We start from the raw sequence: 121896 nt of genomic DNA, 5'->3' as shown, positions 1-121896 counted from the left end.
AAAAAAGAATAGCCGGAGAAAAAGGCCGAGGGCAAGGTAGTCAGGTCTCTGGTGGACATCAGTCCTGGGGGCTGGGACACGAAGGCGGAAATGCTGCTGGGAGCCAGGACGAAGCTCATCTCTGGGCCCGTGGGAAATGGCGTGTGGCAGCAAAAAGACACCGTTTAAGAGGGCTGTGAGCATAAGCGGCCAGGACTTGTTGGGGGCGGGGGGGGGGGGGGGGAAGGGTGTGGCCAGGGACAGTGCGGGTTTCAGCACAGGACAGAGGTGGAGGGAACTTTGCATTCAGAGAAGAGGCTCAGTATCCTAGGAATTTTGCTGACGACAGACCACACGTTCCAGAGCACACAGGGAGCTGGGGGCTGGGGCCGGGGGTGCCCGGGCAGCACAAAGTTCTGGTGCAGAGAGAACTGAGTGAGGTAAAGGACAGAACGGGGTTGGCTCAGTAGTGTCGGAGGCCAGGTTCCAATTGCAGGGCAGTGTGTAGGGGCGAGGCTGGTGGCCTTCAGGCCGGGAGCCAGGGGGTTACCAAGAGCTGGGCGCAGGCACCTTGCGGCTTCCCTTAAATCAGGCCCATGCAGCGCCAGGCGGCGAGGAACCCCGGGCGAGCTCTGGCTCCCGTCCCCAGGCTGAGGGCAGGCTGGGTGACCACCAAGCCACGGGGACCTGTGCGTTGAGAGGGCTCAGCTCCCAAAGTGCGGGCTGCTGGGCTGCATGGCGCACCCTCCTGTCCCGTGGGAGACCAGAAAGCTGGGATTCCGGCGCCTCCCCGCCTCTGGGAGGATTGCAGCCCCGTCGTCTGGGCTGCGGGGTTGGGGGCCGGCAGAGGGCAGGCCGGGAGGCCCCTCCTTGCAGCTCCTACCGACGGGGCTCTGTCTTCTTGCCTAGGGAAGCAGGCGGTCACACCCCACAGCGGGCACCGCGGCCGGGCACCCCGCAAGCCCGGCCTTGGGGACACACCTGTGTTAGGGATGAGCGTGTTGAGGCAAAGAAAAGGCCACACAGCCACGAGTGGCAGAACCGGGCTTGGAGCGAGGCTCACAGCCTAGGTGGCTGTCTCACCGGCAGTGCCTCTCTCGGGGCAGCTTCAGTCCCTTCGCCGGACAGGGTCGGGGGAGGGGCCAAAGGGGAGAGGAGGCAGCTCCAGGCCCGGGTTCTGTGAAAAGGTGATGCTTTATTATATAAAAACCTCCACCCACCCCCTTTCCCAGTCCCACGAGGCCACGCGTCAAGCAGATGTATCCGAGGCCAACTCTCTGGAAGGACAACCTGCTTTGTCTGAGGACGACCGGTCCAGGCTGGGTGCCTTCACAGGGGGAGTCCTGGCGGCGGGCTGGGCCCGGGGGCGCCCTGCGTGTCAGAAGGCCCAGTGTCATAGCCCAGCTTCCTCATGTCCTTGGTCACCACGTTGAAGAGGAGAGTGACAAAGCCCTGAGAGCGGACGCGGGTCACTGGGAAGAGAAGGGCAGCATCAGCTGGGCTGCTTTGGGAGTCTCTCGGCCTCAGCGTTTTCTCCTGTAAAATGGGAATGACTGCCGGCCCGTGCCCCTCCCTGGGAGGTGCTCTGGGGAAATGCCTGGGCCCTGCCCCTGCAGTCCCTCTGTGTGCCTGGCGGGTCTCTGGCTTCCACCCTGTTGCGTGGGGGTCTCCCCAGTCTCTCCCAGGCTCCAGCTTGCCTGTGGGGTGGCGGTGGGGTTGAGGGGATCAAGCTTTACCTTCCCGGCCTTCACCCTGAGCCACCACCTTGGGGTCTGTGTACTCGGGCCGCCGTCCCATGAACCAGCTGGAAGACAGGAGACCCTGGGTGAGCAGATCCTTCGCCTGGCCGTCCCTCAGCCCCGAGACACGGGCTCTCCCCTTACTTCAGAAACCAGCAGCCCTCCTCCAAGCCCTGTCCTAGGGCCGGGCCCTGGGCAGAACCTTCCCACGCCACCTCCCTCTGCCCGGGAAGGCGAGGCTGGGTGCCATGTGTGGCTTCCAGCAGGCGTGTGGGGCTCTGTGCCCCACCCCTCCTCAGCTGGATGCTGGGCTTTCCCATCACAGTCACCCATGGCTTTGAGGGACATGTGGGGCTGGGGGCACAGTGGGAGCCCAAGTGGAAATCCCAGAAAGAGGACGGCAGCATGAGGTGCCCCCCACCCCCCATGTGGGAGTTCAGCATCCCTGGGGCGGGCAGAGGGGCCAGACCTGGGCTCTCCACTTTCCTCTCAATGGTGCGGGATCCCACGCAAGTCACTTGCCATGTCTGAACCCTTGAGCCCCAGTGCCTCTCACCTGTACCTAATGGTACCTAGCTCCCCGGGCTCTAGGTGAACGCACTCTGTCAACTACCATGAGAAACATTAACCCTTCTATTTATGCCTCTCGCATAAATGCACCTGCCCCAAGGGTGGGCTTGCTCTGGGGTGACCGACACGATCACCTGACTCTGCAGTCACTGATATGAGGGGTGCACACTCAGTGCCAGGGACCCTGCCATGCCCACTGTCCACCTGCCCCTCACAGGGGCCCTGGTCTGTAAACCCCGCCTGTCAGAGGCTAAGGGCGGTGTGGTGACATGCCCAAGGCTACAGGCAGGGAGGTGAGGTGGGGCCTCCCCTCCGTCCCAGTTCAGCCCCAGGCCCTGTGGCCAGAGCCTCGCCTCCAACACATGCATTCAGGCCGGGAAACCCTCCCGGGGCCCATTCCCGGCCGGTGGGCCAGGTGTCCCATGCAGGAGCGCCTCCAGCCTGCGTTCTGGGGCCCGGCTGGTGGCAGGGGGGACCAGTGATGTAGCTGTGGGCGGTGGGCTCCCCACAGGAAAGGAGGCCCCTCTATCGGTCCAGGCCCAGGTTCCGGCATTCCCAGAGCAGGCTCTGCCCTGCCTCCCGCTACAGTGGCCTGCACTCCGCGCCCAGCGAAGCCACCCTTCCCGAGCAACACCCCTCCAGCTCCAGCTGGAGTCACCCCTTGGCCCAGGCCACCCCGACTGAGACAGCCCCGGCCCCCAGCCCACCGGCTGCTGCCCAGGGGAGGAAGCAATGTCTGCCCCCTGCTGTCTGCAGCTCCAGTGACACCCAGTAAGGGGCTCACTGGCTCCCAGCTGAGAGAGAGAGAGAGATGGGAGGGGGACTGGGAAGCCAGGGTTCCAGCCAGGGCTGGATGGGCGTATCGCCACTTCTCTGTGCCTCGGCGTCTCCATCTGAGGAGTGGGGCTGTGCACCTCGCAGGCACGGGAAGCAGCCACCGCGAGCGTGGCACACCCCGAGCACCCATACCCAGAGCTACCAGAGCCAGTGCGTTGCTTCCTCTCCTGAGGCCCAGGAGGGCAGACGCTTCAGGGTAGGGTAGAGCCTCCGTCCAGGCAAGGGCCTGAGGCAGGGAGGGCTGCAGGGGGCTGGAGGAACCAAGTCAGAGGGCACGTGCGGGCAGGGGAGAGGGCCCGAGGGCAGCAGGGCAGGAGAACGCAGGGCCTCGCAACATCCTAGCTGAAGTTAACGGTAAATGCGGAGATGTGCTCGAGTGGTTTCTAAAGCTGTTTTAGAAAACCATTTTTGTTGCTACGTGAAGACTAGATGGGAGGCGCTGTCATAGGCTGGATAATGGCCCCCAAGATATCAGGTCCTAATCCCTGGAACTTGCAAATGCGACCTTATTTGGGAAAAGGACCTTTGCACGTGAGATTAAGGTGAGGATCTTTAACGTGGGGAGACTGTCCTGGATTATCTGGATGGACCCTAAATGCCATCACCAGTGTCCTGAGAGAGGCGGAGGGAGATGTGACACAGGGGAGGAGGTGACATGTGAGGTCATACACATGACTGCAGAGGACACTGGAGCGATGCAGCCGCAGCCACCAGGAGCAGGAAGGGGCTGGGAACAGATTGTCCTCTAGAGTCTTGGCGGGGGGGGGGGGGCGGGGGGGGGAGCGCGCCCTGCCGGGTACCTTGATCGCAGCCCAGTGATACTGACTTTGGACCATGAGAAAAAAATGTCTGTCATTTAAGCCTCGAGTTGGTAGTGATTGGTTACAGCAGCCCAGGAAACTAATACGGGGCTGAGTGGGCCGGGCCAGGCCAGGCCAGGCGGCCGCGGGGGCAGGAACGAGAAGTCTCCTGCGGGAGCAAAGGCCACTGGGAGCCAGTTACACGCTGGCCTCCACGCGCGCCGGGCCACGTCTGGGAAGATTTTGATCAAACCGCCTTCGCTAATCAGACCTTCCTCTGGTGTCTGCAGTCCAAGCACACGCGGCCTTGCCCAGAGGAGACGGTCCCCTGCCCCGAGCTGCTGTCCCTGGGGCACCGGCAGAAACTTCGCCTGCCGTGTGAGCCGTAAGGCCTAACTTCCTCAGCAACGAAACCCTTTCCTCAGAGGGCCCTGGCCCTGAGACCCAGGCTGCCCTCAGCACGGCATGAACGCCCCGGCCCCGGGCAGCTGTGTGGGCTCAAAGCCCTTAACGTCCCGGGACCCGCCGACGGGCACCGCCCCCACTTTCCCGACGGTCCCACGGGGCGGGTGGCGTCCTCTCTAGCTTCCGCTGGCCCAGGGCACCGGCTAATAAGCCCCTTCCCGTCACGGTGGCCTCCCAGAGGGCAGGGGGCACCCCAGTTCGCCCCTCCCCCGGGACCCAGAACTCAGGGGGGCCTCCCTGGCTCAGGTCCAGCGCCGTCCCTCTGCGCAGCAGGGCTCCGGCCAAGGCTCACCCCGATACCGGCCAGGCCTGCCGGGGGCTGCTCGTCGGCTGCCACCCGGGGAGCCAGACGGTCCTCCATTTCCCCCACGTCGTCCTGCCTGTGAGCAGAGGGCCCGGGGCCCGCTCCTGGCTGAGCTGGCGGGGAGCAGGGGCGGCTGGCCGCCGCGCTAAGCTGACAGGAGCTTCTGGCCCCGACCTCGAGTCGGCCGGCCCTCCGAGCTTCGACGCGGAGGCGGTGAGGGGCAAGAGGCCTGGGCCCGGTCTCCCCCACATCCGTGCGCCAGCCCCCCTGCCTCCCGGGTGTCCCTCCCCCCCCCCCCCCCCCCCCCCCCCGCACCACCACTTACCAGCGACACCCCGTCCTTGCCGCTCCTCACACACGAAGCCCGTGGGCCTTGCACATGCGGTTTTCCTATGTCTGGAACATTCCTTCCCCACATCGCCCACCCTGGCCCTTACCTCTGCTCTAGTCTCTGCACAGATGTCACCCCCTTGAAGAGGCCCCGCTATGAGCCATTTCCTGACGGAAACTGCCGACCAGGAGTATCGTTGCCGTTCTGTTCGGCTCTTACTGCTGTACCCTCCCGCGTCCTATCTTTTTAACGTCATATTATGCCACGAGCATTTCCCCATCTGCTCTGCTCTGAACAAAGGCTGTTAACGCGGCCCAGGGTAACGGCGCACGGCCTTACGCGGCCGGAACGGTGGCTGAAGGGAGCCCAGTGACCCCCGGAAACCACACAGCCCCCGCTTCCATTTGTCCCCAGAGACAGAGCAGCAGGAGGCGACGAGGTTGCCCGGCACAAGTGAGGGGGGGACCGTGACAGCCCTCCCTGCGCTCCCCCTGCTTAGGTCAGAAGGAGGGGCTGGAGGCGACGCGTACGAAACTCACCTCGTAAACTTTTGCAGTTTAGACGTGGATTCTGGGACAAACATGGGGATGGTCCTTTTGTGCCTGAAACAAATGTTTTCACGGACACGTGTGCCGAGTCACAGAAGAGTGACGAACTTCCTGAGCCTCCCGCGAGCAGGAGCTGTCAGGCGGGCGGTGCCAGGTCAGCGGCAAGGCCAACCCGTCCGGCTGGCAGGGGCCGCACCCACCGGGCCCGGGCTGGGTGCTGAGAGCCGGGAGGCTGAGGCGGGGAGAGCGGGCCCGGCCTCTCGGAGGCCAGAGGCCCCGCGAGTCTTGTTTCTTTCAAAGGGTCAGGAGGATACAGAGGGCTACAGCCATCCGGCCCGGGGTCCCGGCTCACGCGCCCCTCCGAGGCTCCGGCCTCCACACGTCCAAAGGTGCCGCCACCTCCACGGCCCAGTTTGGACGCCCTTCCTCCAGGAAGCCCCTGACAATCCCCCGGACCTTCCCCGCCGTGGCCACCTGCCCCAGGCCTGCCCCTCACACCCCGTCCCCCACTCCTCTCCACACACCTCCCCTCACGTCTTGCACTTTCTGTCTCGGCAACGAGACTCCTCAGGGCGTTTGGTGCCCGCCGTCCCTCCATCTTCCTCCACCATCTCCAGACAAACTCCCGTCCTCTGGGCCCCAGAACACGCTGTGTCCATACCCTGTCACCGTGCTTAAGAACACGGTCGCTCCTCTCCGTCTGTGTCTACTAGTCTGGGGGCTTCCGAGGAAGGGCCCAGGCGGTCACACTAACGCCAGCAGGGCCGGGCACAGAAGGGGTATTAGCGAGAGCTCGCGGGACGCTGAGTGGCGCGGAAAGAGAGGCGTGGATGGAGTCTGAGCCGCAGCCCCAAACTGCCTGCGAACTCTGTCGCTGGGCCCAGCCCCTCGCAGGATATCCCCCGGTGCTTCCTGCCGGGGCCTCTGACACTCCCCCCACCCACCCACTGTCTCAGGGGGTGGGGGGCAGCCCTAGGTTCACCCATGTGGGTCTCCTTCCAGATATGGACTCTAACCCACAGCCCCCAAGCCGAGTTGCCCAGGCGCCTGGGGACCCCAGTGCATCCCCAGCCTAGAGGTGACATCCGTCCCAGGAAAAGGCCTGCTGGGGTTGCCCTGGTTCTCAGCCAGCACGGCCCAGCAAGGGAGGGACTGCGGCCCAGGGACCAGTCAGAGCCAGGACCTACCTGCCGGGCGAGAAAGGCAAGTGCACTGCCCCATAGCCTCGAACCACATCGTTCCCAAACACGTCTGGTCCATACACACTGAGCACGATCTGTGGCCCTTGGGAAGGACAAGACGAAAGGTCAGCAGGTGGCGAAACTGGGGGGGGGGGGGGGGGGGAAGGTGCCAGGCAGAGAACACGGATGGCGCTCAAAGTCCCAGGGGCTGTGGCTGCGCAGAGGGCAGGAGTGGACACGGGTCCCGTCCCCTGGGTCCGTATATTCATCCTCTGAATGTAGGGATGAAATCACTGCCCCAGGTGACAGGTGAAGTGAGTGGGTGCGGCCCCCAGGCAATGACCTGCCTTCCCGGCCTCTCGGTTTCCTCCTAAGACCAGGAGAGTAGTGCCTGACACAGAAGTGCTCCGTGTTAGGGAGAGGATCGTACCAAACAACGCGTGCCGAACATAGTACTTTGGTTTTACCCATTTTTTAAAAACTTTATACGAACGGAATCCTATAGTATGTGTATTGTTACTTAGCTTTTTCCTTTTTTTAATTATTTTTATTTATTCATTTATTTTATGTTTTATTTATTTTTGAGAGAGAGACAGACAGAGTGCGAGCAGGGGAGGGACAGAGAGGGAGACATAGAATCCAAAGCAGGCTCCAGGCTCCGAGTTGTCAGCACAGAACCCAATGCGGGGTTTGAGCCCATGAACCATGAGATCACAACCTGTGTGGAAGTCGGACGCTCAACCGACTGAACCACCCAGACGCCCTTTTTTTTTTTTTTTTTTTTTTTTTTAATTTTAGAGAGAGAGAGCATGAGCAGGGGAGAGGGGCAGAGGGAGAGAGAGAGACTCTTAAGCAGGCTCTTAAGCAGGCGGCTCAGCACCAAGCCCCATGCGGGACTCGATCCCACAACCCTGGGATCATGACATGAGCCAAAATCAAAAGTCAGACGCTCAACTGACTGAGCCGCCCAGGCGCCCCGGGACCCAGCTTCTTTATACTTCCACATCACGTTTGTGAGACTCTATCAAACTGTCATGTACGGGGTTTTGCTCGTTTTCAACGCTGGGTAACATTCTAGCTCCGGACAGAGAATGAGGACGTGGTTCACTCTAGTGCCGATGGACACGTGGGTGGTTTCTCCTTGGGGGACCCCCCGATGGGGAGACTATGCGCTCCCTGCTACTCTCGTCCAAGCTCCGGCCCCCTGTGCACGCACGTTTCTGCTGGGTACGTGTCCGGGGCGTCCCGCGGGGTACGCACACACTCGGGCTGAAAAGAGAACGCGGGGCCGTCTCCCAAAGGGGTCGTGTCACCCACACACTCCCGCCCGTGATTGGAGTTCCCTTCACACCACATGCTCACGAAGCTTAGGATCCTTCCTCCAGCATTCTCCCCTGAGCTATTCTGGTGCGTGGGCTGCGGCACCTCACGGTGGCTTTTAATTTTTAATATTTATTTATGTTTTTCAGAGAGAAAGAACATGAGCAGGGGAGGGGCAGAGAGAGAGGGAGACACAGAAACCTAAATAGGCTCCAGGCTCCGAGGTGGCAGCACAGAGCCCGACGCGGGGCTCGAACTCACAAGCTGTGAGGTCATGACCTGAGCCCAAGTCAAAGGCTGAGACGGAGCCACCCAGGCGCCCCTCACGGTGGCTTTCATTTGCATTTTCCTTAACTGTAATCTTTCTTACTAAAACAAAGCTGAGGCCCTGCTCTGTGTCTTGTCACTCAGATGTCCCCTTTTGTGAAGTACCCACTCAGTCTCTTTGCCCGTTTTTCTACCGGATGGATCTTTTTCTCATTGACGTGTAATGTGTACGTGTGTGAATTCTGCGGCCTGTCTTTTCGGGCCAATTGCCGTCTTCTGATGAATAGAAGCCTTTAGTTTGAGTATGGCCAAATCCCTGGATCTTTCCTTTAAAAAGTCCTTTGAAGGGGCGCCTGGGTGGCTCAGTCAGTTAAGCGTCTGACTTCAGCCCAGGTCATAATCTCACAGTTCATGAGCTCGAGCCTCGCGTGGGGCCCTCTGCTATCCGCTTGGAGCCCACTTTGGATCCTGTCCCCCTCTCTCTCTGCCCCTCCTCTGCTCGTTCTCTCTCCCCCTCTCTTTGAAAAAGTCTTCCCTTCCCTGCTATCATGGCTCTAGCGTCCTAGGCTGTCTTTCTGAAGCTTTACTACTTTGCTTTCACATTTCGATTTACACATCCACCTGGACCTGACTTTTGTGTATGTGTGGTAGGATGCGGGGATCCGGTTTCCTTCCCTGCGCATATCTGACTGTCCCGGTACCTTTTATCAAAGACCCCGGCTTTCCCCTCCTGCTCCACAGTGCCCTTTGTCACAAATCAACGGTCTACGTAGGCTTAGGTCTATCTTGGGGCTCTCTTTGGATCTGTCTGTCTGTCCATGTGCCAGAACTACACTTAGTTATTCTGCTTTAAAATTAAATTGAAGCTCGATGTGTGGTGGAACAAGTTATATTTTGATCTTGTAAGGAATTTCTTTTTAAAATGCCACTTTCGATTCACTTTTTATGCACGTATTTTAGTTACTTTTATACAGAAAGCCACTGGTTTTTGTGTGCCCATCTCATATCCAGCATCCATGGAAACTTATTAATTCTATAACTTCTCTGTAGGTCATTTTGCACATTCTTTAAAAAAATTTGTTTACGTTTATTTATTTGAGAGAGAAAGAGGGTGGGCAGGGGATGGACACAGAGAGAGAGAGAGAGAGAGAGAGAGAGAGAGAGAGAGAGAGATTGAGAATCCCAAGCAGGCTCTGCACTGTCAGTGTAGACCCTGATGCAGGGTTCAAGCTCATGAACCGTGAGATCATGACGGGAGCCTAAACCAAGAGTCAGATGCTCGACCGACTGAGCCACCCGGGCGCCCCCATTTTGCACCCTCTACATACACAAGGTTACCTGTGCAAAACAATTTTGTTCTCCCTAATTCTTATGCCTTTTGTTTGTGATGGTGCCAGCAGGAAGGAAATTTCACTTAGGAGAGGTGATATTTGCTCTAAGTGTTTTATAGAGAACCTTCATCAGATTAAGAAAGTTTCCTCCTGTTCCTAGTTTGCTAAGTGTTTACCACGAATGGATGTCGAATTTTATCTTGGTTTCTTCATTTATAGGGATGATCGTGACTTTCCTTCTTTTTAAAGCAGTGAATCACACTGGTTGATTTCAGATGTTCCACGTACAAGCTTTGTATTTCTGGAATAAACCGTACTTGTTCAGGATGTATTATCCCCCTTCCATCCTGCTAGACTTGGCTTACGGATATTTCGTTTGGGAGTTTTGGCCACCATGTTCCGGGTCTGGAATGATCTGGAGCCGGGCTGCTTCTCCCTTCCTCCCAGGGTGCAGCACCTCGAGGTCTCTGTCCGAGTTGCAGGGGCTTTGTTGATTCTTGTGCCCCGAACCCAGTGCAGCTGTCAAAAGTCTCAGTCAGCCTCTCAGTCACCTCTGGTGGAGTCAGCAAATACTTGCAGGGGTGATGTGAGCGGGATCATGTCTCTAGATTTTGTTTTCCCCCGGCTCTTGGCCTGGTGACTCTCCAATACTTGGCCAGCTCCCTGAGGCCTTCAAAGAGTTGTGTTTGTTTTTGCTTCTTAGTAGTTTATCCACCTCTCCTAGCTTTCCTCAGCAGCAGGAGACTGCTCCGTAATCCAGAACCCCGTTCCAGGAAGCCTATGGAATGGGGCGCCTGGGTGGCTCTGTCAGTTAAGCGTCCGACTTTGGCTCAGGTCGTGATCTCATGGTTCGTGGGTTCGAGCCCCACGTCGGGCTCTGTGCTGACAGCTCAGAGCCTGGAGCTGCTTCAAATTCTGTGTCTCTCCCTCTTTCTGGCCCTCCCCCACTTGTGCTCTCTCTCTCTCTCAAAAATAAATTAACATTAAAAAAAAAAAAAAAAGCATCTATTGAAGCATCTTACTCCTGGATAAAGACAAGATGCAGTCCAGGCAGCCCTGCTCCGGACCCTCTGTACCCAGTAAGCCTAGGCCCCAGGCCACACGAGGCAGAAAGGCCCAGGCTATGAAATCAGATGGACCTGAAAGCCGGTCCACACTCAGCTCCTAGCTATAAAGTTGAAGGCAAATGACGTCACTTTCTGTGTCAGTTTCCTAATGTGGGAAAAGAAATGGAATGCAATCTGTCCACCACATAGGATTAGGAAGCTAGGAAAAGCACACATGGGGGGAGTATTCACAGCCCCTTTGGAGCGACCCCAGACTTTGCACACAGTAGGCGGTTATTAAGCGAGAGCGAATTCCAACTACTGGACAAGGCAGATCGTAAACACTGCAAGCAACGAGGGCGCTGGGAAGGAGGCCAGAGATGGCAGCGGGAAGGGGTGTCCCAGGCAGAGGGGACAGCACGAACCAAGCCTCGGAGAGGTGACTCGAGGGATGTGCACAGGAGGTGTGGACGGCTCCGGTCTGGCCGCAGCACAAGACACGATCGCAAGCTGAGAGCCTTGCAGGCCAGACCGCCACAGCCATGGACACCAGGCTGTGCCCTTCCCAGCCCCAGAGCTGTCCAAGGCACAGGCCGGGGCCTCACCCGATCGGCTCTGAGCTCCCAAAATGTCAACTGCACAGCATGTAGACGAACTGGGGTGGGGAAGTGGGGGGAAGCGGCCAGGTGTCAAGAGAGCCCACGGCAAGGCTGACATAAGGGTCCCGGAGGTGGGCGGTGGAGAGCCGGGAGCGGACAGTGGTGGCAGGATGAGGCCCGGACTGTCCTGGGGGCGCCTCCCCGTCCCGGTCCCCGCAGGGCCCCCGGGGACTCACAGCCGTAGGGGTTGGTGCTTTTAAAGGTGACGTCGATGGGGAAGTTCCACACCAGCGCCTGCCGCACGTCTCGGCTCTTGGATGTGATCTGTGAGATGCCCTCCTCCAGACCCTGTGAGCACAGAGACAGTGACAGCCCGAGCTCCAGCTGCCATGCACGCCCCCTACCTGGGTGGGCGGGCGGGAGGGCTGTGTCCTTCCCTTCTGCCCACATGCTAACTTCCCAACAACAGGGTCTGCGAGGTCACGGAGCAGCTCCTAGGTCTCTCCGGGTTTTATTTCGTTCGAGCTTGACGGCCTGGAGCCAACTGGGCGCAAGCAAGTTCTCCCCTCGCCAGCCCGAGGAACCGGCTCCGGCCGGCCGGCCCCTCGGATGTCACCGATTTCACCCCGACGCTTCCTGTCGGGGCACAAGTGCGTGCGATTTTGCCCATCACCAAACAGTCCTGCCCTCCTTCTTCCTCCACCCGTCAACCCGTTCGATGCTCCCTGCCAAGCAAAACTCCTTGAAAGGTCTGTCCGTTACTCCCTGGCTCCAGTTCCTTCTCTGCTTTTGAGAAGCGACTTCAGTCTGGCTACAGGCTCCCACTCTACCAACGTGTTTTTGTGACGTAGCACCAGTGACCCCAGCATCGCTGTATCTATGGACACTTCTCTGTCCTCAGTTCACCTGACCCAGTGGCAGCGCTGGACCCGGCCGATCGCTTCCTGACACGCTCCCCCTGCGTGGTTTCTGGGACACGGTACGTACGTACGTCTTTGGGTCTTTCCTCCTCACGGGAGGGGTGGTCCCCACTGTTGCTCTCAGCACTTGCTCCTGTCGTGTGGGAGCGTCCCGGGGCTCCGTGTTGGGACGCTCCTCTAACCGGCACTCGTGATCTCAGCCATCTCGGGGCTGCCGACATGGTCTGGGTGTGGCTGATTCCCAGACCCGTGTCTCCAGCCTGGTCCTTGCCTCCGACCTGCAGATCAGCACGGCCCCACCCCCAATGCCCACCCGGCACCTCCGCCTGGATATCTAGTGGGAACCTCAACACTTGCCGGGCCGAGTTCTGGAAAGTTCTTCCAGATCTGCTCTCTCTAGTCTTCTCAATCGAATGGCAGCTGTGCTAAGTGCCCAGGCTAGAAAGCTTGGTGCTACTTTTAACTACTTTCTGTCATGCCGCACATCTGTCCGAGAGGAAACCCCGTTGTCTCCCGTCTTGTTCGACCACCTGTCATCACCCCCCGTGCTGCGCCTTGTCCACGTGCCGTGTCTGCTCGTCTGTTTCTGGTAACCGTCCATGGCGTCCCTGCTTTGGCCCTTGCTCCCCTGTCTACTGGGAACACAGAAGCTGGAGGGGGCTTTGAAAAACATAAGACGGGTCACTTTCTCTCTGTTCTAGACTCTCTGAGGGGGTCCCAGTTCACCCCGAGTGAGGCTGTGGTCCTCACTCTGACTTACCGTGTCCTTCAAGGCCTGCCCCATCTTCGACACCCCCTGCTTCATCCCCAGTCACTCCCCTTCCTGCTCACGCTCCTCACTGGCCTCCCTCCTGCTCCTCAAGCACGCCAGGCGCACCCCTGCCTCAGGGCCCGTGTGCCGCTGCTCCTTTGGTCTGGAAAGTTCTTTCCACAGACTTCCGCATGGCTTATTCCCGCACTTCCCTCGGGTCTTTACCCAAAGTTACCTTCTCAGGGAGGCCTTCCCTGGCCATCTGATCTAGATTCCAGCTTCTCTCTATCCCGCACACCTCCCTGCCCGACGCTACTTTCTCCTTGGCACTTTTCACTAGAACATACTAGAACACTAGTATTTAGTGTCTGTCTTGCCCCACAAGAACGGGCACTCAACAAAGTCTGGGACTCTCGTCTGGCTTCGTTCACCACTGTCTCCCTGTCACCCAGAAGGCTGCCAACAGTTACTCAGTTAGGGGGTTAAGAGAAAGTAAGTGTTGTCACCTCGCTGTGCAGAGGAGGAGACAGGCTCAGCGAGGCTTCGACAAGTGCTGCACACAGTAAAGTGTGGAGCGAGCCGACCTGGTCGTCCCAGCCCATCTCCTGGTGGAGACAGACTGTTCCCAGGGAAGTCTTGCAAGGACGGCTTCCGTTCTGCCTCCTGACTCCCCAGGGTCCTCCCCATGAGCTAAGAGAGGCCAAGTGATGAAGGGACTTGCCCAGAGGCGCCACAGGGTGGCTACTTCCAGGCTGGCCGTCTGGGGCCTGCGTGCCTGCGCCACCCACACATGCCTCCTTGCTGCCGCGTGCAAGTTCCCGGGGTGAGGCTCGCGGGCAAGCGCAGCCTGGATCCGGGAGCCCGCCCGTGGCTGCGTCCTCCACTCCAGCTTTACCAGGAACAAAGTCGTGTTTTAGAACCCCCGGAACTCAGTGTCTACCTCTCAGTGCGTTCTGAACTGGGAGAGGAAGGGATGTATGATGGACACCTTGAGAAACCCCAACAGTCGTGGGGGCTGTGAGTGAGGGAGGCCCGAGAGCCCAGCTTACCGCCGCGGGGGCCCAGTCCTGGCCATACACAAAGCAGTACTTGCAGTAGAGGTCATCATACTCAGGAAACTGTGGAAACAAACACACACAGGTTCTGTTTACAGGGACTCGTGGTGAAGCTACGTTGGCCAGGTAAGGGCAGCTGACGGGAGTTCTGAACACGGGGCGCCTGGGGTGGCGTCTAAGAGACAGCCGGACGAGGAGTTCGGCAGAGGGGCCGGGGCCCGAGATGTGGGGGTCCAAGGGAGAGTCCCAGGCTGCTACTGCCCTCGAGCCTTTGCCCAGCCTCTGCCTTCCGTCTGACATGCCCTTCCCATTCCTTCATCTGGCAGACTCCCGTTCGTCCTTCAAAACTTACCTTCCAGAGAGCCCGCCCTAACCTCCAGGCTGTTTCAAGGGCCACCGCCTCGCGCTGCCAGCCCCTGGTCCTTCCTTCCGCCAAAGCTCTGACTGCCCGTGTTTATTTCTGCCAACCCCATCTGACTGCGAGCTGAGAACAAGAGTGATGACGTTTTGGTGTCCCCGATGCTTGGCACAAGGGTAGGCATAGAGAGGAGGTCTAAGGGAATGGTGAAGTGAAAGGTCTAAGAACCCGGATGCTAGCGGGACAGAGAGCAAACACAGGGCTGGAGTTCAAGGCCTGAAGAGGGGGAGGGGCCCACAACTGAGTGGGAGGCACAGTGGGGGTGGCAAGCGGGCTGTCAGTAGAGGTAGTTGTGATGCTGCCCAGCCAAAGGCCCCTACGGGGACAGAAGAGGAGCAGACAGTCTTGGGCACTAGGACCAAGGCCGGGGAAGGGGGGGGGGGGGGGGACCGGGTGGGTGCACGGGGGCATAATCCCAATGAAACAGGAAGGCAAGAGACACCTACTAAGAGATCGTGGCCGGGCTTTGCCCAAACCATCTCACTTAATCCTCACAAGGATATAATCAACGCCATCTTCCAACAGCCTGGAAGGGTAATGCAGCAAAGCTCTGGCACAAGACAGACCGGGTTCAAATCTCAGCCTTGCCACTGCCTTTGGGCAAGTGTTCCCCCATCTGTAAAATGGTGGTGTTAGTAATACCCACTTCCCAGGACTGTTGTGAGGACTGAATGAGCAGTGCTGGGCGCCAAGTCTGACGCATAAGGAATACGTGGTGCGTATATCTCTGTGCGTATATAAATATGACAAATGGTTCTTCTCAAGTGTCGGGGGATGGAGGGTAGCGTCTCCTTCTGTCAGACTGGACAGACTCTCCCTGGATCTTTCCACCATCACCATCGTTGTATCGGATCGCCTAAATCACCTCCATTCTAATCCAAGTTTAAGGATTCGAGGGCTCAGAGTGCGGAGCACTTGAGGACCGAGGCCCAGCGTGCCGGTCGGGTCTCGGCTCGTCCCGTTACACCCGCGTTAGGCTCCTGCCCGTGACTCAACAGAGTGGACACGATCCGAACCAGGGGTCACAGGCTCGGCCGAGCGTGCCCTCGGTACCAGCTCAACCTCTCGAGGTCTGTTTCCACACGCGCACGTCGGGCGCGAAGACTCCGCCAAGCCTCTCAAGGGCTGGTTCCCCTCCCCCGTCTAACCCAGGAAGAGAGAGGCTCGCAGGAACGACGCGCCTCTCCGGAGCCACACAGCAGCCCGGGAGATCGCGGGATAGGCCCCGGGGGGAGACAAGGGGAAGGCCGGGCAAGGTCCACGGCCGCTCACCTGGGCGCTCTCCACCTGCCCGTTGACCATGAGTAGGAAGACGCTGGGACCCGCGGCCGCCATGGCAGGCTGGGGGCGCCTGGAAACAACCCAGGCTGCGCGCGGGGTTGCTAAGAGGCGCCGGGTTGCCCTGGAAACAGACGGCGTGGCGCGTGGGACACGCTTCTTGGGAGCGGCACCTTCGCGGAGGCGTGCATGTGTGGGACAGTGCGCAGGCGCAGTCAGCGGCTGCTTGTGCGAGGGGCGGGGCTTTGGGGGGAGGGGCTCGGCAGTCCCACCCCTCTCCGGGGGAGCCGGGACCGTCCACGCAGGCTGGGCGGGAGCGTGGGCCCGTTGTGTAGAATCCAACCCCGCCGTCCGATCCGGTTACACCCGCAGGGAGTGTGTATCCACTCGGCCTCGGCGCTGCCCGCCCCGAAGCGCAGAGGCCCGCCCTGACTCAGGCGGGCCAGGAGCCAAGTGGTGCAGATGCTCTCCGCCACTAGATGTCGCTGTGGCGCTACCTGGAGGATGGCGGCCAGGGCGTGCGGAGGAGGGAAGGGACCCTGGTGCGCGACCACCGCGTGTCGCGTGTCGCAGGCAACGCTCGAAGGCCACGAGTCAGACGAGGCTCGGGGCCGCCCGGGTTCTGGAGAGTCTCCAGCTGGGGCCCAGCAGCGCCCAGCGTCAGGTCAAGGGGATGCCCCTTTGGGGCTTTTGAGGTCCTCGCCCCCCAAGAAGTTGTGTAAACAAACTTGGGAGGGACCTCCAGAAAACTTTAGTCCAAGCCACGCCTCCTCAATGTGAAGGGGGGAAACTGAGGGGCACGGAGGGGCAGCACCTGGCATCCCAGTCATCTGGGTGTAGGGGGAAGAGTGAGCCAGAACCCATGGCTCTGCCTGGTTCCTGTTCAAATAACTGACTCCCTGGCCGTCCTGCGTAGGTCATGGTTTCTGTTAACACAGCAATCCGATCCTCCTTAGCACCCACCGTGGTTTGTATTTGCACATTTATTACTGTCATGACTCGGGCTATTGCTTGCCTCCCCTCCTCTAGACAAGCCCGCCTGTTGCCTGAGACCATGGGCCCCACTGATCCCTGGTTCTGGTTGCCTGGCACATAGGAAGCACTGGTAACATTGTTGGATGAAGGAATAATTGTGAGTACATCTCAATTACTCAAAGAGGAAGCAGATCCAGAGAGGGGAGTTTGCTGGGAACAGTCACAGCGGCAGGTAAGTAGCTGGATCAGGGTTCAAACCCAGGACTTCACAGGCTAAAGATCCTCAGTGCCTCCTCTGTCTGGTCCCAGGCCGGGCCCAAGGACGCTTCTTGGCCAGGGTGGGAAAAGTGGCATTAGAGACCTTATCTCTGATCCAGGAAATGAAGGGAGGCACAGGCCTGTAGACTTCTGGGAGGCCAGGCCCCCAGCAGGGACCCCAGGTGATCACCCCCTGTAGCAGCCAGCTGTTAGCTTGGAAGCAGACCAGGGGGCTCCCATCAGACACCTGTGTGGGAGAGGGAAGGAGGGGTCAAAGCCAGCAGGGACCCACTGACCACTCCCTGAGAGGCGAGCAGAGATACCTGATTGGGGGGGTGGGGGGCAGCCAGGGTTCCCACCTCTGACAGGAGATGCTGACGCTGGGGAGGCCAGATGGTTAGGGGCCCCAGTGCAACACACAGAGCTCAGAGCTCGGGTGGACTCGGTCATCCCCCCTCCCCCCATCGCTCACACCCCCTTGCCAGTTAAAATGCTTTCTCCCACAAATTCTACCACTCTTGCCTGACCCTTTCCTCCTTGTGGCTTTTGAGGCTCAGTATTACACAAAAGTCGGTTTTTAACAAAACGCTTGTGTTTTGTCAGATAACCAGGGGCTTTCCAGAGGTTCAAAACCTGACTATGTCAAAGGCTGCCCCACATTCAAGCAGGACCTAAACGGGAAGTCTCCCCAGGGGGTGGGAAGCCCCTAATCAGGGGTGCACATTAGCTGCTTGCCTGGGTGTGATGGAATAGGAGACCCTGGGAGGATGACCAGCCTGGCTCTACCGAGTCTAGAGGCATTAGGAGGGGCTGTAGGGGAGGACATGTCTCGGGGCCTGCTTGGGCCCAGCTCGAATCCTTACCACCAGTTCAGAGGGGCCGGTGGGGGGCTTGGTGCACCGGGAGCCCTCAGGCAGGCTGGCCTCCGGGTCAGGACAGTCAGGGTGGAGGCGAAAGGCATCTTTGCAGGTGTGGATATGCAGTGGTCTCAGCGGGACACTGTGCAGCTCTCGGGGTGGGATGTAGGGATCTGCTGGGGGCGGGGGGGGGGGGCGGGCAGGGGAGGGCTGCGATGGGCGGACCCTCAGCCAGGACTGATATCCGGCAGGTTTGCACCAGCCCTGCCCTGCCGGTTGGCACACCGCAGAGTTTCCCTCCCTGCCCCAAGCCTCCCTGCCCTGAACCCAGTCGTGAGCTTCCAGTCCTCCCTGACGCTCCTCACCTCCACCTCCCTCTGCTATGGCCCCATCCTCCCCTGCATTCTCACGGTGCTCCCAGGGAAGCTTTAAGCCTGGGGAGGAGGCCAGGAGCGTGCCCAGGGCCAGCCTTTGGGGCTGGGAGCTGACTCAGGCATAGTGGGGCGTCCCTGCTCACCCTCTCCCCTGCATGCTGGCATCTCTGGTGCTGACCGTTGGCTGGCCAGAGCCAGGCTGTTCTCCGGGCTCGGAGACTGTGGGGATTACTGCCCCCGCAGGTGCCCCAATCTCCACCTTGGCTGTCTGCCTCGCCCAGTCCAGCGCCCCCTGCTGCCCTCAACCATCCCAGGCACCTCTCCCATCCTACCGATACCAGCCTCAAACCCTTGGGCCCAGCAGAGCAGCCGTGGGAGGAAAGGTTGGGGCCGGGTGGCCAGAGGGACCGGCTGCACGGCGCTGCTGAGAGGTGGTGGCCTTGCCAGTCGAGCCAGGGCCAGGCCACCGGACGCAGAGCCCTCACTCCCTCCCGGGGACAGGAGCAGCTCCTCCACACGGGAAATGCTCTTGCAACTGTCCAGCACCAGGCGGTCTGGGCCCAGGGTCACTCTGAACTGGGACCGAGGCCCGCTGTAGAGATCAGGAGGTAGTGAGCCTGGGGGCCTCCCCTCTGGAGCCCCTCTCCACCACCCTCCCGGGCCCTGCACCCACCTGCCCAAGCAGCTGGCTCCTGCGAGCACCCACTCTTGGGAGATGAGGGCCCCCTCGCAGCGGTAGCGGGCATCCAGGAAGATGCTTGCCTGCCAAGGCCACGCGGCCGGGCCCTTCCTGCTGTTGGCCTCCGTCGGCCTGATTCCCGCACCTCAGGAAATGAGGCCTCACAGCTCCGCTCCGGGACCCCCACACCCGGTGGGGGGGGGGGCGGGGGTGGTCTTGCGTTCATTTCTTTCCTATCTGGCCCGCCGCCTTTCCATCCAGGCCCCTGCTAACCTCTGCAGCCCCAGATCCGACCTCTCGCCCCCTCCCGCCCGAGGCCAGGCTGCCTGTGATGCGATCCTGTGTGAGCCGGAGAAAGCTACCTAACCTCTCAGGGTCTCAGTTTCCTAGTTCCACCCCGAGGGGTCTTGTGACTTTTAGAGGGAGGAATGTAGGTCAGAGACTGAGCACATCATCTCCGCCCCTGCCCACCGAGAGAACTCCTATTCAGCCTTCAAAGCCCACTTTTGTGAAGTCTTCTTTGCCTGCCTGTCCCCAGCCCCTCCCCATCTTCCCCGTGGGGAAGATTGCCTCACCTTCCTGCCCAGAAGCTCAGTGTAGGTGGGTATCCAGCTCTGCTTGCTTTTCTCTCAAGATGGGGAGCTCACTCATTGCTAAGGCAGCTGGGCCTCATTTAGGTGCCTTCACCCTGTCCGTGTGGTTTGACCCTCAGGATCTTCACAGGTCAGGCCCCATCCACACGGAGCTCCTCCCTGGAGGCTACACACCCCCCACTGCCTGTCACCGTGTCTGTCCTGCACCCGAGTTCCTGTTACTCGAACCCAAGTCTGGGTCGTCAGTTTTAAGAGAACCTGGACTCTCAGCCCTCCAGGGATGGGTGTCCCCCCCACCCTGCGGAGGCCACCTCCTTCACCCTCTATCCCCAGCCCCCTTCCCGCAGCCTCTTACCAGACAGGAGCAGCAGCACCGGCAACATTTGCATAGCGGGCCCCGGGTCTCGTCCCCACCGGGTCTGGTCTCCTCCCCGCCAGCCCAGGACATTTAACGTCTCCGGCGTCCCCTCCCCACCACCCACACAAGGCCCACGTCACCAGGCCAGGGGGAACTGGCCTGGGAAAGAGGAAGCGGCCATGGCAGGACTGGCAGGGGGCAGGCGTCCTGGCGACAGACCTAGGCCCATCCTGGTGACCGCAGCAGGGACTCACATCCCGCCCTGCCTCCAGTCTCAGGTGACAGGTGGAGAGGGCAGCTGGCCCGAACCCACAGCAGCACTGATAATCCCAACCCCCCCTCTGTTGATGCCCCAGCGAGCTCTGGGACGCCCATGCCGAGGGTTCCCCACAGCAACTCCACGAGAGCCGTCCTGCCACCTGCCAGTCCCTGTTACAGATGGGGAAGTCGAGGCTCGGAGAGGTGAAGTGATTTGCCGAGATCAGTGTTGGAAGCAGAGTTGGATTCAAACCAGAGTCTGTGCAACTCCAGATCACCACATCCTTCCCTCTCACAGCTCTTGGTCTTTCTTCCTGGCTCAGGCGCTCGGCTCTTCACGCCAAGAATGCTTGTGGGCTCCCCGCCAGATGCAGCACAGGCCAGACCACAGCTGAATCCCCCAGGCAATGCAAAGGTAGGCCCTTTGTGGCGTGTCACGCCCCTCTGGCCCCTCCTGCGGCTGTCCCCCTGCCCCCCCGGCCCCCCAGCCTCACGGTGCTGGATGCCTGCATGCACACCGCCTTCTTACAAATCGTATGTATTTGTTTTCGCTGAGGTGGAATTCACATAACCATTCTTTAAGTTACAATTCAGTGTACCCCAGTGCCTTTGCACATGCTCTATTCTTCAAGCCTGGAATATCCCTTCCGCCTTTGCTGCCTGAAAGCTCCTTACTGAACTTCAAGATCCAGATCAATGTCCCCTCCTTCAGCCTGCCTTTCTTCTGTCCCCCTGCCCCATGTTGGTCCAGGGGCTTTCTCTGGACCTCTCAGCCCCCCAGTCACAGCCCTACCCCGAAAAGGCTGCGGTCTGACCCGGACTCCCAGACCACGCTGAGAACTCTGTGAGTGCCCGTGGAGAGAGGGCACATTGGAGCCACTTACTAATTGCTTGTGGAATGACTGCATGAGCGAGTGAATGGGTGGGAGTCTTTGGGGGATACTGGAGGGGGTAGGGCTGGAGCCTTAAGGTTCCAGCTGCAGGGGGGAGGTGTAGATTCAGGAAGGGGGGAGAAGAAGACTCGGGGACCCCAACCTCCAGCAGCATGACAGAATAATCGGGTCTGGGGCAGAGCCCGACATAGAACAAAGGGCCCTCAGTTTCCGTCTCCAGCCTGTCTCCGCTTTTCAGTGTGACCCCGGGCAAGTCATTGCCTTACTCAGGATCTCAGTGTTTGCATTAGTAAGAGAGGGGCAATGCCTGGACTATCTCGTTCTCCTGTTGAGTCATGGGAAGGGCTGGGGGGGGGGGGGCTTCCTGGCCCCTCCAAATCAACCTCCGCGACTGGGGCATGCCCTCTTAACCCCTGATGTTCAAGGGAGGAAGTGCGTGGAGTGGCTGCTTCCGGAGTTAGCCAGCAGAGGGAGCTGTGGAGAAATGGGTCACACAGTCTTGGGTTCTAATCCAGACCCTGCCCCTTACTAGCTGTGTGAACCTGGGCTGGGTGCTTAAGTTTTCTGAGCCTCAGCTTTCCAGGCACACCTGTCTAGTGGGGCTCGGTAAATGGTAGCAAGGGTCTCCACTGTGAGGATGGGGATGTGATTGGAGTCCACATCGCTGGTAGACAAATGGAATCGCTGGCCAAATTCTGGAAAACACTGTACGTCTTTTTTTTTTTTTTTTATGTTTATTTATTTTTAAGAGAGAGAGAGAGACAGAGAGACAGAGCGTGAGCAGGGATGGGGCAGGGAGAGAGGGAGACGCAGAATGTGAAGCAGGCTCCAGGCTCTGAGCTGTCAGCACAGAGCCCGATGCGGGGCTCGAACTCACAAACCGCGAGATCGTGACCCGAGCTGAAGTCAGATGCTTAACCGACTGAGCCACCCTGACGCCCCAAAACACTGTAAGTCTTTAAAAACCATTCATCTTTGGGGTGCCTGGGTGGTGCCTCTCTGTCTCAAAGGTAAATAAACATTTAAAAAATGTTTAAAAACACATTCGTCTTTAGGGGTGCCCGGATGGCTCAGTCGGTGAGCGTCCTACTCTTGATCTCAGCTCAGGACTTGATCTCGGGGTCGTGAGTTCAAGCCCTGCGTTGGGCTCCACAAATGGGCATGAAGCCTACTTAAACAGAAAACCGTTCATCTTTAATCCGGAGGAAATAAACACGTTGGCCGAAGCCAGGCAAGTTACATGAAGCATGTTCACATGTCGGGCACATGACACGTAGGCCACACGTAACAGAAAACTCATTTGGGGCTTACATACATGGAGGTCATTTGTCTCAAACATACAGTCCAGAACTGACAGGGCGGCTCGGCTATGCCATCAGGGACCCAGGCTCATTCTATCTTCCTGCTCCACCTTCTTAACATGTGGCTTTTGTCCTCATAACCACAAGGTGGCTGATTCCGCTTCGTTCCGGCGAGACTTTGTGTAGCATGTGACATCCCATACAAACCACTGATTGGAGGAGGCCTTTCGGACACAACCCATCAGCCAGAACTACTTGACAGGGCATGTCTCGCTGCAAGGGAGTCTGGGAACTTGAGCGTTTTTCTGTCCGGGCTGCCCAGGATAGGACAGCAAGAGACAGGGCAGTTAGAATGAGCGTTGCATTAGCCAATTCTTCAATTCCAGGGCTGCTTCTGTTGATCTTAAGCGCATCTCCACATCTAGCTTTTGTTTTCCTCCGTTGAAAGACACGGCTGCCAGGAGTATTTCTTTGCTTCAGGAGAACATGACCGTGCGGGCATGGAAATAAGGGAGTAACGCATCAAGCTTTGCCTCAGGCAGTTGTTGTGGATGGGGTGGTATTTAGAACACGGACTAACTCTTGTGGCATGGGCACCCACTGATGCAATCAGATGCCCAGTGGCTCAAAACATGCTCGACCAATCCGCGCGGACACCTGTCGATGGGCCGGACTGCCTCACGCCGGCAGAATGCCGGCCCCCGCGGTAGGTGTTTCGATCCACGGTTGCCTCAACTTCCACAGCTGGAAAATCCTGTCCTGTTGGGTGAATGTTCAGATGACATTACGTCAGTCAAAGAAAGCCTTGTTGGCTCTTGACGTGTAATCCCTGGCCTGTGGGTCATGGGTGGGTCAGGGTCATGGGTGGGTCGGGGGTCATGGGTGGGTCGGGGGTCATGGGTGGGTCAGGGGTGGGTCGGGGGTCAGGGGTGGGTCAGGGGTCATGGGTGGGTCGGGGGTCATGGGTGGGTCAGGGTCATGGGTGGGTCGGGGATCAAGGGTGGGTCAGGGTCATGGGTGGGTCGGGGGTCATGGGTGGGTCAGGGGTGGCATGCCCGTGGCCTGACTGGCTTGTGGGAGGGGGTGCAGGTGCCGGTTGCTCCTCATGAGCCTTCCCTGCCTCCCCGGAGTTCCAGCCCAGGAGGGAGATGCGTGGTGAAGGGAAGGGAGAGAGGTGATCTCCCCAGGAGATGGTGGGGACGCTCTCTGGCGAGAGAGGCTGCTGCGGACTAAGAGAATCTAGGATGATTTCTTATTTTTTAAAGTTTATTTTGAGAGAGAGGGAGAGAGAGAGCGCATGCACGCACCAGCAGAGGAGGGGCAGAGCCAGAGAGAGAGAACGTCAAGGAGGCTCAGTGCTGTCGGTGCAGAGCCCGACGCGGGGCTCTATCCCACGAACCGTGAGATTATGACCTGAGCTGAAATCAAGAGTTGGACGCTCAACTGACTGAGCCCCCCAGGCACCCCTAGTATGGTGTTATTTATTTATTTATTTATATTTGTTTATTTAATTCACATAGGAATAGAATTCAGTGGTTTTTGTTTTCAGGGATAGAATTTAGTGACTCATCGCTTACATATAATACTCAGTGCTCATCCCAGCAAGTGCCCTCCTTAATCCCCCTCACCCCTTTAGCCCTTCCCCCCACCCAACACCCCACCAGCAACCCTCAGTTTGTTCTCTGTATTTAAGAGTCTCCTATGGTTTGCCTCCCTCTCTGTTTTTATCTTATTTTTGCTTCCCTTCCCTCGTGTTCATTTGTTTGGTGTCTTCAATTCCACATATGAGTGAAGTCAGGATATCTGTCTTTCTCTGACTGATTTCGCTTAGCGTGATACCCTCTGGTTCCATCCACGTAGTTGCAAATGGCAAGATTTCATTCTTTTTCATCACCGAGTAATACTCCATCGTATGTATATACCACATCTTCCTTATCCATTCATCAGTCAATGGACATTTGGGCTCTTTCCATGCTTTGGCTATTGTAGATAGTGCTGCTATAAACTTTGGGGTGCATGTGACCCTTCACATTAGCATTTTTGTATCCTTTGGATAAATACCTAGTAGTGCAATTGCTGGGTCGTAGGGTACTTCTATTTTTAATGTTTTGAGGAACCTCCATACTATTTTCCAGAGTGGCTGCACCAGTTTGCATTCCCAGATATCACTTAAAAAAAAACAAACTTTCTTATTGTTTATTTATTTTTGAGAGAGAGACAGAGTTCGAGAGGTGAAGGGGCAGAGAGAGAGCGAGACACGGAATCCGAAGCAGGCTCCAGGCTCCGAGCTGTCAGCACAGAGCCCTATGCAGGGCTTGAACTCATGAAATGCGAGATCATGACCTGAGCTGAAATCGGACGTTTAACCGACTGAGCCCTCCAGGCGCCCTCCCCCACCAGATGTCACTTTTAAATGGACCAAAGTCACCCAGGCTGGGAAAAGGGACAACAGAAGGATGATTTTTTTTTTTTTAAGTGTCCCAGATGACAAATCCATGTAAGTGTCTCCATGTGGTGCTTGAGAAGAATCCAAGTGGAGATTGCATTGTTTAAGTGACTTCCTCTACTTGATGAAAATTCGTGATTTCAAAACATGCTGTCATAGGGGTGCCTGGGTGGTTCAGTCGGTTGACTGTCTGACTCTTGACTTTGGCTCAGGTTATGATCTCACCATTTATGGGTTTGAGCCCTGCATGAGGCTCTGCACCGACAGTATGGAGCCTGCTTGGGATTTCTCTCTCTCTCTCTCTCTCTCTCTCTCTCTCTGCCCCTCCCCTGCTCACTTGCTCTCTCTCTAAAGAAGCAAACTTTCAAAAAATAAAATAAAACAACATTGTCTAAAAAAATGCTGCTGCGGGGGCATCTGGCTAGCTCTGTTGGTGGAACGTGCAACTTTTGATCTTGGGGTTTTGAGTCCAAGCCATTGGGTGTAGAGATTACTTAAAAATAAAATCTTTAGGGATGCTTGGGTGGCTCAGTTGGTTGGGCCTCCGACTTCGGCTCAGGTCATGATCTCACGGTCCGTGGGTTCGAGCCCCACGTCGGGCTCTGTGCTGTCAGCTCAGAGCCTGGAGCCTGCTTGGGATTCTGTGTCTCCTTTTCTTTCTGCCCCTCCCCTGCTCATACACACACACATACACACAAACTCTCTCTCTTTGTCTCTCTCAAAAATAAACTTAACAAAAGAAAAAAAAATTTTTTTAATTAAAATACATTAAAAAATTTTTTTAAATGTTGTTACAGGATCAGTCCAACAAAATGTAATCTGATATTTGTTGGCTCTTTTTGACAGTGTTGAAATTAAATGAATTGAAAGCGGCGTGGGGGGGGGGCGGGAAACAAAAAAAGTGTGAGTTTTTACATCATAACATGTAGGATTACAACGTAACATGTAAAAAAAACAAACAACTGGGAGTTGTTTGTATGTATGTTGTTATATGGCCAATAATTAGGACTTCTGACAGTTCTAGAGTGTTTCTTCCTCATAGCTATGAAATGTCTCCCCTCTGAGAAATGGTGGGGTGGATGGGGTTCCTGGTGCCACATTTTTGGGGTGGTAGATATTGCAAAGTGCTTTCCCATCTGTTCAGCTGCATGGCCCCCCACAATAGCTGCAGAGGTGGAAGGTAACAGCTCCCCCACAGGGGACGAAGCCAAGAGGCTCAGAGCTGGACGGGACCTCTCTAAATTGCACAGCAAGGTGGTAGTGGGCGGGGCTAGAATCCAGGTCGGCTTCTGGCTGGCTCCTGCAGGGGCGTGGCCTCGGTGGGGGGTGGGGGTAGAAGGCATGAACACCGAGACCAGTAAACGGATGTTCCCAACAGTGTGAGGCAGGGATAAGTGCTAGGAAGAAGAAATAAAACAGTGCAAAGGGCTGGAGAGTGATGGGGGTTATTGTAGGTGGGTGCCCAGGGAAGACCTCTTAGAGGAGGAAAGTTTGAGCAAAATCCCAAGAGAAGTGAAGGGGTGAGCCACGCGAGGACCTGGGGTTGAGCACTTCCAGAAGAAGCCCAGTCAGTGCAAAGGTCCGGAGGTGGCGTTTGCTGAAGGAACAGAGAGGCAGGCTGGAGCCCGCTCGCACTGACTTGCACGGACTCACAAAGACAGCTGTGCCCAACTTTGCCTTCGGTGATGTCACATCGGTAGCTTGAACTCAGCCACAGAGGGAGCATTTACACCACAGAAATTGGTAAATGCTAAACTCGGGGCTTTTGGGTTTTTATATTTGATTGTTTTTCGGAGGGCCACCCTCAGCAGCCCGGCACTGGGGGCGGGAGATGGGTTTGGAGAGCTCACCAGGGCCTCGCGGCAGTGGAGGGTTTTGAGCCAAGGAAGGATGTGAAGTGACTTGGGTTTTAACAGAGTTTCCGGCCACCATGTGGGGAAGAGACCATGGGCCTTGGGGGTCGGGGGTCGGGGGGTCTGGGAGGCCAGTGAGGGGGCAGATGTGAATCCAGAAAGGATTGCCAGATTTAGCAAATGAAAATACACAACCTCTGGCCTCAGGGAACCTGATCCCTATACCTCCCTTCCATTCTTCACGAGTGGGGCGTGCGGGGCCAGGTGAGGGACTTGACCTATGGAAGCAGGAAGCTACTGCAGGGACACGATCTGATCTGTGTTTCCCAAAACCTCTCTCTGGCTGCTGTGCAGAGACTAGGGTCCAGGAGCAGGAGAGGGAGCCCAGGGGACAATGCAACAGGAAATGATGGTGGCCGGGACTAGGCCGTGAGCCGGGAGGATGGCGCTTCTCCAACTCGGGCTCCCCTACTCACTCTGCTCCAGCTCCAGGGACACTCCTGCCTCAGGGCCTTTGCACCTGCTGTTCCCTCTGCCTGGACTGCTCTTCCATCAAATCTCCACAGGGGATTCCTTCCTCTCCTCCTTCAAATCCTTGCTGCAACGTCACCGTCTCTGTCCGGCCTTCCCTGACCATCCTGTTTACAATAACACCCCCCTCCCTGCCCCCCACCCCCGCATTACTTCCTACTGCTGCCCCCTGCTTTATTTTTCCGCATGGTGCTTATCACCTTCTAAGACCAGTGTAATTGAGTTGATTTGTTCTGCTGCTCTCTTTCAGCCAAAATCTGAATTCCTCAAGGGCAGAGACTTCTGTCTGTCTCACGGCCGAATCCCCAGAACCAGGAACAGCGTCTGGCACACGGTAGGTGCTCCACACCATTGAGTCAGTGACTGGATGTCCGCATTTGGGCCTGTTGGAGGTTGTAGATTGGAGGCGTAGGTGGGGGCGGGGGGTGACTCCCAGGTGCCTGCCCTGGATGGAGGTGCCGTTTGCTGAGATGAGGGGCCTCAGGGTGGGGCGCTGTGAGCGTGGTATTAGTCACAGGAATTGGAGGGCTTGTGGGGGGTCCACAGGGAGATGTCTGGGGAGCACTGGCTGTCGGGACCTGGAGCTCGGGGAGAGGGCCGGGCTGGAGCAGCGTTGAAAGCGGTCCGTGCAAAGCTCAGGGAGGAACAGAGCGAGGAGGGGACAGGGGCCGGGCCAAGCCCCAAGATACAACATTCCAGAGAAGGGCAGACCTGGGGCGGGGGGGGGGGGAGTCAGGAGAGGCGGGGTGCCATGAGGTTGATGTCCCCGATGACATTCATCCTGGGCCAGTCTTTGCGAGGACAGAGCAGATGCAGTTCTCCAGCCCACAGCCAGGGTAATCGCGGGCAGGCCTCAGGAATGTTCTGGGATGGGTAAGATCGGTGCAGTGTGTTCGCCCAGCTAGTGGGTTCTCCGGGGACCATGATGGATTGCAGCACCAAGGGCGGAGCTCCAGAGTCTGTGACAGATGTGATGCCATCTCCCCCCACCCCCCGCATCCCCGCCCAGGTCCCCCGGTCAGCCGGGGTGGGCCGAGTGAGGGAAGCAGGGGAGAAGAGGGGTGCCGAGAAACCACAAATGACCTCAAGCTGGAGCCGTCTAGCCATGAGGTCAGCCCACCCAGCCATCCAGGCTTTTGGAAGTCAAGGACAGCAACTTCCTGGCAGGCTCCTGGCTCTCCCTTCCACCCAAACTGCAATCAACTCGCAGGCTGGCCTGGGGGCAGTCCCTTCTCCTGCGGGGGGTGGGGGAGGGTGGGCAGGGAGTACTGGCATTCAAATCCCCCCGGCCACACTGAGGTCCAGCGTGGTCACATCCCATGTCCGGCTTGCTGGGCCCCCGGCAGCGGCTCCCCCACGTCCCCTCCCTGTTCCCCGAGTCTGGGAGTTTACAAGCCTCTCTGACTTAGGCACTGACACTTCCAGGCAGAAATTGCTCCTTCCTATTTGCCTCATGACCTTTGGAGTGGAGGCAGCCTGTCCTGGCCACCGTGTGCTGAGGCAAAAACAGACAAAGTACAAGCACCAGAAGAAGGAAGGGGTGTGTGTGTGTGTGTGTGTGTATGTGTGTATCTTTGCATGCGTGTGCAAGCCCCCATGTGTTTCCGAATGTGCGTCCCAGTAGCTTGCATCTCCATGGGTACATGTCCCCGTGTGTGTATTGTTCTCGTGTGTACGCGTGAGCCTATGTGAGCCTCTGTGCGTGTGAACGTGTAGGAGCGTGTCCCTGTGCTCTTGTGCGTGCGAGTGTGTACGTGGCAGGGTCCCTGTACTTTGTGAGACCCTCCCTGTGTGGGTATGAGCACGTCTGTGTTTCTGTGACCCTGTGTGGCCCGTGGGGCTTGGCAATGCTGGGTGGAGATTGGAGGGGCCGGCCAGACTGCCAGCCGGCACCTGCCTCACGCCCAGCCCTGCTTGTCACCTGCGAGACAGTAGGCGACGGGCCGTGTGAGACCTCGTGACCTGTCACCACTGGGACAGAGCAGGGGGGTCCCAAAGGCTGGGAGAGATGAGGAGGGTGGCTGTGCCAGGGAGACTGTGGACCCCAAGTCGGGGAACCTAGGCCCCCACCCGGGCTGCCAGCCCTCAGCATCCTCTAGAAGATGCCTATCTTGGTCTTGGGCACTAGGGCACCTCCCCCCTGCCCTCGTGACCGGTAGATCTGGCTTTTCCCCGTTTACCTGCGAGCCCCCCACTCGGTATCTGCTCTCCATTTCTTCCTTCCTTTTTTTTTTTTTTTTTTTTTAAGTTTTATTTCATTTGTACCTCTTTTTACTATTTATTTATATTTATTTTTGAGAGACAGAACGTGAGCAGGGAAGGGACAGAGAGAGGGAGACACAGAATCCGAAGCAGGCTCCAGGCTCCGAGCTGTCTGCAGAGAGCCCGGTGCGGGGCTCAAACCCACGAGCTATGAGATCATGACCTGAGCTGAAGCTGGACGCCCAACTGACTGAGCCACCCGGGTCCCCCTCCACTTCTTCCTTTCTAACATACCCCAATTTGTGGGGAAGCAACATGCCTATGTAAGCACTTGACTTCTGAGCCTCCCTTGCAGCTAGGGATGGCCTGTGACATGGTTCTAAGATGTATGCGCCTGTCTGGGGGGGTGACCAGGAAGGGGTTTACTCTTGTTGACAACAGGGGACACACGGCGTGCCAGGTCCTTCTCTTTTATTCTGCCTGGAACATGAATGTGATGGCGGGATCCCAGGAGCTGTCTTGCAGTCATGAGTTAAGAGAAGGAGACTGTCATGAGTATAACGGCAAAGTGGAAAGAGAGCCTTAGTCCCTGACAACTAAACCGAGGTCAACAAAGTGCTTTCGATTTCTCCCAATGAAAGAAAAAGACACCTTCAAGTGCATAAGCCATGTTGGTGGTTTTCTGTTGCTGGCAGCCCAATGCAATCTTAACCAATCATTCCAGGTTGAGGGCTGGGAGGACAGGATGCCCGGCACTCCCCACCGCCCGCGGTGGGCCCTGCCTCCCTCCTCAGAGACCTTCCCGCCCCCAGCCGCTGCCACTAACACCGGGATCCGTGTTCAGATCAGGCCTGGAATCAGTTATCATTTAGACCGACTCTCCATTTCCAGTCTCGGAGAGGCTTCCTGCTGAGTGACAGGAGAATAGATTGCTACCCTCGTGACAAAGAAGAGACTGAGGTTCAGAGAGGGCTGGGGCTTGCCACGAGTTACCAGCTGAGGAGATGACAACTTGGTCCTTAATTCTGGTGAGTTCTATGGGCCCCTAGAGGGAGTTCTTGTTCCCACCTCCCCTCGCCCACCTGCCTCATGGGGGCCTGAAATGCCCCCATGGAGAACAGGCAGTGTCTTTTGCAGGTTCATCCACTGAACTGCCCCCTTCTTGGGAGGGCGCGTTCTGTCTATGGTGTCCTCAGGGCACCCTCTCCGGTGGGTGGCACTGGATCCAGGAGGGCTTGCTGAAGAAAGCAGGGAAGGAGAGAGTGGAGGGGACCCAGCAGACTGACAGTCGCCTCCCCTCGGAAGAGGGGGCCCCGGGAGCAGCTTCCGTTGGCCCCTGTAAACGTGGGTGTGAGCCGTGGCCGGGCCACGTGGGCTTTCTCTGCTGGATGCCCCCGCCACTCACTGGGTGACTGAACCAGATTACTCACTGCTGCCTGCCTTAGTCAGAGAGGCGTGTCCGTCTGTAAAGAATGGGAACCGGGTACATGGAGTCCCGGACGCAGACACAGTCCCCCACCGAACCCCTCATCCCTGTGCTTTGTGGCCTTGGGTCGCTTTCTCTCCTGAGCTGAGCTTAGACGTAAACTGTGACGATGACTCCGTCTGGAAGGAGAAGGCGAAGACAGAAATGGTTACATACCTAAGATGCTGCTCAAATGTCCCCGGGCTTAAGGAGGAGTCCGTGTGGGTAACGATGGCTGGTCTAGCGCCTCTGAAATGCCAGGCGCCTGCCTGGCTGTCACTTCCTAAGTCCGTAAAACCACTCAGCCAGAGAGGTCTGAACATCCCCACTGCACAGATGAGGGCATGGAGGTCAGGGCTGTCCGGTCCTGGCTCCCCCACGGCCTCTGCCCACCTCTCTGGCCCCCTTCTCTCCTCCATTCTCTGGGCCCCTTGGCCCGGCCGACACGTGCTGGTCCCTTGGGTCCCAACTTACACGTCCATCCTTGACTTCCCTGGCTGGACGAGAGGCTCCTCCCGGCTCCCCGGTGTCTCAGCACCCCTCGCCTTGGCACTTAACACAGGGGACCGTGGCTGCCTGGGTGAGATGTGGTCTCCCCTGGGAGTAGGCTGGGGCCATGACTGTAGTGCACAGCACAGACAATAAAGAATGCCTTGGTCGTGATGTGGCAGGGTTGAAATCCAGGTGTTTCTGATCCCAAAGCGCATCTTCTTAAAGCTCTGGGACTGGATGGGGGCGCCTGGGTGGCTCAGTCGGTTAAGTGTCCGACTTCAGCTCAGGTCACGGTTTCGCGGTTCATGAGTTCGAGTCCCGCATCGGGCTCTGTGCTGACAGCTCGGAGCCTGGAGCCTGCCTCGGACCCTGTGTCTCCCTCTTTCTCTGTCCCTCCGCTACTCACACTTTCTCTCTCAAAAATAAACAAACATTAAAAGAAGGAAAAAAAAAGAAACCATGTTCTTTGCTCATCCATAGGATGCAATTCCTCACCCATTCATGTTTTATCCAGAGATTGAAGCCCTTTGATCACGCGTTCAGGCTCCACTTCTGATTCTGGTTCTCTTGTTGTTTCCACAACAGCATCTGCAGTGGCCTCCTCTGCTGGTCTTAAATCTCCAATTTGTAAAAAAAAAAAAACAAACAAAAATGCACTACCTATGAGATGCAATAGAGAGAGGGATACCCACACTCTCTCCCTGGGCTTAGCTTGCCCAATGAGAGCCCACTTTGAACCTTTACTGGGACTTCTGACTACCCCCACTGCCGCAACGGGGGGCCCCTGGAGGTTGTTTGAAGGAGTCTGATGTTAGATGTTCCCAAAGTGATGAGGGTTAAGGTTCTGCAGCTCAGGAAGGCACTCAGGGCTTGGGTCAGAGATCATGTGATAACACAGGACCAAAGCATCCACCGCTGAGCTCATCGCCTAACCCCTGACCTGTTCCTCTTCCAGGGAGCCCATCTGGGGGACAACATCTCCACTACCTGCCCAGAGACTCTGACATCTCCCGCACTTCTCTCTCTCCACACACCTGTTTCAGGGACGTTGCTCTGTATTCCTGCTGCCACTACCCAGTCCAGACCCCCATCATCTCTGTCAACCTGGACTGTCACAATGACCTCCTCCTGGCCTCCAGTCTCTTTCTCGAGTATGCCCTCCATAGCGTTTGCCAAAATTATTTTTCTGAACCAGGAATTGTAAACCCAAATGCCCACGACGGTCGGACAGGAGACACAAGCCAAGAGAGTTGAGTTTGTGTATCTAACGCACATGCTGGTCTTCATTCCCACAAAGATAACGTTTGTGTTACTGAAACCCAAGTTCGGTCGCTTGTCTCTTGAAAGCCAATGCTCGAGAGATAGTGATGGCTATGATGGCTATGACGAAAGGAAAGGCTGCTTATTCAGGAGGCCAGCAACCTGGGAAGATATGGCGGACCAATGTCCAAAGACCATCTCTGAAGTCTCCGAGCAGTGGGTTTAGAAGAGGGAAGCACAGGGAAGTGTTGGGGGCTCAGCGTGCAGGGGAAACAGTGGTATTCTCGAAAGGACCTCAAGCAGACCTGCTGGTGTCAGGAAAGGCTATTTTCTTTTCTTTCCTTCTTCCTTCCTTCCTTTCCTTTCTTTCTTCCTTTTCTTTCTTTCCTTCCTTCCTTTTCTTTCCTTCCTTCTCTTTCGTTTCTTCTCTTCTTTCTTTTCCCTTCCTTCCTTCCTTCTTTTAAAATTTATTTATTTATTTTGAGAGACAGGGGGAGAAAGAGAACCCCAAGCAGGCTCTGTGCTGTCCGTGCAGAGCCCGATGCGATGCTCAACCCCATGAACCAAGAGATTATGACCTGAGCAGAAATTAAGAATCGGATGCTCAACCAACTGAGCCACACAGGCACCCCAAGGCTAATTTCTAGTGTGGTCAAGCTTGATCTTCTAGGGACATCTGGGTCCTTGTTTCCCCAGGGTTAGTGTTCTGTTGAAATCTCAAAGAAGCTATAATTAGTCAAACCCCAGGCTAGAGGGCACAGGTCAGTGAATTTGAATTATGTAGCCTTTAGGCTACTTGGAACATTTTACTTGCTCTCATGGTTTTTTGTTTGTTTGTTTGTTTGTTTGTTTGTTTGTTTTTTGAGACACACGTCCTCTCGGCCTCATTTGTTTTCCTGCTTTTAATACATGTAGAAAACAGTGGTGCATCTGACCACTGACACTTGGACCATGCTGGGGAGGGCATTAGGGAATGGTGGGGACTGTAATGAACTAGAGAGCCATGCCCTTCCAGTGGGGGGGGGGGGGGGTTCTGCTCAGTTATAATCCATCATTGCCACGTGTAAATGCGGGTCTGATGTTGACAGATCTTCTGGTTTTCCGAAAGAAACCAGAGATCAGGATTTTTGTTAATGTTTCATTTTTGAGAGAGAGAGACAAAGCATGAGCTGGGGAGGGGAAGAGAGAGAGAGAGTGGGAGACGCAGAAGGTGAAGCAGGCTCCAGACTCTGAGCTGTCAGCATAAAGCCTGACTTGCTGCTTGAACTCCCAAACTGTGAGATCGTGACCTGAGCCGAAGTCGGCCGCTTAACAAACTCAGCCACCCAGGTGCCCCTCCCCATTTTTAACATAGGCAAATAACTCCAAGCTTTAAAAAAGCTCTGTGTGAGTCATTCCCCCATCCTGCTGGCAAGTCAAAATGGTACGATCTCCAAGGACAGAATTTTGACATTAATTATTAAAATTATAAGTGCCGTAGTCTGTAACTTGGCACCTGGACTTCTGGACATCCATCCAGCAGGTATCCTGGCCACATGCAAAATGATGTGTTCAAGATAATTTATTTCAGGACTGTTTGCAACAGCAGAAAATCTGAGTGAATCTAAATGTCCACCTATAGGGTGCTAGTTAAAGAGATTACTTCGTAAAGGGATACTATTTAGCTGTAAAGAATGAGATGGTTTCTTACATAGGACATCAACAGCACAAGGGACAAGAGACAAAAATAGGTAAGTTGGAATTCATCACAATTAAAAACTAAAAATTTTAAAAACCTTTGTGCTTTAAATTAAAAAAAAAAAATTTTAACATTTATTCATTTTTGAGAGACAGAGACAGACAGAGTGGAAGCGGGGGGTGGGGGAGAGAGAGAGGGAGACACAGAATCCAAAGCAGGCTCCAGGCTCTGAGCTGTCAGCACATAGCTCAACGTGGGGTTCAAATCCACAAACCATGAGATCATGACCTGAGCCGAAGTCGGACACTTAACCGACTGAGCCACCCAGGCACCCCAAAACCTCTGTGCTTTTAAATGATACCATCAAGGAAGTGAAAAGGCAATCTGCAGAATATTTGTAAATTATATATCTGATAAGGAACTTATTTCCAGAATATATGCAGAACTCTTACAATTCAACAATACAAAGGGAAATAACACAATTAAAAACCAAACAAAGCATTTGAATAGACATTTTCCCCCCAAAAGGCAAATGGCCCATAAGCACCTGAAAAGATGCTCAACGTCATTAGTCATTAGGGAAACGCAAATCAAAACCACAATGACGTACCATTTCACACCCACTAGGATGGGCTACTAAAAAAGGAGGGTGGAAATGACAAGTGTTGGTGAGGCTGTGGAGAAATGAGAACCTTCAAACTGCTGGTCAGTTTGTAACATGAACACAGCCGCTGGGGAAAAGTTTGGCAGTTCCCCCCAAATATTAAATGTGAAAGTTTGCCGTATGACCCAGCAAGCTCGCTCTAAGGTATCTACCCAAGAGAAATGAAAACACGTCCACACAAACACTTGTACTTGAATGTTCACAGCATCATTGTTACAATAGCCAAAAAGTGGAAACAAATGTCCACCAACTAATGAACAAAATGTAATCTATCCATACAATGTAATATATTTGGTCTTAAAAAGGAATGAAAAGACAGGGATGTCCACTCTCACCACTGTTATTCAACATAGTATTGGAAGTCTTAGCCTCTGCAATCAGACAACACAAAGAAATAAAAGGCATCCAAATTGGCCAGGAGGAGGTCAAACTTTCACTCTTTGCAGATGACATGATACTCTATGGAAAACCCAAAAGATTCCACCCAAAAACTGCTAGAATTGATTCATGAATTCAGCAAAGATACAGGATATAAAATCAATGTACAGAAATCAGTTGCATTCCTATACACCAACAATGAAGCGACAGAGAAATCAAGGAATCGATCCCATTTACAGTTGCACAAAAAACCATAAAATACCTAGGAATAAATCTAACCAAAGAGGTGAAAAATCTATACACTGCAAACTATAGAAAGCTTATGAAAGAAATTGAAGAAGACACAAAAAAATGGAAAAAGATTCTATGCTCCTGGATAGGAAGAACAAATATTATTAAAATATCGATACTATCCAAAGCAATCTACATATTCAATGCAATCCCTACCAAAGTAACACCAACATTATTCACAGAGCTAGAACAAATAATCCTAAAATGTGTATGGAACCAGAAAAGACCCTGAATAGCCAAAGCAATCTTGAAAAAGAAAACCAAAGCAGGAGGCATCACAATCCCAGACTTCAAGCTATACTACAAAGCTGTAATCATCAAGACAGTATGGTGCTGGCACAAGAACAGACACTCAGATCAATGGAACAGAATAGAGAACCCAGAAATGGACCCACAAACGTATGGCCAACTAATCTTTGACAAAACAGGAAAGAATATCCAATGGAACAAAGACAGTCTCTTCGGCAAGTGGTGCTGGGAAAACTGGAAAGCGACATGCATACACAAAAATAAACTCATACACAAAATAAACTCATAATGGACCACCATACACAAAAATGAACTAAAAGATGGATGAAAGACCTAAACATAAGACAGGAAGCCATCAAATCCTAGAAGAGAAAGCAGGCAAAAACCTCTTTGATCTTGGCCACAGCAACTTCTTACTCAACACATCTCCAGAGGCAAGGGAAACAAAAGCAAAAATGAACTACTGGGACCTCATCAAAATGAAAAGCTTCTGCACAGTGAAGGAAACATCAGCAAAACTGAAAGGCAACCAAAAGAAGGGAGAAGATATTTGCAAACAACATATCAGATAAAGGGTTACTATCCAAAATCTATAAAGCACTTTTCAAATTCAACACCCAAAAAACAAATAATCCAGTGAAGAAATGGGCAAAAGACATGAATAGACACTTCTCCAAAGAAGACATTCAGATAGCCAACCGACACATGAAAAGATGCTCAACATCACTCAACATCAGGGAAATACAAATCAAAACCACAATGAGATACCACCTTACACCTGTCAGAATGGCCAACATTAACAACTCAGGCAACAGCAGATGTTGGTGAGGATGTGGAGAAAGAGGATCTCTGTTGCACTGCTGGTGGAAATGCAAACTGGTGCGGCCACTCTGGAAAACAGTATGGAGGTTCTTCAAAAAACTAAAAATAGAACTACCCTATGACCCAGCAATTGCACTACTAGGTATTTATCCAAGGGATACAGGTGTGCTGTTTCAAAGGGACACATGCACCCCCATGTTTACAGCAGCACTATCGACAACAGGCAAAGTATGGAAAGAGCCCACATGTCCATCGATGGATGAATGGATAAAAAAGATGTGGTATATATATATATATATATATATATATATATATATATATATATACATATACATATATATATATATATAATGGAGTATTACTCGGCAATCAAAAAGAATGAAATCTTGCCATTTGCAACTACATGGGTGGAACTGGAGGGTATTACGCTAAGTGAAATTAGAGAAAGACAAAACTCATATGACTTTACTCATATGAGGACCTTAAGAGATAAAACAGATGAACATAAGGGAAGGGAAACAAAAAGAATATAAAAACGGCGGGGGGGGGGGGGGACAAAACATAAGAGACTCTTACATATAGAGAACAGACAGGGTTACTGGAGAGGTTGTGGGAGGGGGGATGGGCTAAATGGGTAAAGGACACTAAGGAATCTACTCCTGAAATCACTGTTGCACTATATGCTAATTTGGATGCAAATTTAAAAAAATTAAATTAAATTTTAAAAATAAATAAAATTAAAGTTAAAAAATAAATTAAAAAAACAGGAATGAAGTTCTGATAAATGCTGCAAGGATGAACCTTAGAAAAACATTGTGCTAAGTGAGAGAAATCACACACAAAAGATCACATATTGTTAGTTGAGAATAGGCAAATCCAGAGAGACAGAAAAGTAGATGAGTGGTTGCCAGGAGCTGGGGAGGGGAAATGAGGAGCAACTCCTGAAGGAGCTCTTTTTGGGGTGAGAAAAAAGTTCCAAAATTAGGTGGTGGTTGCACAATTTTTATGAACATAATACTAAAACCCACTAAATTGTACGCTTGTAATTTTTTTCAAGTTTATTTATTTTGAGAGAGAGAGACAGACAGAGTGCAAGCAGGGGAGGGGGAGAGAGAGAGGGAGAGAGAGAATCCCAAGCAGGTTCCACGCTGTCAGTGCAGAGCCGGACACGGGGCCCGGACTCGTGAAACTGTGAGATCATGACCTGAGCCAAAGTCGGACACTTAACTGACTGAGCCACCCAGGCGCCTCGAGATGCTTTTTTCCTAAAGAAATGGTCAGTTGTGTCCGATGCAGCAGAGCTCAGTAAGGCAAAGACCGAAAAACATCCATTGGATTTGCCTATAGTTAGATAATTGATGACTTTTCCAGGACAGAGTCAGGGCCCAGTGAGGGTAGAGGCAAAGAAGGGAGCTCATAGTAGACTGAAAAGTAGATGAGAGGGGCACCCAGGTGGCTCAGTCGGTTAAGGGGCCGACTCGGCTCAGGCCGTGATCTCACGGTTCGTGGGTTCGAGCCCCATATCAGGCTCTGTGCTGACAGCTCAGAGCCTGGAGCCCGCTTCCGATTCTGTGTCTCTTTCTCTCTCTGTCCCTCCCCAGCTCACACTGTTTCTCATTCTCAAAAGTAAACATTAAAAAAAAAAAAAAAGTGGATGAGAATCAGTTTTTGTCAGAGAATGTTGAATAGCCTATAACTGTATACCCAGCCTAGCTGAAGTTTTTATAGAGCGGTAATTAAAGTCTATGTATGACTCTCTTACGATACTTTGTTTTCTTCCTGAATCAGACAGGACCATCACACAGATGCCCACCCAGTCCCCTGACCACGTGAGTTTCTGTGTCTTGCTGTTTTATGACCCTCTACCTATACTGAAGGTCACTGCAGGCCTCATATTAGACATACTCGAGTTAGGGTAAGATTGTCTACTGTGCCCCCTAAAGAAAGGCCATCCAAGTACTATTTTCAGACCTCAGTGACAGAAAATGTTCCCTTTCCTCAAGTACGGTTTATTAATATTCAGTGCAACAGTTAATATGGTTTTTTGTTATGCTGTGAGAAAAACCAGAAACAAATTCATAGTTCAACCTTAATTAACTGGGGAGACCCAGATGGGATCTTTATATGTCTGAATACTAGATAGCTATTTTTCCAGGGGCTGACCTAACACAAGTATGTTTTTCCTTGACTTTTAAAAGATGCAGTATCTACTTTTTCATTTTAATGTATGATCCCAATAAACCTCTTAAAATTCAGTGCTGGGGCGCCTGGGTGGCTCAGTCGGTTAAGCGTCGGACTTGGGCTCAGGTCACGATCTCACGGTTGGTGAGTTCGAGCCCTGCGTCCCGCTCTGGGCTGATGGCTCAGAGCCTGGAGCCTGCTTCCGATTCTGTGTCTCCCTCTCTCTCTGCCCCTCCCCCGTTCACGCTGTGTCTCTGTGTCTCAAAAATAAATAAACGTTAAAAAAAAAAATTTTTTTTTTAAATTCAGTGCTAAAAAAAAAAAGTATGGAAGAGTTACCAAGGGGCGGGAGCGGGGTGGGGGGGGAACTGTCACCATTAAAGAGAAGGGGCTTCTGAGCAGCTGATAGTTTTTTTATCTGAATTCAATACAACTGTTGTGTTAAATTTGTGAAAACTGATTGAACTATACACTTACGTCTGACTTTCTGTACGTAAAAAGTAAACAAAACAAAACAAAACACAACAGTGTGGAATATAAACAAAACAAAGGTTTTAAGATTTTATTTTTTTAGCCTCTACACCCTTCGTGGGGCTTGAACTCACAACCCTGAGATCAAGAGTTGGCACGCTCTACCAGCTGGGCCAGCCAGGCGCCCCAACAAAACAAAATTTTTAGGAAGAGTGTAGTGCTTGCCAAAATTCGTTTCTGGTCTGGATCCACTTTTCAGCCGCTAGTTAGTGATGTAAGGAAGAGACCCTCTCTACCCGGCACTCGGAGTCTAACCATGGGGTTCCACCCACCGGTCACTGATCATTATTCAGGGCAGAGCCTGCGATCCTGTACTTCTCGCCTCCATATCGTTGTCTGAGCCCTTCCCTCTTCTCACTCGGCGGAAAGAGCCACCTTTGGAGTCCCTACTCCAAAGCCCTTTTCCTTACAGCACTACCTCGAGCTTCCTGAAAACCTTTCCTCCCCACCATGTTCATACTTGTCCCCGTGTCACCGCTGCCTCCTCCGCACTGAGCTTTTTAGGGATGGTGCTCGATGAGTATTTGCTATACGGACGAACGAACTACCGGCTCCGGAGTGGGGCGGGGCACCTGGATCCCAGTACTGCTTCCTCCCTCTCTGGGCTCGGCTGACCCGCGGGCTCCGCGGAGGGGTAGAGGCTGGACGCCCCGCTCGCTCTCCCCCTCAGCTCCGCCGCAGCCCAAAGAGCGGAGACCACCGCAGAACCACCGACGGAGAGAACACGCAGGAGGCCGGGAAAACCCGAGCGGACGCCCGGGGACTCCGGAAGCTGGGCGGACGACCAACCACCGGAAGTCAGTGGCGGCTTCAGGCCGGCCGCTCTAGAATCCCAGAGGCACATGGTCTCTGTGGTTGGACGCGTCGGATCAACCCTATAGTTTGGGTGGCGCATTACCAAGAGCCGAGCTCCCAGCCGATCGGGAAAATGAGGGGGTGGTGCATAATTCCTCGGGCGATGGGGACTGATAGAGGGAAAGGGGCCTAAGAAGGGAGATTTCATGAGCCGACCGAGAAGGTGACAGATCCACGCACCTCAGCCCTTCCAGCTCCCGGGACCAGAGGTGACTAGCGAGCAGTCAAAGCGCCGGATGGCAGTGCGCGCGCACGCACGGGGACGTTGCCTTCCATTCACGCGGCGCCCGGGGCTGCTACTGCGCATGCGTCAGAAGACGGCGCTGGGCGGAGGGTGCACCCCTGCGAAGCGCCGAGAGCCCTTTGGGCGGCTCCCTCCGGCAAGCTGGACAGCGGCGCGCGCGCGCGGGCGGAGGCGTGGCTTCCTCTGCAGGTGGGTTCGGATTGGACGCAGCCAGTAGAAGGGGTGGGAACCTCCTCAGAGACCGCCCAGCGATTGGCTAGAGGCTGGAGGGAGCGTGGTCTTGGGAGGCGGGGCGGGGGGACCGGCTGGGCAGAGCACGACGCTGAGGTGGTGGCGGCGGCCTTAAACAAGTGAGCGAGCGACTCTTTTAGTACCCCTCCACGGGGGACGGGAGACCGGGGAGGCAGGGGGCACCGGCGACCTCCGAAGGCCCCGAGGAGGTGTCGGAGTGGGGCGCCATTCGGTGAGTGTTGACCGAGAAAAGCGAAGTGCCCCGCCCCTCCCTTTCTTCCTGGACCGCGCCTGGCGGCGCCTCCCCCACCTCCCACCCTGCGTTCCACCCCGGACCTGAGCTCTGGGTTCCAAGTCCGGGTGTGGGACGACGACTGCGTGCCAGCCGCTCTCTTTCGCTCCCTACCTGGCCCCCGTCGGCTTGGGGAACTTGGTAACTCCCTGGTACTGCTCCCCAGCCTCATAGAGGGGAAACTGAGGCCTGGGAGGGCGGCGGGCCCCTCCTCACCAGCGTCTCCGCACAGAAGCCATGGCCGAACCCCTGAAGGAGGAAGAAGGCGAGGACGGCTCTGGGGAGCCGCCCGGGCCGGTAAAGGCGGAACCCACCAACACCGCTGCCTGTGTAGCGGCCAAGAACTTGGCCCTGCTGAAAGCGCGCTCCTTCGATGTGACCTTTGACGTGGGGGACGAGTACGAGATCATTGAGACCATAGGCAACGGGGCCTATGGGGTGGTGTCCTCAGCGCGCCGACGTCTCACCGGTGAGCTTCCCTATCGTGAACCGCTTACAGATCTGGAAGCCGGTTCCCTAGAGAGTGAGAAACCTGCTCCATCTCAAACAGCCAGGAAAGCTGGGATCTACATTCTGGCTGAAGGCAACAAATACCGATGAAGTGTCTTCTGGGGTGCCAGGCTCTGTGTTGGGCACAGTTCTCGGGAGCTGCCATTGGTGGTTTTGCCTATTTCTTTAGAAAAAAAAAAAAAAAAAAATGACAATACCAGTTAGACCAGAATGGAGATCCCATCTTTGGTTTCTAAAAGAGAAGAGTGTTGCGGAGCCAGAGACTGGCGCAAGGAATTGGTGGTGGGATGGGTGAGGTCTGAGATGGAGAGAGAGTGTAGGTAGGGAGAACGAGCACAGGTTATTTAGAGTCAAGGCTCTGCTACTGATTAGCTGCACAACTAGCTAGTTACTAGCAGGTAACTAGGTTACTATGGGGGGTTATCGTGTCCAACATTGAACTACTAGTATCTGTCTCAGGATAGATGTGAAGGGGAAATCTGATAATGTGTGCTTAGGACAAGGCTTGGCACATAGTAGGTTCTTGTTATAGGGTAGTTGTTATTCAGTATATGGTAACCGCATTCTAGAAGGGAGATGTTGGGGGGCCTGGGTGGCTCAGTGGGTTCAGCTCAGATCATGACCTCGCGGTTTCGTGAGCTGGAGCCCCGCACAGGGTCGTGTGCTAAAAGCCAGAGCCTGCTTCAGATCCTCTGTCCCCCTCTCTGCCTCTCCCCCACCTTTGCACACACTCTCTCAAAAATAAATAAAACACTAAAAAAAAAAAAAAAAAAAGACGGGAGATGCTGAGAGTGGCCTTTTGCCAGTCTGCAGCCACTCTAAGGTACGTCATGGTATCTTCCTTTTCCCTGCTCCCCAGGCCAGCAGGTGGCCATTAAGAAGATCCCTAATGCTTTTGACGTGGTTACCAATGCCAAGCGGACCCTCAGGGAGCTGAAGATCCTCAAACACTTCAAGCACGACAACATCATCGCCATCAAGGACATCTTGAGGCCCACGGTGCCCTATGGGGAGTTCAAATCTGTGTAAGGAGCGGGGATGGGAGAGAAAGGCAGAGGCGGGACCTTTTCTGAAGGCCGGGGCCATGTTGCTGAAGTTTCCGAAGGGCAGCTGAAGGCAGGCTGGGAAATGTCCCGTGATTCCAGGACCAGTGTCCCTTAGGCTTTTGCCCAGGACAACCGTGATTACTCGTGAAGAGTACAGACGTTACGGTTTTATGAAATCTCGGTATGTGGGATGGGAGACGTGGGACCTTCGTGAGATAACGTCACCCTTTTGTTCTCATAGCAGATATCACTGGTCAATCACAGAGCACTTTCTTAACAAAACCCGGGCAAGCCTGCGCAGTTTTCACATAGTCTTTCAAGCAGCCACACCAAACAGTGGAGACGGCCCCCAAACTAGACCTGTCGGCCAGCCCTGGTTTAGTCCAACCCTGGGGAAACTGGATCTAGACAGAAAAATGATTTAACTTCACTTGAGGTTATGGAAGAGTTGGAGAAGATCCTGACTCTTCATACCATGCCATTGGCCCCTGCAGAGTGCAAGGATGAGGCCATTACCTGTCGCGCTGGGAGGGAGTAGTGAGGCTCAGGCTGGGGCTGCCGCGCCGGCGAGGCAGCCATGCCCGTCTTTCTTGCCCCCTCTAGCTACGTGGTCCTGGACCTGATGGAGAGCGACCTGCACCAGATCATCCATTCCTCCCAGCCACTCACTCTGGAGCACGTGCGCTACTTCCTGTACCAGCTGCTTCGGGGCCTCAAGTACATGCACTCGGCTCAGGTCATCCACCGCGACCTCAAGCCCTCCAACCTGTTGGTGAATGAGAATTGTGAGCTCAAGATCGGTGACTTCGGCATGGCCCGCGGCCTGTGCACCTCGCCGGCTGAGCACCAGTACTTTATGACTGAGTATGTGGCCACGCGCTGGTACCGTGCTCCTGAGCTCATGCTCTCACTGCATGAGTACACGCAGGCCATCGACCTGTGGTCTGTGGGCTGCATCTTTGGTGAGATGCTGGCCCGGCGCCAGCTCTTCCCAGGCAAAAATTATGTGCACCAACTGCAGCTGATCATGATGGTGCTGGGTACTCCATCGCCGGCCGTGATTCAGGCCGTCGGGGCCGAGAGGGTGCGGGCCTATATCCAGAGCCTGCCGCCACGTCAGCCCGTGCCCTGGGAGACAGTGTACCCGGGCGCTGACCGCCAGGCCCTCTCACTGTTGGGGCGCATGCTGCGTTTTGAGCCCAGCGCCCGCATCTCCGCAGCTGCTGCCCTTCGCCACCCCTTCCTGGCCAAGTACCACGATCCTGATGATGAGCCCGACTGCGCCCCGCCTTTTGATTTCGCCTTTGACCGTGAAGCCCTCACCCGGGAGCGCATTAAAGAGGCCATCGTGGCTGAGATTGAGGACTTCCACGCGCGACGCGAGGGCATCCGCCAGCAGATCCGCTTCCAGCCTTCCCTGCAGCCTGTGGCCAGTGAGCCTGGCTGCCCCGACGTTGAGATGCCCAGCCCCTGGGCTCCCAGCGGGGACTGTGCCATGGAGTCCCCTCCGCCAGCCCCGCCGCCGTGTCCGGGCCCGGCACCTGACACTATCGATCTGACCCTGCAGCCACCCCTGCCCGCCAGTGAACCAGCCCCTCCGAAGAAAGAGGGCGCCATCTCAGACAACACCAAGGCGGCCCTCAAAGCTGCCCTGCTCAAGTCCTTGCGGAGCCGACTCCGAGGTGCCTTGTGGAGGCAGCGGCTGGCCAGGGAGTGGGGCTGCAGAGGGGGTACTCCCAGCTTGGACAGGCCACAGACTCTTACCCTCCCCTTGCCAACTTCTCTGCAGATGGCCCCAGTGCTCCTCTGGAAGCTCCTGAGCCTCGGAAGCCGGTGACAGCCCAGGAGCGCCAGCGGGAGCGGGAGGAGAAGCGGCGGAGGCGGCAGGAGCGAGCCAAGGAGCGGGAGAAGCGGCGGCAGGAGCGGGAGCGCAAGGAGCGGGGGGCCGGGGCCTCTGGGGGTCCCTCCACTGATCCCCTGGCTGGGCTGGTGCTCAGTGACAATGATCGCAGCCTGTTGGAGCGCTGGACTCGCATGGCCCGGCCCCCAGCCCCCACACCGGCCCCGGCCCACGCCCCAGTCCCGGCCCCCACCCCAGCCCAGCCCACCAGTCCTCCGGCTGGCCCCCCACCGCAACCTGCAGGCTCCACCTCTGGCCCCCCACCGCAGCCTGCTTGCCCACCCCCTGGCCCTGCTCCCCACCCTGCCAGCCCTCCGGGGCCCGTCCCTGGCCCTGCTCCACTCCAGAATGCCGCCTCTAGCCTCCTGGCTCCCCAGTCGCTTGTGCCACCCGCTGGGCTGCCTGGCCCCGGCTCCGTAGGTGTTCTGCCTTACTTCCCATCTGGCCCGCCCCCTCCAGACCCCGGAGGGGCCCCTCAACCCTCCACCTCAGAATCGCCCGATGTCAACCTGGTGACCCAGCAGTTGTCCAAGTCACAGGTGAGAGGCGGGGCCCGGGCTGTGGGCTCTCCTGGATCTGGGCCCAGGGAAGATGGGTCTGGGGAGTCCTTGCTGTTTGGTGGGGATGGGAGATAGGAGAGTCTTTGGTGTATCTTTATTCCATGAAAACTGAGTGGCAGATGGGGCTTATCTCTGAACTTGTTCTCTTGCTCTTAGAAGAAGCGTAATGCCAACAAGCAGGCTGTCGGGGGACAAATAAGATGCTTCCTGGGAAGAGGGCTTGGACCAAGCTGGTCCCTAATTAGCACTCGATGATTGTCAAGGATTGTCAAGGGTGGTGCTGTCATCTCCCACAGGTGTCCAGGCAGAGTCGCCGGCAGCATCAGGACGGACTTATGTAGATGTCTGTCCGCTCTTGATGGTGCCTGTGTCGTAACCTGCCATCATCCGTTGCAGGTGGAGGACCCCTTGCCCCCGGTCTTCTCGGGCACTCCGAAGGGCAGTGGGGCCGGCTATGGTGTTGGCTTTGACCTGGAGGAATTCCTAAACCAGTCTTTCGACATGGGCGTGGCTGACGGGCCACAGGATGGGTAAGATGGCAGGACCGAGCTTCTGGAATGGGCTGTGGGTAGGGTTTCCTGTTGGAGGAGGAGCTCGCCTGTGGGATGGGCAGGGAGCCAGCCTAGGCTAACAGTGCCTTTCCCCTCCACTCTCCCTGCTTCCCTTATCCCCGCAGCCAGGCAGACTCGGCCTCACTCTCGGCCTCCCTGCTTGCTGACTGGCTGGAGGGCCATGGCATGAACCCTGCCGACATTGAGTCCCTGCAGCGTGAGATCCAGATGGACTCCCCAATGCTGCTGGCTGACCTGCCTGACCTCCAGGAGCCCTGAGGCCCACGGCCCGTGCCTTGCTGCGGGGGGCAGACCCAGCTACAAGACTCACAGAAACGTCTCCAAGGGATGGAGCCTTGGGCCCAGCAGCAGAAGCTTGGCTAGATTATTCTGCAGGTTCATCTCAGACACACTCTGCAGCCTTAAGCAGCCACCTGAGCCACCACCAAGCCATGGAAGGATCAGGAAACCTCTACTCCTTGAGCGATCCTTTTCAGTATTGTATTTTTATTATTATTATTATTATTATTATTATTATTATATTAATATTATTACACAGTCTTTTTGCCATCAAAATGAGGCCTGTGAAATATAAGGTTCCCTTTAGTGCCTAACTCTAGGTGTCTTTTTGGAGTTGAGAGCAGGGTGTCGTAAGTAGGGGAGCAAGGGGGAGCTGGGTCCCCCCACGTTTGGGGGCCGAGCAGACAACACTTGCATGCACAACAGCCAAAACCAGTTCATTCAGATCCTGAGGTTTATTGAGATCTTCGCTCCCCACCTGCTTCCAGCCCCACAGGAGGTGGTCCTCTGCCCCCTCATGTGGTCAAACCTCAACCCTGGGGTGGGTGGGGGACCTTGTGTCTATGCCTACCGTGGTTGTACCTGTTTTCGAGCGGCATGCGGTAACTGTGCTGAAATACAGTTTTGGCATTGGGCTCTGGGGGCCGGGACAGGCAGGTAGGGGAAGCTGAGTATGACAGTGAGATGGGGCTGGGGGTCCATGGTGCTCACCGTTGGGGGATGAGTCGGTGGGAGGGAAGCGGAGGATGGAGATACTCGGAACGGTGCGGGGAACGCCGGGCTGTGGCGGCAGTGGCCACACGTGGGTAGCCTGGCTCACGCCGTGGGTATCGGTCAGGCTACGCCAGCTCAGTCTAGCACACTAGGGTGGCTCCAGACCGAGGAGCCCGCGGTGAGGAAGCTGGCTGAGGTGGAATGCGGAAGCCCACAGCCGAGGAGAGCGGTTCGGCCTTTGGGGTAGGGCAGAGGCAAGGAAGAGTCTCGCGGAGCCCAGTCAGGTCTGGGCCGGGACGGCCGCGCCTTTTGGAGGAGGCCTGGGTCAGCTGCTGGCCGCGTGGCCTGTGACGAAGGGAACAGAGGCCTGGCCTGGAGATGGACACCCTGGGGGCGACGGGATCCGCTGGGGCGAGAGCCGCGAGATCCCCTGTGAGAAGCAGGTGCTAAGAGAGCAGTAGGCAGGGGTGAGGCCAGGGCGCAGAGGGAGCACTCATGGAAACCTGGAGCAGCTAGGAGGGGGAACTCGGGGCCTGACAGGGGCCAGCCCCTCAGGCCCGGCGGATTTTCATCTCGGTGCGCTTGAGGGAGTAGTAGAAGCCCTTCCACTGGGCCCAGTTGATGCCATTAGCATAGGAGAGGTGGGAGCCGCCCAGGTAGAAGCCGTTGAGGTTGGCAAAGTGGCAGCTGCGGAACCAGAAGGCTCCCGAGGAGAGGGCTGCACAGTTCTGCACAAAGAGGTCCTGGTCCCGGTCGAAGGTGGAGAATTTCTGGCCGCTGTGGTAGGACAGGGAGTCGCCTGGCGGAGGGGAGGAGGGATGGGGCCACTGAGGCGGGGTGCAGGGCCCCGTGCTGGCGGGGACGGGGATGGTGGGGACGGGGGACGCTACGCGAGGTGTCACGTGGCAGCCTGGCGGGACGGGGCACCCTCCCTGAGTCCGCTGTTGGGTAGCTGTGCTCCTGCAGTGAAGGGAAACAGCTGCTCCCCGCAGCGCTGCCTGGAGTGAGGGGACGCGGCTTGTCCCAGGGCCGAGGCCCAAGCTGGGTGGGAGCCAGCAGGGCCCTTTCGGGCCAAGCGGGGAGGGAGGGGCCCAGAAGGGGCTGGGAGCCAGCTGGGCAGTGCCAGCCCTGCCTTCTCCCCGCCTCCCCGCCCCCCCCCCCACAGCCCCTTGTTAGGGCGGCAGCAGGGGGTACCTGCCCCGCCGTCCTCGAAGCCTGCCACGTAGAGGGTGTAGCCGTCCTCCTCAGCACTGACCGCGTTGGGCGAGATGGAGAATTCGGCGTACTTGGCCGAGGCCGTGTTGTTCTCAAAGTCCTCCAGGTCCACTCGTAGCTCGTACTTCTGCTTCAGCGTCAGGAGGTGCAGGTTCTGCAGCCCTGGGTAGGGGGTGGGGGTGGGGGGAGGGGCAGCTGCTCAGCAAAGCTCTGGCTCAGGGCGGCCCCCAGCCCACCGGACGCCCCTGCCCCCGCCTTACCCAGCCAGTACTCCCCGTCGGCACGGCCAAAGCCCAGCTTGTAGTCATTCCAGCCCCGGAAAAAACTCACGGAGCCATTGAATCTCTTCTGGAAAACCTGGAGCACAGAGGACAGGCCTGGACGATCAAGAGTCCAGGGGGTGGGGGCCTCACGCAGGCACGGACCCTGTGGTGCTGAGGGGCTTCGTTAAAGGACCAGACTGGGACCTAACACGAGGCACACGCTGGCACCAGGCCCCTCGGTGAGCAGCTCCCGAGTGCCAGGGAAGGGTTAAGAGGGGGAGTAAGTCATTCTAGAGTTCAGGCAGCTGGCAGTGAGTTCCAGTGTGGGCTGTGTCACTTTGGGCAAATGACTTCACCTCTCTGGGCTCCAGTTCCTCTATAGAAGGTACCTTTCTCCCAGGATTATTGTGAGGATACAGGCACTAGCCTGCCTCAGGCACCTGGAATTCAGTGTTGGCGGCGCCTCACAAGCTACACCGCGGATATCGTGACCCCATTAGAGATGACAAAACCGAAGCTCCCGGAGGTGAAGCTCGGTCACGCAGCCGGGGCAAGAACCTGGCCTCCGTTCCTTCCTCCCACTCACCGTCCACTTGCCGCCCCCGGTGGTCATGTCACAGAAGACAGGCACGGGCACGCTGGGGCCCGAGGGGTAGATGAGGTACACGCCGTCCTCCTGGTAGCCCTGGGCATAGATGTCATCGCAGTCCAGGGGCTGCTGAAGGCAAAACTTCTCCAGAGCTGGGGGCAGGGGCGGGGAGGGTGAGGAGAGGAGACCAAGGCATACCCGGCACCCCGCAGCTTGCCCCCGTTCCTAGGGGCACAAGCAATCACGGCATTTCTTCCAGGGTGGGGCAGGGGGGATGCTCAAAGATCACCTCCACCTGCCCCGTGCTGTAGAGGAGGGGATGGCATCCCGGCTCCCAGAAATGACGGCTCAGAGTACTTTCTCCTCGCCCAGCCTGCTGGCCGGGCTGCTTACCGTCTCCCCGGATCCCAGAGGCCTGGGGGGCGCAGGGGGGCGTGGAGAGAAGCAGCAGCAGCGGCAGGGCCAGGAGGGCCTGGGACAGGACGACAGGGTCACCTCACCGCAGCCCCCCCCCCCACCCCCCGCAACCAGCCCCAGAGCTCCTTGCGTTCTCTGCACCGGTCCCTCAAGCAGACCACCCCCTGCCAGGAGCCCCTTGCCTTCCCCCTCTGGCCCCTCTTTCCCCGCCAGAGGAACACCACGCTCTGGGACAGGCCCGGGGCCTCACAGCTTAAGAGTCTCCCCTGGATCACAGGAATGTCCTGTGCCTTCATAGCCCCCTCTCTGGTAAGGGCCCTCTTCCCCCAAGGGGGCTCGGGCCCCCGGTGCCGTGAGTCCCCTGCCCCGGGCCCGGTACCTTCATGCTGCCAGTTCGGCTCGGAGCGGCTGGGTGTCTGCTGCCCCAGACTGCGCCCCAGACTGCACCCGCCCAGAGTTATGTGCTGGGCCCTGGCCAGCCGCCCTGGCCCCGCCCCCTGTAGCTGCAGAGCCCCCCTCACCCCTCCCCGGCTCTGAACCAGCATCTGCTTTCATGGTCAGGGGGGCCAGGGGATGTGGGGCCCGGGCCAGGGGACCACCTGCGTCTCATTAGGCCTGTCAGGGGTAGATTACTGGGGAGTTCACTCCCTGCTGAGTCACCCCGCTCCCTGGAGCCCCTCTACCACCCACCCCCTGGACCTGGTACCCCCAGCCCATCCCCTGCTTCCCAATGTCCCCCCCCCCCCCAACACACACACCCCCCAGATGTCTGTTTATTTTCTTCCCCGGCCTGTGTTTCATCAGCCTTTGGGGGAAGGCTAAGGAGTGGTGGGGAGGGTGTGGGCATGCCTGGGTTCTGGGGAGGGGAGGCCCGTTATGGGGGAGCAGAGGGCTGGAGAGGCAGCTTAGGAGCTCCTGATGTGGGAGCCTGTCTGGGGCTGGAGGGGGATAGGGGCAGCGGGGGCCGGGCCGTCTCCTGGCAGGGCTGGGACATTTCTGAGCCATGAGCACAGCCTGCAGGCGTCCAACTGCTGTCTGCCCCAGCTCAAGCCAGGGCCCCTCTCCAGCCCCCTCCCAGCCCCCCTTGCTCTGGCCCCTCAGGCCCCCTCCTTTCCCCTCCCACAGTGTTCCCCGGGGATCCGTCTGGCTCCTGCACTGAGCGCACTGAGCGAGGGGCCTCTTGTTCTCTTCACCTCACCCCACCCCCCTTCCTTCTCCCAAACCTTTTACCTCAGCCCCCATCCCACCTCAGCCTCCCCACTAGACCCCTCTTAAGTAGTGTCTCATTTTCTCAGCCCTGAAAGCCTGCCTCTTGCCTCCTCGCCCCCATTGAGCCCGGGTGTCCTCCTGTCCGCCTCCCAAGCATTCCTGGGGCCCACCTGCTCCTTTCTCCATTTAGGTTCCAGGCGTCCTTCAAGCCCTCCCAGGTGCTCGTCACCCCCAGCCTCTTCATGGATGCCCCTGCTTCCGTTCCCTCCCCTTCCTTCCATCCTCTGCGCAGGCTGCCAGCACAATCTTTCTGGAGGGCTGCTTTGTCATCACCTGCTTAAAGCCTCTGGTGGTTCCCTATCGCCTCAGGGCTGAGACTGTTGCTCACCTTGGACTTGAGAGGAATTTTAAGTCCCGGCTTAGACTTACCTTAAGGACCTCATCCCCTGACTGCCTGTGACTCCTCAAGTACAATCTGGCCACACCAGATTTCTCGCCGTGGAGCCCCCCCCTCCGCCCCCTTTGCCCACTCAGTTGTTCCTTGAGGGGCCCACCCGGTAGAGTCTTCTCTACCAGGTCACGGGTGCAAACGGGCCAGGTCAGTGTCATTCCTGCACGCTTTGCACACATCACAGACTGGCATGTGTGTTCGGTCACAGATCAAATATCTTTTGAGCACCCACTTTGTGCTGGCTGTTGGGGACACAGTTTCTGCCCTTAAGGAGTGGCAAACACCGGCATTAGCTCATTGCAGATGTTAACGTGGTTATACAGGAGCCTCTGTGGAGTGGATGAACAAATGAGGTATCCAGAGGCACAGAGTAAGAAAGGGCTCTGGCCCAGGTCCCCTCTCCTAAGTCAGTAAGCCCCTTGGATGAGCCCAGTTGGCTTCCTTGACTTCGGCTGTGTAATTGCCGGTAAGAGTTGTCTCTCCCCCTAGCTGTGTCGTGCCCTGGAGCCAGGTTGCCAGCTTTCAGATCCCGGCTGTGCCACCTGTTAGCTGGGAGACCTTGGGCAAGTGCTCTCTGCTTCAGTTTCCCCCTTTGTAAAATGAGGATAGTAATAGTATCTCCTTCCCAGGGCTGTGCTAAGAAGTAATCTATAACAAGTGCCTATATACCATATGCCACGATACCCACGATGCGTGACTCTACCTACAATCGGTAAGTAAGAAATTTTAGTTATCATCGTTAACGTCACAATTGTGATCTCAGGTGAACGGTGTGCCTTCCATGTGATTTTTATCCTTGCCTGTGGAAGAGATAGTTGCCTGCCTCTCCACACCCTCCATCGTTCCCTCAGTCCTTTGTAAAGTCAGGGAGCTACTCCGTCTTCCTGCCGTTTGCCCTGTTGCCGGGCACGATGGCTGGAGCTCCAGCCACCTCTTTGGCCAGTGAGGATGAGGCCCCGTCAAGGGATGGCAGAAGGTGGGTGTGTCTGGCTGGCTCATTTGGTAGAGCATCCAACTCTTGACCTCGGGGTTGTGAGTTTGAGCTCCACGTTGGGTGTAGAGAGCACTCAAAAAAGAAAAAAAAAAAGAAGAAGAAAAAAGAGAGAGAGAGAGATGGTGGAGCATGATCAGGGAGGAGTTGGGTCCCTCAGGACTTCGTGGAGTGGGTCCAAGGCCAAGCTCTGGACTGCCCTTCCCTAAGCCTCATTTACGTGCGAGAGAAAGAAACTTTTATCTAGCTTAAGCCTCCGTTGTTTTTCTCCTGTTACACACAGCTGAATCTAATCCTAATACATCTCTCCTTTCAGCAAATGCCAGCTAATTTTAGCACAGGCTACAAATAGGAAAATCATGAAAAATCAGTCATCAAAACAAATAATAAAATATGTAGTAGAATACAACTAATAAAAAAAAAGTAGGCAGAAAAAATTAAGCAGGGAGGCATCAGTCATATTTTGCCTTTTTTTTTTTTTTTTAACTTCACAAGAACATATGTAGGTGTGGCAAAGCAGGCACTCTGTTCACTGGATGTGGTCGGGAATTCGTTGAACCTTCCAGAGAAAGAGGCTTGGTACATACCAAGAGTCAGGAACACCTCTCTGAAGCTGCCGTCTGAAGGAAATACTCTGACATTTGACAAGGCACGTGTACTGGTCAGTGGGCATATTCGTGGGCCGCCCACCGTGGGAACCTTCTTCCCGTGTTTGGGGGATTCCCCCCCACACACACACCTGGAATACCTGTGCTTGCTCTCCCAGCCTTCCTTGCGGTTCTGTTGAGGGCACCTGACCTCGGTTCAGCCAACCAAAAGCATTGCCCTGGGCTTTGTTTAGGGAGAGCTTGGTTTAAGAAGCAAGAGATTGAAGAATTCACTCTTGGGGCGGTAGTGACCCCCGAGGCATCTGACTTCTGGTCCTCTGGCTGGTTGGTGGTGGCGTTGCAAGCACGGTGCTGAGTCACATAGGCTCTGGCTCGGGCTGCAAAGCCCTGAGCTTGGTTCTCAGCACCTCTTGGCAATTGGTTTTCTGTGCCCACGATCTGCTTGAAAAAGACCCCTTCTCATGAGTGAAGATGTTTACATTAGGGCTTTTTCACGGCCAGCAGCAGACGCCAACCCTGACCAACTTTGTTGGAAGGCTTTCGGGGCCTTGGAATTGTGGAGAACTAGCAAGACTGGGGACCAGTGGTTGCTCAGGCTGCTCCAAGGTCCTCAGTGGTGGTCTTGTAGTGGGGACAGTCTGTCAGGGTGGCGCTGCTCCCTGGACAGGCCGGGTCTTGGTCAGCCTGCAAGCCAGGAGGTGGGGAGCACCCGTCCCACTGGCCTTGCTTCGGTCGCTTGCCTACCCACTTGGCATTTGCCCCTCCACCTCCTCATCACTGGGTTCCCGTGGCCCCTGGCTTCTGGCTGGTTTCGGCCAGTGGGAGGCACCAACAGGAGGTGGAAGAAGAGGGAGGTTGGGGTGTTTGTCCCTGGCTCCCACCCTGCCTAGGACTGTGGTTTCAGCAATGGCTGTGCCCGCCTCCCCACCTCCAATTATAGCTCTTGCCATAACCCCCTTCACTGGCCCTGATAACTCCATATCTTCCCCTTACCCCTGCCGCCTGGGATGCTAAGGCCCCCACCACTGCTAGTCCCAGGGTGGCTTCCTTAATGCCCAACGCCCAAGTAAGTAGTCCATTAAATTCCCTTACAAACAAAAGCTGAGGCTGCCTTTGTTTCTTGCCAGGACCCTGACGGACACCAGGGCTTTCTTAGGTTTTGTTCTGAAAGCCCAGCTCCCGTGGACTGTCTTAAGACAACAGCCAAAGACAAGACCCCCCACACTGTCTGTGGGTGCCGGGCATCGTGTCTCCATAGGACTTTCCTAACTGCTCCTCGGCTCATCACCCAGCCTTCAGCCTGAACCGGGAGAGGGCTGAGGAGGGGAGTTTTTGAAGGGAACTCCTAGGAGCAGAGGGCACTCAAGGAGGGGAGAGGGTGTGTCCCCCAACTCGGGCCATGCGAGGGGGCTCCAAGAAGGGTGAGGCTGCCTGTAGGAGAGACCCTGGCTGAGCGGCTGCAAAGGGCCGCTACTGCAGCAGGGGGAGGGGCTGTTGGGAAGAGGGCTGGGGCCCTCAGGGTCACTGGCAGGACAAGGATGTAGTGTCCCTTGAGCACCTCTAGGACACATCAGGCATCCTTTAATCCCTATGTAGGCAGCTGCGGACAGACATGACTTTCAGCCCTCCTGGAGCTAGAGGGGGAAAAAATGACAACGTGAAATGATGAGCATAGTGAAAAAGAAAGCAGAGGAGGGGTGGGAAGGAAGGCCATGGTGAGAAGGGGTGACGGCTGACTCGGGGTCCCAGGTCTGCCGTCGCTTTTGTGGTGGGGGACGCTTCCCTCCCCGTATTTTCCCTCTTTGTCAAGGGGGCAATGAGGAAGCACTTGGTGCCTCTCCCCGCTTTTCTTGGTAGTTTGGGGCAAGTTCAGTTGATGGAGCTCAGAGGGTGGCCAAGAGTAAAGCAGGTTGGAGATGCGGAGGGAATCGAATGCCAGGCCAGGTCACTCGAAGCGGACCCTGAGGCCTTTGGAACTGGGGTGTGTTGAGGCATGATCTTGCGTCTCCTGTTTGCCCCCTGGGATTTATGTAACCTGGGGGCTTGATTTTATTTTGGTGGGAGAGAGGTGTGCATGCTGCCTACCAGGGAAAACATACAGGTGATAGGTTGGTCTTCCTTTCTTAAAATAAAGGAGGGGCGCCTGGGTGGCTCAGTCGGTTAAGTGTCCGATTTCGACTCAGGTCGTGATCTCATGGTTTGTGAGTTCAAGCCCCACGTCAGGCTCTGTGCTGACAGCTCAGAGTCTGGAGCCTGCTTCAGATTCTGTGTCTCCTCCTCTTTCTGACCCTCCCCTGCTCGCTCGCTCTCTCTGCCTCTCAGTAATAAATAAACGTTAAAATTTTTTTTAAAAATAAAATAAAATATGATAAAGGAATGCATAGGCATAGTTGGGAAAAAGGTGTGCTGAAAGGCCCTTCCTTGAAAAACAGCATTCCCACCCTGGTGTTTGAGTCCTTCTGGTGGGTCTTTTCCGTTTCATTGTGTGGCCACTTGGGGGCCCTTCCACACTGGAGGCTGTGTCCTCATTCTGAGAATGTTCGGCTCTGTTGCCTGTTCTCCATTTTCTCTGTTCTCTCTCTTTTTAGCTTTAAAAATGTTATTCTTGAGTAATCTCTGCACCCAGTGTAGGGCTCAAACTCATGACCCCAGGATCAAGAGTCTCACGCTTCACCGACTGAGCCAGGCACCCCTCTGTTCTCTTTCTTATAATTTTACTAGTTAGATGCTGGACCTCCCAAATCAATCCTGTATTTGTTCTTTTGTCTGACATTTTTCATCTCTGTGTTTTTAATTCTAATTTCTGGAGCACACCCTTAATGTCCAACATTCCTATTGACTACAATATTAGCTTTTCATGTTATTTTTATTTTCCAGGTCCCTCTTGTTTTAAGGCTTTATTTGGGGTATAATTTACATATCATAAAATCTACCCGCTCCTTTAAAAAATATAGTCTTTATTTTATTTTAGTTATTTTTTTTTAAGAGAGGGGGGTGCAAGTGAGCAAGGGAGCAGAGAGAGAGAGAGAGAGAGAGAGAGAGAGAATCCTGCGAGGGGCAGACAGAGAGAGAGAGAAGGAGAGAGAGAGTGGGGCTCACCCAAAGCAGGGCTTGTGTTTTACCCAGAGTGGGGCTCGTGCTTACCCAATGTTGGACTTGAACTTGTGTGAGATCATGACCTGAGCCAAAGTCAGATGCTTAATGACTGAGCCACCGAGGTGCCCCAGTAGTCTTTATTTTTTAGAAGACTTTTACGTTCACGGCAAAACTGAGAGGAAGGTACCGAGGTTTCCTATGTAGCCCCTGCCCCCACACATGCACGATCAGCATCCCCTAGCAGAGTGGGACATTTGTTACAGTGGGTGAACCTTCATTGACACAACGTCGTCACCGCAAGTCCATAGTTCATACAGGGCTCCCTCTCGGTGTCGTACATTCTATGGGTTTGGATGGATGTATAACCACATCCCACCACTAAGCATCATATAGAATAGTTTACTGCCCTAAGGACCCTCCGTGATCCACAGATTCGTCCCCGTACCCCTCCGGCAACCGCGGATATTTCTACCGTCTCCATAGCTTTGACTTTTTCATAGTATCACGTAATTGGGATCATACAGTACGTAGCCTTCTCAGAGGAACCTCTCTGACTTAGTGATGCACATTTAAGGTTCTTCGCTGCCTCTCGTGGCTTGGTAGCTCGTTTCTTTGTAGTGCTGAATAATATTCCGTTGTCTGATGGACCACAGTGTACCCACTCACCTACAGAAGGACACCTCGGCTGCTTCCAGGTGTCGGCAGTGGTGAACGAAGCTGCTATGTTTGGGTGACTAGCAAGGAGTGTGGTCGCTGGGTCATATGATAAAGAGTACGTACGTTTAGCAACGTAAGAAACGGCTGAACTGTCTTCCCCAGTGGCTGCACCCCTTTGCACTCCCACCAGCAATGATTGAGAGTTCCTGTCGTGCCACATCCTTGCCAGCATTTGGTGTTGTCGGTATTTTGGCTTTTGTGGTTTTGTTGTCTTAATTTGCAATTCCCTAACGACATGTGATGTGGGGCCCCTTTCCACATGCTTACTTGCCATGTGCATGTCTTTTAAAAAACTTTTATTGTATTTTATTTTTCGAGAGCGACGGGGTGCAAGTGACTGAGGGAGGAGAGAGAGGGAGAGAACCTCACGAGGGACAGAGAAGCATGCTCACCCAAAGCGGGGCCCAAACTCACGAGATACGGAACTTGAACTCATGAACTGTGAGGTCGTGGCCTGAGCCGGTCAGATGCTCAACCAGCTGAGTCACCCAGCCACCTCATCTGCATGTGTTCTTTGGTGAGGCATCTCTTCAGATCTTTTGCCCATTTTTAAATCAGGTTGTTTTCGTGCTGTTGAGTCAATTGCTCCTTTTTAACGCATGCAATGTTTTTGGTTTTGCTTTGTTTTGTTGTGTTTTATGAATGTGCATCTTCTCTTCTTTGGAGATATCAATCACAACTGTGAGGTTTTCTTCCGTTTCCTGAGTTATCTCTACTTCCTCCATTCTTTAAATGTTTACTTATTTTGAAGGAGAGTGTGCGTGTGAGCTGGAGAGAGGGGCAGAGAGAGAGGGAGAGAGAATCTTAAGTAGGCTCCATGCTCAGTGCAGAGTCTGATGTGGGGCTCGATCCCATGGCCACGAGATCATGACCCACGCCAAAATCAAGAGTCAGACGTTCCACCGACTGAGTCAGCCAGGTGCCCCTCCTCCATTTTGCTTATTTGACTTGGTGGCCGTCTCATGTGTTTGAGGCTTTCTTCAAACACCTGCTGCTGATTTGTTCAAATTTGGGAGAAGGCTCTGGAACCTGTTAGGAAGCTCTGTGGACCCCGGTGGGGCTGGGCCTTGCTGTGGGTGACGGGTCAGAAGGTGTATCCTCCATAGAACAGGAAACCTCACTATAGTAGCACAACCAGTTGGAGGTATTTTGTTTCTGTTTTTCCACAAGAAAGAAACAAACTACAGAAATGGACAGAGCAGGGCTACTTGAGAAGCTGTAACTTTTTGCATTTCCTTCCTGTATTTTCGGTGGATTTTGGAAGGAAGAGGAAACGAATGTGAGAGATAAATCCACCAGATTTAACCACCCCCCCCCCCCCCCGGACTATTTGCGTATTTCGTTTGATTTTAAAGCATTTCTTGCTGTTGGCACAATGTTCTGCCTCCTATCAATGAAGAAGCTGATGCTCAAAGAGGTGGCGGCACCGGGGCTTGAACCTGAAGCCCGTTCTTTTCCCATGTTTCTGGGAGCCCCAAGAGATTTGTGATCCCATGGGACAGGAGGACATTAGGTACGTGGGACACGTGTGGGAGCAGGCCAGGCCACATTCAGTGAGGCCGTGGTTAGAGGGAGATCCAAGTATGGAAGAAGACAGAGACTCCCAGCCCATGGAGGGTGAGGAAGGCTTCTTAGGGCCCCAGGCGGCTGGCATGACACAGGCCCTTGCGGGTACACACAGCACTCTCCGTGGTGCCTGCCCCACAGTGCCTGGTCAGCCAGGTCCTGGCTTCTGTCGCTTTGTTTCCCGTACCTGCCTGCCCGTCAGCTCCCTGAGGACGGGAGCTGGCCCTGAGCCTGTCCCCTGGCACCTGGCAAACACTGGAGAGCCACCTTGAGGTGCTGATGGGCAGGGTGGGGGCAGCTTTCCCTCCAGATGCTAACACCTGCTAAAGGAAAGAAGTCTGGGTTCTGGGGTCCCAAGAAGGAAGGAGCAGAGCCATGGAGGGGTTTCCGGGAGGGGATGGGGAGTCCAAGGGCCTGGCGGAGGGAAGGGTGAGAAAGGGAGAGCTGGTGTTGGGGGTCAGCTCATAGCACAGGAGGGCTGTAAGCCTGGAGCAAAAGTGACGTCGCTTTGTAAACTGTGAAGTGCCCTCCGTATTCAAGAGCCTTCTTCCTGAAGATCGTTTGGTAAAAACAATAGAATCGGGCGCCTGGGTGCTCAGTTGGTCAAGTGTCTGACTTCAGCTCAGGTCATGCTCTCATGGTTCTTGAGTTCAAGCCCCGCGTCGGGCTCTGTGCTGACAGCTCGGAGCCTGGAGCCTGCTTCAGATCCTGTGTCTCCCTCTCTCTCTGCCCTTTCCCTGATCACGTCATATCTCTCTCTCTCAAAAATAAATAAACATTAAAAACATTTATAAATGAATTGGGAAATGGTTCCTCCTCCTTCCATTTTCCTGGGAGATATTGTATAAAATTCATGTTACTTATTCTTTAAAAGTTTGGTAGAATTCTCCAGTGAAACCCCTTGCTCCTGGAGATCTTTTCCTTCCTGAAAACATACTGTGTCACTTTCTTCTGCCTCCATGGCTTTTGAAGAGAAATTTGCTGTCATTTGAATTGTTTTCTCCTGTAGATATGTGTTGTTTTTCTCTGGCTGCTTTAAATATTTTTTTCTTCTCTTCAGTTTTCAGAAGTTTAATTATGAACTGTCTTGCCTAGAATTTGGGGGGGTTTGTCCTGTTTGAGATTTGCTCATCTTCTTTAATCTGTAGGTTTATGCCTCTTGTCAAATTTGGGAGGTTTTCAGCCATTATTTCTTTGAGTACCTTTTCTGCCCCTCCCTCCTCCTCTCCTAGGACTCCTATGACATAAATGTTAGATCTTTTGTTACAGTTACATGGGTCCCTGACTCTTAAATTTTTTTTTCCCATCTTTTTTTTCTGTGAGTTGTCACTGGTCTGCCTTTGTCCCATCCATTCTGCTGCTGAGCCCACCCACTGAGCTTTATATTTCTGTTATTGTATTTTTCAGGTCTAAGATTTCCATCTGATTCTTCTTTACAGCTTTTATCTTTTTTGGTGAGGCTTTCTCACCAAAGTGAGAAAAGTGAGGTTTTCATTTGTTTCAAGTGTGTTTGTAATTGCTTGTTGAAGCATTTTATCATGGCTGCTTTAAAAGCATTTCAGGTAGTGGGGTGCCTGGGTGGCTCAGTTGGTTAGGCGTCCGACTTTCGGCTCAGATCGTGATCTCAAGGTTTGTGAGTTCAAGCACTGAGTCGGGCTCTGTGCTCACAGCTCAGAGCCTGGAGCCTGCTTCTGATTCTGGGTCTCTGTCTCTCTCTGCCCCTCCCCTGCTCATGCTCTCTCTGTCTCTCAAAAATAAGCATTAAAACTTTTTTAGGGGTGCCTGGGTGGCTCAGTCAGTTAAGCGTCCGACCTCAGCTCAGGTCATGATCTCGCGTTTCGTGAGTTTGAGCCCCGCGTCGGGCTCTGTGCCGACAGCTCAGAGCCTGGAGCCTGCTTCGGATTCTGTGTCTCCCTCTCTCTGCTCCTCCCTGACTCACACTCTGTCTCTCTCTCTCACAAATAAACATTAAAAAAAATTTTTTTTTTAATCTTTTCAGGTAGTTCTAACATCTCTGTCAGCCTCTATTGATTGGTCTTTTCATTCATGGTGAGATCTTCCTGATTCTTGGTATTGAGACAGAGAAACTGGAGGGACCCCATGCAGAAAAGCTAATTTTTTTCTTTCCCCTTTTTCCTGCCCCTGTTCTCGCTATGACCTGCACCCCCACCTTACATATGCCTTGTAGAGCAGATAATGTATGTTCCCCTTGTGAGGGTCAGGGAGTTCATGATTTCTCCGGAGTCTCTCAGCACAATAGATAACATCGAAGGAGTGACCAAGTGACCTTTGTTCCTGGATTGCTGAGAGGACGCGTGCACCTCCGTCTTCAGTAAAAAGACTCCCTCTTCTTTCTGAGTCTCCCAGACACCCTGTCTGTCTCTGCACTCCCTCTACAACTTTCACAGGCTGTGTTCTCATTTCCTCTTGGCCCACGGTTGATTTCTGTGCCGTGCGAAGCCAATGACCCTCTTGGCCGGTCCGGTGGGACCCCCTCTGGGTCTGCAGACCACGCGTCAGTGTGATCAGTGATTTTCAAACGAAACCTGGAAAATGTCTAGTTATGTTGTGAGACACTGCGTCCTATTTAAACCTATCTGAGCTGGCTTTCTCTGGCTCCCCTCTGGCAGGGAGAAAGGGGCACTGCCTCAGTATGCCCGGTGAGGGAGAAGTCCAGGTTTCTCGTTCTGCCTCATTGACAATGCCAGCAGGGGCTCCCTGAGACTGCTGGGCGGATCAGAGTTTTGGCTCCCCATGTGGCCTCTGTTAACACTTCATGGTCAGGGAGAGCACTTGTTTCCGGCTGGGAGGAAAGTCAAACCTCTCCACTTGGCCTTCTCTTGACAACAGCCAGGATGTCTGGTCTTTCCACCCAGTCTCCACTGGTATGAGTGGGGGTGGGGCTGCATCTTTTCTGTGTTTCTGGCTGAAGTATTATTATCTAAAAGTTTCCTGACTTCAAAATAAAATAAAATAATAAAATAAAATTGTAAAAAAGGAAAGGAAGAAAGGAAAAAAGGAAAGGAAAGGAAAGAAAAGAAAAAAACGAAAGGAAAGGAAAAAGAAAAGGAAAAAGGAAGGGAAAGAAAAAAGAAAAAAGAAAGCTTCCTGACTTGCCAGGCTGTCCCTTTCCTGGGGTTTTGGCTAGAGAAACAGGCTTTTGTTGTTGTCGTTGTTCTTGTTTTTGTCTGTGCCCACTGGCATTTCCAGAATGCTTGCTCTGCCAGCCCCCAGTCTGTGACAGTGAGACAAAAGGAAAACCCAGGGCATGCACTCTCTGTCTCTCAAAAATAAGCATTAAAACCCAGGGCATTCCTTGGGTTCTGTCATTCCTTGGGTTCTGAGGTTCCCAACCCATTTGCTTTCTTTTCTCTTTCCGTGTCTCTTTCTTATATTGTCAAAAAGGAACCAGGGGCACCTGGGTGGCTCAGTCATTTGAGCAACCGACTCTGGATTTCAGCTCAGGTCATTGTGAGAAATAAGGCCACTGACCCAATCAGAGGAGGGACGCAGACACTCGAGCGCAGTGAAGCAAGGCTTTAATCGGGTTCTTGCAAGAGCAGGTGTCTCATGGACAGGCACACTTGGGGCAGTTACCGCAGGCAATTTATCTCCTAGCGTGCAAGGCCCTCCCCTGACTCCTCATTGGCTGAGCACTACAGAGGTGAGTCCCTCCCCTGGTTCCTCATTGGCTGAGCACTACAGAGCTTACAGCCTTCAGTTCTTTGGTGCATGCTCGTTGCAAAGCCCGCAAAAATAAGCCTGTGAAATGGAGAGGGGAAGAAGAACCCGGAAGTGAAGTGTCTAAGGGTTTGGGACTCCAAGTGCGGGGGAGGGGGATGCAGTTGTACATATTTCCAACAGGTCGTAAACTTATTGTTAACTAGACAGCTCAGCTTTTATTTGATGAATCCTCTCACTTCTCGCAGTCATGGGACTGAGCCTCACATCAGGCTCTGCGCTGAGTGTGGAGCCTGCTGGAGATTGTCTCTCTCTCCCTCTGCCCCTCTCCCCCACTTTCATGCTGAGTCTCTCTTTCTAAAAAAACAAACAAAAAAAGCACCACAGAGCCAAATGGAGTCACTATATTAAGCTCCATCAAGACTTAACACCGAACGTAATTGCAGTTTCAGCCTCTCCCATGAGTAGAATTTTAAACCAATCAATCTGGAATTTTTCTGGTCAGCACCAGTGAGGTAATCTGCATGATACCATCCCCCTGCCTTCCCCTAAGGGAAGGTGACCTTGCCTGAAACAGTCTTTTCTTTTGCTAATAACATCCTGTCCCACCCATTACTGGCCCATAAAAGCCTTCCATTTTGTGCAACTCCTTGGAGTCCCCTTCTGTTTCTTAGGGGGGATGGTGAATAGAGCCAATTAGATATTTAAGACTACTTAGTTGAATTTTTGCTCTTTAACCGTCTCTAATGTCCACAGTGTCTCATATCTTGCACAGGAAGAGGAAGACGCGTATCTTCTCCATCTTCTGCAAAGCGCAAGTCCCTTAAACCGAATTATAACGAGGTGTAACGTCCATGCAGTGCGGCAGACCCGTCTTCACAGACAGGTACACCCGCTCACCACCACCCAGTTGAAACGTACCCGGCAGGCTCCCTTCCCTGGTCCTGGGAAGGACTCATGTTGATTCACAGTCTTTAAAAAACCCCGGCTGGCTGGGTGGAGGGTGGGTTGGTGAAGGGCAGGGGAAGGAGTGGACTTCTCAGGCCGGTCATCCGTTCCCAGGGGCCACCGTGGGTGGGGCGGGAGTGGCCTGTGGCCTCGGCCCTGCGTCTGGCTCCCAAGGCTGCTCAGGCCTCTCAGCTGACCGGGTCCCTCTGCTCTGGCACTGGGACATCGTTAGGATGCTGCACACTGGGTCATCTGATCAGGGTGGGGGGTTCCTGCCCTTTTGCCGCCAGACTCACTGTCAGAAGGCGGGGATGGATGGAGCTGGGGACACGTGGGCACAGTGGGGTGAGCCACCAGGCTTGCCTCCAAGGCTCTTTAAGAGCTAGCATTTATCGGGCGCCAACTGCACGTTAGGCTGTCTGCAATAACCCTGCACAGGAGCAATTATTACCTTCAGTTTTACTGCCGGGAAACTGAGCTCGAGTGAGAGGAGTTACTTGGCCTGGGGAGCTGGGTGGAACCAGTATTTGAACTGAGGCCTGTTTGATGCCAAAGCCTGGGTGCTATCCAGTGCCCCCCACAACCTTGCCGGTCTGGTCCCGCTGAAGGAAGGTGTAGGCCAGCTGGCCGGGGAGGTCTATACGCAGAGGTCTGGACCGCAGTCAGCCCCCGGCTCTGTTCAGTCTGACTGTCTGCTTATGTCCAGCTGTGAGGCACGGGGGAACCTGGGTCCAACTGGGCAGAATCTGTGATGGGAAGTTTGCTCCTCAGGGGCCAGCTGGCTGCGACTCCCAGCTTCTTGGCTGGCTGCCTGGATGCTCCAGACCTGGGTAGGCGGCATGGGAGTCGGAAAGGGGGTGGAGCAGGGGAGCGAAGGGGTCTGGAGCCAAGTCTCCAATCTGATCGGGGGGGGGGGGGGGGGGGGGAGATGATGCACGAGGGTGGGTTGGCTGCCCGCAGCCAAGGCCCCCTGCCAGCCAGTGTGAACCTCCAGAAGGGTGCTTGTGGCATCTTCTGATGTCACCACTATCACCTCCTTCTTCCTCTCCTGCTGTCCCCCAAGTCAGTTAATGCTCCCCAACCTGTACATCCTGCTTGACCCTGCCTTTGCCACAGACCTTCCTATCTCTTGATTGTTGAATCTTGGCTTCTCCACTTTTTCATTACACTCAGCAAATGTCTGTTAGGCCACCTTAGGCCTGACTGTTTCAGCTGCTGAAGCATCAGTGAAGAAACTGATGTGAGTGTTGAGGAAGTCACTTAACCCCTCCAAGCCTCAGTTTCCTCTTCTGTAAAATGGGGGAAGGGTTCATTCTCACGTCAGGGGTCGTGAGGGTTAACAAGAGGTGGCTCCCGTCTCCAGGTGCCTCTTGCCCCTCCTCCCGACCCCCCAGACTGGCCCCCAGCTTCTCTCTCCTTCTGATCTTCCACACCAGCTGCCAGGGCGGGGGCCCAGATGCTCTGCTGAAAACTCTGCCCTTTTGGTTCCAGGTTTTATTTTTAGGGGACAGAGTCTAGTTTTCTTAGCCTGATAGCCAGGACCTTTCTGGCTCCTGCCAGCCCCTCCAAGCTTCTTTCCTCACTCTGTCCACATTCACATGCTAGTTGTGAGAAATAAGGCCACCGACCCAATCAGAGGAGGGACACCGACACTCGGAGCGCAGTGAAGCAAGGCTTTACTCAGCGTTCTTGCAAGAGCAGGTGTCTCATGGACAGGCACACTTGGGGCAGTTACCGCAGGCAATTTATCTCCTAGCGTGCAAGGCCCTCCCCTGACTCCTCATTGGCTGAGCACTACAGAGGTGAGTCCCTCCCCTGGTTCCTCATTGGCTGAGCACTACAGAGCTTACAGCCTTACCCGGAAGTCACCTATGCCCATGTAAGACAAAAAGTAGTCTGATTGCAACAAATGTTCATTCCTGGGGTGATGCAGAGACTTCAGTTCTTTGGTGCGTGCTCATTGCAAAGCCTGCGAAATGGAGAGGGAAGTAGAACCAGGAAGTGAAGTGTCTAAGGGTTTGGGACCCCGTTGTTGGTTGGGGGGGTTGTACATATTTCCAATAGGTTGTAAACTTAATGTTAACTAGACAGCACAGCTTTTGTTCGGCATTTCTGAAAATGAATCATCACCCTTACTTTTCACAGTTATCCACTTGGGGCCTGTTATGAGCTGAATGGTGTTCCCTCAAAATTCACATGTTGAAGTCGTAACCCCCAGTGTCTCTGAATGTGATTCTATTTGGAGACAGAGTCTTTAAATAGGTAATTGAGGTAAAATTAATTGGGGTGAGCCTTTAAAAAATTTTTTTTAAATGTTTATTTATTTCGGAGACAGAGAGAGACAGAGCATGAGTGGGGGAGGGGCAGAGAGAGAGAGAGAGACACAGAATCAGAAGCAGGTTCCAGGCTCTGAGCTGTCAGCACAGAGCCTGACGCGGGGCTCGAACTCACAAACCATGAGATCATGACCTGAGCCGAAGTTGGTCACTCAACCGACTGAACCACCCAGGCGCCCCCGGGGTGAGCCTTTAAATAGGTAATTAAGGTAAAATTCATTGGGGTGAGCCCTAATCCAATAATTTGTGCCCATATAAGAAGAGGAGACTGGGACACAGACACAGGGAAAGCCACGTGAGAACCCAGGGAGAAGGCAGCCATCTATAGGTCAAGCAGAGAGGCCTCAGAAGAAACCAGCCCTGCCCCCAAAATTCCAAACAACAAACAAACAAAAAGGGGCACCTGGGTGGCTCAGTCGGTTAAGCGTCCCAACTCTTGACTTCGGCTGTCGAGCCCCGTATCGGCACAGAGCCCGCTTGGGATCATGACCTGAGGGGAAACCAAGAGTCCAACGCCTAACAGATTGAGCCCCCCAGATGCCCCAACAGCTTGGGTTCTAAACGGAAATGGACTCAGCAATCAACAACAGCTTTGCCTAAGTCTCTGAGTTATGTCTCGTTACTTCATCAACTACTTATTTATAGCTGGGTATTTAGGATGCTTTAAAGCTTCCCCTTTAAAAGGACAAAAACAACAACAACAACAACAACCCTGTTTTTGGCCACAAGACAGATAGATGACCTCAAAACTCTGGAGCAAACTAGGAAAGCCCAGTAGACCGCAAGAAGCGTCTTTTAACCTGTGTGGCTGCAGTTGGCAAAGATCAAAGCGTGTGATGAAGCGCTGTGTCGGTAAGGACGTCCTTAGATCACATCATCCGGGTGGGAAGCGCGTCAGAGCAGGAACGTTCGCTACAGCACCGCGTGTGACAGCAAAACGTTAGTGATGCCCTTGATGTCTGTCACTAGAGGACTTGTGGGAGACTAGTTAAATATACTCAAAGGTGCCTAAAGAGAGGTAGCTGTCCAGAACCACAAGTGGTCTGCTCCGGTCCATTCAGGCGAAGTAATGGTTCAGGGACACGGATCTGATCACATGCCACCTGCTTAATATCATTTATGGTTCCCACTGTCACGCAGCGAGAGACTCTACCTGGCCCCCTACAACCTGTGCCCTGTGGACTGCGCTCTGGGTCCCCCCACCCTGCCTCTGCTCTGACTAGCCCCCTTGCGGTGCCATACCCGCACTGGCCTTTTTTGCACGTGGCCTGGAATCCCCCCCCCCCCCCCCCCCCGGTATCTTTCGCGGGGTTAACTCCCACTCATCCTACAGCGCTGAGCCTCAGTGGCCCCCAAGTCTGGGACAGGGGCTTCCCCTGGGGGCCCACAGGTCCCTGGGCTTGTGTACCAGCACTGACCGCGCTGAGGGTCAAGCTGCCTGCCTCCTTGTTTGAGCCTAGTCTTCGAGCGTCTCGGGGCAGGGACCCTGTTTGTTACCTGTAGCTCCAGCATCGGGCTCCATGCTTGCTTGGTACAGAGGAGGCATCTTCTGACCGAGAAGCAAAGGGCAGGAGAGAGAAGGCTGGGCAAAGTTCCCTGCAGGAAGTGGGAGCCAACCTGGACCCGGGTGAGAATGGTGAGGGTGTCCCAGGCAGGGGAGTGGCAGGGGTAAAAACGTGGAGGTGAGATGTTGAGAGACCCTCTGGACGCCGTAAAGCCCACGGGACTGGGTGGGCATTCGAAGGGGCGACACAGGCCTGGGAGTCAGGGAGCCTGGTTCCCCCTGCCAGGCCTGGCACGGGAAGTCTCTTCAGCTTTCTGAACGTCAGTTTCCCCATCCAAAAAATGGGGCTAATAATCACCGTGTTGTGGGAATCCACTGAGGCGGTTCGTGTGGCAACATACGAATCCTATACTGCTAAGTAAATGTTGGATTTTTTTTTTTTTATGAAAATTATTTCAGGAAGCCTGGGATCAAACTGATGATGGGGGCTTCAAAAAGGAGGCGGGGGGAGCTCAGACTTTCTTTCCTCCAGCTTCTGACGGGAAGTCCCATACGCTGGCACACAGCAGGGAGGTGCAGCCAGGTTTACGGGTCGGGGTCATGAGCAGCCACACTTGGGCCTGGCCCCTCTAGCATCTGAACTGTCTCCTGCCCATCCGTAGAGTTCTGGGACTGGCCTTGATATCGCTCTTTGCTAACTGTCCCCCTGGGACCCCAGCTCTGAACACAGATGTTGAAACTAGGCACCACTTACAAGCACGGCCATCTGTGGAGTGGGAACATGTGGCCTCCCGACTGAGCTGGCCGCAGCCTCCCCCGTGTCATCAGGGTTTCAGGCATCTGGGCTGCAGCCTGGAATTGGCCTTTCAATCCAAGGGGGTGTCTCAGGGCAAGCCCGGGGCACCTGTGATGAAAGAGGACTGACGGACACTGTCGGGGGGGGGGGGGCGTCCGCTTAGTGGCTACTTTGTTTTGTCTCCACAAAAGCAGGAATCCCACACGTGCTCGGCCTTATCTTGCTCTTTACTCAAAACTCAAAGATGCCGGCCAATATGGCAGGTGCTGCGGGAGCTGGCGCCTTCTTCCAGCTCCGTTGTCTCCGGTCTGGTTCTCGTTCCACTGCTCTCCTTCAGCTGAAGGAGGCCTGACCCCTGGGCCCAGCTGTGTGGGCCGGGGCTCTGAGGCTTGCACAAGGGGGCCCGGCACGGAGGCACCTTGGCAAAGGCCACGGTGAGAGTGAGGGCGACCACCGGGCCCACAGGGCGTGGGGAGCACCTCGGGGGCCAGGGCGAGGGCCAGGGCATGAAGGCAGCTTTGCTGGCATGGGCACCAGGGCAGCTGGGGCTTCTGCAGCACCCGCCGCACCCAGCTCACCACACCTGACAGCCCAGGGGCTGTTGGCTTGACAAGATAGTGGGCTCCTGAGCCCCGCAAGAGAGCACTGCGGGGCGGGACACGAGGGATGATGGCAAAGGGTTGGGGGCTCATGTGCCCCTGTGGGCCTTGGCCCCTGTTCCCCTTGCCTCTCGTCGCTTCGTAAGCTACACAAACTAGGCTCTTTATCTCACACCTCGGGGTCTTTGCGAGTACTGGTGTCCCTGCCAGAAATGTCTTCCCGCTCCCACAGCTTTGCCGGCCAGCTTGTGTTTGTCATTCAGGCTTAGCTTGGGCATTGCCTTGTGGAGGATGCCTTCCAGATGTCCAGATCTGCGTGAGGTGCCTTTGTTTGGTCCTCCTGCCTCACCCCTGCCTCACCCTCGTCAGATCACCCAGGACTTGTCTAATGATTTTTCTGCCTCCCCACCACTAGACTGGAAGCACCATGAAGGTTCACTAGCCTACGCCTGGGGCCAGCATGATGCCTGGTATATAGTGCTTAATCCATGTTTGCCATGTGGATGGATAAGTGCGAGAATGGATGATTGGATGGACAGACATAAAGTGGAGTGATGGCTGAAAGGATGGATGGATGGCTGGGGAGGAGGGGGGGCAGGTGGTTGCACGAGTGGATGGGTGGGTGGGGGAAGGGGAGTGGGGGAGTGAATGGATGGGGCAGGTGGGTGGGGGTGGCTGGATGGAGGGCAGGTGCACGAGTGGATGGGTGAGTGGGTAAGTGGATGGAGGAAAGCATACACGTGCGCATGCTCACAAAGGCGCATGGATGAGTATCCAGGGAATGGATGGACGAAAGAATACAGGACGTGAGTTGTGTATACGTGGGTGAATTAATAAAGGATAATGAAGGAGTGGATGCCTGACTGGGTGGGTGGATAAGTAAGTGGATAATAAACGGGTAGCTAATCAGTGCATGTATAATGGATGGCTGGAGGAACGGACAGTGAATTGGTGGGTGGATGGACGGGTGGGTGAGTGGACCCCTCACTCACCTGCCAGGCCTCGGGGACACGTTGGGGGGAGTCAGTACACAGCACATCCTGCTCAGTGATCAGGGTCTCTGGGCTCTCCCAGGAGCAGCTGCAGCAGAGACCTTCACAGGCTTCCCAGGGCAGGAGCAACCCAGAAGTCTACTAGAGACATGGTGCAGGAGGAAGAAGCTGTGGGAGAAGGCAAGGAGTGACAGACTCTTGCCTGGGCCACGGCCAGAGAGAGCTGTTTGCATCTAGGGAGGGGGACCCCGGACAGGGATGCGGGGCTGGGGAGGGAAGCCGAGGCTCAGGCTGGGGCGGGGGCGGATGGAGTTGAATTTCAGGCCCTGGAGACAGACTCGTTCATTATTCCATCCATTTGTCCATTCGTTCACCCAACAAACATCGTGGGGCTTTGCTGCCGGCCCACAGTGGGTTCGGGTCCGCCAGCTGAGCTTCTCCATCCTGGTGGGAAAGACAGGAGCGAGCCATATCTAGCCCCACCTGCTGGGGATGGTCTCCAGTGGACTTCTGGTGAATCCGTCACCCCTCCCCACCCTCGCCCCCTCCCCTCTGCACCAAGCTCCCGGGGCTTAAGAATAACTTCCTCTGGGCAAGTGGCTTTCTGCACATACTTGTGACCTCAGAGCTTAGAGGAGTGAAGGAAAGCGCCCAGGGCCGCTGGCTCATACGGGTCAGATGGGAAGTCTGATTCCAGGACTTGGGCCCCTCGGAAACCGTCACAATCAGGAGCCTGACCATGAGCTACCTGATGGCAAGATCACACCCAGTCGGGAAGGGGGAGGCGGGGAAGCTCCAGGAGGGGATGGCATCTGAGCTGGACCTGCGAGGGTCTCTCAGGAGGGATGAGGGGGAGCCCCGCCGCAGGCAAGGTGCAGAGGTGCAGAGGCAGAGAAGCGTGACAGAGGGCGGAGGCTGGAGAGGAAGTTTCAGGCCCGCAGACGCAGACCAGGTGGTTTGGATTTTGATCTGATGTTGTAGGGAGCCATGGCCGGTGCTGGAGCAGCATGGGACCCGGCTGTGTTCAGGCAGATTCTGCTGGCCGTGCACCGGGGAGTAGATGCGAGGGGCTAGAGGTGAGAGTCACACGTTTGAAGCAGGAGTCGCACGTGAAAGCTTCATGGAAGGGGAGATGCCAGGGAACACACAGCCAGTGTCAGAGAAGTCAGGGGGCCAGGAAAGCTGCCGCTTTTCACCGTTGGCACCAGTGAGATGCCCGGGGCAGGAGGGAATGCGCCGGACCACATGCAATATGCTGGCATCCCGGGGCCCCACACAGAACCGGCTGCTCAGGAAACTGTCCCTCCAGGGACCCAAGGGAGGCTCCGCGTCACTCTCCGGGGGTGCGATATCTCATCTCCCACACCTCCCCTTTGGCACACCCTGTTCAGTGGCCTGGGAAGAACCCTGGCTGGGCCAGTAGGGGCAGTGCCTGCCCACAGTTCCATCTCTGCCACGCGCCCATATGGCTTCTCTCTCTCCATCCCTCCTCCCCCTCCCTGTCCTTATCTTTCCCTTCCGTCACCATGGCGACTCACCACCTCGGCTTGCCTGCATCCCAGCCTCTGCCAGGGATTCTGAGCCCGGCTCTGTCCCTCCCTCCTCCGGAGCCCTGGTTCCCGCAGTCCTGTCTCCTCCCCCTGGGGTGAGTCCAGAGGCAGCCTCCTCTTTCCCGACTGTCACATCTATTTTCCAGCTCTGACGAGTCGCTGCCGGCTCCTCTGGGGAGACCATCCCCCACCCACCGTCCACCTGCCACTGTTCGGCCAGCCCTTAGGAGGAGAGCCATCCTCACTGCAGCTGACAGTCTCGGGGCCTCGGCTCTCAGCTTCCAGACCTCTCCCCGCTCCCAGCCCCCCATGCCGAGGTCCGCCTTGTCAATCATTTCCTTCTGTCATCGGCTTGGCAAACAGGCAAGCATTGGGTCCTGAGATCTGGGGTGCAGGGTCGGGGGATGGGGGTGGAAAGGGCCACCCGGGGACAGGGAGGGATGGGTCTTTGGAGGGGGGATGGGGGCCACTGAGACCTAGGAGGAAGACAGAAATCTGGATTCTCTTCTAGATAACGTTTTATCCCCCCCACCCCCACCCCCAATTATGTCTCCAAGGAGAGAAAACGGAGCTTCATGGGAAACAGCCGCAACAGTTGGTGAGTGGCAGGGCCACCCGGCCGGACTGCCCCAGATCCTGCTCGCTAGGCTGGTCCGGGAACCGGAGGCCTGGGGCCACCCGGCCTCCCTCCAGAGGGCTGTGCCAGGGGAGGGCCTGAAGAGGGATCTGCCAGGGTGTGGAGGGAGGGATGGAGAAAATCCGGCGGGTGCCGCACGGAGACCAAATCCAGCTCAGAATGGGAGAGCGGAAGGAATCTTCTAAGAATCGGAGCCATCTGCCCCACCGCTGGGAGGCTCCCATCCACTCCTTATGGTCCCATAGTGTAGCATATGCAGGTATCACCCCTGGGGGGTCCGGCCGAAGCCAGTAACTCCTTGAGGAAGCCCTTGCAGCAGAAGGCTGTGGGAGACGGTTTTCAGTGAGTATTCGTGCCGGGCACCGGGCAGGGCTCTGCACATGCACCAGCTCGTGCGATCGCCCCAGTGGCCCCGTGAGGCAGGGACCGCTAACCTCCCGTCTCGGACAGTCAGGGAACCGGGGCCCAGATCAGTGCGGGAGCTTGCCCATGGACACACGGTGACTCCATCCAGGCTTCTCCCTGCCGGGAGCACTGTCACCGCTGTTCTGCTGCCTCCCGCCCTGGGGTCCCAGGCTCTGGGGTGCAAGTCAGTGAGGAACGAGCAGGGCGTGGCCTCGCTGGGAGCCCCCCGCCCCCCTAAACTCCTGACCCGCCCTCCCCGCGCCCCACACACTGCTCCCGACAGCCTGCTCTGCACCCCCAGGTCTCACGCGCCGTTCCCCAAGTTGGAGCTGGGCCTGGGGTCCCGGCCCGCAGTGCCGCGGGAGCTCCCCGCCTGCTCCATCTGCCTGGAGAGGCTGTGGGAGCCCGTCTCGCTGGACTGTGGCCATGACTTCTGCGCGCGGTGCTTCAGCACACACCGCGTCCCGGGCTGCGAGCCGCCTTGCTGTCCAGAGTGCCGGAAGATCTGCAAGCAGAAGAGGGGCCTCCGGAGTCTGGGGGAGAAGATGAAGCTCCTGCCGCAGAGGCCTCTGCCCGCTGTGCTGCAGGTCCAGGGTCCCGGCCTCGGCGTGGGGAGGGGGCGTGGAGGCCCCCGGGTCTGACGGTGCTCCGTCTCCATTCTAGCATGTCAGGGCGGGGAGCGGAGTTTGGGGTTGGACACGCTCCCCGCTTGGGGCCCGGCTCCCACCGCCTGGGTGCTCAGGGAACCCTCTCCCCCCACCCCCCTTCGGCCCAGGAGACCTGCTCCGTGAGGGCCGAGCCGCTGCTGCTGGTGCGCATCAATGCCTCCGGAGGCCTCATCCTGAGGATGGGGGCCATCAACCGCTGCCTGAAGCACCCCCTGGCCAGGGACACCCCTGTCTGCCTCCTCGCTGTCCTGGGGGAGCAGCACTCAGGGAAGACCTTCCTCCTCAACCACCTGCTCCGGGGCCTGCCGGGCCTGGTGAGGGCAGGTTAGGGGTCCCCGCCCGGCTTTGGGAGGGGCGTGGGGGCTGGAGGGTCCACCTGATGCTCTCTTCTCTGCCCCACAGGAGTCAGGGGAGGGCGGCTGGCCGAGAGGAGGAGGGTCCCTGCAGGGGTTCAGGTGGGGTGCCAATAGCCTCACCAGGGGCATATGGATGTGGAGTCACCCCTTCCTGCTGGGGAAGGAGGGGAGGAAGGTGAGGGGCCCAAGGGCAGAGGAGGTGAAGATTGGATGGGGGGGGGGTGGGTATCAGGGGGAACGTGGAGGGTGGGGGGTTGGTGGGGGAGAGCAGGGACAAAGGGGAGGGGAAATGGAGAAAGAAAGTTTTGGGGACAGGGACGGGAAGACGGGGTAGGGAGAGGCAGGGTTGGGGGGAGCACATGGAAGAGCGAGGCGGGCTTGACCCCGTGGTTCAGCCCCCACCCCCACCCCCCGTGCAGGTGGCTGTGTTCCTGGTGGACACAGGGGACGCCATGAGCCCGGAGCTGAGCAGGGAAACCAGGACCAAGCTCTGTGCCCTCACCACGATGCTGAGCTCCTACCAGGTGAGGGCGCTGTGACCTGGTCATTGGCCCCATCAGCCCGGCTCCAGCTCAGGAATCTCTCCAGACTGGACATCTCAGCCCCGTCCAGCCCTGGGAGTGCTAGGGATGGTTACCCTGATCTCATAGACTTCCGTGTCCAGGGTCCCCACAGACTCTGGGGTTGCCCCTGCAAGGGAGGGTTGCCCCCGGTCAGTGAAGGTGGGAACATGGCTTGTTCTAAAAGGAAGTCAACAGCCGCTGGGAGCAGCTGAAGGTCAGCAGGACCTTCCACCCCCTCGAGGCCAGTCCAGGCCCTGCAGGCTGTGCAGACTCCCAGGCAGGTGTCTCCCAGGTCCCGGCCTCACAGTCGGCCTGCGAGCTCCTTCCTCCCCGGGGTCTTCCCAGTATCTCTTTGCCTTTGCAGACCCCCTTCCATCTTGTTCTCCTTGGTTCCAGATCCTCAACACCGACCCGGAGCTGAAGGATACGGACCTGGAATATCTGGAGGTGAGGAGACATTTGGTCTTGGGGTGCCACCCTGTCCCTGTCCTGACCGTAAGGCCAGGGGACTGGATCAGCCACAATCAGAGAGGTGCCTTCCATTTCTGGCCGAGGAGTTCATGCAAGACCCGGAGCTGGGCTGGGGGGGGGGGGGGGGGCGGTCAAGGGCAGAGGGTGACGTGTGGGATGCCTGGTTGGGAGAGGCAGGGGAGTCCCAGAGCCGGGAGCTGGGGGGCGCGGGTTCCCCAGTGTGCCCAGAGGGGAGGGGGCCACAGTCCTTGCAGTGGCCCAGCCATGACCCTCGGTGCCTCACCCCCAGATGTTTGTGCACGTGGCCGAGGTGATGGGCAGGCATTATGGGATGGTGCCGATCCAGGTGAGACACCCATGTCCGGACACGTCACCCCAGACTCTAACACCCCACAGCTGCTGGTGTCAGGACCCCTTCTCTTCCAGCACCTGGATCTCTTAGTCCGGGACTCATCCCACCCCAACAAGGCAGGGCTGGGGCGCGTGGGTGACGTCATCCAGGTGAGGGGTGCAGAGGGCCGGGATGAAGGTGGCAGTGGGGGAGCTGGGCAGGAGGTGAGGGGAGCTGGGGAGGGCGCCTGCAGGGAGCTAAGAACAGGAGCGTGGCCCCTAGCTCACAGGTCTCCCCTCTGCGCTCTCAGAAAGCCTCCAGCAAATACCCCAAGGTTCAGGAGCTGCTCCGAGGGAGGCGAGCCCGCTGCTACCTCCTGCCTGCTCCCGAGAGGCGGTGGGCCAGCAAAGACCACGGAAGCCCAGGCGGTGAGCGTCCCCGGGAGCAAGGCCTCCCCTGCCTGCCCTCCTCTGGATGACCCCCCCCCCCCTTGCCCTAGCGAGCCTCTCCCTGCCTCTGACACCCTTTCTCCTCCCAAAGCCCGGTCCTGCTCAGCCCCCGGTCCTCAGCATGAGGAATCTCTTCTTCAGACACAGATGACGATGTCCGCCACCTCTGTGCCTACGTCGCCGATGTGCTGAGTGCGGCCCCCCAGCACGCCAAGAGCCGCTGCCAGGGGTACTGGAGCGAGGGCCGCCCCGCGGCCAGGGGAGACAGACGCCTGCTCACCGGGCAGCAGTTAGCTCAGGAAATCAAGGTGGGCCAGCCCCCAGCCCCAGGCCCCGGAGAAACCGCCCAGCGCCCCTTGCCCTCCCTGACCCCTCCCGTGATGTCTCTACAGAACCTCTCAGGCTGGATGGGGAGGACGGGGCCCGGGTTCGCCTCCCCGGACGAGGTAGGGGCCCCTACCCCCCCCCCCCAACCCCGGGGAAGGGTCTGGGGGGCCGGGCGGGGGCGGGGCCGTGGGCCCCGGGATGGAGCGACGGGCGCGGGTGGCCGAGGAGACAGGCAGCCTGGCTTTGCCGTGGACAGATGGCCGCCCAGCTGCACGACCTGAGGACGGTGGAAGCTGCCAAGAAGGAGTTTGAGGAGTACGTGCGGCAGCAGGTGAGCCAGCCTCGAGCGGGGGGCGGCGCCTCGGGCGGCGGGGACCACCCCCCGCCTCCCCGGGACAGGGCTCCGGGGCGGAAGGTCAGTGCGCCTTCCTTCCTCCCCACCACAGGACGTGGCCACCAAGCGCATATTCTCTGCGCTCCGGGTACTGCCCGACACCATGCGGACCCTCCTCGCCACCCAGAAAGATGCCATCCTGGCCCGCCACGGGGCGGCCCTGCTGTGCAAGGGCAGAGAGCAGACCCTGGAGGCCCTGGAGGCCGAGCTGCAGGCCGAGGCCAAGGTCTTCATGGACTCTTACACCATGCGCTTCTGTGGCCACCTGGCCGCCGTCGGGGGCGCCGTGGGCGCCGGGCTCATGGGCCTGGCGGGCGGCGTGGTGGGCGCCGGCATGGCCGCGGCGGCGCTGGCCGCGGAGGCCGGGATGGTGGCGGCCGGCGCGGCGGTGGGGGCTACGGGGGCTGCGGTGGTCGGGGGTGGCGTGGGCGCCGGGCTGGCTGCCACCGTGGGCTGCATGGAGAAGGAGGAGGACGAGAGGGTGCAGGAAGGGGACCGAGAGCCCCTACTGCAGGAAGAATAACGGGCCCAGGAGACCCAAGGGAGGAAGAGGTGCCTGGTGGGAGGGCAGGAGGTGCCGGAGGGGAGGGCTTGGGGGCAGTGTGGAGAGCACGGCGAGCCGCACCGCCCTGCTCCAATGCCCAGTGTCCGGGTGGCTGGCTGAGCTGGACAATCCAGGTGGCTCCAGGATCCTGGGGAGGCCGCCTGGGGCCAGGAGGCAGTGTCTGGGGACAGTGGATAGAGGATAGGGCCCGTTCCTGGTTGCAGACCACTGCTAACCTGCCTGTGGTTCCCGGACCAACTTGACCCCAGGGTTTCCCACCCAGAGTGAGGCTCCACTGGCCTCCCTGTCCTGGCTTATTCTCCTGATGACCCTGAATTGTAGGAAGGCTGAGCAGGCACCATTCTGGAAGTCTCCCTTGGGTGGAGAGGATCTGTCCCTTCACAGATGGGAGAAGCCGCGGGGTCGGGTGACGTTGGTGCTCAGGACCAGGGAGCACTAATGAGGGGCTGGGGGAGAGAGAGAAGGAGCGGCCACTGGGCAGAACCAAAGAGTCCAGTGTGGCGGACAGCGACCTAATCCCCAGAGTGGAGACACTTTGCTCTGATGACTTTTCCCAGAGCTGCCCCCAGGAGGATAATGGTGGCCTCCCTGACCCTCCGCAGCCCCAGGGAGTCCACATATGCACTTTGAATGGGGGTCCCTGTAGATCTTCCCTCATGGGTGTGTCCTTTGTTGAGCAAGCTCAGACAGCAGAGTGCCCAAGTTCTTTCTGGAATGCTGTCCCAGCAATGGGTTAGATGCCAAAGAAAAATGCCAGTAATTGCATTCTGAGCTAAATCGGACAGCCCTCGTGAGTCTATGAAAGTCCTGCAAGGGACAGCAAAGGGAAGAACACATTCCATCCCGAACACGAACACGCCCTTTTTCTGGAGCCCATGTCTGCAGGAGACCTGGGTGCAACCCCCCACAGGAACCCAGAGGGCCCAGCGTCCTTCCATGGGACAGAAAAGTCCTGCTGGAAGACTTCTAGGCTATTAAGCTGTAAAGTATTCATGGGCGCCTTATATGAAAAATAAACTGTGTGTGCTTGAGTGTCAATTTCCCAGTAAATTATTGAAACAATACTCGAATTCAGCCCCCAAAGGGCTTTGGGGCACAGGGGCGGGGGAGGTAAACCAAGGCATTCCATGGTGGGGACCTGTGGACAGGGAGACCAAGACTGAAATTCAGGAGATCTGGGACCTGAGTGTCCAACACCCCACTTGGGGGTTGCTCAGGCCAAAGGCCAAGGGCACAGCCACCTTCCACTAAGACTTGGGGTCCTGCTTTTCTGGTCTCTCCTGCCTCAGATGGCCCTGGGAATAGATTGTCACCGGGCATATGTCCTGGCAGAAGGAGAGAGTTGGAGGTGTAGGTGAGGAGTCTTTGCTTCATAAGAACTAGAGGGAGGAGGACCCCAGGCCTACCTCTGGTCGGGGGCGGGGGGGGGGGGTCAGCCAGCCAGGCATTCCCATGCTGTGTCTCCTCCCTGCCTCAGCTCCCCACCTCAGAATTTCAGCAGAGGTCACCGTGTCCAAGCCCTGCCTTTTACAGATGCAAACCCAGAGAAGGGACGTCTCAGTTAATGCCCCCCAGCTGGCTGGTGGCAGAGTAGGGCAGCTCCAAACTCCGATTCCCCAGCTGGTGTTCCCCCACATCCATCAGAAGAGTTGTTGTTGTTGTTTTAATGTTCATTTATTACTGAGAGACAGAGCATGAGCAGGGGAGGGGCAGAGAGAGAGGGAGACACAGAATCCAAAGCAGGCTCCAGGCTCCAGTTGTCACCACAGAGAGCCCGATGTGGGGCTCCAACTCGCGAACCGCGAGATCATGACCTGAGCTGAAGTCGAACGCTTAACCGACTGAGCCACCCAGGCGCCGCAGAGTTTTTAAGGTCAGCTGTCCTGAAATCCAGGTGCTCTTCTTAGGTGATTTCCTCCCACTCTGGTTCAGCTCTGGGAAGCAGTGTTGCGGGGACTGAGACGGAGGGACTTGGTGTGGGACAAGTGGCTTCACAGTAGAAGCTTCAGTTAGCAAGCTGGGGGCAAAATAATGATGCCAAGAAATCCCAAAGCCAGAGTTGGGGAGAGGAGGGGCGAAGACGGAGGGCCGAGGGTGATCCTAACTTTTGGAGACTGGGGCAGAGGTGGGGATAGGGTCCAGACTTTGGTGTGTGCCCAGAAAATCTTCCTAGAAGCGTCTGTGGGGCCCTGCCATCATCATGTGGTGAACCCGTGAGCTACACAACCTCCCAGACTTTGGGCCTGGGAGGCTTAGAACTTGGATGGGGGAAGCCTCCGAGGAGACCCTGAGGGAAGGTTTCGTCTAGCGAGAATCCCACCCAATAGCGCTGCAAGGAGTTGCCGTGATCTACTTTGGACGGAAGCAAGTGGAAATGCTCTGCATAAGCAAGATGAGTCGCATTAAGTGGTACAGCATTTGTCTTGTGCCCTGTAGTTCAAAGCATCCTCCCAAACAGCAGCTTCCTTAAGTCTCCACACCATCTCACGCCGCATGTGGAGTGTCCATTTCTACAGAAGCCCGGACACATGACTAGTCAGACGTAAGCCAAGACTTGAACCCAATGTTTTCTGATGCCAGGTTCCTTGCTTAGGTGAGCCCTCACCGCACAAGTCTCTCCAGGCTCCTCGGCCAGGCTGTTGGGTCCCAAACCCAATTAGGGGGCTTCCTGGACTTTCAAGGTCGGTTCTGGAATTCACAAGAGCCCACACGACTCTGTGGTCAAGGTCCCATGATGATGAGTGGAGCCCTCGTGAATGGGATTAGTGCCCTTATAAAAGAGTCCCGGAGAGATCTCTGGTCTCTACCCCCCATGTGAGGACACAGCCGTCCAGGAACCAGGAAGTGGGCTCTCACCAGCCACCACACCAGATCTGCTGGCATCCTGATGTTGACTTTCCCTACCTCCAGGACTGTGGGAAAGAGATATTTGTTGTTTGTATGCTTCCCATCCTGCGGTGGTTAGAGCAGCCCCTCGATCGCGTGGCCCAGGGGTCCCCCTACCTGCCCGGATCTGCGATAAACCATGCTCTGAGCAAGGAAGAAACACTACTTGCATGAAGTGAATGAGATGTATGGGTTTACTTATTACTGCACCACAGCCTGTCCTACCCTCACTAACATGGAAATTTGCTCCCGGAAATGGGGCGAAGACCTGAAATAGTCCTGGCTGGGTGGTGGGCAGTAAGGAAACAGTGCTGGATCCGTTTTATGGCCTGATGAAATATTGAGTAAAACTATCCTCTACAGTAACACTGAAGACAGACCCTTACACTGTTGTATTTTCATTTCTAAAAATAAAACCTGCCAGCCCAGAAAACCCTCCCCGCAAATGTCGAAAAGGAATAGTTCTGGTTTTGAGTAAGCATGAGCTCAGACTGGCCTGTGTCCCAGGTGACCTGCTATTTAAAAAATAAAATTATTAAGACAGAAAAGAAATCCCACCATTTTTTAAAAAAAAGATTTTATTTTTAATTAAAAAAAAACAACAAACAACCACGATGTGGGGCTTGAACTTACAACTCGAGGGTCACATGCTCTACCGACTGAGCCAGCCAGGCACCCTCCCCATCCTGCTTCCCTATAAGCCAAGCAGATACAACTCGTTTGCATGTTCCCAGGTATGAGCACTTGTCGGGTGAGGAGACTCAACAGGCCTGCTCACTCTACGTGCTTTCAGAGTTCACTCTGCATTCACCTGGTCATTGGGGTGGCCATCTGTGCGAGTTAATGGCCTCTATCTGGGAAAAAGAAAAAAAGAAAGAAAGAAAAGAAAATTCTTGTACCTCTACAACGACGAGCAGGTAGTTGAGATGCCTCAGCTAGATTCCCACAGTGACAGAGCGATGGGGCATTGTCTTCCTTGATGTTGACATTGAAAAGAGATGGCTCCCAGGCCCTGCTGAAAAATATTCCTGGGTTTTAACTCTGATAAGAGGCTTATTTAACTGCCAATAAGATTTGCATGCGTATCAAAAGGACAGAGGAATTTTTTCTATCTTTATTTTATTATTTTTAAAAAAGTCTTATTTATTTAAGTGATCTCTACACCCAACACGAGGCTCAAACCCACAACCCTGAGATCAAGAATCACACACTCTTCCAACGGAGTCAGCCAGGCACCACAGGAATTCTTTACAAATACAAGTTTTCTCTCTGAAATGTTCTAAGAAAAAGGAGGAGAAAAGATCTCATTCCTTTTGGAAAGGAAATTCAACCTTATTTTTATTTACCCTTTTGTTACTATTTTATTGTAATAGCATAATTTCTAATGATCTCCATTTCTGTTTCTCTTGGCATTTTGCAGCCACTGAAATATTCAGCGATTGTGTGGGGAAATGTGAAGCAAAGTAATTATCAGAATCACGTTGGGATAAATTAGAAAATTCAGTACGATATGGACTTGAGGAAGAAGAGTCTTTAAATGTGTGTACCAACGATATGCTTAATTTACTTAAAGCAAATATTTGATTACGTAAGGGAGGAAAAAATATCTTTTCGTTTTACTTGTTAAAAACAACAGGCCCTAAATGGAATTGCTTATGCTAAGCCCATGTCAACAAACTGAGACTTAACTTAGAGTTTTGGCTCTTCTAGAAATCAGACCTTACTGATAGACCCTTGGTAATCTCCTAAAGGAAAGTGACCTTGTAATAAGCAACTTGCTTTTCTGCCTGGTAGAACTTTCTTGTTCCTGCTCCCTTCTGCTTATAAAAGTCTTCTGTTTCATACAGCTCTGTGGAGCTCCTTCCTATCTGCTAGATTAGATGCTACTCGATTGAATCATTAAACAAATATTATGATAATGGTAATAATTTCACTAGAAAAGCTCTTTTCTTAAAAAAAAAAAAAAAGCAAGCTCTTTTCTATTGAGCTCAGTATCAATGTCAGTGATTGTAGAAAACTTGTTTCAAGTCCTTGTGGGAACCCCAGTCCTTTCCTCCTGAGATGCTGACTTCACATCAGAAGCCTGAATCCAACTGGATTTTTCTTTCAGTTTGATAACCATATCAAAACATGTAAAAGGGTCCCTCCCAGTGTGGTGACAGGCATCTTTCCTCTAGAATGCCATTTATTTATTTATTTATTTACTTATTTACTTATTTATGTGCTTATTTATTTAGATTATAGAGAGAGTGTGCATGTGAGTGGGGAGAGGGGCAGAGGGGAGAGAAAGAATCTTAAGCAGGCCCCATGCTCCACGCAGAGCCCGATGTGGGGCTCGATCCCACGCCCCTGGGATCATGTCCTGAGCCAAAATCAAGAGTTGGCCACTCAACTGACCAAGCCACCTAGGCACCCCTCCTCTGGAACACCTTTATGTACATGAAATCCCCCCAGCAGAGGATGGCAGGCCTCCTCCGATGTCCTGCAATGGGCCCTTCCAGGTCCTTATGATTTTAGGTCTCACAGCCCTTTTAAGTATTGAACATGATTATGAGAGGATTCACCAAATTGGGCACAGACCCAAATTCATCAGCCTATCAAACTGAAGTTCATAAGTTCAAAGGGAGAGACACCATACTTTCTGAGGGGGTGCTATAGGCCATTTTCACCTATAGACATCTTTTTTTTTTTAAATGTTTATTTATTTTTAGAGAGAGAGAGAGAGTGGGAGAGCACGAACAGGGGAGGGGCAGAAAGAGAGCAGAGCCTGATGCGGGGCTCAATCCCACCAACTGTGAGATCATGACCTGAGCCAAAAGCAAGAGTCAAACACTCGACCGACTGAGCCACCCAGGCATCCCCTCACCTATAGACTTCTAAATGAAGTTTTCAGTGTTGGATTCATCCACTCCACTTGTCTGCAGGGCTGAGGGGACAGGGCAGATCCCAGCATGATTTGCACGCCTCCCGAATGACAGCGGACGTCAGGTCACCTGCAAATCCCGCAGACATAACGAGACAAAGATCTCTTACTTTCCACAGGTGTCAATTCTATGGAATTGAACTGCCGCCAAGTGTCTCCTGTGCTCACCTTGGCAGTGGCCCGAAAAGAATTCTGCCGACAGACAGCACGTCTCTGATACATTTTGGATAAGGTCACCTGTTTGGTCGTCATTGGTAAGAGTCTAGTGCCTTTAAAATTCCTCTCAGATGTTTGACTCAGATGATTTTGTTGATGACACATTACTGGTCTGATCGTGCACCTGCAGTGCTTCTGCACTTAAAAGACGGTCCAGGATATACACAGAAGTCAAACGATCCAAAGAAAGGCTTGAGCTGTTTGCGTAAGTGTGGCTGCTACCACCACAGCGTGGAGGCATCCAGAAGAACTGAGAAATAATGCTATCGGTCTAGAGTCAAATGCCAGCTTCAGAGCTCAATTCTGCCGGCAGTCAGTGTCTTGGTTTCCATGGTAAATCACGTGGAAAGCTTTTTCAAAATTTGGAATCCTCACAGCGTGGAGAGAGACCGTGACCAATTTCAATGGTTCAAAAGCTTCCTGTGGATTCTAGGGATCCGACACAAGGGTCTGGAGTATTATCAGTCGGTTGGTCTAGCAGAGGATTTGCCCGCTCTTGAAAAAGCTGGAATCCACCGTGGAGAATATGTCACTTGTCCCCCAAATTGTTGCTTCGTTGTTGTTGTTGGCTATTTCATCCGAGAAATTGGCTAACTCCGGCATTCTAACACTTTGTGGACTTCCACGACAAATTCCCTAAATACGTGACCCCAGTTTGGCAATATTGCAGTTTGTCTAGTGAGGCCGTATGTCCCCGCCAGGTGAGGAATGGCGAGAAGCCAAAGTATCACTTCTGCGTTACACTTCAGTTTCTGAAGCTACCAGCAAATCATCCCCATACCGAATAATTATAGATCACTCGGCGAGACAGATTTCCCTAAACGGGCTAGACAAAACAGTAGGAGTCCCCCAAATCCTGAGGAACACTTTGCTCTAAACACTGGACTCCTTCAAAGGTAAAAGCAAATGGGAATTGGAACTCATTAGCTAGAGGAACAGAAGAAAGAAAAAAAAAAAAAAAAACACAGCAGAATGTAGAGAAAAACTGTAGGCGACAGAATCAAAGTCAGAAAAGTTGCAGGGGGACCACGGAGCTTAATGAAACGACAAACTCATTCACCTCTCTCAGATCTGGTACAAAGCCCTACAGGGGCCAACTCTCTATCTCAAGGTCACCTTCCCTCCTTGCTGGAGGTATGGGAATATGACAGAGTGAGTGTCCCTTTGAAAAAATGATGGCTTGTTTTCTGATCTTTTTCAATAACGTGTTTGATTTTCTCCAGCTGAGCCCTTGACGAAGGATCTGGTTTTCCACATGGCCCTGGCTTACCTTTTCGGTAAGGTATTTTTATCAGTTCTATATCCCCAGTTAAACCAGGATACTAAATCCCAAAGCCCCAGAGTGGTGCACGGATCTGTCTCAGCTGGGTGCTTTTCCAGCATGGTCTGAGACTGCCACTCCGCGATTCCCCCTTTCTTTCAGGAGGCACAGGGTCGCCGGGTCAGCCTTTTGTCCAGGGAGGTCCACAAACACTCCATTGGAGCACAGAATACGGTAGGTTCTCACGTGCACAGCAAGCATGTCCCCTGCGGATTTACTCGGGAATCAGGAGAGAGTAAGAATGCTGTTCCTCAGCCAGGGAGGGAACCACAGAGAAAGAGGAACCGTTGAGAACTCTTGCTTTTGGGTGGAGTCTTTTAAAAAATGGTAATTAGGTCAACATTGTTTACAGCATTGCTAAACCTTCTGTGTCCCTACCGATTTTATCTACAGTTATCAACTACTGAGAGAGGGATGTGAACATTTCTAACTATAATGGTGGATTATTTATAAATACATTCCAAATAGGATGTGCATAAATGGTGGTCTACTTCCCCTGGCAATTCTATCAGTTTCTGCCTCGTGCGTTTCGAAGTCCTGTTATTTAAGTGCGTGCATGTTCAGGAATGTCCTGTCCTCCCCTGAATGCAGCATATTATGAAATGTTTCCCTATCACCCCGCTAATAGTCCTTTTGCGGTCTTCTCTGTCTGATACTGATACAGCTGCTTCATGTGTGTATTATGGAGTGCTTGGCTGGTATATCTCTTTCATTCTTGCACTTTTAACCAGCCGTGTCTTTATATTTAAAGCGTGGTTCTTATGGAGGGCATATTTCGGGTCTTGCTTTTTTACCCGGTCTGATAATACCTGCCTTTTGTTTGCAGTCTTTAGGCCATTTACATTTAAAGTAATTATTAATCGGACGTGCCTCGGTGTGGTTTTCTTTATGTTTCCTTGTGCTTCAGGTTCACTGAACCTCGATCTGTTGGCTTCTGTCAAATTCAGAATATTTCAGGACATTATTCTTTGAACTTTTTCCTGCCTCTTCTCATTCTGGGACTTCAATGACATGAACGCTGGACCATCTGCTATTGTCCGACAAGTCCTTGAAGTTCTTTTCTCCCGTCTCTGTATTTGCCTTCTCTGATCTTTACTCTCTAATATCCACTCTGCTGTAAATCCCATCTAGTCTTTCTTTTTAAAGTATCTTCTTTTTCACTCCCGATCCTCTGCATTCTTGAGTACACAGAGGATATTTATAACTGTTTCTGTGTCTTTGTCCATTAATTGCCTCATCTCTGCCACTTAGCGATCTGCTTCTCCTGATAGATTTTCCCCTTGATTATGGGTAATATCTTCCCGCTTCTTTCCATGCCTATTGATTTTTTTCTGAAAAAAAGTTAAATACTGGTAAAATATATATAACACAAAATTTACCATCGTAACTGTTTTCTAAGTGTGCCGTTCAGTGTGCTAGTCAATGTGTTAACTACATTCACATTACTGTGTGACCATCACTGCCAGACTCCAAACTTGCAAAGCTGAAACCCTGTCTCCCTTAAAAAATAATGTCCCTCCCCCCCCGCCCCAGCCCTGGCGGCCACCACTCTACTTTCTGTCTCTATGAGTCTGAGTACTCTGGGGACCTCATATGATTGGAATCATGCAATATTTGTCCTCTTGTGATTTGCTTATTTCATTTAGCATAATGTCTTTAAGGTGCATCCACATCGTAGCCTGTGACAGGATTTTTCCCCTTTTTGAGTCAGGCCTACTGATATTTATTTATTTATTTATATTTGAGAGAGAGAGAGAGAGAGAGAGAGAGAGAGAGAGAGGGAATACACAAGTGAAGCAGGGGGTGGGGGGAATAGAGAAAGAATCTCAAGCAGAGTCCACACTCAGTGCAGAGCCCTACACAGGGCTCGATCCCACGACCCCGAGATCATGACTTAAGCTGAAATCAAGAGCTCGCCACTTAACTGACTGAGCCACTGAGGCGCCCCACGCCTACCGATTTTTAAAAAGATTTTTTAACGTTTATTTTTGAGAGAGTGAGAGCAGAGGAGGGACACAGAGAGAGAGAGAGAGAGAGAGAGAGAGATACAGAATCTGAAGCAGGCTCCAGGCTCTGAGCTGTCAGCACAGAGCCTGACACGGGGCTTGAACCCATGAGCTGTGAGATCATGACCTGAGCCGAAGTTGGTGCTGAACCAACTGAGCCACCCAGGTACCCCAAGGCCTACTGATTTTTAATCGAATGCTAGACCTTGTGAGGTCCCATTGTCAGGTCCCAAATGTTGTTGAATTCCTTTAAAGAGTGTGGGATTTTCTTCTAACAAACAGCTTGAAAGGATCAAATGGATCTCTAGTAGCTTAGCTGTTTTCCAGAACAAAGTACAGCAGTCTTTCGAGAAAGACAATATCTAGTCTCGTGTACTACAAGGCCTCTTTCCATGCTGGATTTTTTCCCAGCTCTGCGTGAGTGCCAATGACTATTCAGTCTACAAGTTCCAAATCAGATTTCTGGGGAAAAAAAAAAAAAAGAAAAAAGCTTCCTTAGGGGCACTAAGCAAAAGGCCAATTAAAAAAAAAATTTTAATGTTTATTTATATTTGAGACAGACAGAACGCAAGTGGGGGAGGGGCAAAGAGAGAAGGAGACAGAATCTGAAGCAGGCTCCAGGCTCCGAGCTGTCAGCACAGAGCCTGAAGCGGGGCTCCAACTCATGACCCATGAGATCATGACGTGACCCCAAAGTCGGACACTTAACCTACTGAACCACTCAGGTGCCCCCAAAGGCCAATTTTAAATATTGTATTGGTATCCACGAAGACTCAAGACACCATAAATCTAGAAACACAGTCCTAATTGGCTCATTCCTATTATAAGAAATGATATTTATCCTCCTAGTATAATATAAACTTCACTAGGATATTACTTCTCATATGGACATCAGGCTTATACTTGTCTACCACATTCTCATTTATTCTGTGTAACCTGAGTAATGGTTAGAGGTATCCAGATATTTTTTTTTTTTAATTTTTTTTTTCAACGTATTTTATTTTATTTTTGGGACAGAGAGAGACAGAGCATGAACGGGGGAGGGGCAGAGAGAGAGGGAGACACACAATCGGAAACAGGCTCCAGGCTCCGAGCCATCAGCCCAGAGCCTGACGCGGGGCTCGAACTCATGGACTGCGAGATCGTGACCTGGCTGAAGTCGGACGCTTAACCGACTGCGCCACCCAGGCGCCCCTAGAGGTATCCAGATATTTAAAACCACCACCCCTCTAGTCAATCATGCGTCCTAAAAGGGACATCCAGAAATTCCTAAAACAAAAGAAACACAAATTATTCTTCAAAGCTTCCAGAAGGGATCATCGGTTCTCATTTCCTGCACACTCCCCAAAATACAACGCCCACAAAGGGAACGAAACAACTAAAAAAGGTGTTCACACTTTCCTCTAACCTTCACCAAAGTCATAAAAGAGGACCCTTCTGTTCTGAAGGCCCAACAAACCAATCTAAATGCATCAGCTAACGTAGCCATGGCAATCCTGTAAGCTTTGATTTGCTCCTAGCCAGTCAAGGGGAGCTAACGCTAAAGCACATCTTGTGATACCTATGTAAGTGCTATGGGGCAAGTAGAAAGGTCCGTGATTGGCTAAAGGAAAAGACCTGACTCTCTAAAACAGACCCACTAGGTTGCGGGACCTATTGGCTTGGAGACCTATTACCAGCGTTAATAGTCATTTTGTTTGTGTTAATTGCCTATGTTACTGTCGATTTATATGTCCTGTCCAGAGTTGTGAGTTTTTTTTTTTATTAAAAAAAAGTTTTTTAATGTTTATTTATTTTTGAGAGAGAGAGAGAGAGACAGAGCGTGAGTCGGGGAGGGGCAGAGAGGGAGACGCAGAATCCGAAGCAGGCTCCAGGCTCTGAGCTGTCAGCACAGAGCCCGTCACGGGGCTCGAACCCTTGAGCTGTGAGATCATGACCTGAGCTGAAGTCGGATGCTTAAGTGACTGAGCCACCCAGGCGCCCCTGTCCTGCCCAGAGTTTTAAATGCTACTGCGTGGTCACTGTCACATCAGGTCCTACGACAGAGAGAAAAACAGAGATTGACCTTGGGTCAACTATGGAGTATGTTCGATGCACGGGCTTTTGATCTTAATCAACAACATCTTGACAAGAGTGAAAATCTAGACATCATGAATTCATGTCCTGGAGCCTGACGTCATCTGTCCTTGGCCAAAAGAGAAACTGAGAGGGGAAAAGCAGCCCCTGACATCTGGAACTGATCTAACAGTTGTAGCTAGATCTCAGCATGATCATGAGCCCGTCTGAGGCTCACAGCCAGGCCATTTTGTTCTGTTGGATGTAAGGACCTTCATAGACTTACCAGCCTCAGAGGTTACTCTGAGACCAGGGGTAAAAATGAAACAAAACAAAGCCGCTTCATAATTTCATCTAAGAACGGATGCAAATAAGGCCACCGTCCATCCCACGAAGTGCCCAATGATAAAACTGTCGCCGGCTTTTTTTTTTTTTAATTTTTTTTTTTTTTTACGTTTATTTATTTTTGAGACAGAGAGAGACAGAGCATGAACGGGGGAGGGGCAGAGAGAGAGGGAGACACAGAATCGGAAGCAGGCTCCAGGCTCTGAGCTGTCAGCCCAGAGCCCGACGCAGGGCTCGAACTCACGGACCGCGAGATCGTGACCTGAGCTGAAGTCGGATGCTCAACCGACTGAGCCACCCAGGCACCCCATGTTGCCGGCATTCTAATAGCACTCCATCTGGACCAAATCCATGGCTTCCTTGAACCGTTCACCAAATGACCCACCCAATGCCCAAATCCTGTAACAGGTTTTTTTTTTTTGCCTAGCACAGGGGCTGTGGAGCGGGCGTGGCCAGGGTTCTAGCTGGGCCACTTACCCGCTGTGTGCCCGTGTCCCATACACTGTTGCTCTCCCTGTCTCAGTTTCCCCAGATGCAAAAAAAAAACCTAGGAGCATTCTCTTTCAAAGGGAGCTGGCCACAAACAGGGACTGTTTACCATTCTTAACTGTTACTATCGTAAATCATCCCAAACACAGCTCAAGATCTGGGCTCCAGAGATGCAGATCTTCCCAGGAGGCCAAACTAATTTGGGCCCTGTAAGAGGACTGCAGCCGGCCGGGAGCATGCCTGTCTGCACTCAGCCCTGCCCACTGCCCCTCTGGTCCTTACCACTTCTTCCCTGGCATGAGCTGGGCGGAGTGGGTCAGATGGGAGCTGGGTCCAGGCGGTGGGGGTAGGGCAAGCTGTGCTGGCCACAGTCTTCAAGGGTTTAGGCACAGCACCTCGCCAGGCAGGGCCCCAAGTGTCACAGCCACTACTGCGGCTCCTTAAGCCATCCAAGTGGGCCAGGCTGGCTCAGGGCAGGCTCATTCTCCAAGTGAAGCAGAAAGGCTCACAGACCTATTTCCCCTCCATCTCCTGTAGAACTCAGCCAGCCTCCCCCGCTCCCCTCACACCTACCATGGATGGAAGCATTGCCGTTAGCTTTAATGTCTATATAGCCAACTCCTTCCTGAATCTAGAGATTATCTTCTAATTCCACAAGGGTGTGGCTTTTTATTATTTATTTATTTTTAATCTTTATTTATTTTTGAGAGAGAGAGCACGAGCAGGGGAGGGGCAGAGAGAGAGGGAGACACAGAATCCGAAGCAGGCCCCGGGCTCTGAGCCATCAGCACAGGGCCTGACGCGGGGCTCGAACTCACGAACCGTGAGATCGTGACCTGAGCCCAAGTCGGACGCTCAACCGACTGAGCCACCCAGGCTCCCCAAGGGTGCGGCTTTTTTAAAGAAAGAGGTGGTCAGACCTCACCTTCTACTGAGGGCTGAGCCCTGTCTGTAACCCACCCTCCCTCAGCAGAAGAGAGGGGATTGCAGCAGACATCTCCTCCCAGCCCAGCCCTGTATCCTTTCCCCACGATGCAGCAATGGATTGAGAGTTGCAATTCACGCAACACCCTTTAACATTTCTTTTTCAGTTAAAAAATCTATTTATTTTTATGGTGGTAAGATCCACATAACACAAGCTTGACCATTTTAACTCTCAGTGTACAATTCTGTGGCATTGAGTACATTCACGTTCTCGTGCAGACATCACCGCCATCCATCTCCAGGACTTTTCTCATGATCTCACACAGAAACTTCAGACCCATTAAATCATATCTTCCCATCCTTCCCTCTCCCCCAGCCCCTGGTGACCACCACCCTCCCTTTTGTCTCTATGAATCTGATTATTCTAGGTACTCATATAAGTGGAATCAGACAGTATTCATTCTTTTGTGTCTAGCTTATTTCACTTAGCATAATGTTCTCAAGGGTCATCCCTGTTCTACCACGTGTCAAAATCAAATTCCTGTTTATGGCCTAATAATATTCCATTGTCGGGGCACCTGGGTGGCTCAGTCGGTTAAGCGTCTGACTTGGGCTCAGGTCACGATCTCGTGGTCCGTGAGTTCGAGCCCCGCGTCAGGCTCTGTGCTGACGGCTCGGAGCGCAGAGCCTGCTTCGGATTCTGTGTCTCCCTCTCTCTCTGCCCCTCCCTCGCTCATGCTCTGTCTCTGTCTCTCAATAATAAATAAATGTTAAAAAATTAAAAAAAAATAATATTCCATCGTGTGTATATACGTATTTGTTTCTCCGTTCATTTGTGGGTGGGTATTTGACATTTCCACCTGTTGTTGGTAATGCTGCTATGAATATCGTATATTAATTTTGTATTTAATGTTCTCAGGAACCACCATTTTGTCTGTAGTCAGCAGTGTTCTCCATTCCCACCAGCGGTGCACAAGGGATTCAACTATTCCAAACCCTTGGCAGCCCTGTGTTTTTGTTTTGTTTTGTTTTGTTTACTAATAGCCATTCTCATAGGTTGTAATGATATTTCACTGTGATCTTCATTTTGCATCCCCCTAATGATTAATGATGCTGGGCATCTTTTCATAGGCTTATTGGCCATTCATACATCTTCTTTGGAGAAGAGTTCTTTATGTATTCTAGATACTAGACCTTTATCAAATATATGATTTGTAAATGTTTTTTCTCCTGCTATAAGTTGTCCTTGCCCTTTCTTAATGGTGTCCTTTGATGCATAGACATTTTTAATTTTTATGGAGTCCAATTTATCTGTGTTTCTTTTGTTACTTGTGCTTTTGGTGTTATATAGGAATCAACTGCTAAATCCAAAGTCGTGAAGATTCACCCCTATGTTTTCTCCTAAAAGTTTCATGGATTCAGCTCTTATATGTTGATCATCGATTTAAAACTTAATTTGTAAATCAGTTAAGGGAAAAGAGTAGATGAAATATGCATTTATATAATTTTTTATGATTAGAGATACCTTTATCAGTTCTGTTTGTGTGTGTGTGTGTGTGTGTGTGTGTGTATGAATTCCCATCTGAGTTTAGTTGCTTTCAGCCTGAAGAATATTCTTCAGTATGTCTTTTTTTTTTATTTTATTTTTTTTATTTTTTTAATTTTTTTTTTTCAACGTTTTTTATTTATTTTTGGGACAGAGAGAGACAGAGCATGAACGGGGGAGGGGCAGAGAGAGAGGGAGACACAGAATCGGAAACAGGCTCCAGGCTCCGAGCCATCAGCCCAGAGCCTGACGCGGGGCTCGAACTCACGGACCGCGAGATCGTGACCTGGCTGAAGTCGGACGCTTAACCAACTGCGCCACCCAGGCGCCCCGTCTTTTTTTTTTTAATGCTGATTTGTTTTTGATAGAGAAAGAGAGAGTGCGCACAAGCAGGGGAGGGGCAGACACAGAGGGAGTCAGAGAATCCAAAGCAGGCTCCAGGCTCTGAGCCGTCAGCACAGAGCCCAATGAGGGGCTTGAAATCATAGACTCTGAGACCATGACCTGAGCCAAAGTCGGATGCTCAACTGACTGAGCCACGCAGGCAACCCCCCACCATTTGATTCTTGCATATAATTTCTTTTTTTTTTTTTTTAATGTTTATTTATCTATTTTGAGTGAGAGAGAGCAGGCATGTGCAAGAGGGGGAGAAGCAGAGAGAGAGAGAGAGAGAGAGAGAGAGAATCCCAAGCAGGCTCTGAACTGTCAGCATGGAGCCCGATGCGGGGCTTAAACTCACAAACCCGTGAGTTCAACCTGAGCCAAAGTCGACAGTCTGGATGCTTAACAGACCAAGCCACCCAAGGGCCCTGAACACAGAATTTTCACATATGTCATTAAGGAAAGGTCTACACATATCCCACCATACTAGTGTTAAACACAGAGACATGCTACACAGAATCTAAATACACTGGACTCTGTTAAACACCAAGTTTTAACACATACTGTTAAGCAAGTACATCCGTGAAACAGCACAACTAAATACAGTGTTTCACAAAGCTATTACACACCATGCCCTGTTAAACGCAGCGTTCGCACATATCTCAACAAAGCAATTCATTCGTGCACCACCCAGTGCTAAAAACACTGCTTCACAGAGGAATCATATACTGAATCAATCGCACGCCTCGCTCTTAAAAGCCAAGTTGCAGCACGTGTCACTGAACAAAAGGTGCATGTGCCACACGGCACTAACCACAGTGTATCAGAGACAGCACTGTACCGAATCACGGACACACCTATCGTGTTTAGCAACTTGCGACGGATGTATACCTTTCTTGGGGGCGCATGCTTAAAGTGTTTTAAAAATAGAGTACGGGAGCGCCTGGGTGGCTCGGTGGGTAAAGCGTCCGACTTTGGCGCAGGTCGTGATCTTGTGTCTCATGGGTTCGGGCCCCACATCGGGCACTGGGCTGAAAGCTCGGAGCCCGGAGCCTCCTTCGGATTCCGTGTCTCCCTCTCCCTCTGCCCCACCCCCTCTCACACTCTGTCTCTGTCTGTCTCTAAAATAAGTAAACATTGAAAAAATTAAAAGGAAAAACTATCCTATGATCTAGAAACCATTATTTAAATAAATAAATAAATTATATATATGTGTGTATATATATGCATATATATATATATATAAAGCTTGGGTACATGATTGATTCCAGAAAGTGAAGTCTCTGTGAAAAACTGCTTAGAAATGCATGGTGCAGGTCACCAACTGACGCATGTTGGCATTGGAATAATAGGCCAGCGCGTGTGATTTATTCCTTGGAGGGACATCCCTGTAAAAGAGCGTGTTTATGCACATACTCCTTTCCAGGAGTGGAAACTTTGCAGAACAGAGCTGGGGGCCTGAATATTTCGTATACGACGTCTGCCTGATGCATTCTGTGGAGCCCTGTGTGGTACATTTGCTCCTGACCTCGTGCCATACGTTGAAACTCTTCACACAAGTACGACAGGTGGTGACCGGCTTGGTACATAGATGTCCGTGTGAAAGGATGCGTGTGACACGGTGTGCGTGTGTACTCATTTCTTTATCGCCATATATTGAGACTCTGTTCATCAGAGCTCTGTGCGTGACCGATTCAGTACAGCGATGACTGAATCGCTGTGTTCAGTTCTCTGTCACGCATGTCCCTTGCTGACATCTGTTGAGACTCTGTCCTGCCAGAACTAGGTGCATGTTTTCTTTGTCGTGGTGAAGTCTCTGGGAACCATTATGATTAAGAATTGGTGCATCATGGCCCTTTCAGGAGGATGGAACTGAAAGAGAAGGAGGAAGCCCTTGCCCTTCCCAAAGCCAAAGCCCGCAAAGGCTTTGAAAGCCGAGAAAGCTGTGCTGAAAGGTGTCCAAAGTCACATACGAACAAGAAGATCCGCATCCACATTCCGAAGGCAGCCCAAATAGCCTCCAAAGAGCACCCCCAGGAGAAACAAGCTTGACCGCTATGCCATCACCAAGTTCCCCCTGACTTCCGAGTCAGCCATGAAGAAAATAGAAAAACACAGCACACTTGTGTTCATTGGGGACGTCCAGGGCAACAAGCACCCGATCAAACAGGCTACGAAGAAGTTCTAGGACGCTGACGTGGCCAAGGTCAACACGCTGATCCGGCCCGATGGAGAGAAGAAGGCATATGTTCGGCTGACTCCTGACTATGATGCTTTGGACGTTGCCAGCAAAATTGGGATCATCTGAGCTAAGCCCAGCTGGCTAAATCTAAATATAAATTTTTCAACATATAAAAAAAGAATTTATGCATCATTTACTCCTCTTTAGTGACGTTAGCACACGGTTGTGTGTGCACTCTGTTTTTAGTGATCAGAGTTGGCACTCTGCGTTTGAAGGACTAGGTGCATGAATGATGAAATATAGTGATATCCACCGTGTTTAACATGGTGTGACTCGCGTATTTTGTCATTTGCGACATGTGTCGAAACTCAGTGTTTTTCTAAAAATTTTTAAATGTTTTTTATTTATTTTTGAGAGAGAGACAGAGACAGAGTGCAGTGGGGGAGGGGCAGAGAGAGAGGGAGACACGGAATCCGAAGCAGGCGCCGGGCTCCGAGCGGTCAGCACAGAGCCGGACGCAGGGCTCGAACCCATGAGCTGTGAGATCATGACCCAAGCCAAAGTTGGATGCTTAACCAACTGAGCCACGCAGGCGCCCTGAGACTCCATGTTTGAAAGAGCTCTGGGAGAGGTTGAGTCAGTGCAGTGACATCTCTGTGAATTTCTGGTTAGCAGGTGTTCTTTCCTCTCTTATTGGTATGCGTGGAAACCATCCCACCGGAGCTGGGTGCATAGTTGACTCAGAACAGCGATGTCGTGGAGAAATGTTTAGCATATGGGCTCTTTGGCTTAGTGCCATGGATTGAAACCTGTGTCCCGCAAGCCCCCTCTGGAATAAAGTCAGCCTAACGACCTCTCTTCTAAAGCTTGTTTTACCGTTTAGCCGTGGTGTCATAGGTGTCCAACTTTCTCTAGTTGCCTATGTGGAAACAGTGTCTAACTGAGCTCTTTGCAGAATTGATGCAAGGGTGATAGATCTGTGAAACACTGTGTTTTGGAGAGGGTGGGGGGTTGCTCTGTTTTTAGTAACATGTAACTAAAATATTCTTTACTTAGTATGTAGTGTGTTACTATCTAAGTCACAAAACTCTGCATCTGAGCCCGCACGTGATTGAATCAGTACCATGTCAGGGAAGCGCTGTGTTTAGCAGCCTGAGCTGCCTGGGCTTCTTCTCTTGTTCCCTGGTTCTATTTAAAAATTGAGATATAGGGGCGCCTGGGTGGCTCAGTTGGTTAGGCGACCGACTCCGGCTCGGGTCATGATCTCACACTCTGTGAGTTCAAGCCCTGCATCGGGCTCTGGGCTGACAGCTCAGAGCCTGGAGCCTGCTTCACATTCTGTGTCTCCCTCCTCTCTACCCCTCCCCTGCTCACACTCTGTGTCTCTGTCTCTCAATAATAAATAAACATTTGAAAAAAAAAATTTTAATAAAAAAATAAAATAAAATAAAAATTGCGATATAGGGGTGCCTGGGTGGCTCAGGCGGTTAAGCGTCCGACTTCAGCTCAGATCATGATCTCACAGTTTGTGAGTTCGAGCCCCCCCATTGGGCTCTCTGCTGTCGGTGCAGAGCCTGTTTTGGATCCTCTGTTCCCCTGTCTCTCTGCTTCCCCTGCTCACGCTCTCTCTCTCTCTCTCAAAAATCAACATTAAAAAAAAGATATACCCTCTTAGCAGCTTTCACATATATAATACAGTATGTTAACTATAGTCATTATGCTGCATATTACATCTCTAAGGCTTATTTATTTTTAACCGGGAGTTGTGCAATCTTTTGACCATCTTCCCCCATTTTGAACATTTCCTACCACTCACCTCTGGCAATCACCAATCTGTTCTCTGTATCTATGGACTCAGTTTTTGTTTTTTTGTTGTGTGTGTGTTTTTATTTTATTTTATTTTAATTTTATTTTATTTTTTATTTTTATCATGTTCTTTTTTTTTATTTTTTTTAAATTTACATCCAAGTTTAGTTAGCATATAGTGCAACAATGATTTCAGGAGTAGATTCCTTAATGCCCTTACCCATTTAGCCCACGCCCCCTCCCAAAACCTTCCAGTAACCCTTTGTTTGCTCTCCATATTTAATTTTCTTTTTTAAATAATTTTTTTAATGTTTATTTATTTTTGAGACAGAGAGAGACAGAGCGTGAGTGGGGGAGGGGCAGAGAGAGAGGGAGACACAGAATCTGAAGCAGGCTCCAGGCTCTGAGCTGTCAGCACAGAGTCCGACACAGGGCTCGGACTCATAAACCTAGAGATCATGACCTGAGCCAAAGTCGGACGCTCAACTGACTGAGCCACACAGGTGCCCCATCCATATTTAAGTTTCTTATGTTTTGTCTCCCTCTCTGTTTTCATATTATTTTTGTTTCCCTTCCCTTATGTTCATCTGTTTTGTATCTTAAATTCTTCATACCAGTGGAGTCATATGATATTTATCTTTCTCTGATTGACTAATTTTGCTTAGCTTAATACCCTCTAGTTTCATCCACATAGTTGCAAACGGCAAGATTTCATTCTTTTTGATTCTTGAGTAATACTCCATTGTATATATATATATACCGCATCTTCTTTATCCATTCATCCATCGATGGGCATTTGGGCTCTTTCCATACTTTGGCTATTGTTGATACTGCTGCTGTAAACATTGGGGTGCATGTGTCCCTTCAAAACAGCATACCTGTATCCCTTGGATAAATACCTAGTAGTGCAGTTGTGGGTCATAGGGTAGTTCTATTTTTAATTTTTTGAGGAACCTCCATACTGTTTTCCAGAGTGGCTGCACCAGTTTGCATTCCCACCAGCAGAGCAAGAGGGTTCCTTTTTCTCCACATCCTCACCAACATCTTTTGTTGCCTAAGTTGTTGATGTTAGCCATTCTGACAGGTGTGAAGTATATCATTACTGTTTTGACTTACATTTCCCTAATGAGGAGTGATGTTGACCATTTCTTCATGTGTCAGTCGGCCATCTGGATGTCTTCTTTGGAGAAGTGTCTATTCATGTCTTTTGCCCATTTCTCCACTGGATTATTTGTTTTTTGGGTCTTGAGTTTGAGAAGTTCTTTATAGATTTTGGATACTAACCCTTTATCTGATATGTCATTTGTGAATATCTTCTCCCATTCCATCAGTTGCCTTTTAGTTTTGCTGATTGTTTCCTTCTCTATGCAGAAGCTTTTTATTTTGATGAGGTCCCAATAGTTCATTTTTGCTTTTGTTTCCCTTGCCTCCGGAGATGTGTTGAGTAAGAAGTTGCTGAGGCCAAGGTCAAAGAGGTTGTTGCCTGCTTTCTCCTCGAGCATTTCGATGGCTTCCTGTCTTACATTGAGGTCTTTCATGCATTTTGAGTTTATTTTTGTGTATGATGTAAGAAAGTGGTCCAGGTTCATTCTCCTGCATGTCGCTGTCCAGTTTTCCCAGCACCACTTGCCGAAGAGACTGTCATTGTTCCATTGGATATTCTTTCCTGCTTTGTCAACGATCTGTTGGCCATACGTTTGTGGGTCCATTTCTGGGTTCTGTATTCTGTTCCATTGATCTGAGTGTCTGTTCTTGTGCCAGTACCATACTGTCTTGATGATTACAGCTTTGTAATACAGCTCTAAGTCCGGGATTGTGATGCTTCCTGCTTTGGTTTTCTTTTTCAAGATTGTTTTGGCTATTCAGGGTCTTTTATGGTTCCATACAAAGTTTAGGATTGTTTGTTCTAGTTCTATGAAGAATGCTAGTGTTATTTTGATAGGTATTGCATTGAATATATAGATTGCTTTGGGTAGTATTGACATTTTAACAATATTTGTTCTTTAACAATATTTGTTCTTCCTATCCAGGAGCATGGAATCGTTTTCCTTTTTTTTTTTGTGTCTTCTTCGATTTCTTTCATAAGCTTTCTATAGTTTTCAGTGTAGAGATTTTTCACCTCTTTGGTTCGATTTATTCCTAGGTATTTTATGGGTTTTGGTGCAATTGTAAATGGGATCAATTCCTTGATTTTTCTTTCTGTTGCTTCATTGTTGGTGTATAGGAATGCAACCAATTTCTGTGCATTGATTTTATATCCTGTAACTTGGCTGAATTCATGGATCAGTTATAGCAGTTTTTTGGTGGAATCTTTTGGGTTTTCCACATACAGTATCATGTCATCTGCAAAGAGTGAAAGTTTGACCTCCTCCTGGCCAATTTGGATGCCATTTATTTCTTTGTGTTGTCTGACCTGTCTTGTTCCTGACCTTAGGGGGAAAGCTCTCAGTTTTTCTCCATTGAGGATATTAGCATTATATGGCGTTTATGATCTTATGATCTTATGATCTCAAGGTATGATCCTTCTATCCCTACTTTCTTGAGGGTTTTTATCAAGAAAGATGTTGTATTTTATCAAATGCTTGCTCTGCATCTGTTGAGAGGATCTTGTGGTTCTTGTCCTTTCTTTTATTGATGTGATGAATCACATTGATTGTTTTGCGGATATTGAACCAGCCCTGCATCCCAGGTATAAATCCCACTTGGTCGTGGTGAATAATTCTTTTAATGTATTGTTGGATCCAGTTGGCTAGTATCTTCTTGAGGATTTTTGCATCCATGGTCATCAGGGAAAATGGTCTATAGTTCTCCTTTTTAGTGGGGTCTTTGTCTGATTTTGGAATCAAGGTAATGCTGGCCTCATAGAAAGAATTTGGAAGTTTCCCTTACATTTCTATTTTTTGGAACAGCTTCAAGAGAATAGGTGTTAACTCTTCCTTAAATGTTTGGTAGAATTCCCCTGGAAAGCCATCTGGCCCTGGACTCTTATTTTTGGGGAGATTTTTTATTACTAATTCGATTTCTTTACGGGTTTTGGGTCTGTTTAAATTCTCTGTTTCTTCCTGTTTCTGTTTTGGTAGTTTATATGTTTCTAGGAATTTGTCCTTTCTTCCAGATTGTCCATTTTATTGGCATATAATTGCTCATAATATTCTCTTATTACTGTTTTTATTTCTGCTGTGTTGGTTGTGATCTCTTCTCTTTCATTCTTGATTTTATTTATTTGGGTCCTTTCCTTTTTCTTGTTGATCCAACTAGCTAGTGGTTTATCAATTTTGTTAATTCTTTCAAAGAACCAGCTTCTGGTTTCATTGATCTGTTCTACTATTTTTTTTTTGGTTTCGATAGTATTGATTTCTGCTCTAATATATTTATTATTTCCGGTATTCTTCTGGTTTTGGGTTTTATTTGCTGTTCTTTTTCCAGCTCTTTAAGGTGTAAGGCTAGGTTGTGTACCTAGACCTTTCTTTCTTCTTTAGGAAGGCCTGGATTGCCATATACTTTCCTCTTATGACTGCCTTTGCTGCATCCCAGAGGTTTTGGACTGTGGTGGTATCATTTTCATTGGCTTCCATGTACTTTTTAATTTCCTCTTTAACTTCTTGGTTAACCCATTCATTCTTTAGTAGGATGTTCTTTAGTCTCCAAGTATTTGTTACCTTTCCAAATTTTTTCTTGTGGTTGATTTCAAGTTTCACAGCATTGTGTTCTGAAAATATGCATGGTATGATTTTTATCTTTTCATACGTGTTGAGGCTGATTTGTGCCTCAGTATGTGATCTGTTCTGGAGAATGTTCCATGTACACTGGAGAAGAATGTATATTCCGTTGCTCTAGGATAAAATGTTCTGAATAGATCTGTTAAGTCCATCTGGTCCAGTGTGTCATTCAAAGCCATTGTTTCCTTGTTGATTTTCTGTTTAGATGATCTGTCAATTGTTGTAAGTGGGGTGGTGAAGTCCCCTACTATTATGGTATTATTATCAATGAGTTTCTTTATGTTTATGATTAATTGATTTATATATTTGGGTGCCTCCACATTTGGAGCAGAAATGTTTACAACTGTTAGATCTTCTTGGTGGATAGACTCCTTAATTATGATATAATGCCCTTCTTCATCTCTTGTTACAGTCTTTATTTTAAAGTCTAGATTGTCTGATATAAGTATGGCTACTCCAGCTTTCGTTTGTCAATCATTAGCGTGATAGATGGTTCTCCACCCCCTTACTTTCAATCTCAAGGTGTCTTTAGGTCTAAAGTGGGTCTCTTGTAAAGAGCATATAGATGGATCTTGTTTTCTTATCCATTCTATTACCCTATGTCTTTTGATTGGAGCATTTAGTCCATTGACGTTTAGAGTAAGTACTGAAAGATATTAATTTATTGCCATTATGTTTCTTGTAGAGTTGGAGTTTCTGGTGGTGTTCTCTGGTCCTTTCTAGTCTTTGTTGCTTTTGGTCTTTTCTTTTCTTTTCTTTTCTTTTTTCTTTTTTCATCTTTTCTTCCCTCAGAGAATCCCCCTTAACGTTTCTTGCAGGGCTGGTTTAGTGGTCATGAACTCTTTTAATTTTTGTTTGTCTGGGAAAGTTTTCATCTCTCCTTCTATTTTGAATGACAGCCTTGTTGGATAAAGAATTCTTGGCTGCAAATTTTTCTGATTCAGCACATTGAATATATCCTGCCACTCTTTTCTGGCCTGCCAAGTTTCTGTGGGTAGGTTTGCTGCAAACCTGATCTGTCTTCCCTTATAGGTTAAGGACTTTTTTCCCTTGCTGCTTTCATAATTCTTTCCTTGCCTGAGTATTTTGTGAATTTGATTATGATATGCCTTGTTGATGGTAGGTTTTTGTTTAATCTAATGGAAGTCCTCTGTGCTTCCTGGATTTTGATGTCTGTGTCTTTCCCCAGGTTAGGAAAGTTTTCCACTATGATTTCCTCACATAACCCTTCTACCCCTTTTTCTGTCTTCATCTTCTGGGACCCCTCTGATTCTGATGTTGTTCTTTTTTAATGGGTCACTGATTTCTCTAATTCTTAAATCATGCTATTTTGCTTTAGTTTACCTCTTTTTTTTCTGCTTCATTATTCTCCATAAGTTTGTCCTCTATATCGTTGATTCACTGCTCTGCCCCATCCATCTTTGCCGCTGTGGCATCCATTCGAGATTGCAGCTCAGTTATAGCATTTTTTATTCCATCCTGTGTAAGTTTTACTTGCTTTATCTCTGCAGAAAGGGATTGTAATCTATTTTTTACCCCAGCCAGTATTCTTATTATCGTGATTCTAAATTCTGGTTCAAACATCTTGCTTGTATCTGTGTTGATTAAGTCCCTGGCTGTCTTTTCTCCCTGCTCTTTCTTTTGGAGTGAATTCCTTTGTTTTCATCATTTTGAAGGAAGAAAAGGAATAAGGTAAAAAAAATTAAAAAATTAAAAACAACACACACACAAAATCAAATAAATGATGCTAGATGCTAGGTGTGTTTTGGATCGGGTGTCAAAAGAAGCTTAATAGATTAGAGAAAAAAGGTGGGGGGGGAATAAAACGTTTGAAAACTTGAAAAAATGAATACAATAAAATAGAATAAAATGAAATGTTGGAAGTAAAATAGAATTTGAAAAATTTACAAACAAGTAAAAAATATAATAGAAAAAATAAAAATATTTTTAATAAAAATTGAAAATAAAAATAAATTTTTTCTCTTTCTGTATTCAAGAAAAAGAAAAGAAATGAAAAAGAGAAAAAAGAAAATTGCATAGATGGATCAGCAAACAGACTGAAATATGATTGAAATTACTTCGTTTTCCCTTAGAAGTCAAACTATGAAGCACTTTAAAGTGCTAAAGTGCTAAAGCACCTAAGCAGGTGGAGAGACTTGTGTTCCTGAAGAATGAGGTTTGCCCAGTTGGCCGGGGCTTAGCGTAATGGCTCCGTTCTCCACTAGATGGCGCTGCTCAGCTTACTGGGGTGGATTGTTGTGGTGCATCGTAGGTGCTTATGTGCATGCATGGGAGCGGTGAAAATGGCGTCACCCAGCTACCCAGTCTCTAGTATCAGAACTCTGACCAGCAATCAGGCACCCGTCTTTTGTCTTTGGCTTCCGTCCACTCCCCACTTTTACACAGTCCTTGACCAAGCTGTCAGGTTGCCAGGTGGCCCCACCCTCCTGAGTTTTATCTCAGATGCGGCTGTGTTTCCCGACCCCTCACTTCTGAGGAACTGTGGCTTTAACCCGCTCAGACCCTCTGTGGGAGGGTCTCACTGAGCAATGGCCAGGTGCCTGCCGCATCCAGGACCTTTTGAGGGACCGTGCTGCTGCCGAGGCCCAGAGACTGCAGCCAGGTGCCAGCCCACCCCAGAAAAAGTTCACGCGATCATGTAGCAGCAGCGGTTCCGGGATTATGGAGAATCACAACACACATCTGGTGCCAGGCTTCACCCTTAATGACCTTGTCCAGCACCAGTGAATGTGGTTGTTCTCCGGGGTCTGCTGGCCCGAGGACACCTAGACCTCACTCTCCACTCTTGGGGATTCGCCCTTCCCACCAGAGCACCACCAGGTATTGAGCTGCGGAGTTTCAGACTCTGCGCTCCCCCTGTTTATAGAGTCTTCATGGAATTTAAACCCTCTCCTTCCTTTGTCCTGTTTTAGTTCAGTCTCTGTGGCTGTTTCCACTTTCCCACTTTCTCTCCAGCTGCTTTTGGTGGGGGGTGCTTTTCTTGTACTCTTCCCCCGTCTCCACCCTCTCTCCACAAGCAAAAACAGCTCCCTGCCCTCTGTGGCTTCGCTCTCTCCCAGTTCACCTCTCCATGCCACGTGCCTGCTGAATTCTGTGGTTCAGGTTGTGCAGATTGTTGTGTTAATCCTCAGATCAGTTTTCTAGGTGTGCAGGATGGCTTAGTGTTGATCTGGTTGTATCTCATGGACGCAAGATGCAAAAAAAAAAAAAAAAAAACAAAACTTCCATGCTGTTCTTCCATCTTGGCTTCTCCCCCTGTGTGTGTGTGTTTCAGGATTCCACATATAGGTGAGATCATACAGTATGTGGCTTTCTCTGTCTGACTTATATCGCTTAGCATAATGCCCTCAAGGTCCATCCATGTTGTTGCAAGTGGCAGGATTTCCTTTTTTGATGGCTGAATAATATTTCATTGTATGCACATGTGTGCGTATGTCACATTTTCTTTATTCATTTATCCATCGATGGACACTTAGGTTGTTTCCATATCTTGGCTATTGTAAATAATGCTGCAATGAACATGGATGTACAGATATCTTTTTCTTTTAAGTTTTTTTTTTAATGTTTATTTATTTTTGAGAGAGAGAGAGAGAGAGACAAAGCACAAATGGGGAGGGTCAGAGAGAGACAGAGACACAGAATCGGAAGCAGGCTCCAGGCTCTGAGCTATCAGCACAGAACCTGATGTGGGGCTTGAACCCATCTTCACCAACACTTATTTACATCTTTTCTCTACATCTTCACCAACACTTATCTCTTGTCTTTTTGACTCTAGCCATTCTAATAGGTATGGTGGTCTATCTCACTGGGGGGTTTATTTGCATTTCATTGACGATCAGTGATGTTGAACAGCTTTTCATGTACCTATTGGCCATTGGCAGGTCTTCTTTGGAAAATCTATTCTGATCCTCTGGCCATTTTTTAAAAATTGGTTTGATTTTTTTCCTTTTTCTTTTTCTTTCTTTCTTCTTCTTCTTCTTCTTTTTCTTCTTCTTCTTCTTCTTCTTCTTCTTCTTCTTCTGGCTATTGAGTTGTATGAATTCTTTATATATTTTGTATATTAACCCCTTATCAGATAGACAGTTTGCAACTATTTTCTCCCCATTTGGGAGGTTGCTTTTTCATTTCTTGATGATTTCCTTTGCTGTGCAGAAATATGCTCATTCTTTATTGAAAAACGTTGAAGCTCTGTGTTACCAGAGCTAGGTATGTGACTGATTCAGCATGGTGATGTCCCCGTGAAACCCTGTGTTTAGCATTATACAGTGCATGTGGCCCTTTCTTTGATAACATCTGATGAAACTGTTTTTTACGCTAGTCACGTGCGTGTCGTCCTCAGTAGAGTGGTGTCTCTGTGAAAAGCTTTATGCTTAAGATTGTGTGGTGCCTGGAGTCCTTTCTTGAGGAATAGCTGTTGTATATTGTAGTAACATAGCTCTGTGTTGTTATTTACTTAGCATAGTGATGTCTCTGAGTTTAGGCTTTTGTGGTGTGTGGGCTTCTTTCTTTAGGGTGACATAATGAAACTCTATTAAAAGAGCTCAGTGCGTATGTGTGCACGGGTACGGATATAGAATCAATATGGAACCAGCATATTGAGTCCATATGGTGCTGACGCTATGTGGTGCATATAATTTCATCTCGAGTGACATAAGTTAAAACACTGCGCTTCATCTATCTTGATGCACGATCAATTCAGTATGGTGCTCTGGGACACACAGTGGTTAGTACTGAGTGGTTGCAAAGAGTCCTTTCTATAGTCACATATATTGAAACTCATGTTCAACAGATCTCCATGAGGGATCTGTGTCTGGGCCTATGTGATGCATGTGCTACCTTCGTAAAAAAAAAAAAAAAAATATGTTTATTTTGTTTTTGAGAGAGAGAGACAGAGAGACAGAGTGCGAGTAGAGGAGGGTCAGAGAGAGAGGGAGACACAGAATCCAAAGCAGGCTCCAGGCTCCGAGCTGGCGGCACAGAGCCCGGCGCGAGGTTCGAACTCACGGACTGTGAGATCATGACCTGAGCTGAAGTCGGTTGCTCAACCGAGTCACACGGGTGCCCCTATATGTGCTACTTTTTAATGACATATGTTGAAGGTGCATTTAAAAGAAGGTGGTGTTGGATTGAGTCAGTATAGAAATGTGTGTTTGTAATACTGTTTAGCACTCTGTGGTCCACATGCTCTGGTTTTAGTGACATATGTTTAAACTACACACTTAGCTCCGCCAGGAGCATGGTTGATTCAGTAGAATGATGTCTCTTTGAAAGACCGTGTATAGTACTGAAATGTGCAAGCACTCTTTTCTCTAGTAACATATGTTGAAATTCTGTGTGAAAGAAAGGCATCACTTAACAGAATCTCTCGTGCACCGACATCTGATAAACCCCAAGTTTCAACATACGTCACTAAAGGGAAAGATACGCACGCCATTGATTGCTAACCATGGTGCGTCACAGAGACGTCATCAATCATGCACACAGAGCTTTTAAAACAGAGTTCGGGGGGTGCCTGGGTGGCTCAGTTGGTTGAGCATTTGACTCTTGATTTCAGCTCAGGTCATGATCCCAGGGCCGTGAGATCGAGCCCCGTGTTGGGCTTTGTGCTGAGCAAGGATCCTGCTTAAGATTCTCTCTCTCTTTCTCTCTCCCTCTGCCCCTCTCCCCCACTCACATGTTCTCTCTCTCTAAAATAAAATAAAATAAAATAAAATAAAATAAAATAAAATAAAATATAAATAAATAAAACCAGAGTTCAAAAATATGTCTCAAAAGAAAGGAACGGATGTGCCTGTGTCACACATTGCCAAGCATGTTTTGTTTTGTTTTTTTTTTTCAGAGACATTACATTACCGGATGAATCAGGAAATTAGTCTTATAAAACCCAAAGTTTCGAAGCATGTCACTAAATGTAGACTACATGCATGACACAGTGCTAAACAAAGTGATTCAAAGAGGGATGTCACTTCACTGAAAACAAAATCACTTGCTCCCTATTGAATGCACAGCTTCGACATCACTAAAAAGGAAGTTCAGACACCATACCCTGCCAAAGAAAAGTTTTCAGAGACATCACTACTGAATCAGTCACGCCCCTAGTTCTGTGATTTCAACATAAGGTCACCAACAATGGCGTCCTCCACCACACGGTGCTGAGCAGTGTTTCACAGTGACTTCCCCATAGGTGGCTTCCCTTCACCTCGCTTGTTTATAGGGTCCCAACACGTGCCACAAGGAAAGGAGTGCATACATCACACAGTGACAACAAACACGCTATTAGGGTTAGGATTTTTGTTGGATACAGGCGTTCGAGGACACATCTGTCAAATCACTAGCTGACAACTGAGCCAGTGGAAAGAGACTCCTTTGACCACACGTGACCAAAAAATGCAGTCTTTGCAAAACTAACTTAGAAAAGTCATTAAACAATCAATCAACTATAACCTGTAGCAAGCAGCAAAAACAGACCCTGAGGGTGGGGAATCTGATTTCCAGAGTTACCTACTGTAAGAGTCAAATGTCTAGTTATCAGCAAAAACGACAAAGAAACAAAGTAAGACTTACATATAGGAAAAAAAAAAAAGAAACTGTTGTTGAAGAAACACAGACATTGGGCTTATTATACAAAGCCTTTAACATTTTTTTAATGTTTATTTATTTTTGAGAGAGAGAGAAAGAGAGACAGAGCACGAGTGGAGAAGGGGCAGAGAGAGAGGGAGACACAGAATCCGAACCAGGCTCCAGGCTCTGAGCTGTCAGCACAGAGCCTGACACAGAGCTCAAACTCATGAACTGTGAGATCATGACCTGAGCTGAAGTGGGATGCTTAACTGACTGAGCCACCCAGGCGCCCCTACAAAGCCTTTAAATAAACTGTCTTAAACATGCTCAAAGGGCTAAAAGAAACCACTAGAAAAGCACTAAAGGAAACCAGGAGAATAATGTCTCAACAAGCAGAAAATATCATAAAGAGGTAGAAATTATTAAAAGGATCCGCATGGAATTAGTATTTTTGCATCTTGGGGGTAGATAGTTCGTAACGCAATTGCTGGATTGTAGGGTAGTTCTATTGTTAATTTTTTGAAGAACCTCCATACTGTTTTCCAGAGTGGTTGCACCACTTTGCATTCCCAACAGTGCAAGAGGATTCCCCTTTCTCTGGAGTCTCCCTAACACCGGTCCTTCCTTGTTTTGTTGATTTTAGCCATTCTGACAGGTGTGAGGTGATATCTCCTTGTGGTTTTGATTTGCATTTCCCTGATGATGAGTGATGTTGAGCATCTATTCATGTGTCTGTTGGCCGTCTGGATGTCTTCTTTGGGGAAATGTCTGTTCACGTCTTCTGCCCATTTTTAAATCGGATTATTCATTTTTGGGGTGTTGAGTTTTGGAAGTTCTTTATGTACGTTGCGTGTTAACCTCATTAGATATATCATTTGCAAATATCTTCTCACATTCTGTAGGTTGCCTTTTAGTTTTGTTGATCGTTTCTGTCACTGTGCAGAAGCTTTGTATTTTGATGTCCCGATAGTTTATTTTTGCTTTTGTTTCCCTCGCCTCCGGAGATATATATAGAAAGAGGTTTCAATGGCCAATGTCAAAAAAGTTACTGCCTGTGTTTTTCTGTAGGATTATTATGGTTTTGAGTCACATATATAGGTCGTTAATCCATTTTGTATTTATTTTCGTATATGGTGTAAGAAAGCCGTCCAGTTTTTCTTTTGCTTGTAGCTGTCCGGTATTCCCAACACCATTTGAAGAGACTTTTGCTTTACCATTGGATATTCTTTCCTGCTTTGTCAAAGATTCATTGACCACCCTACAACCCAGCAACTACACTACTAGGTATTTACCCAAAGAATAAAAAACTATTCATTCAAAGGGATACATGCAACCCGATGTTTATAGCAGCAGCATCAACAACAGCCAAATTATGGAAACAGCCCAAGTGTCCGTCAACTGATGAATGGGTAAAGATGATGAGGTACACACACACACACACACACACACACACACACACTGGAATATTACTCAGCCTTAAAAAAGAAAGTCTTGCCATTTGCAACATGCATGGTGCTAGGGAGTATTGTGCTAAGCAAAATAAGTCAGTCAGCAAAAGAAAAATACCGTATGATCTCATTTATATGTGGAATTTAAGAAACAAAACAAATGGGCAAAGGGAGAGACAGAGAGAAACCAAGAAACAGACTCTTAACTATAGATAACAAACTCATGGTTACCAGACAGGAGGTTGGGGGGTGGGGACAGGTGAAACAGGTGATGGGGATTAAGGGTGCACACGTGTTGAGCCCTGGATGTTGTACAGAATCACCGAATCACTAGATTAGACACCTGAAACTATATTACACTGTATGTTAACTAACTGGAAATTAAAAACTTAAAAAAAAAAAAAAGATTCACATAGAAATTTTGGAGCTGAATAGTGCGATAACTGAAACAAAAATTCCCCAGAGTGCTTCAACTCCAGCTTGAGTATAAAAGAACCAGCAAACTTGAAGATAGGCCCCCTGAAATGATCCACTCTGAAGAGCAGAAAGGAAAAATAATGAGGAAAAATGAACAGCACCAAGGGAGTAGATGACAGTGTCAAGAGGCCCCAGGGACCGATCCTTCCAAAGAAACACCACACCAACCCACCAACAAACCAAAAATGGGCAAGAGCAGTCAGTATCAACTTTGTCAGCTCTGGAAAATGGCCAAAGGCCTAGCACAACCTTGGTTGTGATGGCTTACGGAGGACAGGCTGACCGAAGCACACGAAGAGAGTTTGGGCGCATTTCTAATCTCTTCTTGCTCTATAGGGACACCAGTGATATGGGGTTAGTTGCCCCCCATATTCTTTAAAGAGCTTATCTCCAATACCGTCGTATTCTCAGGTACTGGAGGTTAGGAATTTAATGCATGAGTTTTAGGGGCATAGAAGTCAGCCCACGACAATCTTCTAAATGATTTGTACTTGTCTGTGTTCATATGTCTGGAATTCCCCTGACATACTGCTCGAAGAGCCTTGCTTTTATTTCCCTAACTCAGAACTCTCTTAGGGTGTGGAAATGATTACATAGAAAGGCATCCCTCAAAAACATTGAAAGACAAGGGGGCAATTTGCGGCTGCCCGTGGCACAAGATAACACTCAAGGCCAAAAACCTGGGAGGAAAAATGGGCAGTCAGGGACTTCCGGTAATAATGGCTCTGAGTGACTGGGGAAAGATCTGAGAAGACCACCATTTTCACTTCTGGCTGATCTGTAGGCTTCCCATTAGCAAGAAGTAAAGACTCAGGCAGAGCTGTAGACAGCTAGGCTAAGCTCTGAAGGAGCGCCCCCAACACAGAGCCAATCTGCTAAATACAGAGACAGTGTTTTCTTTTTCCTCTTTTCTCTCCCGATGCTGAAGGAAATCTCTGTCAACCAACTAACTGGACTCACTAAAGGCACAGTCCTTTCAGAGACTCTATACAACAAGAAACTACATCCTTTACAAAAATGGTTTAGAAAGATTCCTTAAAAAAAACCAAACAACTCCAAGCAATAGAGAGATAAGGGGATCTGATTTCTGGAGTTACCACATTATAATATCCAAAAAGTTCCATTTTCAGCAAAAAAAAAAAAAAAAAAATTTTTTTTGATTAAAAAAATGACAAAGCCTGTAAAGGAAGCAGAAATTATGGACCATTCCTAGGTCCATGCACAGGTTAAAAAAAAAAAAATTAATAGAAACTGTCCCTGAGGAAACGCAGACATTGGACTTACTAGACAAAGATTTTAGATTATTTGTCTTAAATATGTTCAAAGGGCTACATGGAATCAAGGACAAAAAAGCAAAGGAGACAATAGAGAGTATCATTAAATGGGTGGAAAATTTTAAAAAGGAATAGGGATTTTGGATCTGGAAGTACAATAACTGAAATTTAAAAATTCAGTACGGTATTTCAACACCAGGTTTAAGCAGGCAGAAGAAAGAATCACAAAACTTGATAGCTCAATTGAAATTATCCAGGTTGAGGTGCAGAAAGAAAAAGAATGAAGAAAAATGAGCAGAGCCTAAGAGATCTATGAGCTCCGACATACAAACAATGGGATTCCCAGAGGAAGATGGGCAGAAAGGAACAGAGAAACTACGTGGAGAGTGGCCTAACTTCGCAAATTTGATAACACACATGAATCTACACATTCTAGAAGCTCAACAAACTTCCAAGAAGGATAAAGTCAAAGAGATCCACACGGAGATACATTATAATCAAACTGTCAAATGCCAAAGACAAAAAGCAAATCTTGGCAGCAAGAGAAAGTGACGACTCATCATATACAAGAGATCCTCGATAATATATTTTTTAATTTTTTTTGATGTTTATTTATTTTTGAGAGAGAAACAGAGCGTGACTGGGTTAGGGGCAGAGAGAGAAGGAGACACAGGATCAGAAGCAGGCTCCAGGCTCTGAGCTGTCAGCACAGAGCCCGACGCGGGGCTTGAACTCACGAACCGTGGGTTCATGACCTGAGCCGAAGTAGGACGCTTAACCGACTGAGCCACCCAGGCGCCCCAAGATCCTTGATAATGTTAACATTTAATTTCTCATCAGAGTCCACAGAGATCACAAGGCAGTGGAAAGACAGTCAAAGTGCTGAAAGTTAAACATACCAACCAAGAATTCCACATCTGGTAAAACCATCCTTTAAAAAGGAGAAATTAAGGGGTGCCTGGGTGACTTGGTCAGTTACACGTCCGACTTTGGCTCAGGGCATGATCTCACGGTTCATGAGTTTAAGCCCCACATTGGGCTCGGTGCTGACAGTGTGGAGCCTGCTTGGGATTCTGTCTCCCTCTTTCTCTGACCTTCCCCCACTTGCTCTCTCTCTCTCTCTCACAAAATAAATAAAAATAAACTTTAAAAAGGAGAAATTAAGACATTCCTGGAAGAACAGAAAGTGAGGGAGTTGGTCACTAGCAAACATGCCCTACAAGAAAACCTATGAGGATACTTCAGGCTGAAAAGAAAGGAAATTAGACAGCAATTCAAAGTCATATTGTTGCATCCACACGACTCCTGAAACAGAATGCTAAGGGCACCAGTGACAGTCACAGCAAAGTTTATTGCAACGAGAGGCAAGGCCGACCGATCGGGACCAACACTCTTGATCAGAGTGCGGCCTCGAACAGCCGGAGTACAGAGTTTTTATAGCCGACCACATCGTCTTATCATCACCTGGGAACAGAACAAAGAAATAGTTCCCAGATGGGGGTGGAAACAGTTCAGACCTTCTGTGGTTAAGCCGCAACCAGTTGACCCCCTTGACCCTGCCTCCAGCGCCACTTTTTCAAAGTTCTCAACATGCCCTTACCCCAATCCAATCAAACACTAATCCAGTTGATTTCCCTTGAACTTTTGTCCCCTTGATTGATAGGACAAGGCTGTTATCTCTTAACCTACAGTGTCAAAACAAAGCTGTTATTTCCCAAGGCTACAGGTTAGCCCTACACTACAATTTAACCCTTACAATATGAAGAAAACAGTAACACTGGGGAAGGAGGGGGGAGAAAAGGTAATATTAAAAACTATGATTGTATTTTGGTTTGTAACTCCTCTTTTTTTTCCTGGATGATTGAAGAGAAAAGGGGAACTGACACCAATCTTTCTCAAACTCTCTGAATAACACTGAAGATTAGGAAACACATCCTCATACTATGATAACCTGATACAAAAGCCAGACAAAGACATCGCAAGAAAATAAACCACAGGCAAATGTCCCCTATGAATACTAGTCAACCAAATACTAGTCAACCAAATCCAGCATCACATTAATAGGACTGTATATCATGACCAGTGATATTTATCCCAGAAATGCAAGGATGGTTCGCATATGAAAATTCATCAATGTAATACACCATATCAATAGAATGAAGGTTTTAAATATACGATCATCTCGATTGATGCAGAAAGACATTGACAAACTCCAAAACTCTTTCATGATAAAATCATGCTATAAACTCTAAATAGAAAGGAATATCCTCAACCTGATACAGACATAGATGAAAAACCCCAAGCTAACATAATCAAGCCGAAGGAAAGAAAGTTTATCCTCTGAGATCAGGAACAAGACAAGGATGCCCATTTTTTGCCACGCCTCTCAATGTTCTCCTGGGCAGCTCCAGTCAGAGCGGTTCGGCAAGATCAGTAAATTAAAACCATCCATATTGGAAAGTAAGAGGTAAAATTATTGCCACTTGCAGATAACATGAACTTATATATAGAAAATCTTAGTGAATCCACAGAAAGACTACTGAATCTAATCAATGTAACAAAGATGTACAACTACGAGATGAATAGAGAGAAATCGGTTGTGTTTCTATACAATTACAATGAATAATCCTCAAAAGAAAGTAAGAAAACAATTGCACTTGCAATAATATTTAAAAGAATGAAATACATAGGAATAAATTTAACCAAGGAGGTGTAAGACTCGTACAACCAAAAAGTACGGAACGGCGCCGAAAAAAATCAAAGAAGACGTAAATAAGTGGAAGGACACCCTCTGTTCATGGAGGGGAACCCTTAACGTTAAGATGTCGCTACCCCCAGTGAGACATTGACTCGGTGCCTTGGTCCTTTCTTGCAAAAATGGAAAGGCAGACTGTAAAATTCATAGGGATCCCTGTGTATTTTTCAGGATCACGGGGCACAGGCTGTCCCTACACAGGGCCAGGACTCATTGGCCAGTGTATGGGTGACAGTCACAGATAACTGGTGAGCAAGACTTCTGAAGGGTTATGAGAGCAAGGTGGGGGTGTGGTGGTTTGCTCCCTAATGAAAGCAGCTTAAAAACTTAAAAAGGGGAACATGTATATGAAGAAAAACATAATAGACATGACAGTGTGAGGAACTCCGTGGGCCCACTTTCCAGTGAAACTAGTGAAAATTGGAAAAGTACAGCCATTTAAAGTCTCTAGAAATGGTCGGGGGACATATTCACTCAAGAAGATCTACTACAGTTGAGTAAGAATGCCAAACAGTGGTGGTGTTTGAATCAGGGCTCACTCACTTCCTACTCCCTCCCAGCTCGGCGAGATGGAAAACCCATTCTAGACTGGGTCAGCCAAAAACACAGAGCTCCCTCTCCCCCCAACTCCCCACCAGAGGGCTGATTTCCCAGAAGGCAGGACTCAGCCTTGCTTATTTTGTTCCCACCTACTTGCTGTGGAACTATATTCTGTACAACTGTGGCCAAGAGGTGGGGGCTTCCTTTTCTCCCCCAACGGGGGTGGGGGAGGTGGGGAGGTGGGGAGGGAAACAGGTCACAGAAGCAGATAAATCCTCATCTTTTCCCAGAGGAACTGACTTCACTGCAGTAGGGTGTGGAGAAGTGTAAGCCCGAGGGGGCTCTCAGCAGCAGAGGATGTGGTGAAAGGCAACTGGAAGGCAACTGGCAATATAAGCTAAACTGTAGGCTGGCTGGTTTGCCCAAGAGAACCAAGAGCTGGGAGGAGTCCACTTGGGGGTCAGAAGAGATCCCTAATACTGACCTCTACAAATATGCATTAAGGGAGTGGGAATGTGATGGGTTTGGTCCGTGGAGGAATTTCTGCCCTCAGGTTATTGTCGAAATAATAGAGGGATAGGCACAAATTAACAGCTGGATGTAGTTAGGAAAAGAGAAAAGAGAGCCCTGCCCAGACCAGTGTCATTACAAGGCAACTGTGAGTAGATACAGCCAAGGCTGTGCCCACTGAGAAGCAACATCCCAGGCTTACCACTGCAGGGATGGAAATAGACGCCACAAAAATAACCCAGCCAGTCACTAAATGAAACAATAAGCAAATAACAATAACATGCCCGGGAGGAGGACCAGTACCCACAGTGACTGCAATGTATTGTCCAAAATGTCCAGGGTCCAAAAAAAAAAAAAAAAGACATGCCAAAAAACTGGAAAGTTTGATCCATATACCAGGAAAATAAAAAAAGCAAGGACAGAAACCGCCGGTGAATAAGAACAGATGTTGGTTTTAACAGATAAAGCCTTCAAGTAGCCATTATAAGTAGGTTCAAGGACTAAAGGAAGGTGTCATAAAGGTACTGTGTCAAATAGAGAATATAAACAAAGAGATGGAAATTGTTTGAAAAAGAGATCAAATGGATATCCTGGCATTTATTTTTTTTGTTTTTATTTTTTTTTAAATTTTTTTAAACGTTTTATTTATTTTTGAGACAGAGAGAGACAGAGCATGAACGGGGGAGGGGCAGAGAGAGATTGGGAGACACAGAATCTGAAACAGGCTCCAGGCTCTGAGCTGTCAGCACAGAGCCCGATGCGGGGCTCGAACCCACAACCTGTGAGATCGTGACCTGAGCCGAAGTTGGACGCTCAACTGACTGAGCCACCCAGACGCCCCTGGATATCCTGGCATTTAAAGGACACTACCTGAAATTTAAAAATCACTAGGGCTGCACAACGGTAAAAAAAAAAAAAAAAAAAAAAAAAAAAAATCATCTGAGAAATGATAGCTAAAACTTCCCAAATTCCTTGGGGTGGGGGGAAGAATGTTCAGTGGACTCAACAAACTCAAAGTAGGATAAATGGAAAGAGATCCGTAAACAGACACATCATTGCAAAAATGCTGAAAGCAAACCACAGAGAAAATCTTGAAAAAGCAGCAAGAGAAGAAAAGACACATCCCTTACAAGAGAACCCCGGTAAGATTAGCAGTTAACTTCTTCCCAGGAAACAATACTAGAAAGAAGTGGGATAACATTCCAAGTGCTTAAAGAAAACTACAGTCAACCATGAACCCTGTAAAAGCTTTTTTTCAAAAATGAAAGCGAAATGAGACATTTCCACCTAAACAAAAATTGAGAATTTGTTACTAGCAGACTAAACTTACATGAAATTCTAAAGGAAATTCTTTAAATTGAAAGCAAGGGACGGGGCACCTGGGTGGCTCAGTTGGTTAAGCATCTGACTTCAGCTCAGGTCGTGATCTCACAGTTCATGGGTTCAAGCCCTCCCCATGTGTGCCAACAGCTCGGAGCCCGGAGCCTGCTTCCGATTCTGTGCCTCCCTCTGTCTCTGCCCTTCCCCCACTCACACTTTGTCTCTCAAAAATGAATAAACGTTTAAAAAAAATTTAATAAATTGAAAGCAAGTGATCCCAGATGGTAATTCAGATCCACATGAAAAAGCAAAGAGCAAAAGTAAAGGCAACTATGTAATTAGAATAGTATAGATGCACATTTTTCTCCTTTAATCTCTTATTTAGAGAGACATTACATAAAGCAATACATACATAATGTACTCTTAGGCCTGTAACAAAAAAAAAAAAAAATGTGATATGTTATTGGCTAAAGGTGCCAAAAGTTCAGAAATAACAGAAGCAAAACCATGAATCGCTGAAGCAGTAATCAGTAAAAGTTTATTGTGCACACACCAAAAAGACAGTTTGCAAGCCAGGAGCACACAAACGAAAACATGTCAATGAGGCTCAGAGGTATATTGTGATAAAGCAGCCTATATATGGAGAGAAAGCAGTGACTGTTTATTTTTCACAGTGATTGGTCATAATATTAGAATTTCCTTAAATGATAGGGAATTGGTCAGTGGCTACCTTATATCAGTCTTGGGAAACAGTTGAAGTTTTGCTTATGATTTCCAGAGGCATAAGCAAAAGTGACCCTGGTCAAGTTAGCATTGCATAATAAGCTAAATTAAGCTTTGTTTGTATGACTAAACGGGTTTTGTCTGCTCAGGGAATTTTCAAGGCTGGTGTCCATTTGTTTTTTATTTTAACAGAGGTGAATGGCAAAAGGAAATGAGTCCAGATGGTAACTTGAATTTACAAGAACAAATAAAGATAAGCAGAAAAGATAAATAGAAGGTTATTATGACTAAAGTGATAAATATATACTTGTTCTCCTTTCTTCTCTAAGCTTCTTTAAAAGACACTGAGTTTCATCAGATTATTTGTTTTTGGGGGGTGTTGAGTTTTATAAGTTCTTTATAAATTTTGGGTATTAACCCTTTATATCAGATATGTCATTTGCAACTGTCTTCTCCTAGTCCATAGTTGCCTTTTTGTTTTGCTGATTGTTCCTTCACTGTGCAGAAGCTTTTTATTTTGATGTAGTCCCAGGAGTTTATTTTTGCTTTTGTTTCCCTCGCCTTGGGAGACATATCTAGAAAAAAGTTGCGACGGCTGATGTCAAAGAGGTTAGCGCCTGTGTTCTCTTCTAGGATTTTTATGGCTTCAGGTCTCACAGTTAGATCTTTCATCTGTTTTGGATTTATTTTTGTGTATGCTGTAAGGAAGTGGTCCATTTTCATTCTTTTCCACGTCGCTGTTCAGTTGTCCTGACACCATTTTGAAGAGACTGTCCTTTCCCCGCTGAATATTCTTTCCTGCTTTGTTGAAGATTAATTGACCATATAGCTGTGGATTTATTTCTAGGTTTTCTATTCTGTTCTATTGATCTATGTGTCTGTATTTGTGCCAGTACCATACTGTTTTGATTTCTACAGCTATCACTTGAGGTCCGGAATTGTGACGCCTCCAGCTTTGTTTTTCTTTTTCAGGAATGCTTTGGCCATTCCGGGTCTTTTGTGGTTCCATACAAGTTTTAGGTTTGTTCTAGTTCTGTGAAAAACGCTGTTGATATTTTGATAGGGATTACATTAAATGTATAGATTACTTTGGGTAGTAAAGACATTTTAACGATATTTGTTCTTCCAGTCCATAAGCATGGAATGTCTTTCCATTTCTTTGTATCATCTTCAATTTTTTTCATCGGTGTTTTATAGTTGCAGAGTATGGATCTTTCGCCTCTTTGGCTTTTGATGCAGTTGTAAATGGGATTGTTTTCTTAAATTGTCTTTCTGCTGTTTCATTATTGGCGTATAGAACGGCAGAGGGTTTCTGGACATTGATTTCTGTATCCTGTAATTTTACTGAGTTCATTTATTATTTCTAGCAACTTTTTGGTGGAGTCTTTTGGTTTTACTCTATGTAATATCATGTCGTATGCAAACAGTGAAAGTCTTTACTTCTTCCTTACTGATTTGGATGCCTTTTCTTTCTTTCTCTCTTTTTTAAATTTGAGAGGGAGAGAGACTGCACAAACAGGGGAGAGGGGTAGAGGGAGAGAGAGAATCTTAAGCAGGCTTCATTCCCAACGTGGAGCCCAACACGGGGCTCAATCCCATGACCCTGGGATCATGACCTGAGCCAAAAATCAAAAGTTAGATGCTCAAACAACAGAGCCACCCAGGTGGCCTTCTTTCTCTTTTTTTCAAGTTTTTGTTTAAATTGCAGTTAGTTAACATACAGTGTAATATTAGTTTCAGGTGTACAATTTAGTGATTCAACACTCACATACAACACTGGGTGCGCATGACAGTGCCCTCCTTAATCCCCATTGCCCGTTTACCCATCTCCCCACCTCCCCTCTGGTGACCATCAATTTGTTCTCTGAATTTAGGAGTCTGTTTCCTGGTTTTCCTCTCTGATCTCTATGATCAGAGAGGATCCTCTATGATCATTTTTCCTCTATGACCTTTTTTTTTTCTTAAATTCCACATATGAGTGAAATAGTATTTGGTATTTGTCTTTCTCCGACCAACTTATTTCACTTAGCATCATACTCTCTAGCTCCATCCATGTCATTGCAAATGGCAAGATTTCATCCTTTTTTAGGGCTGAGTAATATTCCATTATATATATGTGTATGTATATATATACACCATTATATATTATAATATTCAGTGTATATTGTATATATACAGTATTGTATATATACTCAGTTACCATGTCTTTGTCTATTGGTTGCCCCTTGCAATTCCTATGAATTTTTTACTAAGCATCTCAATTTCTGCAAGGACGTCAGCTGGGATCAGGATATGTATATGTAATATACATATATATACATATACATATATGTATATATATGTATGTATTTATTTGACATATGGTCATATGGTTTATTTGACCATATGGTCATATGGTTTATTTGACATATGGATATTGACATGCCAAAGAATGTATTTGGATCCCTACCTCACACCATATACAAAATTAAGTCAAAATGGATCAAAGACCTAAATGTAAGAGCCAAGACTATAAATGGAGAAAGAATTGGTAGAAGAAAGAAAGAAAAAATTGAAAAATAGAAGAAAAAAAGTGGTAAAATTTCAGGAAGTTGAATTTTTCAATGAATTTTTATAGATGACAGCAAAAGCACAAGCACCAAAAGAAAACTAGATAAACTAGACTTCAAAAAAAATTAGAAATTTGTGTGCTTCAAAGGACATTAGCCTTGAATATCTCCCACAGATTGGGAGACATTACTTGCAAATCATATATCTGCAAATCATATATCTGACAAGGGACTTGTATCTTGAATATATAGGGTTATTACAACTCAATAACAAAAGTTAAAAATTGAACTACATGATCTAGCAATTGCACTACTAGGTATTTACCCAAAGGATACAAAAATTCTAATTCGAAGGGACACATACTTACTAATGGCTATAGCAGCATTATCAACAATAGACAAAATATGGAAACAGTGTCCATCAACTGATGAATGGATAAAGAAAATGTGGACAAAGTGGCCAAAGTGGCCAAAGTGGGACACTTAACTGACTGAGCCACCTGGGGGCCCAACATCGTATTTATTTCATTGTATTTTAGAGAGAGAGCATGAGCAGGGGAGAGGGGCAGAGGGAGAGAATCTTAAGCAAGCTCCATGGTCAGCCTTACACAGGGCTTGATCCCACAACCTGGGGATCATGACCTGAGCTGAAATCAAGAGTCAGACACTTAACGGACTGAGCCACCCAGGCACCCCTAGGAGATAGACTTTAGATTTGAAGATACAAATAGGTTGAAACATAATACATAATTGTTTCCTGGGCCAGATGTGTGTGTGTGTGTGTGTGTGTGTGTATGTGTGTGTGCACGTGCATGTGTGTGCATGCAGGTGTGCACAATTATATGAGGGTAATATCTAAAGAGTATAGGGGTTTTTTTTGAGGTGACAAAATGCTCTAAAATTGTGATGGTTGCACATATTTGTGAATATACTAATATCTACTGAATTATACACTTTAAATTGGTAACTTGTGTAGTATGTGAATTATACCTCAATAAAGCTTTAAAACATTTTTCATATGGAATTTCAAGGGCCCCCAAATAGCCAAAAAATCTTGGAAAAGAACAACAAAGGTAGAGGATTTACACTTAATTTCAAAACTTACTACCAAGCTATAGTAATCAAAACAGTGTGGTATTGGCATAAGGATAGATATATCAATCAATGGAACAGAATTTACGGGGCAGAAATAAACTCATTTATCTTTAGTCAGTGATTTTTGACAAGATGTCAAGTCTCTTCAGTGCAGAAAGAATAGACTTTTCATCAAAAGAGGATGGGACAACTTCATATTCATATACAAAGAATGCAGTTCAGCCCTTACCTCATATCAATCAACTAAAAATGGAATCAATCTCTAAATATAAGGGCTAAAAAGTGTAAAGGTCTTGGAAAAACAAATAGAGGTAAACCTTCATGGCCTTCAATTTGGCAATGGAGTCTTAGATACGACACTAAAAGCACAAGCCACAAAAGATAAATGAGATAAATAGGACTTCACCAAAATTAAAGGGTTTTGTGCATCAAAGGACACTATCAAGAGAGTGAAAAGACAACCCAAAGAAGGTGAGAAAATATTTTCAAATCATTTATTTAGTAAGGGCTTAGTATCCAGAATATTCTTCTATTTATTCCATCACTGTCTCTCTATAACAGCGTCCATAACTTTTGTATGGATTTCATTTCTGAGTTTCAATCCCTACGTGTTTGTGCTATAGAAACCTAAAATGAAATCTGTCATATAGTGAAGCCATTACCTTCTCCCCAAACAAGTAAAACATCTTCTTCCTTTAGTTACTAATCTTAGTTAATAATGTCCCTAGATAGGCACCCAGGGATCAGTCTTTGCAACCCTTCTCAGAACTATGCAAATACAGTTAAGTGTTGGTGTTGTCTCTACACCGAGCCCTGTTGACATCCTTCATTTCCACTCAAGTCCCACAGACATATTCTCATCCCATTCCCATTTTCTTTCAGCCTTAGTTTCAATGTTAATTCCTTGGAAATCCCTTCTCTGAACTCAACATTGAGTCCCATTCCTTTCCATTCTCCCCGCCTGTCCTCTTGAATAAAACTCTGTCTTCCGGACGTTCATCTATTTTGTCATTATACAATTATTTCTTTATCTCTTTACCTCTGTCTTCCTCCAACTGGACCAGTTGCGGAAAAACTGACCCCAGAATACTAAAATAAAGCAGATTTCCCTGTGATCGTTACTTCCGAGTTAGAAATTCAGAGAAATTCCTTGCTATCTTAGCCTTAAATGCCTGTTTGTTAAAAAAAAAAAAAAAAAAAAAAAAAAAAAAAAAAAAAAAATCCTATAGTCAGGGGCATCTGGATGGCTCAGTCGGTTGAGAGTCTGACCTCAGCTCAGGTCATGATCTCACAGTGGGTGAGTTTGAGCCCCACACAGGGCTCTCTGCTGTCCGTGCAGGGCCCGCTTTGGCTCTTCTCTCCCTTTCTCTCTGCCCCTCTCCTGCGCTTTCTCTCAAAAACAAAGAGACATTAAAGCAATTTCGGTAGTCAGATCACACGATTGTCTTCAGATTCAAGTTTTACTTACAGAAGAAAGAAGGCCTGCCCCAACTGGAAATATGGGTGCAGATAGGTGTTTGAGATGGTGACTTCAATTCCTTTGGCGATCTACCCAGAAATGGAATTGCTGGATCACAGGGTAGTGCTTTTTTTTTTAATTTTTATTTTTTTAGGAACCTCCACACTACTTCCCGTAATGGTTGTGCCAACTCACATTCCCGTCAGCATTGTCGAAAGGTTCCCTTTATTCCGCGTCCTCACCAACGCTTGTGAGTGTCCGCTGTCGTTTTGATAACAGCTCTTCTGACAGGTGTGAGGTGATCTCACTGAGGTTTTGATTTGCGTTTTCCCGATGACGAGTGAGGCTGAGCACACCTCCCCATGGACCTGCTGTCTTTTTGTATGTCTTATTTTCAGAAATATCTATTCCAGTCCTTTGCTCATTTAATTGGATTATTTGGTTTTTGTTCTGTTTTTGCTGCGGGGTTGTGTGAATCCCTTATATGTTTTGGATATGAACCCCTTATCAACGTAGGGTTTGCAAATATTTTCTCCATTCCCTGCTGTTTCACTCTGTGGTTTCCTTTGTGGTGCAGAAGTTTGGTTTTTGTTTGTTTGTTTGTTTAGTTTGATGCAATTCCACTTGTCTAGTTTTGCTTTTGTTGCCTGTATTTTTAGCATCATATCCAAAAACATCACTGCAAAGACCCATGTCAAGAAGCTTTTTCCCTATGTTTTATTTTAGTAGTTTTATGGTTTCAGGTCTGATTTTAGGTCTTTAATCCACTTTGGCCAATGTTTGTATATGGTGCGAGATAAGAGACCGATTTCATTCTCCAGCATGGGGATATTCAGTTTTCCCAGAACCATCTGTTGAAGAGACTATCCTTTCCCCTTTGTGTATTCTTAATACCCTTTTTGAAGACATTTGACCATATACATGAAAGTTTATTTCTGGACTCTTCTTCTATTCTATTGACCTATATGTCTGTCTTTATGTCAGTCTGATACTGTTTTGATTACTGTAACTTTGTAATGTATTTTGTAATTATGAAGTGTGAGGTCTCTAGCTTTGGTCTTTCTCAACATTGTTTTGGCTATTCAGGGTCCTTTGAAATTCTGTGTGAATTTTAGGATGTTTTTGTCTATTTCCGGCAGGGGGTGGGGGGGAATGCCATTGGGATTCTAATAAGGATTGAATTGAATTGAATCTATAGATTGCTTTGGGTAAGTATTGACATTATTTAAACAACAATAATTCTTTCTTTTTATTGTTATTGTAAATGTTTATTTATTTATTTTGGGGGCAGGCAGAGAGGGAGAGAGAAACCCAAGCAGGCTCTGTGCAGAGCCTGACATGGGGGGGGGGGGGTGCTGTGAGATCATGACCTGAGCCGAAATCAAGAGTCAGACAATTAATCAAATAAGCCACCCAGGTGCCCCCAACATTAACTCCTTCAATCATGAACAGGAAATGTTTTTCCATTTGTGTGCGTGTGTCCTTTCATTTCTTTTGGCAAATGTTTTATAACTTTCTGTGTATAAGGGTTTTTTTGGGTTTGTTTTTTTTGCCTCCATGGTATTTTGTTCTTCTTGATGCTATTGTCAATAGAAAGAATAGTTTTCTTAATTTCCTTTTTGATCTGCTCATTATTAGTGTATGGAAATGTAGCTGATTTTTGCGTATTGATTTTGCATCCTGCAACTTTGCTGAATTTGCTTATTAGGTCTAAGGTTTTTTGCCTCAGTCTTTAGGATCTTCCATACATATGATTATGTCATCTGCAAACAGATGATGTTTTACTTCTCTTTTTCCAATTTGTATGTCTTTTATTTCTTTTTATTGCCTAATTTCTGTAGCTAAGAATTCCAGCTACGTTGCAGCAAAATTGAATCAGTAATCAACAAATTCCCAACAAAGAAAAGTCCAGGACCAAATGGCTTCACAGGTGAATTCTACAAAACATTTAAAGAAGAGTGAATGCCTATTCTTCTCAAACTCTTCCAAAAAAGAGGGAGGAAAGCTTCCAATTTCATTCTATGAAACTGGAATTACTCTGATACCAAAACCAAGTAAAGGCACTATCAAAGAGAGAGAGAGAGAGAAGCCAATATCTCTGGTGAACATGGATGCAAAAATCATCAACAAAATATAAGCAAATCAAATGTAACAATACATTAAAAAAATTATTCACAACAATTAGGTGGAGTTTATTCCTGGGATGCAAGGTTGTTCAATATTCGTAAATGCATCAACATGACCTATCACATCAGCAAGAGACCAATATGATCATTTCAACAGATGCAGAAAAACAGATGCACTTGTGTAAGTGTAACATCCATTCATGGTTTAAAAGTTTGGTCTCGGGGCGCCTGGGTGGCTCGGTCGGTTAAGCGTCCGACTTCGGCTCAGGTCATGATCTCACGGTCCGTGAGTTCGAGCCCCGCGTCGGGCTCTGTGCTGACAGCTCAGAGCCTGGAGCCTGTTTCCGATTCTGTGTCTCCCTCTCTGTCTGCCCCTCCCCTGTTCATGCTCTGTCTCTCTCTGTCTCAAAAATAAATAAACATTAAAAGTTTGGTCTCTGTATTTAATCCCACCAAAGGCCATGAGAAAGGAGTAAGGGTCCCAGGCACTCTCATACCATGATGATTGGGTAGCAAACTTGTAAAGACATAGATAAGTAAATAGAAATGTATAGAAAGAGTGAACATCTCCTTCCCAGAGTTATATAATCTTCTCTAGAGGTACTTGTTAGAATTTTTGTTTATATGATTTTGATATTGTCCCATTCATTTGATATACTTTTTAAAAATATAGAATTTATTGTCAAGTTAGCTAACAAATAGTATATGCGGTGTGTTCTTGGCTTCAGGAGTAGATTCCTGTGATTCATCACTTACATACAATACCCAGTGCTCACCCCAACAAGTGCCCTCCTTATTGCCCATCACCCCTTTTCCCCGCCCCACCCTGCCCCCATCAACCCTCAGTTTGTTCTCTGTATTTAAGAGTCTCCTATGGTTTGTCTCCCTCTCTGTTTGAAACTATTTTTTTTCCTTCCCTCCCCCTTGGTCTTCTGTTAAGTTTCTCAAATTCCACATAGGAGTGAAAACATATACTTAAAAAAAACATGCACAAATATATCATTTAGGCGATTA

At 50.8% G+C, this 121896-nt stretch overlaps 5 protein-coding genes, 2 long non-coding RNA genes and 1 pseudogene across 12 annotated transcripts; 4 read left to right on the top strand and 4 right to left on the bottom strand.

Moving 5' to 3' along the window:
* Nucleotides 1–1154: 1154 nt before the first annotated feature.
* On the bottom strand, nt 1155–15969 carry B9D1 (B9 domain containing 1). The gene is made up of 7 exons (XM_060647151.3): nt 15734–15969; nt 14038–14106; nt 11554–11665; nt 6761–6857; nt 5565–5627; nt 1716–1783; nt 1155–1451 (listed from the first exon to the last, which is right to left on the bottom strand). The coding sequence occupies exons 1-7, from the start codon at nt 15794–15796 to the stop codon at nt 1309–1311; spliced, it is 615 nt and encodes a 204-aa protein (XP_060503134.1). The 5' UTR covers nt 15797–15969; the 3' UTR covers nt 1155–1308.
* An 11-nt stretch (nt 15970–15980) lies between these two features.
* Nucleotides 15981–27810, top strand: LOC132688248 (uncharacterized). The gene is made up of 3 exons (XR_009614457.3): nt 15981–16946; nt 20415–20506; nt 27366–27810. It is a non-coding gene; the product is annotated as an uncharacterized LOC132688248 (long non-coding RNA).
* On the bottom strand, nt 16945–19940 carry LOC132688243 (serine protease 33-like). The gene is made up of 5 exons (XM_060647149.3): nt 19831–19940; nt 18877–19027; nt 18536–18795; nt 17836–18002; nt 16945–17219 (listed from the first exon to the last, which is right to left on the bottom strand). The coding sequence occupies exons 1-5, from the start codon at nt 19862–19864 to the stop codon at nt 16998–17000; spliced, it is 834 nt and encodes a 277-aa protein (XP_060503132.1). The 5' UTR covers nt 19865–19940; the 3' UTR covers nt 16945–16997.
* Nucleotides 27811–30252: 2442 nt separating the features above from the next.
* On the bottom strand, nt 30253–40451 carry LOC132688247 (uncharacterized). Of its 2 annotated transcripts, none has more exons than XR_014136054.1 (3): nt 40364–40451; nt 31770–31892; nt 30253–30922 (listed from the first exon to the last, which is right to left on the bottom strand). It is a non-coding gene; the product is annotated as an uncharacterized LOC132688247 (long non-coding RNA). The 2 variants fall into 2 exon arrangements; XR_009614456.3 differs by lacking the exon at nt 40364–40451 and adding an exon at nt 39789–39998.
* A 66-nt stretch (nt 40452–40517) lies between these two features.
* Nucleotides 40518–46131, top strand: MAPK7 (mitogen-activated protein kinase 7). 3 transcript variants are annotated; one of them, XM_060647143.3, is made up of 7 exons: nt 40518–40616; nt 41183–41419; nt 42320–42485; nt 43110–44188; nt 44296–44945; nt 45363–45496; nt 45643–46131. In XM_060647143.3, the coding sequence occupies exons 2-7, from the start codon at nt 41188–41190 to the stop codon at nt 45794–45796; spliced, it is 2415 nt and encodes an 804-aa protein (XP_060503126.1). In that variant the 5' UTR covers nt 40518–40616; nt 41183–41187; the 3' UTR covers nt 45797–46131. The 3 variants fall into 3 exon arrangements, with proteins under 3 accessions (XP_060503126.1, XP_060503124.1, XP_060503122.1); XM_060647141.3 differs by lacking the exon at nt 40518–40616 and adding an exon at nt 40690–40777; XM_060647139.3 differs by lacking the exon at nt 40518–40616 and adding an exon at nt 40697–40890.
* RNF112 (ring finger protein 112) lies at nt 45936–76263 on the top strand. 3 transcript variants are annotated; one of them, XM_060647145.3, is made up of 15 exons: nt 45936–46013; nt 70206–70422; nt 70617–70657; nt 71403–71688; nt 71880–72083; nt 72172–72300; nt 72545–72649; nt 73085–73135; nt 73449–73505; nt 73586–73660; nt 73801–73918; nt 74081–74247; nt 74332–74385; nt 74523–74597; nt 74713–76263. In XM_060647145.3, exons 1-15 carry the CDS (start codon nt 45970–45972, stop codon nt 75181–75183), a joined length of 2094 nt encoding a protein of 697 aa, XP_060503128.1. In that variant the 5' UTR covers nt 45936–45969; the 3' UTR covers nt 75184–76263. The 3 variants fall into 3 exon arrangements, with proteins under 3 accessions (XP_060503128.1, XP_060503127.1, XP_060503130.1); XM_060647144.3 differs by having other exon boundaries at nt 71877–72083; XM_060647147.3 differs by lacking the exon at nt 45936–46013 and adding an exon at nt 60999–62220 and having other exon boundaries at nt 71877–72083.
* MFAP4 (microfibril associated protein 4) lies at nt 46254–49507 on the bottom strand. Its single transcript, XM_060647150.3, has 6 exons — nt 49395–49507; nt 48992–49070; nt 48596–48750; nt 48007–48103; nt 47726–47908; nt 46254–47330 (listed from the first exon to the last, which is right to left on the bottom strand). The coding sequence occupies exons 1-6, from the start codon at nt 49398–49400 to the stop codon at nt 47083–47085; spliced, it is 768 nt and encodes a 255-aa protein (XP_060503133.1). The 5' UTR covers nt 49401–49507; the 3' UTR covers nt 46254–47082.
* Nucleotides 76264–91943: 15680 nt separating the features above from the next.
* On the top strand, nt 91944–92713 carry LOC132688249 (large ribosomal subunit protein uL23 pseudogene; annotated as a pseudogene).
* Nucleotides 92714–121896: the final 29183 nt, after the last annotated feature.

Source organism: Panthera onca, chromosome E1 (genome assembly GCF_046562875.1).
Source record: "Panthera onca isolate mPanOnc1 chromosome E1, mPanOnc1 haplotype 2, whole genome shotgun sequence".
NCBI classification, from domain to species: domain Eukaryota; kingdom Metazoa; phylum Chordata; class Mammalia; order Carnivora; family Felidae; genus Panthera; species Panthera onca.
The sequence above is the reverse complement of the archived record's forward strand: the minus strand, read 5'-3'. Positions and strand labels throughout refer to the sequence as shown.

Excerpts from the sequence above, each read along its gene's own strand:
- B9D1 (XM_060647151.3), bottom strand. The coding sequence starts at position 15,796 with ATGGCGGCCGCGGGTCCCAGCGTCTTCCTACTCATGGTCAACGGGCAG. Across the intron at positions 14,107-15,733 it reads GGCAGGTGGAGAGCGCCCAG|TTTCCTGAGTATGATGACCT; the intron begins GTGAGCGGCCGT and ends TTGTTTCCACAG. Across the intron at positions 6,858-11,553 it reads AAGCACCAACCCCTACGGCT|GGCCACAGATCGTGCTCAGT; the intron begins GTGAGTCCCCGG and ends GTCCTTCCCAAG.
- LOC132688243 (XM_060647149.3), bottom strand. The coding sequence starts at position 19,864 with ATGCAAATGTTGCCGGTGCTGCTGCTCCTGTCTG. Across the intron at positions 18,796-18,876 it reads GGAGCCAGCTGCTTGGGCAG|CGGGCCTCGGTCCCAGTTCA; the intron begins GTGGGTGCAGGG and ends TGATCTCTACAG. Across the intron at positions 17,220-17,835 it reads CCGGCCCCTCTGAACTGGTG|GTGTCTGATGGGAGCCCCCT; the intron begins GTAAGGATTCGA and ends TCTCCCACACAG.
- MAPK7 (XM_060647143.3), top strand. The coding sequence starts at position 41,188 with ATGGCCGAACCCCTGAAGGAGGAAGAAGGCGAGGACGGCTCTGGGGAG. Across the intron at positions 41,420-42,319 it reads AGCGCGCCGACGTCTCACCG|GCCAGCAGGTGGCCATTAAG; the intron begins GTGAGCTTCCCT and ends CCTGCTCCCCAG. Across the intron at positions 44,946-45,362 it reads AGCAGTTGTCCAAGTCACAG|GTGGAGGACCCCTTGCCCCC; the intron begins GTGAGAGGCGGG and ends CATCCGTTGCAG.
- RNF112 (XM_060647144.3), top strand. The coding sequence starts at position 45,970 with ATGGAAGGATCAGGAAACCTCTACTCCTTGAGCGATCCTTTTCA. Across the intron at positions 70,658-71,402 it reads GGAAACAGCCGCAACAGTTG|GTCTCACGCGCCGTTCCCCA; the intron begins GTGAGTGGCAGG and ends CTGCACCCCCAG. Across the intron at positions 73,136-73,448 it reads CGGACCTGGAATATCTGGAG|ATGTTTGTGCACGTGGCCGA; the intron begins GTGAGGAGACAT and ends CCTCACCCCCAG.
- MFAP4 (XM_060647150.3), bottom strand. Across the intron at positions 48,751-48,991 it reads CTCTGGGATCCGGGGAGACG|CTCTGGAGAAGTTTTGCCTT; the intron begins GTAAGCAGCCCG and ends CCCTGCCCCCAG. Across the intron at positions 48,104-48,595 it reads CCGGGGGCGGCAAGTGGACG|GTTTTCCAGAAGAGATTCAA; the intron begins GTGAGTGGGAGG and ends TCTGTGCTCCAG.